This window comes from Schistocerca piceifrons, chromosome 8 (genome assembly GCF_021461385.2).
Source record: "Schistocerca piceifrons isolate TAMUIC-IGC-003096 chromosome 8, iqSchPice1.1, whole genome shotgun sequence".
Taxonomy (NCBI): Eukaryota; Metazoa; Arthropoda; class Insecta; order Orthoptera; family Acrididae; genus Schistocerca; species Schistocerca piceifrons.
The window spans coordinates 84,693,268-84,837,446 of NC_060145.1; positions in this window are offsets into that span (position 1 = coordinate 84,693,268).

Genomic DNA, 144,179 nt, shown 5'->3' on the forward strand with positions numbered 1-144,179 from the left:
TCAGTATGTAAAAAAGCATTAATATCAGCACCAGTTTCCATGGCCGGACGTTGATTTTTTTCTTCTTTTCCTTTGTAGTTTTGTATTTAAAATTTTATGAATGCCCCTTGTACCTTAGTGATATTAATTGGCACTAAACGTATACTACTTTCGAGGTTACTGTGTGTACAAAATCCCTTAACAATCCATCGTAGTATACTACCCTGAAGCTATGTGCCTACCACTGCTACAGCAGTGTCTGCAGTAAACTGCTGAGAGGAAAGCCTAATGACAGAAACATATCTTTTACTTATTTTACAGTTGGCATCAGCTTGCAAGTTTCTCACTGGGAGGATAACCATAACGTAAATTTATAAAAATTCCATGGCTGTTTTTCCGAAGGGACTGAAGTGTAACGCTTTAGTATTGACAGATCCACTTTTTACTTCCATATCTTCAAATCCGGCAAATACATTGCTAACAATATTGATCTGAAATGAAGTCACATCTTCCGTGACATAATTTAGTGGGTAATAGCTATGTGGTATGCCACAACCAAATCAACTGTTTTCCAAGTTTCCTGAAGTTTCTGTGACTGAAAATAAAAGTTATGCACATTTCCGCTTTTGAATGTAAGTTTAAATGCATGCTGTTCAATGTGTTTCACACAAGAAAATATTTGAAAATTACTATGAAGGTAAAAGATAGTTACGAAACTGGCAAAATAAATTAGTTGTCGTTCAAAAATACTCATGTTGAGTTGTCACAAAATCAGTGTAATAAACGTAGTTAAATTAATCCTGCGTCGGGCCTGGATGTGTGTGGTGTCCTTAGGTTAGTTAGGTTCAACTAGTTCTAAGTTCTAGGGGACTGATGACCTCAGAAGTTAAGTCTCAGTGTTCAGAGACTTTTGAACTTTTTAAGCTCTACAGCTTCCTTTAATACGATAAACGTTATTCTCTATTATCTTAACAGATGTCGTACCATCCTGTCGCTTCTTCTGGCCACTGTTTTCCATATAGTCCTTTCCTTGCATGTTCCCCGGATAATCTCCTCACTCCTTACCTTATCAGTTCACCCAATTTTCAACATTCTTCTGTAGCAACACATCTCAAATGCCTCGATTCTATTCTGTTCCGGTGTTACAACAATCCATCTTTCAGTACCATACAATGGTGTGCTCCAAACGTACATTCTTCCTCAAATTAAAGCCTATGTTTGATACTAGTAGGCTTCTCTTGGCTGGGACTACTTTTTCCCAGAGTCTGCTTTTTATGTCCTCCTTACTTCATCCTTCATAGGTTACTTTGCTACCTACGTAGCAGAATCCCTAAACTTCATCTGCTTCGTAATCACTAATCCTGATGTAAAGTGTCTCACTGATCTCATTTCCAATATTACTCATTACTTCCGTCTTTCTTCGACTGTACTAATTCGACTACTCATTCCATTCTGCAGATCGTGCTCTGAGGACAGCAATGTCATCAGCGAATCTTATCATTGATGTCCTTTCGCCTTGAATTTTTCCTTTTATTATCATTGATTGAATAGCAGGTGCGAAAGACTACATCCCTGTCTAGCACCCCCTTTAATCCAAGGATTTCAAACTTGATCATTCACTCTTACTGGTCCGTCTTGTACATATTATACATATTGTAGCCACCAGCGTACATTGAAAAATACCAGAGTTCCTAAGCCCGAGTTGGATTGCATACCGAGGAGCGAAAACAGATGATGACCACCCAGAACACACTGGAAACATCTTTCAATTCGAAACGGGCAAGTCTACTTAAGCCATGAAGTGAAGATGAAGCATAATTTTGTTACTCATGATGGAATGACTGTATATGCGTGTATGTCAGTAGGTAAGTGTATTTTATTTGGTCATTCACTTCCGGTCTTTGATTAAAATTTCGTTACTGGCTGAAAAATTATTTAGCTGATCATATAAGTTTATGTAACATGAATTCCGCAGATATTTTCATTAATAGTCTTTTTCTAACAAATAGATTTTTTCAAATAAATTTTAAATTTGTGAACACAACATAAGCTCGTGGGATACTGTAAAAACCTTTTCTTATATTCTTCACAATAAATTACACAAACAGACAATAAAACTTTCAGTCATTATCTAATTTACTCTACTGGCCATTAAAATTACTACACCAAGAAGAAATGCAGATGATAAACGGGTATTCATTGAACAAATATATTATACTAGAACTGACATGTGATTACATTTTCACGCAGTTTGGTTGCATAGATCCTGAGAAATCAGTACACAGAACAACCACATCTGGTCGTAAAACGGACTTGATACGCCTGGGCATTGAGTCAAACAGACCTTGGATGGCGTGTACAGGTACAGCTGCCCATGCAGCTTTATCACGATACCACAGTTCATCAAGAGTAGTGGCTGGCGTATTATGACAAGCTAGTTGCTCTGCCACCATTGACCAGACGTTTTCAATTGGTGAGAGATCTGGAGAATGTGCTGGCCCGGGCAGCAGTCAAACATTTTCTGTATACAGAAAGGCCCGTACAGGACCTGCAGCATGCGGTAGTGCATTATCCTGCTGAAATGTAGGGTTTCGCAGGGATCGAATGAAGGGTACAGTCACGCGTCGTATCACATCTGAAATGTAACATCCACTGTTCAAAGTGCCGTCAATGCGAACAAGAGGTGACCGAGACGTGTAACCAATGACACCCCATACCATCACGCCGGCTGATACACCAGTACGGCGATGATGAATACACGCTTCCAATGTGCGTTCACCGCGATGTCGCTAAACACGGACGTGACCATGATGATGCTGTAAACAGAACCAGGATTCATCTGAAAAAATAACGTTTTGCCATTCGTGCACCCAGGTTCGTCGTTGAGTACATCATCGGGGGCGCTCCTGTCTGTGATGCAGCGTTAGGGGTAATCGCAGCCATGGTCTTCGAGCTGATAGTCCATGCTGCTGCAAACGTCGTCGAACTAGCAAACGTCGCCTTCTGTTGACTCAGGGATCAAGACGTCACTGCACGATCCGTTAGAGCCATGCGGATAAGGTGCCTGTCATCTCGACTGCTAGTGATACGAGGCCGTTGGGATCCAGCACGGCGTTCCGTATTACCCTCCTGAACCCTCCGATTCCATATTCTGCTAACAGTCATTGGATTTCGACCTACGTGAGCAGCAATGTCGCGATACGATAAACTGATATCGCGACAGGCTACAATCCGACCTTTATCAAAGTTGGAACGTGATGGTACGCATTTCTCCTCCCTATACGAGGCATCACAGCACCGTTTCACCGGTAACGCCGGTCAACTGCTGTTTGTGTATGCGAAATCGGTTGGAAACTTCCTTCATGTCAGCACGTTGTAGGTATGGTCACCGGCGCCAACCTTGTGTGAATGCTCTGAAAAGCTAATCATTTGCATATCACAGCGTCTTCTTCCTGTCGGTTAAATTTCGCGTCTGTATCACGTCATCTTCGTGGTGTAGCAATTTTAATGGCCAGTAGTGTAATATACTCAGATGCGTTAAAGACTTGGCGACTGTACTGGACGTTGCAGTTGAGCAGTGATCAATAAAATAACTAATTTACACTCTGACAATATTTCATCCCTTTAGAACCATACAGTTCTTTCTTTCTTCAAGAGTGTATGTCAGCGACGCAAATGAGTGCAGCAGCGTTTCCATCATCGAATTGGCCATCCATCGGCTATCAGGTTCTCCGCTACCGGCGCCAATCCGACCCGTGAGAAAGGAAGCGTGCGATACGCGTCTGAGGTTTACTGGATCGGTTACTTGCTACAGACAAAATAAACACAAATATGTAGTATCGTATACCACTTTGACCAGAATGCGAAAAAAGCGTTACTTAAAAACAAGGTAAACTCACCTATCGTGACTCTGTTCTCCAGGCACGCAGTTAGTCTGAAAAGTCTGGCACACCACAGTGACTACATCTACATCTGCATCTACATCTACGTCTACGTAGACACTCCGCATGCCACCGTACGGTGAGTGGTGGAGAGTATCCTGTACCACTACTAGTCATCTGCTTTGCTGTTCCACTCGCAAATAGAACAAGGGAAAAACGACTATCTATTTGCCTCCGTATGAGCCCTGTTGTTTGTTGTTGTGGTCTTCAGTCCTGAGACTGGTTTGATGCAGCTCTCCATGCTACTCTATCCTGTGCAAGCTTCTTCATCTCCCAGTACTTACTGCAACCTACATCCTTCTGAATCTGCTTAGTGTATACATCTCTTGGTCTCCCTCTACGATTTTTACCCTCCACACTGCCCTCCAATGCTAAATTTGTGATCCCCTGATGCCTCAGAACATGTCCTACCAACCGATTCCTTCTTCTAGTCAAGTTGTGCCACAAACTCCTCTTCTCCCCAATTAAATTCAATACCTCCTGATTAGTTATGTGATCTACGCATCTAATCTTCAGCATTCTTCTGTAGCACCACATTTCTAAAGCTTCTATTCTCTTCTTGTCCAAACTATTTATCGTCCATGTTTCACTTCCATACATGAACCCTAATTACTCTTATCTTGTCTTCGTGGTCCTTACGAGCAATGTATGTTGGCGGCAGTAGAATCGCTCGGCAGTCAGCTTCAGAGGCCGGTTATCTAAATTTTCCCAAAATTTTCCCAATAAACCGAACTCGACCATTCGCCTTCTGTACCACCGTTCCCACATGCTAGTTCCGCTTAATATAGCTTTACAACTTTACACCTTCTGAAGACTTGACTGTGTCAAGCAGGACTCTAGTAATACTGTATCCGAACTTTACAGGTTTGTTCTTTCCACTCATCCTAATGAAATGATATTTTTCCATAATTAGAGCTAGCTGCCGTTCATCACAACAACTAGAAATTATTCCTGTCTTGAATCTTCCTACAGTGACTCAACTTCGACACCTTTCGTAAACCACAGCATCATCTGCAGACAACCGCTGATTGCTGCCCACCCTAACCACCAAATAATTTATGTATATAGAAAACAACAGCTTCCTTATCGCATTTCTCTAGGGCACTCCTGACGATACCCTTGTCTCTGATAAACATTGGCCGTCGAAGAGAATGTACTGGGTTATACTACCTAAGAAGTCATCGAGCCACTCACATACCTGTTAAATTGTTCCATTCGTTCGGACCCTTGTTAGCAGCCTGCAATGGGGCACCACGTCAAACGCCTTCCGGAAATCTAGAAATAAGGAATCGGCCTGTTGCCCTTCATCCATAGTTCACAGTATACTATCTGCGAAAAGGACAAACTGCCTTGCGCACGAGCCACGTTTTCTAAAACAGTGTCAAGTCCATCTGTAGAATTTAACTCTCAAAATTTAAGGTATTCGCATGACAATGACAAGTTCTCAGGAAAATTAAAGGAAACCATTTAATTTTCGTGTTCAGAGACAACTGTTGCCTTACTTTTAGTAACGACAAGACTAAAAACATTTTAAATGTAACATCGTCTCACGGTATCTACTTTTAAGTAGAATCATTCAAGTCCACTTGTGGAGATCGACATCAAAGACAATGGAAAATGAAAAGAAAAGAAAATATTCAACATTTATGGAAACAGTTGCCAAGGTTTAGTGAGATCGTCGGTGGGAGTCCTCTAACGTTAATCACTAAAATATGTAACGGGGATTGAAATGTACGTGAGGTAACAGAAATATCTTTCTAGAAACACTTAGGCCCATTCCTGAGTTAACTGTTCCGTGAATAAGAGGAAGCTTGTCAGCCAGCGTCGCCAGCTACTTTACACGTCTTCGTTACTTGACGCCCCACATAGTGTTTACTAGTAGCGTCAACAGAAAACCGAGTGGCTCCTAAGGCGATGGGATACCGTAAAACCACGACATGTTGCTGACTCGTCCTACGCAGTCAAACACTCGAGTTCCGTTAAAAATTCAAAGAACTTTTCCAATGGTAAATGTGTGATGCAAGCGGTAAGTTACACACAACTCGTACATATACCGTCCTAACCCCGGAAAATGCCACCATACAACATTTTAAGCAGTCTATGAAGGGACCCCAGACGCCGTAGTTCATGTTTTCCCTGCTTCCGCACATCATACGAAATGCTACCAGGCTTATTACTTAGAGCGGTAGTTCAGTGCCTTTTTTTTTATTCTTAGAGGGTGTTATATTGTTTGAATGTAAGTCCACATTCATTTCACAATCAAGTTCTAGATTTCGCGTTCGCAACAAGAAAACAGACTCAAGTAGTAACAAATATTTGAAACCCTCGTGTAGTAATAAATATTTGTGGTAAGTTAAACATGTGGGTCTCATACAGAACCGAATCTGTTCTGACTGAGCATTCACTCATTGTGAAAAGATCGAAAAGAGAAATTGGTAGCTTACTGGCCGCTAAATAGGTATAATCAGCCTCGAGTTAATTCGTGCGCAATCTAAGAGAATAAGTACATTGATAAACTGTGATAAATAAAACCATACAAGAAGAATTAGACTGTACAATCTTTTTGAAATTAAGGCTTTTTTTCTTCTGATTGATCTTATTTCATGAATGGATCCATCCCATAATGTACTTATTCGTCTTTGTGAAAGGAGCTTTGAAGTTCTGCGACGTTTTATTATGTTATGTAGTGTAAACATCTACACGGGATGAAACTTCCTGCAGATAAAACCTGTGTACCAGATCGAGACTAGAACTCGCAACCTTTGGTTTTCGCGGGCAAGTTCTCTATCGTCTGAGATATCTAAGCACCTTGACTACATGCAGATTGAAAGTTAATATGCAGCACTTTCGAAAGTAACAAAATGTACATTTCATTGATGTCAACGCCATCTCTAGTATAGGGTGAGAAATATGCAATTCGATATCCTATGGACGATTCACTTTTCGCACTGGGCAAAAATGTTCAGATACAGTTGCGTAGCAAGTCATCTTCAAGTATCTCTTTAAATATCTTTGTTGCATATTTTTTTCAGACCTGTCTCAATGCAGATCTCCTTTAAGCACTTCAGTTACCATCCCGTGTACAGGAAACGGTAGACTTTTACTTGGTGTAATGTGTGGAGCCAACATGGTAGTTAGCGACATTATCGGGTCAAATCCAAATATTCAAACGCGAGGCGTGCATTTATCGTAGCTGGAAACCGACTGTTACTCAATTCTCCAGCCTGTGTGAGATTCGTTCCTAAGGAACCAAATGATGACCATTTTCGTCTGTTGTGCGGAGCTGAAGTCTCAAATGTCGTATTTTAAGGGAGTCAATAACCAGATGATGATTTTCCATTCAATACTTTGCTACCTGCTGCTGTTTCTAAGTTGATGTACTGAGACATGCAGTTTCCATGGAAGGAATGTCAGTCACATTCATATCATACAAAAAGAAGAGAGCAACTTCGTGTTTTTCAAGCGGTAATTGTAGTTCGCTGAAGACAAATGGTTGTACAATGAAGATATTCAAGGCAACTATTAGTTTCCTGAGTCAAACTTGCGAATTGTACAGTGGAACGTATTTAAGAAAGTTATCGTCTTCACAGCAGACGAACGATTAAGATATACTGAAAACATTGTGCTCCCCGCCACCTGCGAGACTGAACGCTGATGTTGTTGCGACCACATGATGCACTAAGAAAAGTATGTAAGAGAAGCATAGACGAATGGGGAATCATTATAGCGACGATGAGGCCGTAATTGTGGAAATAGAATGACAGAAGCGATATTCACAAATGGCAGATCGTTATTGCACGGTGCTTGGGAACAATCGCGTAGGAAGCGGTGAATCTAGATCACGGGTCTATGGAAATGTGTCGCTCTGTTGGGTGGAGCACTTTGTTGGTACAACACATGGATGGCCGTGTGCAGGTACGCCTTCACCCGAACGTATAGTTGCTTGAAACTGGCACGGCGTCACGAACGTAGAACAGTGGGGAGGGATTATTCTGCGGCTGAGATTCACCTGGGCTTCAGTGGGACATCCAAGAGTAACCGAAGGCAACATCACAGATGTAGACTACGTGAACGTTATCTTGCTGGAAAATGCCGTTTGGCTGAAGATCGAACAGTGCTGGTACAAGGAGGTCCATCAAAACGTCGAAGTAAACATTGAAACAATTGAATCTCAATGTAGACAAGTGTAATGTGCTGCGAATACATAGAAAGATAGATCCCTTATCATTTAGCTACAAAATAGCAGGTCAGCAACTGGAAGCAGTTAATTCCATTAATTATCTGGGAGTACGCATTAGGAGTGATTTAAAATGGAATGATCATATAAAGTTGATCGTCGGTAAAGCAGATTCCAGACTGAGATTCATTGGAAGAATCCTAAGGAAATGCAATCCGAAAACAAAGGAACTAGCTTACAGTACGCTTGTTCGCCCACTGCTTGAATACTGCTCAGCAGTGTGGGATACGTACCAGATAGGGTTGATAGAAGAGATAGAGAAGATCCAACGGAGAGCAGCGCGCTTCGTTACAGGATCATTTAGTAATCGCGAAAGCGTTACAGAGATGATAGATTAACTCCAGTGGAAGACTCTGCAGGATAGACGCTCAGTAGCTCGGTACGGGCTTTTGTTAAAGTTTCGAAAACATACCTTCACCGAAGAGTCAAGCAGTATGATGTGGACTGCTAAGGCAGCCAGTCCACAGTGACGGGTAGCCGAAAGAAAGGCACGCGTACACACACGCCGACTGGCGTGAAGTCCGGAACAGGATAACTATTGAATGGTAGCAAGAAAAGTACGTAGCTGCTTTATACTTAACTTTTAATCATTGTTGTATACATCGGTCTTCTTGTTGAGACATTTCATACGATAACTATCAAACTATGTAAGGCTAATGGCGCCTTGCTAGGTCGTAGCCATGGACTTAGCAGAAGGCTATTCTAACTGTCTCTCGGCAAATGAGAGGAAAGGCTTCGTCCGTATAGTCGCTAGCAATGTCGTCGTACAACTGGGGCGAGTGCTAGACCGTATCTCGAGACCTGCCTTATGGTGGCGCTCGGTCTGCGATCACACAGTGGCGACACGCGGGTCCGACATGTACTAAATGGACCGCGGCCGATTTAAGCTACCACCTAGCAAGTGTGGTGTCTGGCGGTGACACCACATTCCTCCCCCGCAAATCGGCGAACGGTCGTGTTATAAGGCTTTCCCGCCGTGGGGAGGACCCCATGTTGACGTAGGCGATGAGGTGGGGAGCCTAACAACAGGCGAGGCTGTGCCACCCGCACCCGGCCATTCGGTCCGAGGGGAGCTAGGAAACGCCTGAAAACCTAGTCCAGGGTGCACGTCAACATGCGGTGTATGCGCCCGTAATGAGACAGGAGGGGCCGAAGGGTCGACCTCCATGGCGTCGGGGTACCCGACGCGCGATGACAGCATGTGGTCTGGAGCGGGCAAGAGTTCCATGGCGGAGGACAGCTGGTCACGGGAAGCGATCGGCGGCGCGTGACACAGGGAGGCGCTTGGCGGCTGCAGCGAAGCGTCGAATGCGGGCGGCGCCGGCGGGAGAACAGGCGACGGCGGCGGCGGCGGCTGCGGCGGCTGCGGCGGCGCGTCGCCATGGGGAAAAATGGAAGGCATCGTCGGTAACACCTGGGGATGAGGCGAGCCAGTAGATGGGTCCCCAGGGCGCTGACCGGACGGCACCGTCGCTGAAAGCAGACGGGGAGCGGCAGAACCCGTGCGACGACAGAGGTGCAGCTGATTGAGATGCCGACGCACCTCACCAGAGGCCCCCAAAACCAAATACATCGCGCGGCCGAGGCAGCGAAGAATGCGCCCTGCGAGCCAACGCCGTGAACCTCGATAATTGCGAAAGAATACAACGTCGCCTGGAGCAAAAGCAGAAGTCTGCCGCTGCACTGGAACCTGATGCGGCGGATGCAGCAAAGACATCAAGGTTCGATGAGGACGACCGTGGAGCAACTCAGCCGGCGAGCGACCATCTCGGGGCTGAGAGCGATACGAAGACAAAAAGAGCAACAACGCGTCCTCCTGAGAATGCGACTCTTTCAACTTCAACATCTGGGACTTGAAAGTCCGGACCAATCGTTCAGCGGCACCGTTTGACTGAGGCGAAAACGGCGCGGATGTCAGATGTTGAATACCATTGGCCTGGCAGAATGACTGAAATTCTGCGGACATGAATTGTGGGCCATTGTCGGAAACAATAGTCTGCGGAAGACCTTCAATGCAAAAGATAGCAGACAACGCTTGGATGGTGGTGGAGGAGGTCGTGGAAGACATCCGGACAACAAAAGGAAAATTACTGAAGGCGTCTACCAGAACCAACCATCGAGCATTCCAGAATGGACCAGCAAAATCGATGTGCAAGCGTTGCCAAGGGGAAGTGGCTTTTGGCCATGCAAAGACTTTCCGCGGCGGTGCGGATTGTTGTTCGGCACACGCCATGCAAGAAGAACACATATTCGTAATCGCAGCATCGATTCCGAACCAAGTACAGTGCTGACGAGCAAGTTGTTTCGTGCACACTATACCCCAATGTCCTTGGTGAAGAAGCCGTAAAACAGAGGACTGTAACGAACGTGGGACTACGACTCTGGACTGATCATTATCAGAACGCAACAACAGAACACCACGTCGAACAAAAAGTTTCTCCTTGTCAGCAAAAAATCTGCGAACCAACGGATCCTCGATCCGAGACTTTGACGAAGGCCATTGCGTAGCAACAAAACGCAAAACGGTAGCAAGGACAGGGTCAGCAGCTGTGGCCGTAGCTACACGACGAAAATCAATCGGAAACGATTCGACCACTTCATCGGTTTCCGCATCAATGAACATGCAAGCAAGTTCAGAAGAATCGAATGCTTTATCCTCAGCAACAGGCAAACGGGACAACGCATCGGCGTTTCCGCGCGTAGCAGTGGACCGATACAAGATATCGTAGCGGTACTGCGAGAGGAAAATAGACCAGCGAATGAATTTCTGCGCTGTACGCAGAGGTACAGGCTTGTTCGGATGAAAAAGCGACGTCAAAGGTTTGTGGTCTGTGATGATGATAAAGTGACGACCATACAAGAAATCATGGAACACCAAACACGAGAGCCGAAGCTTCTTTCTCTATCTGGGAAGAATTTCTTTGCGCAGACGAGAGCAATTTTGATGCAAAGGCAATAGGGCGATCATGCGAGCCAACTTTGTGCGCAAGCACAGCACCGATCCCGAAATCCGATGCATCCCCCATCAACAAAAGAGGCTTCTGGGGATCGAATGGCGTAAGGCAAGTATTTGAAAGCAACGCCGATTTCAACTGGCGAACAGCGCGTTCGCATTCCGTCGTCCAGAGAAACGGAACACCTGTACGGCGCAAGCGATGAAGCGGAGCTGAAATCGAAAAGGCATTGCGCACATTCACTCACACCTTGTGATGCTAAATCGTGTAATGTTCTTGCGACCTCCTCACGCAATGCGTGGGGAACATTGCGCGCTCTGAAAAATTTCGGTTGCGCGTTTACTTTCAGTTCCAAATGTGCTTCATAGTTCTTAGCGCAACCAAGGCCCGGTGCAAAAATGTCTGCAAATTCTTCACATAGACTAGAAACACTGTCTGAAGGCACAGTCTGATTCACTGATAGGACCTGATTGACTATAGACATGTTAAACAATTGAAATAAATCTAAACCAACCAAGTTCACTGCAGTAGAAGAACGAAGAACGTAAAATGACACAAGTGTTGTGTGTCCCTTGTATGTTGCAAGAAGGCGGCACCGTCCTAACACAGGGATCTGCTGTCCTGAATAACTTTTTAACTGAACATTTGCGGCACGCAACGGGCGTTTGCCCAGTTGTTTGTACGTGTCGTGATTGAGCAATGAAACTGCAGCTCCGGTATCGAGCTAGAATGGGATGACCTTGCCATTAAAGTCCAAATCTACAAAAAGTTTATTGTCCTGCTGACGACAAGAGCGACTGTTTTGTGCAATTTGAACAGACACTGGTACAGAATCACTTGCGAAGTGACGTGATTTCCGGCGACGTCGACGCACACTTTTTGTGGGACGAACACAGTCACTGTTAGAAAGAGTGGCACTGGACGAAGTGGAATTAACTACATGAATGTCCATGGGCGAAGGTCCACGAGCCTGAGTGTCCTTGGTTCGATTCCGGCGCGACGCAAAGGGCCTGGAATGGTTGTGATTGTCTGATCTGAGCTTTTTCTGGCAAACACTTTGAACATGTCCTTTCCTATTGCAGAAAAAGCAAATAGCTTGGCGTGACGGGCAATGTTCACGCGAATGTCTAGTAGCACACCGCGGGCATGATTTCACTGCATTTGTGTGCTGGCGCGGCACACCTGGTTTAGAGCGCGGCGACAGCTGCGTCGAAGTGCGCGAGGGCAGGTTACCGGGCCGCGCAGCGCGCCCAGCGGGCCGGTTAATGTTACACACTGCTGGCGAAGTTTCAAAAGATTCCTGAGCACAGTCAAGTGTGTCTTGCCTATCCAATATGTCTATCACTTGTTGAAGGGAGGGATTAACTAGTTTCAAAATTTGCTCCCGTATGCGAACATCAGAAACGTTCTGTGCAATTGCATCACGTACCATTGTATCTGAATAAGGAAGGCCACAGTCACATTCGAATGCACAGTCCCTTGTAAGGTCTTGCAATGTTGCTACCCACTCCCTATTAGTTTGACCGGCCGTACGTTTTGTATGAAAAAACGTATACCTTTTTGCAACGACATTGACTGTTTCTTTGAAATAGGCATCTAAAGCAGACAAAATTTCTTCGTAGGACAGAGTTGGTACGTCGCGTCGAGGAAACAATTTCACTATCACACGGTAGGTGGACACACCTACACACGAAAGCAAAAACGGCTGCCACTCATTACCTTGAATTCTGTAGGTGGCGAGATGAAATCCAAACTGGCGGGACCATTCAGTCCAGGACTCGTGGGTTTGGTCAAACTGGCGAAACTGCGGTGCAACTGCATGTTGTGGCGGCGGCAGCGATGAAGCGGCGGCTGCCGCATCGGTTTGAATGGCTCGTTGACCCTGGACGAGCTGTCCAAGGGCATCCAATAACGCCTGCGTCTGCTGATTCTGCAAGCGATAAAATTCGGACAGTACATCTGGCGAAGCCATGACACAAGTAAATGTAAGCAATCAGAAAGAACACTTTTGCCTCGTCGCCAATGATGTGGACTGCTAAGGCAGCCAGTCCACTGTGACGGGTAGCCGAAAGAAAGGCACGCGTACACACACGCCGACTGGCGTGAAGTCCGGAACAGGATAACTGTTGAATGGTAGCAAGAAAAGTACGTAGCTGCTTTATACTTAACTTTTAATCATTGTTGTATACATCGTTCTTCTTGTTGAGACATTTCATACGATAACTATCAAACTATGTAAGGCTAATGGCGCCTTGCTAGGTCGTAGCCATGGACTTAGCAGAAGGCTATACTAACTGTCTCTCGGCAAATGAGAGGAAAGGCTTCGTCCGTATAGTCGTTAGCAATGTCGTCGTACAACTGGGGCGAGTGCTAGACCGTATCTCGAGACCTGCCTTGTGGTGGCGCTCGGTCTGCGATCACACAGTGGCGACACGCGGGTCCGACATGTACTAAATGGACCGCGGCCGATTTAAGCTACCACCTAGCAAGTGTGGTGTCTGGCGGTGACACCACACAGTATATTCCTCCCTCCTACGTATAACTCGCGAAGAGACCATGAGGATAAAATCAGAGAGATTAGAGCCCACACAGAAGCATACCGACAATCCTTCTTTCCATGAACAATACGAGACTGGAATAGAAGGGAGAAACGAATGAGGTACTCAGGGTACCCTCCACCACACACCGTCAGGTGGCTTGCGGAGTATGGATGTAGATGTAGACGTAGAATTGCAGTTGCCTCGCGGACCAAATATGTGGGTGAACAACATCCGACAACACGCATACTCTTTTGACTGCCTCAATGAATGAACGACGATGCCCTTGCTCACACTTCGCTGCTTGTTCGTGAGTCTTTGGTCACAAATAATCCTGAAATCATGCTCCAGCCAGACATTGTTCTATAGTACTATTTTCTCTTCGCAAACATAATGAAAAGCTTAAAGTGATAAATAAGGTTGCAAATGCAATGCTGAGGGAGTTCAAAGCTACCCCAACGATCGAAACCAAGAAGTGATTCAAGGATTGCGAAAATTTTTAATGGAATCGGCTTTGAAGGAGATAACGCTGATACTGACAAATAAATTCTGCTAAAAAATTTAAAGAAATGCTTATATTGGGGATTCCGTACTTCGGTCACTGCGGTATCGATTTGTTGTCGTCTTTCTGTCTGTGAGACTATCAAGAGCCCTTGTTCTCAGGAACGCGTAGCGGTAACAGCTTGAAATTTATGTCAAATATTAAAACCTACAGTCCCACGCCAATGGAAAATATTTGAGCGTCGAAGTCAGTACAGTCAAAAGATACGGACATTTATGTCACACATTTTGATATTCAGAAACTCATTCATCGAAATCTTTCCGTGACCGTGTTACGTACTTTTAGGATGAAGGGTAAATGTATCAATTTGAGGTAAAGGAAGCTTGTCCGGACACGGCCGAATCCAAAAGTTTTAAGCGAAATTCGTTCTGATACCTCTGACAGCGGAACTCTTGTACTGGAAGCTCTTTGTTTTTCATATTTTACGAGGGGATAGTACACAGCAAAAGAAGTAAAAATTGTTGAATAAAAAGTTAGGAGTTAAGAGCACTTGATCAGTGGAAGAAATGTGTTTCACAGCAGCAAAGATACATAAGTGTTCATGAGGTACGCGCTTTAGAACCAATGTTGCCGGCCGGTGTGGCGGAGCGGTTCTAGGCGCTTCAGTCGGAAACCGTGCCACCGCTACGGGCGCAGGTTCGAATCCTGTCTCGGGCATGGATGTGTGATGTCCATGGGTTGGTTAGGTTTAAGTAGTTCTAAGTTCTAGGGGACTGGTCACCTCAGATGTTAAGTCCCATAGTGCTCAGAGCCATTTGAATCATTTTTTTGAACCTATGTTTACTGGGCCATTTTTCTCCTTCCTTACTCTACGTCCTCCCAAAAATATGGAAAGTAAAGAGTGAAAGAGGTATATTGTCAGAGGTATGAGAACGATCTTCTCTTATAACTTTCGACTTTTTTCCGGACCAGAACCCATTGCCTGAAATTGAGTCTCTTACGTTTCTCCATCAACTCCGAAAGTTTGTAACATCATCACGGAATCATCCTGTATTGCATAATCACGTTTGCACAGGAACACTAAGAGAGCGAGTCCCACTAGAATCTGTCCCGTATTTCTGGTATCACCTACAACAGAGTACTGTTTTAACCTATGAGTACTACGAGGACTCATCTGACAGTGTGAAAGGACATCTTGCGCACGAAGTCAGTAAAATGTTCCAATTAAAGCCGGTGACGCTTGTGTCAATCGATCCTCGTCACCATAATCTGGACGAGAAACAGGGAAACATTCTCTGTCGAATGATGTGGACATGGGACAGCGGCTGGTCTGCTTTAAAACAATGAAATTCGTCAACAGCTGTGTAATTAAGACGTTATTTTATTTTATTTAACTGCCAGTTTCGGCATTCCATTTTCCATCTTCAGGCCCCACATCCATTTTTCGAAAATAAACGATACTGGCATGCTGGGGCCATATTTCCCTGGATGTCGTGAATTCTAAACCTAATCAAAGTGCTTCCTTCGAAGACGTGATTGCAATCAAGGAACATATGGCCCCAGAATGTCAGAAATGCGTTTCATAGCAGCAAAGATGCATATTAGGCCAGAAGATGGCATAATGGAATGCCGAAACAGGTAGTTACAACCAAATCATAATTGCTGGGCTGTGGCGAATTTCATTGTCAACTACAGGAAAGCATGGTTTGCGGTGTCCTGAGGTGGTGGCGTCATCCCGTGCTCCTGTGTCGAGTGGAGTGCGGGTCCAACCAAGCGCGGCGTGTCCGGGGCGCTGATTGCACCCCAAGCACGCGCGCTGTACACGTGTAGGCCCGCCCACGCCCGCGTGCGTTGACCCGCGCCGAGGCGCCGCCGCCGTCGCCGCCGCTGCCTCTGACCGCGGTGCGTGCCGCGACGTGACATTCAGACACGCGCCGTGCCGGCTACGTCACAGCCAGCACCGGCCGGCCGGCTGCTGACGCGTGTCCCGGTAGCTCGCGGACTGCTAGTAAGTTAAGCTCCGAACATGCTGTATGAAACAGCAAGTGCGTAAACACTTGAGTATCAGACAGAAATAAGCAGACCAAGTAAAACATTACTCATGCCACTTCAAGGAAACACACTGTTCGCGTTGGATATGGCGTGGGAGTTCACCACGGAGTGCGGAATTTCACGCGACTACACTGTTTGCTGAGGCGAAGGATCTATCTACACTCTCGGAGGGGACTGCCAACGGGGAGGTGATCATGAGGAAGAGCCTGAATAACCGATTAAAGGTCAACGTTCTGGAGTGTTACGATGCGACGAAACCACAGTCGTCTGGCCATCACTGTGGGTTCTTTGATTGCGCTAGGAGATGGCTTATTGTAACTACGACAGTTGAAACATTAGTTCAGTTTGTCGCCTACAACGAAATGTAAAGGCTCGCATCCTGCTCGTGATGTCGGCGAACTATTGTTGACGGTGTCATTTTCTCTCAGTCCTGATAAGAACAATCTTGTCACTGAAATGTTCACAGTAAGATATTCGCTTCCGTGCCTTCCTATTCTGCTGCCGTTGGTATTATCCGAGATTCCTCTGACGAGAGGTCCTTGTCTTCTTTCCATTTTTCACTCAGCTCCACTATATGTGCCATGATTGTAAGGCAGCAAAATATTATTCCAATTACAATGGCAGAAAAGAGCTCTCGTCTTTAGACGTGCCCGAGAACACACAACGCGAAGGATTTTCTCATTTGTTTCTCTTGAGTCTTCAGTCCTCTGAGTGGTTTGATGTGCCTCAGCACGAATTACTATCCTGGGCCACCTGCGTCCTCAGTTATCAGAAAAGCGATACAGAAAGCAGATGAGGATACTGCCTGGGTAATTCAGTATGCGGAGGGAGATGAAAAAGGAATCGGGGACTGGAACGCGGCTAACATGTATTGTCCGTAGATGGGTAGAATTTCCAGCTCTTCGAAGGTGTAGGTCATATTCACACAAACCTTCAACAGAAGACAGGCGACTGAATGACTGGTATACGTTATCCTCGTGGTTCGATTTGTTTATTGCCAACTTTATTAACTATAGGAATTACTTACTCCAATTAAGCCCACTACGTGCTAGTTCACGATACGACAAGTAGAAAAAGGGAGAGAGGAAAAGAGAGGTGTGTGTGTGTGTGTGTGTGTGTGTGTGTGTGTGTGCCCGCCGTCTGCTAAACCTCTTCCCTCAAAAACAATTCTCTCTTTCACACTTCCTCTGTGTTACCACAGATAACGTGTCACTATCTCATTTGAACTAAGACTGCAGTACACGTGAGATGCCTATTTGCATCCACCGCTCTGAGTGGAAAGCATAAGTTCTCGTAAGTGTTCACCAACCTGCAATCTTCTGTAGTTGTTCTCCCCTGGCCAGAAAACAGCACGTAGGTCGTGATTCCTTTATCTTAAGGCTGTAAGAAACTCTTAACGAGGAACTGATATTTCAGAAATAATTGAATTTCCTATCAGTTTGTTTATACGGGGTGCCACTCGCTTTTTGTTGCCAGAACATGTGAAACTGCACATTGCATTCCACTTCAGAGACACAAATAATGACTATTCTTCGACAGATTAATGAACTGCGTATTTCTGCAATTACAGTCACGCTGTTCTCAATACTGCTCCAAATAACCATACATTGCTAACAAAGTTTTAAATAACCCCGACTGCGGCGGACTAAATGTCTGTCCTCCGAGTCTGCCAAACCAGTTACGATTTTACAGCCGAACCATTTCGCCCGCCATCCAAGTTAGGCGCGATCCGAAGATCACCGAACAGCTTCGTCTGTCTTTTCGTTAGCAGTTGTTTATCATCCTGCTGGTTATTAATACGTGTGAAATAATGGAATGATAGGACGCTTTTGAGAGATGCTTTAATTTGAAATACAAGAAAATACGCCGCTTAGTTTGTCTAATATTAATAACAGAAGATTTTGGCTCGCAACTACCGAACGAAGCAACAACTCGGCCTTTCTCACGATATCCTTACCTAACAAACCATGTGTTGTGTGTGAATCCTAGCCGGTCACGGTGGCCGTGCGGTTCTAGGCACGTCAGTCCGGAGCCGGGTGACTGCTACGGTCGCAGGTTCGAATCCTGCCTCGGGCATGGATGTGTGTGATGTCCTTAGGTTAGTTAGGTTTAATTAGTTCTCAGTTCTAGGGGACTGATGACCTCAGATGTTGAGTCCCATAGTGCTCAGAGCCATTTGAACCATTTTTGTGTGAATCCTAAGGGACCAAACTGCTGAGGTCATCGGTCCCTAGACTTATACAACTTAAACTAACTTATGCTAAGAACGACACACACGCCCAAGCCCGAGGGAGGACTCGAACCTCAGGCGGGAGGGGCCGCACAGTCAGTGACATGGCACCTCTAACCACGCGGTCAGTCCGCGCGGCCAAAACTCAAATGATTCAAATGGCTCTGAGCACTATGGGACTCAACTGCTGTGGTCATCAGTCCCCTAGAACTCAGAACTACTTAAACCTAACTAACCTAAAGACATCACATACACCCATGCCCGAGGCAGGATTCGAACCTGCGACCGTAGCGGCCAAAACTGTGTGTCATCGGTACGTCACACCACATTACATCATCTTGCCACTGCTGCCTTCTCAACTGCTTTAAGAAGAGCTTCTTGTACCTGAATGTGATGGCTGTAAAGCCAGAAATTTTACAACGAGAGTCATGTCTACTTTGCATTTTTAACAATGTCGTGATTATGCGAATGGTATTCTCTGCTACATTCTTGAACAACTGTTGAGGAGAAGTAAATTACGAAATAAAAAAAAATAGGGAGTTTATACCTTTGCAACGTAAAAAGTTACAAGAAAAACAGTCACGTTGGTTAATATCCCCCTCACGGCTAAACAACTTTTGCTCTGGAAAAACGTCATTCGTCTTGGTGAAGATAGTTGGGATAAGATGTATTTATACACCATCCTATTTCTGGCGTGTAAGCAGCTAAGCACTGTCAGCGCAGTAACTACGGCAACAGCTTCAACTAAAAACTGTAGACAACAAATGAGCATTCTACCAGCCACTTGTGACCAGCTAGTGTTGGGTAGTGAACGTGCGGGTGTGGTGTGTCAGCGTTGTTTTGTCACAAATCGAAATAGGGCAACATCTCTAAAAGAAGTGTTCAAGACATCCTCCCGAACGTTTTGCTGAAGAGAAAATTTGTGCGAAATTTGTCGTGTTCATCTTGACTGCTGAACAAGGACACTGTCCTGTGGACGTCTGCCCCGGCGCCAGACGCAGACAACTATTTTTGTAAGAAAAAAGGTCATCGAGATTTGGTATTTTCAATACGAGCCTACCAAGAAACGACTAAGTGCAGAAATTCACATGGTGAGTCAACGCTTCGATGACGTAACAGATATTCAAGCCGTTGTAACACACCACACGTGTTGAGCTTCCCAATCACAGATTCACAATGATTGTCTGATTCTTCTGCTCATTGTACTGCATAGTGGGGAGAGAATATAGAACCGGCAGAGTGCCTGAAGAAGTAAAACAAGCGTCTTAACTTTTCCGTATTTTTTATTAATCGTATCTAGAAATTTTTGGGCTGACAGGTGTATTACTGTGAAATGATGTATTTCTTATATTTCATGTAAATGGGGGATGACAAATGCCTTCAGTACCGGACGACGGTGGCTGTCAAGTTGGAAAAGCATGCTCGGCCATCGTGAAAGAGGTTCCACGAATGAAGCCGTGCACTGGAAGAGCGCCAGCCTCCATGGAAGAAAAGTTAGAACAATGTCATCAAGTTGTGCGAAATGAGGATCTGTTTAGTTCGAGTCGCCTAAGTGTTCAGACGGTACTGCACGGTAAACCAACAATGGAACGTTTGTAAATACAAGGAGCAATGTTTGTTAGAGATAGTGAGGTATGAGAGCTCAATAAGTTGTGTAGAATTGGCATAATCAATTTAAGTGAAGAATCAATGGAGAAATAACACAGCCAACCATTTGCAAATAATTGTTTAATAAGTTTATCTAGGTTTCGACACCTCTAAGGATGTCTTCATTACAATTAAAATTTAAAAAGTCCTAAAGTTACATTGCGAGAAGGCAATAGTCAAAGCTTAGAGCAGACATGGTCAAGTCAATAATTGCAAATTAAAAACGTTCCAGCCTTTGGTACGTACACCTTTCAAGGAACAACATCAGACTAACAAAATCAGACTAATGTTGGCGGTTAAGTGGTCTGTAGGTGCCAGTCGGATGTATGGAATCAACGCAATAAGATCGATCGAAATGAAGATGTAACGGAATGGCAGAAAAGAGCTCTCGCCTTTAGACGTGCCCGCGAACATACAACACGAAGGAAGTTATCCTGTTTGTTGGTACATCAACGCGGACAGCCCGACGTTTCTACAAGGAATCGTGCACTACTACCATCAACGTTAACACCAAGTAAGGGCAGTGTTCGTGAAAATATCCTAAAGGAAGAGCGCCGAAGAAGAATTACAAGCATTATCAACGACATTAGCATTGAAACTTCACGGGGATTACCACTGTAAGCGAATGCAATTCAGATCCAGTGATTTTGTGAAGCGTACTTAACGCAATTGGCTAAATGACTCTGAGCACTATGGGACTCAACTGATGAGGTCATTAGTCCCCTAGAACTTAGAACTACTTAAACCTAACGAACCTAAGGACATCACACACATCCATGCCCGAGGCAGGATTCGAACCTGCGACCGTAGCGGTCTCGCGGTTCCAGACTGCAGCGCCAGAACCACGCGGCCACTTCGGCCGGCTTTAACGCAATTGGTATTCTGAGTAGACTGCTGAAACCTGGTTGGTAGGTACTCAGAGAGCGCACAGGATAAGGTTATAATTGTGGATGGGGCCGTAAACAGTTCTAAGAACCACTTACTTACACACTGCTTTAAGAGATCACAATTAAACAACACGGTTGAAGCCCTAGTTAGAGAAAACTGGAGATGCTTTCTGGGTTGAAGGCCCAAAACCACATCAAAAACGAGAACGGCTGATTGGCTTAGAAATCAAAAGCAATTAAAAATAGAAGGTAATTTTCTTTTCTTTTTTAAAAAAAATGCAATTGGAAACAATTAGCAGCTGAAGGCCTACACTTCACGTCTGGAGGACAACTATAATTAAAACACATTAATAAACAATTTTTCTAACCAAGAAATTTCTTTTAAAACTTCCAAAAGAACGGCCGAAAGCCTAATTACAGAAATATTAACTTATTGCACTGTTGAAGGCCACAAACAAATTTGAAACAACGGCTGAAGGCCTGAACAACAAGTCTGACAAACAATTTAAAGTAAACCCCTTCCTTCTTATAAAAAATTTTCCTTTAACGAATACACATGGCTGATGGCCTTATTAAAAGGCGTTCACGTAAACCCTCGGCTGAGCCACATATAAGACATCGAACAACTAACAACTGGATTACACACAATTTCAGATAGAACCAATTTTATGGAAATTTTTTTTCTAAAATAAAATCAATGTTCAAAATTTTAATTTAACATGGCTGTAGGCCTTTATGTAAGATTTAAAAAGAACTGAATTAATACACGGCCGAAGGCCTCGCACAGTACTTAGAACTAAAATGAAAATGACAATCTAAAACCAACAGAACAAGTGGTACTCAGAAGTGTTCCGAGGGTCGGCCTGAGAAGGTAGCTCAAACGTAAGGTCAGGTGAGACAGGCAGCCAAGAGTTGAAGTTAAATAATCGGATTGCTACCCACATTGCAGGTTTGTAACTTTATGAGAACTTATGCATTTCACTCAGAGCGGTGGGTACAAATAGGCATCTGGCGTGTGCTGCAGTCTTAGTAATAATCAGATCAGTGGTACGTCATCTGTGGTAACATAGAGGTTTGAAAGAGAGAAATAGGGACGGCCCAAGGACCGACCAAACAATTTAACCAATTCCTGTCCGTCCGACTAACGGCAGAATGGTGTAAAATATCAGCCGAGGACGAGGATACAAACAGCACTACGTCTTCAGAAATTGGCGTCTAAAGACAGCAATGGGGACAATGAGCACTCCAAGCAAAATATGAACCAAACAACTTAAGTGGCTGTCGAACTACACGCTGTGCCGGACTGCATCAACACGAAGAGGAAAGACACACTGCCGGAAAACTATGCTAACGACCAGGGCAGGTAATTGGGGCGTTAACAGTCACAAGGAAGAAAATACTGCTGGTGCACTTCACTGATAAGTAACAACCAATTTAATAGTTCAAGATCATACAGGAAGACGGCTGCAAGATTTTGCCGACTCCAACACATCATATGTTGTTGCTAGCTCGAATAGCCAGGGAGCAACAACCCGCAAATGAATGAAGAGATGTCACAATAGCTGAGGTTTCATAACAGGTCAGCTGATCACTCAGCTTCGGCGTCCAGGTTCGGTGGGCAACGAATTTTGTCGCTCTCGCAGAGTAGTATCGATAAGCGCTGCTGCTGCCACTGAAGGAGGCAAGCCAGCAACTTCGTGAAGTCACTAAGTAAGGAAGAAGCATGACGACACTCGATGTCAAAGAACAAACGGCATGAACGCAAACCGCACACAGCTCAACTGCCACTGGTAATTTCTTTTTAAAGTTATAACTGTTCTGACTGGTTTGATTCGGCCGGACGTGAATTCCTCTTTTGCGACAACTTTTCATCTCAGAGAAGTAATTGCAACCTACGTCCTCAGTTATTTCCTGAATATATCCCAATCTTTGTTTTTACCATCCATAGCTCCGTCTAGTACCTTGTAAGGTATACCCTGAAGTCATAACAGATGTCATATCATCCTGTCCCTTCTTGTTAGTGTTTCTCGTTCATTCATTTCCTTTTCGATTCTGCAGAGAACCTCCTCACTCCTTACATTATCAGTCCACCTAGTTTTCAACATTCTTCTGAAGCACCACATCTCAGATGCTTCGATTCCTTTCTGTTCCACATTGCGCATAGTCCTTGTTTCACTCCCGTACAACTCTGTGTTCCAGACGTATATTCTCAGAAATTTCTTCCTCAAATTAAGGTCTATGTTTCATACTACTAGACTTCTCTTGGCCAGGACTCCCTTTTTTGCCAGTGCTAGCCTGCTCTTTATGTCCTCCTTGCTCCGTCTATCATGGGTTATTTCGGTGCCTAGGTAACAGAATTCCTTAACTTCATGTACTTCGTGATCACCAATCTTGAGATTATGTTTCTCAATGATCTCATTTCTGCTACGTCTCATTAGCTTCCTCTTTCTTCGGTTAACACACAACGCATATTCTGCGTTCATTAGCTTGTTCATTCTATTCAGCATATCTTGTAACTCTACTTCACTTCCACTGAGCATAGCAATTCATCAGTGAATCTTAACATTTAAATCGTTTCACCTTGAATTTTAATCCCACTCTGGAACCTTTCATTCCCGTCAATGCTTCTTCGACGTATGGATTGGGCAGCAGCTACATCGCGTTCTTACACTCTTCTCGATCAGAGCAAATGGTTCAAATGGCTCTGAGCACTATGGAGCTTAACTACTGAGGTCATCAGTCCCCTAGAACTTAGAACTACTTAAACCTAACTAACCTAAGGACATCACACACATCCATGCCCGAGGCAGGATTCGAACCTGCGACCGTAGCGGTCACGCGGTTCCAAACTGACGCGCTTAGAACCGCACGGCCACACCGGTCGGCTCGATCAGAGCATTTTGGTATTGATTTTCCACTGTGATTGTTTCCTCTTGATTCTTATACATAATGTAAATTACCCATCTTTCCCTGTAACATAGAGATATCGTATTTTTATCAGGATTTCGAACATCGTGCACCATTCCACGTTGTCGAACGCATTTTCCGGTTCGACAAATCCTACGAGTGGACCTCGATTTTTCTTCAGTGTTGCTTCCATTGTCAATCGTAACGCCAGAACTGCCCCTTTGGCGCCTTTACGTTTCCTAAAGCCAAAATGATCGTCTTGCATGAGACCCTCAACTTTCATTTCCTTCTCCTGTATATTATTCTTGTCAACAACTTTGATGCATGAGCTGTTAAGCTGATTAGCCGGCCGAAGTGGCCGTGCGGTTAAAGGCGCTGCAGTCTAGAACCGCAAGATCGCTACGGTCGCAGGTTCGAATCCTGCCTCGGGCATGGATGTTTGTGATGTCCTTAGGTTAGTTAGGTTTAACTAGTTCTAAGTTCTAGGGGACTAATGACCTCAGCAGTTGAGTCTCATAGTGCTCAGAGCCATTTTAACCATTTGTTAAGCTGATTGTGCGATTATTGGTCGTAGAGTCTCATTAATCTGATTCTTTTCAATGGGCCAAACAATACAACAACTAGACAGGAGTGAACCGTAAGCGTGTAGTGTGGTCGCAATCTTGCTCCATATCAAGTGATGCAAGGCGTTCAACCAGCTATGTGTTCAGGAATTAAATCAGGCAGAAGGTGGTTCTGTTATCTTTCGGTGGTGTTTCTCGTACCATGACTTGGGTCATCGCATCCAGGTTACTGTGAACCTTTTCTAAATCAATATTTTTCGCTGTAAAGTTGTTGGTGTTAATTTGAAACCTTCATAATCAGTTTGCTGAGGAGATAAACCCGTTCTAAGTTGACAGACCCACGTCCACAGGACTTCAGGCATATGCTCCAGACTTGACGAACTTTCAGGCACCATATCTCACAGCGAATGACCAGCTTTTCTGCTTTCTCGTTACATTCAACTGTTGAGACCTCCGTACCAACTTCTAATTGCTCTGAGTTAATTTATGTTAATGACCTTTTCCGAAAACGAAAGAAAGCTGATGTTCGTTTTAATTTAAAGAGGCATGTATCTGAGCTTGTTAGAACCCGTTAGTAGGTAACAAAAATCATGTGATCTCGTTTGGCAACAACTAAATTTGGCAGTCAGAAACGTAATAGAATACAAAGGCGTGGTGAAAAGCATAGTCTAAGGATTTTTACAGCTTTTAAAATAAATCAAACATTATCAGCATTCTACATCTTTATTTCTTATGTGTACTAAGTATTTCTCAACGTAGTCACCCTGGCGACGAACACATTTCTCCCAGCGAGACACCAGTTTGTTGATACCGCCACGGTAGAATGTTTGACGTCGTTGACGGAGCCACAACCTCAACTCTGCTTGCACCGCTTCATCACTGTCAAAATGAGGTCCTCAAAGGTGTTCTTTAGGTTTTGGAACAGACGGAAATCGGATAGGGTCAACCCGGTACGGTATGGAGAATGATCGACGACAGAGGACGCGAGGTGTCGGACAGTTGCAGATGTCGCAGGCTCGTGTGTAATCTGGGATTGTCAAGCAGATGGAAATGGCGCTCATTGCGAGGGTGAACTTATTGCGGCTAGAAACTGGACTACAGAATGCTGTTTCTCACGCAGTAACCTAGTTACGTTATACACCGCAGTGTTACACACTACAATTCGCAGCCCTCTAGCGGGAGAGAGTCGTAGATATGTAGACATGGAAGATTAAGACGTGTAATATTAATAACGTTAGTTTTCAGAATAAAATTTACTGGCGGAATAAAATTGTGATCACCGGAGGCGCGTCGTGCTTAGGCAGCTCAGCTGGTAGGGTATTTCCCCGCAAAAGCCAAAGGTCCTGAGTTTGAGTCTCGATTTTAATCTGCCTCCAAATATTTGGAGGAAATACTTTTTAGAATGGTCCCATACACTGAATAAGTTATAAAAATGAATTTCAATTAAGCATGTGCGTAATTGCTTTTAGGCCCTGCTGTCAATGAATACAAAGCAAATGCTAATTTTAATAAAATTAAATTGGTATTTGCAGGGTTTGTACGAGTAATGCACGTATGTGGATGCTGTCAGTACAAATTGCAAAGGTACACTACTGGCCATTAAAATTGCTACACCAAGAAGAAATACACATTGTGGTGTCACCGCCGGACACCACACTTGCTAGGTGGCAGCCTTTAAATCGGCCGCGGTCCGTTAGTATACGTCGGACCCGCGTGTCGCCACTATCAGTGATTGCAGACCGAGCGCCGCCACACGGCAGGTCTAGAGAGACTTCCTAGCACTCGCCCCAGTTGTACAGCCGACTCTGCTAGCGATGGTTCACTGACAAATTACGCTCTCATTTGCCGAGACGATAGTTAGCATAGCCTTCAGCTACGTCATTTGCTACGACCTAGCAAGGCGCCATTATCATTTGCTATTTATCTTGTGAAGCATGTACCGCCAGACCGATGTTTACCAATTATGGATTAAAGTTAAGTATTCCAGAAGCTACGTACTTTTTTACTAGTCTCAACTCCTTTAACTGTTCCAGACCTCACGCCAGCCTGCGTGAGCTTCAACGCGTGCCTTTCGGCTACCTCCTAGTGGCTTGGCTGTCTTGCCAAGTCACAACACACATGATAAACGGGTATTCATTGCACAAATATATTAAACTAGAACTGACATGTGATTACATTTTCACGAAATTTGGGTGCATAGATCCTGAGAAATCAGTACCCAGAATAACCACCTCAGGCCGTAATAACGGCCTTGAGACGCCTGGGCATTGAGTCAGACAGAGCTTGGATGGCGTGTAGAGGTACAGCTGCCCATGCAGCTTCAATACGATACCACAGTTCATTAAAAGTAGTGACTGGCGTATTGTGAGGAGCCAGTTGCTCGGCCACCATTGACCAGACGTTTTCAGTTGGTGAGAGATCTGGAGAATGTGCTGGCCGGGGCAGCAGTAGAACATTTTCTATATAAAGATAGGCCCGTACAGGATCTGCAACATGCGGTCGTGCAATATTCTGCTGAAATGATCGAATGAAGGGCAGAGCCACGGGTCGTAACACATCTCAAATGTAACGTCCACTGTTCAAAGTGCCGTCAAAGCGAAGAAGAACTGACCGAGACGTGTAACAAATCACGACGGGTGATACGCCTATATGGCGATGACGAAAACATGCTTCCAATGTGCGTTCACCGCGATGTCGCCAAGCATGGATGCGACCATCATAATGCTGTAAACAGAACCTGGATTCATCCGAAAAAATGACGTTTAGCCATTCGTGCTCCCAGGTTCGTCGATGAGTACACCGTCGCAGGCGCTCCTGCGTCAAGGGTAACAGCAGCCGTGGTCTCCGAGCTGATAATCCATGCTGCTGCTAACGTCGTCGAACTGTTTGTGGAGATGGTTGTTGTCTTGCAAACGTTCCCATCTGTTGACTCAGGGATCGAGACGTGGCTGCACGATCCGTTACAACCATGTGGATAAGATGCCTGTCATCTCGACTGCTAGTGATACGAGGCCGTTAGGATCCAGCACGGCGTTCCGTATTACCCTCATGAACCCACCGATTCCATATTCTGCTAACAGTCATTGGATCTCGACCAACGCGAGCAGCAATGTCGCGATACGATAAACCGCAATCGCGATAGGCTGCAATCCATTAAGTCGGAAACGTGATGGTACGCCTTACACGTGGCATGACAACAACGTTTCACCAGGCAACGCCGGTCAAGTGCTGTTTGTGTATGAGAAATCGGTTGGAAACTTTCCTCATGTCAGCAAGTTGTAGGTGTCGTCACCGGCGCCAGCCTTGTGTGAATGCTCTGAAAAGCCAATCATTTGCATATCACAGCATCTCCTTCCTGTCGGTTAAATTTCGCGTCTGTAGCACGTCATCTTCGTGGCGTAGCAATTTTAATTTCCAGTAGTGTATAATCGTGTCTTGAAAAGTAAGCAAAGGGGAAAGACTTCATTGAATAGAAAATACCTGGTAGAGTCCTGCCTACGGCTGTCAGATGATTGTTCAAAGAATCTTGCTGCAGCTGCTCACCGGCTGTACTACACGTTGAACTTGCGTTACGAGGCTGAAAGCTATACAGGGTGAACATTAATAAAACCGACAAACTGCGGGGACAGATTCATGACTGGAAATTTTGTAGAAAACGAATTATGAACATGTGCCCGGAAATATGTCTCTGCCACGGTATATGGCGCTGACGAATGAAAGTTACTCTGACCATGTGCCGTGTGTTCGGTGTGTGTGTGTGTATGTGTGTGTGTGTGTGTGTGTGTGTGTGTGTGTGTGTGTGTGTGTGTGAAATATTATAGGACTTAGCCGCGAAGGTCATCAGTCCCTAAGCTTACACACTACTTAACCTAAATTATCCTAGGGGCAAACACACACACCCATGCCCGAGGGAGGACTCGAACCTCCGCCGTGACCAGCCGTGTTGCAGGCTGTGTGTTCGATGCAGCGTACTGTAAGCATCAGAATGGTCGAGAGGTGACACTGCTCTACGAAAACAAGTCCCCTCCGAAAACAACAACATCACACAACATTTCAAGCCATATTTGAGGGTTTGTGTGATCATGGGTCCTTTTAGACAGAGGAAATTGTAGAAATGCGGCGGAGTGTGTTTGCACCAGATTTGGAAGACCTGGTTCTACGCTGGCTCTCGGCTGTGTTCATCTGCTGTCTCGGCTTGTCCCTGACATGAATACCAGACCTTTATGCTGCTTACAGTACGCTGCGTTAATCACACAGCCTGCGACGCACAAGGAACTCAAGGCACGTGTTCAGAGAAACTTTCATTCGTCAGCACCATCTGCCGCGGCAACTATTCATTTCCGGACACATGTCCATTGCATATTCTTTCCTCCTTATCCATCAAACAACCCGTCCCTGCAGTCTGTTGGTTTTATTTATCTTCTCCCTGTCACGTTATCTAAGCACCAGCAGCGGGTTGCGAGTGTACAAAACCATATAGAGGGAAGAACCCGGAAATGGTTTCAGGAGCACAGCATCGCCTCTTTCAGACTATTAACGTAAGTCGACATGGGATATAGGGGAAAAAATTCATGTTTGAAATGTAAGCGAATTTTTTATTTAACGTCATATAAAGCACATGGTTGGGGCCTCATTAAGTTAACAGTCTAGACAACTCTGTATAGAAACATGAGAGTACATCAGCAGCAAATACATTAACTGTTCAGGCATTATAAACGCATCATAAAAAAGAGAAGCATCGGAAAATAATTTACCAAAACACATGAACCAAAAAACAGTATCATAACGATTAAGGGAACAAATGTATCCTTTAATCAAATTCATCATTCTCAAAGAGGAATAACATAATAAAATAAATGGAAATTGGTTAAGAGTAAAGCAGTGGAAGCCCGTGTGCAGGCCATTTTCCTACAGCAGGCAGAGAGCAGCTTTCAAATGGTTCAAATGGCTCTGAGCACTATGGGACTCAACATCTTAGGTCATAAGTCCCCTAGAACTTAGAACTACTTAAACCTAACTAACCTAAGGACATCACACACACCCATGCCCGAGGCAGGATTCGAACCTGCGACCGTAGCAGTCCCGCGGTTCCGGGCTGCAGCGCCAGAACCGCACGGCCACCGCGGCCGGCAGAGCAGCTTTTCTTAACCACGGCAACAGTAGGGGGGCGGTTGCAGGTCATAGCCCTGGTCACTTTCTACCCCCGGGGGAGAACATCAGTACTCATGTGGCAGAAGGTTGGATGGACCTGCTCCGTCCTGGAGGGACTGGAACGAGGAAAAGTCTCCACTTACTCGGAATCGAAGATGGGCCTCCAGAGCCAGTGTCTAGAGTTCTAGCAGCTAGGCCACTATGGCCATACCAATTGGTTACAACAGAAAACCAGACCTTAAAGTAGCGTTCCAACAATATTAGCTGACTTGCTTCCATTTGAGAGAAGGTATGAATGTACTGTACAAGTACGGATGGCAAGGACTGAGTGTATACCGTGGCCCACGTGGGAACAAGACTGAGGCTCACAAAGTTCCAGTTGAGGCGTAGCGCCGTATAAATCCTGCCTTGGAGGCGGCTAAGTGGGAGATGTGTCTCAGAGCTGGATAGTGACAGATTGTGGCGCGAGACTGGACGCGCACGTAGTTTATATATCAGCCGATAGAGGACGACATTGGATAGGGGAACTGTGATGTTAGTTTCGATTGTGACCACAGAAGTGCACTAAAGTAATAGAATGTTTTTCATAAACTGTTCTAGTATTTTCATAAAGTGTTATTATGTCTTTTTGTGTATGTAAAATGTTATAAAGGAGTTTTAGGAGTATGAATGATGCGTGAGTGTGGTTTAAGGTTAATAAAAAGATGACTGTTTAACGAGGTGGGATTTAGTGTGGGAACATTTCGAAGAAGAATGGATGTGGTCAAAGGGGATTTTTTGTAGATTAGATTTGTAAAGTAAGTTTATGGTAAAGGGAAATCTCATTCAGGTACAAATAACAATTATAATAACTTTATGCATAAACAAAACTTCAGCATATTAGATAATTACGTCGGTAAAAAGTGCTGTCGTTACATTTACTATTTTTCGATTGGTTATTGATGAAAAGCACGGATTGACGCGGGAGAATGTTGTTTTGCTATTGGCTGTTGAGTGAACTGACCAATGGTAAAGCAATATTCTTCGCGCGCCTTTCTCTGCTGGTAGAGAAGACTTGGAGTATTCTAGAGAAGAGTGGGAGCCTAGCCATGAAACAGTTCGGACGTGTGTAGTAGTAGTTCCGATTGAAACGATAAGCTGTCGGATCTAGCAGTGTTTCATACATCAAAAGTGTGGTAAAGTGACGGCATAATTATTCCGATTGGCGTGTAGAAATTTTGGAATTTTTAAGTGAATTTTGTGACGAGAAAAGACATATATTCCGCGTATCGTATTGAGCAGGTCGGTGCCTATAAACTGTGACTGTATTTGGTACCGACAGACTTAATATATGGCGAGCATTCTCAGTCAAAAACAATCAGTATTTTTGTAGCTATTACGTTTTCGGGAAATGCAACACCATAAACTTGCTAACGTGAGTGAAAGGGATAGTGTGCGACTGTGTTAAGACTAGCACGGGCTTGGCAGTGATACTTGTTCACCTAAGTTTCAGAATATATTAATTGAGGACAAAATTTCCAAACATTCATTTGTGTGAAAACTTTCTCCCGAAACGTAGATTAGTGACTTGAATTGCAGCCTGGTTCACGTCGAAGTACAGTAGGTTTCACTCGGCTTCCCTACTGATGATCTGCTGAGACAATGTTCACAGGTAGGTGCAGGTTCGTCGTAAAGGGACGGAAAGAGCCGCGCCGCCGCACAGTATCATTCAGAAAGCTAATGAATGGTAAAAACAGATGTGCACGAAAGCAACATCAAGATACTGGTAACGAGTGAATGTAACAAACTGTAAAAGCAGTGTGTTCTGTATGCTCCAGAGCTTGCAGTGAGCTCACCACCAACTGCACGAAGCAACTCTGTCCATCTCAAAGTTCGACCAATTCCACCAGCAAGTAACAAATCTATCTGGAAAGCAAGTGTCACATGAAACGACGATTAAAGGGAACTCACTGGATCATGGCTGTAATTGGCTGCAATAGGCAAAGAACTCCAGATGACACATTACTAGCATACTACTGCATGTAGAGGCAAAGACCTTCGCTAGATATTTCTGTCATCTGAGCGTGTGCCGCCTTAAAGTTACTGATTACAGGCTTTGTAGTCAAGTGAGGCGAAACAGCATAACCATTTCAAATGGTACAGTATCACACATTGATTCCTTTTATAGCTTTTTCCTCACTACATTACATTTCATATAATTCTTACTTATATACAGAAATATTTACTCACTTCTGGAAGATCTGAGACCATGATTGGTTACCATCATTCAAAAGGTGGAGGCCCTTCACGCCAGCACCGGTATGGTGACCATCACAAAAGTTCTACTGTCACCTCTGCGTTTGTTAGTGACTTCATCAAGGAACTCACAGGATGCGGGTCTGTGATGTTCTCTGTACATCTGGATAGGAATATCCACTAATACGGATACATCGGGTGATAGAAGTGGTCGAAAGTTGTTTAAGACGAGTGGAAAAGAAGGAGTAGGATGATATTAGTGTTTTACGTCCTGTCATTAGAGACGAAGCACAAGCTCGAATTAGTGAAGGATGGAAAGGAAAGCGGCCGTGACCTTTCCAAGGAACCATCCCGATATTTCACTTAAGTGATGTAGGGAAGTCATGGAAAACCTAAATCTGAGTGGCCGACACGAGTCTGAAACCTCGTTTTCATGAATGCCAGTCCAGTGCGCTAATCACTACGCTACCCGCTTCTAGATAGGCGCTTTTAAGAGCAGAGGGGAAAATTTGCCATGGCAAGAGCCTTGGGAAAGAAACTTCAGCGACAGTCTAGACGGGTAGTGAGAGCTGTAACGGTGTTCTTGCTGCGACAAATCACACAAGGACATGGTTGCGTTGGTAGTCGGTATGATGCGATGGTCAGTACCAGTGTCATAGCTGATGTTCGTCATAAGATTGTCAATCTGGTCGGTGAGAAGTACCGACGCAGGTGTACACCAATGGTATTCCCTGGGTCAACTGCAGCGTCTGAGTGACTGTAATAAACCAAGACGTCAACTGAGTGGTCAATTTTATTATAAAATCAATGCCTCCGCGTGAATGTTGGGAGGGGATTGTTTGCATTTCGTGCGTATTCGGCTTCCCTTTTGTTGCTAGTTTATGCTCAGCTGGCAGTATCTTTCAGATTTGCTCTTTCGCGTTGTTTGTGTCCGCTTCAATTGAAATTATCGTAGGTGGTTAATTATCCCTAAGGAGGAATGTCTTTGGGCTATTGAGCTTCCACCAACGTCTGCGATCATAGTTACACAGGTTAAGAATGAGTGGGTTGTTCGTGTGTGTCGAGTCCCAGTATAGTTGTCGAGCAAGTTTTTTTTTTCCAAAATGCCGAGAGGGTTTCAACGAGGTAGCCTTTGAGTAGGTTCACGAGGTTCGTATATATTGTGGAGCTTTGCTTATGATACGTAGGTCGCACTTAGATTCTGTACGACCAGCAGGTGACGCAGATATCTTGGATCAGCGTATCCTCTGACTGGAGCAGCTTATGTCATCAGCGGTCAGCGTCATGTACGTGGTCCCGACACCCTCCAGTTTAGTGTGCTTTGCCTGTTAAGTTGTCTGAGCCTCGCGTACGCATTGTTGGCGACGTTTTGTGTGTGGTGGCACCATGTAAGTTTCCGATCCATCCAAATACCGAAGTATCTGAATTTTTTTCATGAAAACGTATTGGGTGTGTGTAATGTTATCTGTCTGCAGAGCTGGTGTTTGTGCAGTTGTCTCGGTCTGCGTGTAACCAGAACCGCTTCGCACTTGTCAACGTTTCTCCAACCGAGACTCAACTGTTTTGAGTACAGCATGTAGATTCTATGATTTGCACTCTGTGTTATCCGCGTAGATGACAACCATCGTGTTTCGTGTAATTGGAATATCGTTAAAGGACAGGATGCTGCCTAGGGGTATCCTGGGTTTCAGTACCGTGTCATGTTGATTGTTTACCTGGTTGCTATCACTTAGAGGCCCTTTTCTTGAGTATCACAGCGCTGACCGTGAACGAGACTCCGAGTGTTCCCGGACATCGTTTCTAACCACTTCGAGGCGTCACTGGCTGTTGTTAGGTGTTAAGCGACTGGCGCCAGGGATTTCCCAGTGTGCTCGGCCCGACTCCCACGCCCTGTGCAGGCGCGCCTCCGCTACGCCAGCTTTCGCGAAGAGCCGCAGCGAATTCGCTGGGTGCGGCCCGCGTCGAACCTGCTGCGCTAGACGACGAGTTTCCCGCACACTGCACAGACCATTAGCCGCAATTCGTTCTTGTTGGGCCTGAAGAGGGCGGAAACAATGAGAAAGCGGCCCGCCTTTCAGTATCACATGGCCGCTCACTATTGGCGAACATTGCAGTGAATAGAGTTAACGGTACATCCGCCGTATGGAAATTCATCGTCTCTTACTATCCCACGGCCTGTCGGTGAAAGTTACTTGGAAAATTTATTCAATTTTGTCATTATGAGAGTCTTGAAGGGCGATTTCTTTGGTCAAAAACCACTCTAAAGCCAAGATGGCTCAAAATGTTTTTTATTGAAGACGACCAGTTTCAACAGTCTTAGCTGCCATCTTCAGGTCTTAAACATTTTTTGTAGTAAAACATGTTCGTTTTGTGCTGAACCTCATGCACAAGATGTCAGGTGGACATAACTCGTAACATTATAAACGTTTGTAAAGGCTAAAATATTTAAAAACGCACAGCATCTTGTCCAAAAGGCAATGCCCATATACACATTTCTCTCAGATGCTTGTTACATGAAACAAATACTTGCAAAATATGACTACTTCACTGTTGGCTGTAGGTCGTATTGTATTCGTTAGTATAGATTTCTCTTGTTAATAGCTGTAACAGTATTATATGCGTCGTTGTTGTGCTCTCCATATACGAGGCCTATTCGGAAAGTAAGGTCCGATCGGTCGCAAAAAGCAAAACGCTGCGAAAATCAAAACTGTTTGGTTTGCAACAGTTAAATACACCTTCCAGCTACTTCTTCACATAGTAGTCACTCCGATTTAGACATTTGTCATAGCGTTATACCAACTTACGTCATAGAAGGCAGCTGCCTGTGCTTACTGCCAGTTCCCTACATTGGTCAACAGCTCGTTGTCTGCGTCAGAACATTGTCTTCATAGCAAGCAGTTCATGTGAGCAGAGATCAAACTCAGGGACAGTCAATTACTGGCTTTATTCTCGGTGATCAAACACTTCCCATCGAGAATGCTGCAGGAGCTTCTTCATTGCCCCTGCAAAGTGAGGCCGAGAATTGTAATGAAGAATGAAACGCATGACAGCTGTGTTTTGTGGACTGCATGACATCAAGCGAAATCTCACACCAGACGCTATGCTCACTGTGTGCTCAGAACTGAAAATAGTGACGTGACGCGATCGTCGGGCATACTAGAGACACTGCCCAACACTCTATACAAAGCTTCATCGGATTATCACTATGGTTTCCATTTCGCACCCCATCAGACCTTACTTTCCGAATAATCCCCGTAGATACACACTCTGCAAGTCAGCTTATGGTAGGTGGCGGAGAGTAGTTCGTGTGCTTCATCTCCTTTCCCTGGTCCAGTCATGAATAGTAATGGAGAAAAACTTTCATTAGGCGCTCTCTGAGCTCTAATCTCTTATTTTGAGAACTGGTAAGGAACAGAGACGTTGTTGGACAGGAATAATCACAGGCAATGAGGAATGTCATGAAATGCAGTACATAGTCAATAGAGGTATACTAATACATTTATAATGAAAAATGGTACTTATTTTATCACATGGGAAAGCAGGGTAACAGACATAAGTATTATTCATGTTAGACAAAGGCCAAACTTCCAACATAAAGGTTAATATCGGATTCTCACTAAGGAATATGCAATTCTCGAGCATTAATGCAGATTTTTCATCTGTTAAGTAATGCTGGCCATCAGACAGTTGAGAAGTCCTTGGAGGATATCGTCCCACTCCTCTCTCAAGGCGGTTTTCAGTTCTTGCACAGTCCGTGGAGCATCCCACGCATGCTCCATATGGTTTAGATCTGGGGAGTACGCAGGACATTCCAAAGGTTCATCTTGACTTTTCAGGAAGTCTGGTCGTCTGTAAACTGAAAGTCAGAATCTACTCCTACCCCTAAATAGACGGATATGATCCAGAATAAACTCCCTGTAACACTGGTGTGCTGTAACGGTATCTTGTGCAAACATATACAGCGGTGTTCGTCCATTGTGGTTAATGCCTGCCCACACCATAACGCATAGGCCATACAAACGAAGTTTATGAACATTCTGTGGCCTTTTTAAATCTCGAGATTACACTTTTCAACAAAGCTATTACTGAGGCCACGATGGTGACACTTCCCTCGGCCTCAGAGGCCCTCCAGCTGCTCGTTCACGACTGTAGGCACCCAAACGATGTCTTGTAGATGTCTGCCGTATGGCACCGGTCGTCGCAATAATCGTTTCGACAATAACTTCCGCCAAACATTGTACTGATGATCAGTCAGTCGAATGCAGACAGAGCGCTCGCGCACAATCTTTGCTGTAGTTAACAAGTCCAGTAGTCTATATTTCCTTTTTTCGTTGGTCGGGCATTCCGCAGCAGTTTTCAGTTGTCCCATTGCTATCGGCTGGTGTTCCTTGTCCAGTATCAGCTGTTCTGTAGCAATTATCAAGCAGTGAATGTTCATGCTGTCGTCGTGAGACATATATTGCAGGACGCAGTATAATGAATCTTCCTGCCAGATAGCAAATGTGTGCCGGACCAGCAATCGAGCCAGCCGGGGTGGTCGTGCGGTTCTAGGCGCTACAGTCTGGAACCGTGCGACCGCTACGGTCGCAGGTTCGAATCCTGCCTCGGGCATGGATGTGTGTGATGTCCTTATGTTAGTTAGGTTTAAGTAGTTCTAAGTTCTAGGGGACAGATGACCTCAGAAGTTAAGTCCCATAGTGCTCAGAGCCATTTCAACCAGAAATCGAATATAGGACCTTCGCGGGCAAATGCTCTACCACCTGAGCTATACAAGAACTATTCACGACACGCCTTCACAGCTTTGCTTCCCCCAGGCTGCGAAAACTGTCTACGGGTCCAGTGACGAATTAAAACCGATGTTACTGCTTATGCCAGGGTGATCCCTAAAATAACCAGTTCGACAAGGTCCTTTGACTGTTCTTTGTTGTCCAGAGAGAAACTATACTCCAGTGGCTGTAGAAACCTACCATGATAAGCTGCTAAGTCTGTGTGGTCCATTGAAAACTACACTGCACAACAGAATTAAAGGCTAACTATTTCGAAACACTGTAATTCCCACGCATTGCAATGCACAAGTGTGAAATTTGGCTAAAAGGTGAGTACAGCCTCCCTCTGTAACGGTGAAAAGGCGTGGCGCCCCGCCGTGTCACCCTGGAGCTGGACGATTAAAACAGAAAGAAAGGGCTGAGCTGAGAGGATCACGTAACGTGTCAGCTGGGTTAATAATATCACATTGGCATCAAATTTCGCCACAATTCTGCGCAATGCCGCGGTGGCGGCGTCACAGGATCATAACGTCGTCAGACCCCCTCTTACCTCCAGTTCACCCCCTCTTTTGACGCCTTTGCGATGGAGGTACGAAACGCGACGCCGAGCATTGAAATCTCGGGGAAGATCAGTTTGGATTCCGTAGAAATGTTGGAACACGTGAGGCAATACTGACCCTACGACTTATCTTGGAAGCTAGATTAAGGAAAGGCAAACCTACGTTTCTAGCATTTGTAGACTTAGAGAAAGCTTTTGACAATGTTGACTGGAATACTCTCTTTCAAATTCTGAAGGTGGCAGGGGCAAAATTTGTACAGAAACCAGATGGCAGTTATAAGAGTCGAGGGACACGAAAGGGAAGCAGTGGTTGGGAAGGGAGTGAGACAGGGTTGTAGCCTCTCCACGATGTTATTCAACCTGTATATTGAGCAAGCAGTGAAGGAAACAAAAGAAAAATTCGGAGTAGGTATTGAAATCCATGGAGAAGAAATAAAAACTTTGAGGTTTGCCGATGACATTGTAATTCTCTCAGATACAGCAAAGGACTTGGAAGAGCAGTTGAACGGAATGGGTAGTGTCTTGAAAGGAGGATATAAGATGAACATCAACAAAAGCAAAACGAGGATAATGGAATGTAGTCGAATTAAGTCGGGTGATGCTGAGGGAATTAGATTAGGAAATGAGACACTTAAAGTAGTTAAGGAGTTTTGCTATTTGGGGAGCAAAATAACTGATGATGGTCGAAGTAGAGCGGACATAAAATGTAGACTGGCAATGGCAAGGAAAGCGTTTCGGAAGAAGAGAAATTTGTTAACATCGAGTACAGAAGTCGTTCGTGAAAGTATTTGTATGGAGTGTAGCCATGTATGGAAGTGAAATATGGACGATAACCAGTTTGGACAAAAAGAGAATAGAAGCTTTTGAAATGTGGTGCTACAGAAGAATGCTGAAGATTAGAAGGGTAGATCACATAACTAATGGGGAGGTATTGAATAGAATTGGGGAGAAGAGGAGCTTGTGGCACAATTTGACTAGAAGAAGGGATCGGTTGGTAGGACATGTTCTGAGACATCGAGGGACCAACAATTTAGTATTGGAACGCAGCTTGGAGGGTAAAAATCGTAGAGGGAGACCAAGAGATGAATACACTAAGCAGATTCAGAAGGATGTAGGTTGCAGTAAGTACTGGGAGATGAAGAAGCTTGCACAGGATAGAGTAGCATGGAGAGCTGCATCAAGCCAGTCTCAGGACTGAAGACCACAACAAGAACAACAACATTTTGTGAAAGCCAAGATCACTTGATTGTAAGATCAAAATTCCAATTACTAGTTTTGACAGAATTGTACTGTCAACTTCAGATTGGGATGTTGACACACATGTATCGTCGACATTTTGAGAACAGTGTTCGGCACATGTACGTGAACAAGTACGCAAAGTGTAATGCCAGTCTGAAGATGACAGCACGATTCAGTCGAAACAAGCAGTGTGAATAAATGTCTTAAAATCAAGCGATGTTGGCTTTCACAAGACATATATGTAAACAGAGATCTCCCCAACAACATGTGTAATATCGTTGTTTTTTATGAGTGGCCGACGAAATCATTCTACAGGCAACGACGCTCAGTATAAGCGCGAAAAGGCGGGGAAAGGAGAAGCTACCCCTTTTCCTGGAACGTTGATTGCCACACACTTCGCGGCAACAAACGACAGTTCACATTGCGATGAGCAACACGAAGACGTTCTTCACATCCTTTGACACTGCTGACCCACTGAGAACAGTGTGGTGCTGCATCCACATCGAATGTGATCGCGCCCATTATGGGCGCAGTGCGACCACATTTCTTTCCTCTCGCACTACGCTGGAACCACTAGGGACCGTTAAAAACCATTCGACGAAATTTTAACGTGATGCGGAGTAGCAAAGGGTGCTTAATTTTCAGCGCTCCCATTTCACTTCCTCCTGTGGCTTGGTCTTGGGGTGGAATAAAACAGCAAGGAGCGTGTCTTAGACCACGCCATTTCGGCAAAACTCTTGGTGGCACCCACCCACTTTTATCGTGAATTTTAAAAATGTAGCTATACGGCGCTTGTAGACCAGCAACGCCTTTGACACGCTCCAATTCCATGTCGCCTACAATCAAGCACAAGAGCAGGATAGTAGCGGCGAAAGACCACCAGCGTAGTCTACCTCTCACCATTGGTTCTGTATGTACGAATACCTTTTGAAGGTCCCCTAAAAAAGGCGGGCGGGTGTTGGAGAGGGGGGGGGGGAAGAGATGGGGGAGTCTTAGAGTGGCCTTTGCTATTTTATTAACGCATGTGGCATTGTCACATCCCCCACAGGCACACCCCACCTCACCCAGTGATCATGCCATATCAGGAGCGAGCCACGCTTTAGCAAAATTGCAAAGGAAGTTTGTACACACTTGTGAGCCATATTTCAAAATTAAGCGTCGCATTCGGTGGGAATTGCAGGGTTTCCAACAAGTGAGCCTTCAGTTCTATTGCGCTACAATTATATATATGGAGGCTGATTTCAGAGACCATCGATGCTGCAGTCCACGCAGAAGTTCTAAGCTTAAAACTTACATTAATTCTTGTATCAGACGTACTGCACTTACAGCAGCACTGCAAGCTAATGATAAACGTCACCGAGTATAGAAGACCGACTTATATGGCATTCGTGTCTTTCCGATGTAAGTGCACTAAATGCGGAAACGGGAGCTATGGTGACGTTATGAGCAAATACGTTCAAACATGACCAACTGCTGTTATTCTTTTCTTGGCTGTCGGGACATCTCTTGGAGAATGAAGAATGTGTATGGGGCAACTTGTGTGTCGAAAACCACCATTGTGGAACGGTGCGACAAGGTATACTGCTGCTTCACGCTAACGCATTTCTCCGTATCACAAATGTCTTAACACAGAATTTACGCCACCTCAAGTGCTAGACACTCGACCAACTCCCCAATTGTCCTGATCTATCCCCAGGACCCCTTACAAACGTCCTTGACTGGTCGAAAATTCCTGTCGGAAGAGCATGTGAAGCAGGCAGTTAGTGACTTCTTCACGTAGCAGAGCACGATGTCTTACCAAACAGGTCTCCCAACTCTTGTACTTCTGTCCGATGTTTGCCTCAGTCGTCAAGGCGATTTAGTCTGATTCGCATTCCTGTTCTGTACTACACCACCTTCGAACGGAACCGTTTTGTTCGCCCCTTGTAATTAACCTAGCTACTTCGGCACGACAGCCTGACTTAATTAGCATATGCCTACGCTGATTATGACTAAGTATAGTTACTAATCGTTTCAGAAGTTCTCTATGTTAAGTCATTATAATGTAGCATTATTGCCTTTCTTTGCAATAGTGTAACGTGTGTGTACAACATAATCACTGTATCTGAATATCAGAAGTGACATACTCTAACAGTACGCGCGTGTGCTTACATTTGCAATGTATGTTTTTTACATGTGTAATACTATGTCATGAATAACGTCCAAAGACACCTCAACCCTGGTAGTCAGTGTCTCCTTCACTCGCATTCGGCTTAATAGTGGTCCACACTGTATAAGTACGTTGTTGAAAATAGACATAATTCAACTAAACTGCTTGTAGGGAGCAGAATTTGTGGTGAACACAGGAGACCTCTGTCTCATTTTGCAAGCGTGCAGAATTTCTGGAGTACAGAATATATCGCACTCCCTCTGCAATCGCCATGTTGATAAGGTGAAATCGGTGTGCTTGTTATTTGTACACGATACTACACATTTTTTTTTCATACGGAAGTAATTTTCTAGTTTTTGACCTTTTTGTGCCGAACTGGTTTACATTGCGCCCACCACTTGGACTTCCTTCTTTCTTAACCGTCGCTCTGGAGTCCCTATTTTGACAGACTAACGTGTTAAATTTAGAACTCATTTATGTAAACTTTTTATACGAACAATAGTGATACTTTACTATTGATTTATATTTATTTTAAATCTTTTTTTCTATTGATTTCTGTCTTAATTAGTGTAGTTTTTTTAACTTATTGCAACGTAAGGTCTTAGGTTTTATTGTGGGTTCCCACGACGGTGACTATTGCGCTACATCGAATCGAATGAATTCGTGTCGACAGGGTGTTCTTCACCTGCGAAAGCTTTCAGGGTCCTCTTAGCTCGACGGTTAAGTATCATTACATAGCATTGTGGAAAAGTGAGAGACGCGCTGTGTCAATTGGTTACCGGTTGGTATGGTGGCACCGCGTCTGGTCTATTCAGTCCGAGTTCCCCCACAAACTGACTTCTTACGATGCATCTAGTTTTATGTTGCTCCTTCTGCAGATGAAATATGTGTGGGTGTGGGCCGCTCGTTTCTTGCACTTAAAGCAAACTGGAGTGTTCACAGAGATGTATGTTTCGTTGCCAACCTGTCTACCTGTTCTGGGAGTAGCATAACACTCCCTCCCTCAGGAAATGGACCATTAGGGATGGGACGAATGCCGTACCTTATATCGCTGCAAATGCCAAAATTGTACTCAGGAATCTATTCTTCAAAGAATTTACATCTACAGCTACAATTTTCAGAACACTGTTCAGTATGTGGCATAGAATACATCCACAGAACCTCATAGTAAGGTTTCTCTCGTATGGAGCACCGGAGAAATGACTACTTAACTCTTTCATTACCCGTCTTTTTTTCGGAGTGAATGACATTAATGTGAGGTTATTTTAACTAACGTCGTAGTCAGAAGTAACAATGCGTCTCGCCGTTTCGTTATCCACTGCAGGGTGGTTTATTACTTACATAGTTATTCTTGATCTCCTCTGGGGTTTCAGAAGATGTCTGGTCAAAAACTGCAAGCCACACAGAAAACAGGCACACATTAGTGAGCAGAGCATGTATCCAAGTTTTCAGTCCACATCAGACATGCTCACCTGCTTTGCATATCTGTTTATTCGGGTGCCTACCTGAAAGTGCGGAGTAATTCAATATGATAGTATGGAGTGCAGATGAGCCGAGGGTTAGCAATGAGGCTTGCTCACAGCATGACGTATAGGAGCAGTGTGTAATTATAAGAATTCTGTAAGTCATTAGCAGACTTCTCTTTATCAGTGGGATAACGAAACACAGCAATAACATTCCGCCAACTCTTACTGGTTCTCTGATAGCCTTTCCCAATGGCAATGAAAGGGCTAAATGCCTCAGAGCGCACTCTACAAACTTTCTCCGGCTGTTCATACGGAAGTGGTGCCTGGGAGGCTGGTACTGCTGGTATACTAGAGCTGCTCCGTCGTTAATTTTTGTGACGTAGTGATGTTGGATGCCGGAGTTTCGATCATTTGCTGTAAAAAGTATAATTTCAAAAAAGCGATGTTAAATTATATGCTAAAATATAAGTTAATTCACACCGCTTGCACATTAGCAAAATTTTATATAGGTGGCCTTTAGCGAAAAAAAAAATGGCTCTGAGCACTATGGGACTTAACATCTGAGGTCATCAGTCCCCTAGAACTTAGAACTACTTAAACCGAACGAACCTAAGGACATCACACACATCCATGCCCGAGGCGGGATACGAACCTGCGACCGTAGTGGTCGCGCGGTTCCAGGCTGACGCGCCTAGAACCGCTCGGCCACACTGGCCGGCTGGCCTTTAGATTTCACTACTAAAAACAGTGCGCTTTACAATACCATATGTCAGTTGTCATACTGCAGTGCTATTTCTGAGTTGCAGCTTTTATCTTAACAAATAAATGCATCACATATCTGATTTAATAGTCAACCTTCACTCATAAAACATCACAAAAAGCTCGCTTCTGACGTAACCGCCACGGATAAGAGTTTAAAGTTTCTTAGCTGTTTGGCTAAATCTATTATCTTCAGCTAATCAATTCAGCAAGTACGGTCTTTAGCTTACAAGGAACTAGCTCGGCAAGTTAGTTTACATGCACACACATGCAAGCGCTTGTCACTGGCTGCAGTTAAACGTCTGTAGCTCTACGATGCTGCGTTTCCAGTATAAGACTATCGGGAAAATTTTGTTCAGTCCGACGTCCCCTACCGTGCTGAGATTTTCTTATCAGGCTGTGATTCTTTTCATTATGTATAATGATCGTCTTCAGATCTGTGTGTTTACAATTGATGATCAGGTAAACACTCTTACGTAAAGTGCTTTTGGTAAACGTGTAACTACTGGCTAATTACTTTTAACTACAGGATTTTAACTAATCAATTCTGAAAAGCGTGATAATTACACATGCCCGAAACCAGTCGCCAGTCATTTATATCACGAAAATCAGACTGCATCAACTTTTCTTTGAAGTTGAATGCTCGAAGTTATTGATAGATGTGTGGTGGATAACTAAATACGGTCAAACAGTGAAAATGGTGGCGGAGTAATGGCTATTGTATTTGATGCTTGGTTACGGTACGCTTAATTCGTGGGACAGAGAAACACACTGAAGTACTGATGTCTTCTTCCTCTAATTTCGGATGCATCCATAATCATAAAAAATTAAAACTTCATTCAGCTCTCTCAATTACTCAGGTACATTTCTGGTTTATTAAACAATGTTTTCTATCCATTGAACCTGGAATGGACACGTAACGGTAACCGTGAGATTTAGGGGCGTATGTGTAAAACACGTGGTCATGAATGCTCTCGACGAGTAACAACGGATTGGAATGAAGGCAGCCTGCAGAAAATATCTCTATGCCAATGGCCTTGTCTTCTTGTAACAGTGAATGCAGAGCCTGCTCTCCTCCCTTTCATGTGGTTCAATCCCGATTTATAGAAAATCATGTCCGCGGCATCGACATTTCACATGGTAGGGATATTCATCACATAATTACTGGTCTAAATTCAACATAGAACGTCTGCCGGTAAAGTTCTTCAATCGCATATAGCACTGTTGGCGTAGGTCAAAGCTCCGGATAACGGTATGCTCTATGACCTGTTTTGTTATTTTGAAATTGCGTTCCGATTTTGTTACTGAAAAAGTCTAAGATATAAGAGGCTTATGAAATTATGGATGTGACATTCGCAACACATGAACAGCAGTTACTTGAGAAAGATCTCAAATCCTATTTGAACACCCGCATGAGACCGTGGTAAATTTTATTACTGAGACTGACTGCATCATAGGGTAAAATGAAAAATACCAGGCTGCAACCAATGCGAAACAAGAGACCTAGTACTAGAGGAAATGAAACTAATAGTCAGAAAGAACAGATCGTCAATAAATACAAATAAAAAAACATCTGGAGAGGAAACTACGATCAGTATACACATAAGACTAAAATAACAATATGCGCTCAGTGCCAAGGCAGAAAAACAGGATTCTTTAGTCTTAATAATAGAGGCAGAATACATTGAGAAAACAGAAAAATTCCTGGATGAAAATAAAATAACCAAGCGAACCAGTGACCCAACACAAAGATACCCAAGGAACCTGAAGATCCTCTTAGAAAGCGTCACAAACACCCTCACACAGATCTTTAACAAGACTTTCAAAGATCCACAAACTCCTTACTCCACTCAGACCAGTGGCTGATTACTGAAAAGCCCCATGTTGGTAGGGAGACACAGGCACACATCCCTACATCCCTACAGAAAACTTATACAAACAATAGAAGCTTCAAATGGCTCTTAGCACTATGGGACTTAACTTATGAGGTCATCAGTCCCCTAGAAATTTGAAACTACTTAAACCTAACTAACCTAATGACATCACACACATCCATGCCCGAAGCAGGATTCGAAACTGCGACCGTAGCGGTTGCGCGGTTCCAGACTGTAGCGTCTAGAACCGCTCGGCCACCTCGGCTGGCTAGAAGCTTCAAAAACACAGAAGACACAATAGAGAAAATTAAGAACATCAACATCCACCCCACAGCAAAACTGGTACCTTTTGACATTACTTCCATGTATACATATACCCACGGAAGAAACTATAATCTTTATAGAACAACAGCTGAAAAGCAAGATATTACCAGACACATAAATAAATGATATCTCGTCCGTCCTTAGGATAACCACAGAAAAGGATTACCTCACTTCAGACAACAACTTTTGTTGCCAACAAGAGGAGCTATCCATAGAATCCCCCTCAGTGGAACTTTAGCAAACATTTTCTTGGATCATATTGAGAACATTATAATCAACACAGTAAAACAAGAAGGGTACATAATAACATAGTGGTAGCAATATTTGGATGACACGATCTATTTTATACATGAAGCATGAAGTATGACAGGAGAGCTACACATTAACGTCAACACAGTATATCCACAAACCCACTTCCCAACGGAAATGGAAGAAAACGAGAAACTAAATTTCCTTGACTTAAAATTACAAGAAACAACAACCAACACGAATTTTTTAACTACAGAAACCTCTCATCCACAAGCATTGCTTTTTGTAACTCATCAAGCACCTGAGCGCTCGTAAATATGTCGGTTTCACATAAATGCTCCACAGGATGAACAGAACACCTCTTACACCAGAGAATTGTACAGGTACTACATATGATCAAACAAAAGGCTGTTGAAAATGAATGGTAGTGGCCATCCACTCAAGAGCAAAACCAAAGAGTTTATAAACATAGAGGCAGAACACAAAGGCAACACACAAGCAACACCAAATCAGGAAACATACAATAAAAAATAGCATATAGAATTGGATACATACTGAAAAAGCAAGGAATCCCAGTAACATTCAGAACAGACAATACAGTTCAACAAAAGTTGAGATCAGGAACTTCCTGGGAGATTAAAACGGTGCGCCGGACCTAGACTCGAACTCGAGACGTTTGCCTTTCGTAGGCAAGTGCTCTACCAACTGAGCTACCCAAGCATGAAAGGCAAAGGTCCCGAGTTCGAGTCTCGGTCCGGCATACAGTTTTAATCTGCCAGGAAGTTTCGTATCAGGGCACACTCTGCTGCAGAGTGAAAATCTCATTCTGTAAAGGTTGAGATCAGATAAAAGAACCTCAGACAAGTTCAGCAGTGCAGGAATATACCAACTCACATGTAACTCTTGTGAAGTCCAGTACATAAGAAAAAAGCAGAAGCCTCCAAACAAGGTACACAGAGCACATAACAGCTCCAAAGAGTGACGCTACACATTCCGCTTTCTTAGAACACCTAAAAAGCCACCACCCCAGTAACATCGGAACTGATCTACACATCATGAAAAATAATAACCGTTTACACCGGAAACTAACAACTGAAGAAAAAAGGTTATAGTGGAAGGGGAAAACGCAATAAATGAAAACACAAAATTTTAAAACCACCCTCTTTATGGCTGTAAGACAACTGACACAGGACACACACACACACACACACTCAGTCTTCTATCACACACAGAGATATAAATAAGGAACAGAAGTCATCAGAACTCGCGCGACAAGCTACAATTTTCAAAACTTTCTCACGATATGAGATACATTCTCGCGACAACTGAGAACTACAACATGACGTAACGTTTTGAATTACGTGTGAGAAGTAAATCTTATGCTTTCCTGTGCTTGAAAGCAACTACAAAGTGACCAACGAAAGTATGTAACAACCTAGTTTTCACCGAAGCTGAGGCCACAACACTATCGCAATTCCCAATGGTATGACGCTGACACACATTTCACTTTTTCATATTTGTTAATAACAGCCACTCATATAGTTGCAGATGACATGCTGCATGCTGAAGAAACGACAAAAAAATACAGAAATTATGGCGAAAATAACGGGAACAAGCGTAACAACCATGCTGTGACATAAAGTAAATAACGCGCTATGAAGCTATTTACAGAATGAATTTTATCCATAGTGGATGCTGTTGAACTCCGTGACTATTCCTTTATAGGGTGTAGAAAAAATTCCTCTACCAGTGACTGGTAGTGGATATTTTTCCACACCCTATTTACAGAAAACAGTATTTGGTACCAAAGAGTACACTGTAATAATGTTATATAATGTTTATAACGACTCTATTTCTGCGTCTTTTAGGATAAAGAAAAAAGCCACTGATAATGCGATATTGTTGCTGAAACTAGTTTGGCAAAGAAGTAAATAAAAACAAAAGTGTTTTGCATCGAGGTGTGCCCACAAACCCATATTGTGGTTTCTATGCAAACACGGACCAATAGAAGAGTTTCAAAACTAAAATGATTGCTCCTAAACATATGTTGGAATATTACTTCTGCCACATACCGCCGGCCGCGGTGGTCTAGCGGTTCAGGCGCTCAGTCCGGAACCGCGCGACTGCTACGGTCGCAGGTTCGAATCCTGCCTCGGGCATGGATGTGTGTGATGTCCTTAGGTTAGTTAGGTTTAAGTAGTTCTAAGTTCTAGGGGACTGATGACCAGAGATGTTAAGTCCCATAGTGCTCAGAGCCATTTCAACCTGCCACATACCTTGTGGTTAAGTATAACCTTGCTGCATACCCCTTCCAACATCCTATTTTGGCAATATGGTTTCATTACTTGACAGTCTTTAACTTTCGAAAATATGTGAAGTTCAATACGTAATAAAATTGTACAAAAGATTCTTCAGCTGGGCAGGTTATGGTCGTCGACCTTCTGCAGGAATAAGTTGGTTCTCCAGCGACATCTCAGCTCCGTTCTTGAGCCACAATTCCCATCACATTGCCTTACAAAGAAGAACAAGACTTTTTGGTTGGCTATCGGGAATTTTCTAGTCAAAGATCATTTAATATTAGACAGACATGCGCGTGGCAGCATTTCCCCTGGAAATTCTCCACCTGTGTCGGCTTCCTGGAACAGACTTGTCTCAGAAGCCATAAACACGTGTCCCAGGCTCAGTTATACGGTCAGCTACTACCTGTCATACACCTTCTGGAACTAGGGGTAAGTTAGTTGGGCCTGTCCTCCAGTCACACCGACCATGTGACGCATCGCTCTTAGAGCGCCCGCTCAGTGCCAATTATAAACAGACGCACAAAGTAGTAACTGTCACTCAGCAAGCTCTATTTTTCTCAAATGGAATGCGCTTGCATTAGCAGCTGTTGGTTCTGTGCGAATTCTTACAAATTTCTTTCCGTTCTTTTCTTAAGTGTCACCAACACTTGGTCCTCCAACCAACTGCAGAAAAATGGGCTTCAAAGAATGATACAGAAAAACTGCAATGTATCGCTCATTCACAAATTTGCTACAGTATCCGATACCTGAGTAGAACACCAGTGTTCATCTTGGGCTCAAGAGTGAGGTCGTGGTGTAAGGAGACCCCACTGTGTGCTGCAGGCTGGTGAAACTTGGTTAGAGCCCCACGTAACTCTCGGCGGGAACTTTGCGGAAGGAGCGCGTGACGTGAAACGGGCTTGCCTACCTGTTGCTCCTAAGATGAACAGCCTCTAGCGGTATCTGCTTGGAACGGAATCGTCTGAGTGCACTGGGCGGCGAAACGTGTGAGATGTGAGGCTGTAGGGTGCCACATCGAAAAGTGCGTAACACATCCCATTACCGCATTTGGTGGCGTTTGAATATCAACTGTCAAATAGCATCCAAACTTGGGCATCAACCGAAGGCTGTGTTTCAGCGTATGTCTTCAGCTGAAAATCGTTGGCGAATAAGATTGGGTTTTACCGATAATTGTCGATGGCAAAATGTTTCCAGAACTGGTGACACAGGAAATGGAAAAGGCAAAACCTTTTGGAAGAAATAGAAATTCTGAAACTTTCCGGTACTGTGAAATGTATTTTATTAAAGGATCAATTGGTCAGCAGAAACCAGTCATACTATGACATTACGGTACCCACTATTCCAATCCACTAGTAGCTTTTATTGTGAATGCGGCACTATATTTCTTTTATTCCTTATATTTTAACTGTTTAACTATCTCACTAATATGTTATCGTCATTTTGAGTTTTACTGTTTGATAGGTTTTAATAATTTTACACTTTTAGATATCTTTATATACGCACAAGTTTTGTGTTTTTGCACCTAAATGTTCTTGCTGTAAATTCAATTTTAATAATTCACTGTTTTACCTAATTTACCTTTCGAAATATGTAACTTAGTCACGCAGTCGCTTTTTGTAAGCACAATGGTTAGCCAATGCCATCTACCTGTAACAACTGCTACTACAGTCGTATAATCTTGCCTCCACTGATCTATATTTGTTTGGCTGGCTTGGAGGGCTGTTGTACTCTGTTCTCGATCGCATTATTTACTACAATGAAGAGCCAAAGAAACTGGTATACCTGCCTAATATCTGTAGGGCCCCATTGAGCAGGCAGAAGGGCCACAACACGACGTCATATGTACTCGAATAAGGTCTGAAGTAGTGCTGGAGGGAACTGACACCATGAACCCTGCAGGGCTGTTCATAAATCCATAAGAGTACGCGGGGGTGAGGATCTCTTCTGAACAGCATGTTACAAGGCATCCCAGACATGATCAATGCTCATGTCTATGGAGTCTGGTGGCCAGTGGAAGTGTTTAAACTCAGAAGAATGTCCCCGTAGCAACTCTGTAGCAATTCTGAATTCTTGGGTGTTGCAGTGTCCTGCTGGAATTGCCCAAGTCCGTCAGAATGCAAATGGACATGAATGGATGCATCCGATCAGACAGGATGCTTACGTACGTGTCACTTGTCAGAGACGTATCTGGACATATCAGGGGTCCCATATCACTCCAACTGCATACGCCCAACACCATTACAGAGCCTGCACCACTTTGAACATTCCACTGCTGACAAACGGGGCCCATGAAATCATGAGGTTGTCACCGTACCCGTACACGTCCATCCGTTCGATACAATATTAAATGAGACTCGCCCCACCAGGCAACATGTTTCCAGTCATCAACAGTCCAGTGTCGGTGTTGACGGCCCCAGGCGAGTCGCAAAGCTTTCTGTCGTGCAGTCATCAAGGCTACACAATGGGCCTTCGGCTCCGAAAGCCCATATCGATGATGTTTCGTTGAATGGTTCGCACGCTGTCACCTGTTGATGGCCCAGCATTGAAATCTGCAGCAGTTTGCGGAAGGGAGGCACTTCTGTCACGTCGAACTATTCTCTTCAGTCGTTGCTGGTCCCGTTCCTGCAGGATCCCTTTCCGGCCGTAGCTATGTCGGAGATCTGATGTTTACCGGATTCCGGATATTCACGGTATACTCGTCAAATGGTTGTACGGGAATATCACCACCCCGGAGATGTGTCCCATTGCTCGTGCGCCGACTATAACACCACGTTCAAACTCACTTAAATTATGATAACTTTTCGTTGTAGCAGCAGTAACCGATCCAACAACTGCGCGTACAATTGTCTTATATAGGCGTTACCGACCGTAGTGCCGTATTCTGCCTGTTTACATACCTCTGTATTGGAATAAACATACCTATCCCAGTCTCTTTGGCGCTTCAGTGTATTTCTCAGCTGTATACGGCGCTCCATTCACCGGAACACTGTTGGCTCCGTGTTACGTTCCGTAATGCTTTCATTCATCCCGTGTCGATAGGACGATGGTTCATAACAAAAATTTTATCTTAATGCCATATGTGGACATTATTGAACGAATGTTGTTTTCACACATTAATTTTCACGCCAATCTGATGATGCCCCAAAAGGCTGAAATGAGTTATTTCCTGCAAATGAAAAAGATGTTGCAACTGAGGCTGTCTTCTTTCAAGAAATAATGTGAAAGTTTTCTACGTTCCCCTTTCGATGTTGCAAGTGCCTCCACCGGTCGATAGAACTAACAGGTCATTCTGTGCACGATACCCAAATGAAGGTACCATGTTTCAAGCAAAAAGCATTTACAGATTAGTACAAGTGGTGAAGCACGTACATGATTTAAGTTGTGGATGTAAAAACCCTACATCCAAAGTGTAGAATAAACGGATACACTTGCTCTCGTTATGGCAGTACACTTAACCAGGCTGCCATTTCCACTAACCTGTGGAAGCAGAGTGAAGAGAGTTAGTTCCTTGTTGGGTTCGAAACATCGTACCGAGTTCTACATACAAGCCCCGGTCAGTCAGCTGATAATCAGGATAATCTAGATTGATAATGATGGGTTGAATAGCTGAGCATGAAGTGTCGTGCTACATTCATGACACCGAAAGAGCCCGAATTTTGCTGTATAACGAAATTATATTGAGCATCAAAGACTGATATTTACTTAAAAAAGAAACTACATTCCAGTGTATTCACTCTAACAAAATACTGTCCTTTAAGCCGGCCGCAGTGGCCGAGCGGTTGTAGGCGCTACAGCCTGGATCCGCACAACCGCATCGGTCGCAGGTTCGAATCCTGCCTCGGGCATGGATGTGTGTGATGTACTTAGGTTAGTTAGGTTTAAGTAGTTCTAAGTTCTAGGGGATTGATGACCTCGGAAGTTAAGTCCTATAGTGCTCAGAGCCATTTGAACTGTCCCTTGGGTTGCTGCAGGAGCGAGGCGTTCCTATTGAATCAAAAAATTCGCAGTAAATTACTATTCTCAAGACGTGCTATAGAAAAAAAGTACACAACTAGAGGCTTATATCGTTTACGTCAGTCTGTGGGATCTTAGAACAGTTTTATGGCATTTCTAGAGACCGACGTTACGCTTTATAGGAATCAATAGGGATTCCGCGAATAACGATTAAGTGAAATGCAGTTCGTCTGGTTTGTCCACAAGAACCAGCAAAAAGTATCACATACAGTTTGTTGTCGTGTTCCTGAATTGCGGAAGGGATCCTATACAGTACCAAACGGAGAACCAATGAATAAAACACTACCGTACGGAATATCATAACAGTCATGTGAATTGTACTGACGAGTTCCTGGTAAGCAGAACACTGTATGCCAACGAACATAAGAAATTATCGTTCATAAAAGTAACCCCAAGAAAATTATTTGATCATCAATTTGCACTATTTATACAAATGACTTTAGCGGATTATAACGCATGAATTGTTCAAGAAAAGTGCATTTCCACATGTATAAAGGTTAGTGTAATAAGGCAGCTAGCGGGCAGCTGGAAGCGTTCAAATGCTGGAAAGCAAGACTTGACATTAGCACCAGAAAAGACATTTATTTGAAAATGACAGTTAAAATTACCAACCATAAAATTTCCGATATCCTACTTCGCTTTTTAGTACAAAACGCCTTCTTGTGACAACAGAATAATTCAACAAAAATAAAGATTGATAATTCTGCGTAGTGAGTAACAGTAATTTAGCAAAAGGACTTCTCTATTGCAACGGCATGTATGCAAATGAGCGAGAATTTGAATAACATTGAGATACCAGTAACATAATTACAGGAGGTACGTAAAGAGCAAATTTACCTATTTGTACTTTTCGCGCTCGTGCTTCAGTCTATATCAAACCAACAATACTTAAACAGACAAATGAAAACACATTAGATATGTTGATGATAAGCAGCATTCAAGATTAAGTATCAGCCCACGTCAACCAGTGAGACGTCATAACCAATAACCAATAGGAAAAGTGGGCGGAATATGACTAATAATAATGTCATGTGGCTAGGGCCTCCCGTCATGTAGACCGTTCGCCTGGTGCAAGTCTTCCGAGTTGACGCCACTTCGGCAACTTGCGCGTCAATGGGGATGAAATGATGATGATTAGGACAACACAACACACAGTCCCTGAGCGGAGAAAATCTCCGACCCAGCCGGGAATCGAACCCGGGCCCTTAAGATTGACATTCTGTCGCGCTGACCACTCACCTACTGGGGGCGGACGTAAAATTACGTACAAGTATGATTAAGAATATGGGGCCTCATTATTTATTATCTATTGCACGAACAAGTGTGCTCAAAATACTGGCGGAAGTAAAGCTCTGAGGACGGGTCGTGAGCCGTGGTTAAGTGCCATAGTGCTTAGAGCCATTTGAACCATTTTCGTGGTTGGGTAGCTCAGTCGGTCAGAGGGATAGCTGCCCTCTGGAAAAAAAAAAAAAAAAAAAAAAAAAAAAAAAAAAAAAAAAAAAAAAAAAAAAAAAAGGTATCAGCTTGAACAAGTGTCATCGGACGTCTGCCCAGAACAATTTTTTGTACAACGATCAATTACGATAAAAATTTGATTAAAATAAAAGTCGGTAGAGCACTTGCCTGCGAAGGACCAAGGTCCCAAGGTCGAATCTCGGTTTGGAACACAGTTGTAATCTGCCACGAAGTTTCAAATCAGCGCACACCTCTCTGCAGAGTGAATATTTCATTCTAGGTGCAGCATTATGTAAGGGGTGTCAGAACTCTCCATTAGACTGAAAACAATATAGCCCACTTAACGCTATTCTTTGCACTGTGTAAAACTGGAAATAAATAAGCACTTAGATATCAAAAGTAACAATCTGAGGGCGATACATGGGAGCGCTATTCTAAGCATTATTGTGAGACGAGTTTTGTTTGCGACAGTGGAAGCAGTAGTGTCTAACAAATTATTTCAGTTTCAAAGTTACATTAACATTTAATAGCCACAGCATTTATTTTTAATTGGATGTGGAGAATAATTACTATTTTTTGGAGACTAAGGAGACTTCTTTAAGCGACAAGCAAAACACAGAATTATTTCAATCTCGGACTAACAATCAGGAGCCTAACCCTGTGATTGCTTTTGCGCTATGCTTGCGAATTTTACCTTGAATTCCATCTTCAAGCATAGTTAAGCCATCTAAATCCCTCCTGGCTATATAAATGAAATCAGGCTTTGAGTATGGTAAGATCTGCCATCACCGACGTGAGGGCAACAAGAAATGTCTTCTGTCTTCGAGCTCTCGAGCGACACTATTACTTCCACTATCGCAGACAGAACTGGTCTCACAACAATGCTTAGAATCGCGCTCCCATGTTTCGCCCCCAGATTGCTACTATCGATATCTGAGTGCTTATTTATTTCCAGTTTTACACAATGCAAAGAATAGCGTTAAGTTGGCTGTATTGTTTTCAATGTAATGGAGAGTTCTGACGCACCCCTTACATGCTTCCCTGTCGCTTCTTTAAGAATCTGAACGGGACTTATGTTCAAATAGGACAAAAGGACCCATAAATTCTTAATTATGAAACGTAAGTATTTCTAAACATACAAGTTAGACAGTAAATATTGTTTTTACAAAGAATGTAGTGAAGCATTTCTTGCTTACTAAAAATGTTCAAATATTTAAACAAAATACATAAAGGTGTAGAAGTTATATTGATGTTAGAAGAATTGTTCATTATTGGATCAATTATCTTGTGACCGTTTTGGAAGCCTGTTAAAATAAGTAATTAGGCACCTTTTAATACATGAAAATTTCAACGTGTACGGTTCATAAAAATAACAAGAAAAATCTGTAGAATGTTATTCTTTTGTAAAAAGCGGATGTTCACTGCACAGGGAGTTTTGTATTTTTTTGCGCTTTGCACGCTTGTAGAAATATGAGTGGAGAAGCAACGTCAGGAATTGTGTGTGGAGGTGTATTTAGCGTCTACATCCCTAATACCTCAACGTAGAAACGTAGAGTGTAGAAAAATCATGCAGCGTTGTGTACAGTGTCTCTCACTGACACCTTTACGTGGAGAAACTGCATTTTTAGTGACACAGTGGCTTGTATTGTCAGTATCCTCTCACTGAGACAGCACTGTGTAATTGTGGCTCTCTAAGGCAAAGCTCAGCGTTTTTGACACAGTGGCCTGTATTGTCAGTGTCCTTTCACTGAGACAGCATTGTTTAATTGTGGCTCCCAGATTGTCACTATCTGAGTGCTTGTTTATTTCCAGTTTCACATAATGCATGGAATAGCGTTAAATTGACAATATTGTTTTCAATGCCACAAGGGGACCTTAACGAAAGGCACTCTGTACAGATCTACATTTCCTGCAAAATCAGCGTCTTTCAAAATTTCTGAGTTACGTAAGTATGGTAAAACAAAGCACACACTCAGCTTCGAGTCCCCTCCTCCTCCCCACCACACACACACACACACACACACACACACACACACACACACAGCCCAAAGCACACGTTTAAGTCTTAAACACAGAGAAGTTTACGGAGAGAGCTGGACGAAAGTCAAGGAAGTCGTTTAAAAAGTTCGAGAGTGCTCGCCGTAGGTCCACAGGCAAGGCGGACTCGCAGCCGGACCGCAACCTCACATCCCGGCCTCGAACCCAGTGCCATGGCCTCAAGTGCGGCACCAGCAGATTGCCCCTGTCTCCCTCACACGCTCCTGCTGACAGTGGCCACCCCTCTACACAACACTGATCCCAAAGTCGGCGCTTCGAAGCGGGCGCTCCGTCGGCTCCGCCGGCTGCCTCTATCTTTCTTTCTCCAGGACTCACTTCGAACTCACAACTCACTGCTCCGAACCGTGCCCTCTGGCCTCGAACCACACGTTACTACTCGTATCTATGTCTCTCTATCCACGACGGAGGGAAATCGATGGGCATGCGTCAGATATATACCGATTTTTCAATCAGTGGATATCATGCAGATTGGTGTAACAAATAAGAACACCCCAGTAAACATGGGTTCGCAAATGAGCAGCCTGCAACATAAATGCAAATGCATCGTTATGAATCACCACTGCCTTCGGAATGAAACAGTGCTACGTTAATTCCAAATTCATCTGCAACATTAACTTTTCGATTACGTCCCATTAATCGCCTATTAATATTTAAACACGGCCCATTAATGAGCTATGTGCTACACTCACGGTAAAGCACAGGCGATTTTGCTTTTGACGTAAAAAGACGCCCAGCCTTCCACTTCTTTACATTTTTCATTTTTTATTTAATTTTATTTTGCTCATCAGTCTAGTTTGATACGGGCCATCACGAATTCCCCTCCTGCGCTAACGTCTTCATCTCAGAGCTGTTGCACTCTTGCATCTTACGCCCTCTATTATTTGTTCGGAGTATTCCAATATCTGTCTTCCTCTACAACTTTTACACTCTTCAAAATTTTTATGGCAAAATGTGACTACATAGGAATTTTCATCCTTCTGAATCTAATATTTTGCACTTTCGATTTTTCGGAAAACTGTCGATTTTGGCCAAAATATTGCTCTGTTCATGTTGAGACTTCTCACTTTTGATTGTGACATACATCTGCATATTATGAACAGTTTTTAGCTTTGTGGTCTTATTATTCAGTGCCACTTACTTTTTTCTTGTTGTTGTTGTTGTGGTCCTCAGTCCTGAGACTGGTTTGGTGCAGCTCTCCATGCTACTCTATCTTGTGTAAGCTTCTTCATCTCCCAGTACCTACTGCAACCTACATCCTTCTGAATCTGCTTAGTGTATTCATCTCTTGGTCTCCCTCTACGATTTTTACCCTCCATGCTGCCCTCCAATGCTAAATTTGTGATCCCTTGATGCCTCAAAACATGTCCTACCAACCGATCCCTTCTTCTAGTCAAGTTGTGCCACAAACTTCTCTTCTCCCCAATCCAGTTCAATACCTCCTCATTAGTTACGTGATCTACCCACCTTATCTTCAGCATTCTTCTGTAGCACCACATTTCGAAAGCTTCTATTCTCTTCTTGTCCAAACTAGTTATCGTCCATGTTTCACTTCCATACATGGCTACACTCCATACAAATACTTTCAGAAACGACTTCCTGACACTCAAATCTGTACTCGATGTTAACAAATTTCTCTTCTTCAGAAACGATTTCCTTGCCATTGCCAGTCTACATTTTATATCCTCTCTACTTCGACCATCATCAGTTATTTTGCTCCCCAAATAGCAAAACTCCCTTACTACTTTAAGTGTCTCATTTCCTAATCTAATTCCCTCAGCATCACCCGATTTAATTTGACTACATTCCATTATCCTCGTTTTGCTTTTGTTGATGTTCATCTTATATCCTCCTTTCAAGACACTGTCCATTCCGTTCAACTGCTCTTCCAAGTCCTTTGCTGTCTCTGACAGAATTACAATGTCATCAGCGATCCTCAAAGTTTTTACTTCTTCTCCATGAATTTTAATACCTACTCCGAATTTTTCCTTTGTTTCCTTTACTGCTTGCTCAATATACAGATTGAACAACATCGGGGAGAGGCTACAACCCTGTCTCACTCCTTTCCCAACCACTGCTTCCCTTTCATGCCCCTCGACTCTTATAACTGCCATCTGACTTCTGTACAAATTGTAAATAGCCTTTCGCTCCCTGTATTTTATACCTGCCACCTTCAGAATTTGAAAGAGAGTATTCCAGTTAACATTGTCAAAAGCTTTCTCTAAGTCTGCAAATGCTAGAAACGTAGGTTTGCGTTTTCTTAATCTTTCTTCTAAGATAAGTCGTAAGGTTAGTATTGCCTCACGTGTGCCAACATTTCTACGGAATCCAAACTGATCTTCCCCTAGGTCCGCTTCTACCAGTTTTTCCATTCGTCTCTAAAGAATTCGCGTTAGTATTTTGCAGCTGTGACTTATTAAACTGATAGTTCGGTAATTTTCACATCTGTCAACACCTGCTTTCTTTGGGATTGGAATTATTGTATTCTTCTTGAAGTCTGAGGGTATTTCGCCTATCTCATACATCTTGCTCATTAGATGGTAGAGTTTTGTCATGACTGGCTCTCCCAAGGCCATCAGTAGTTCTCCCGGGCCTTGTTTCGACTCAGGTCTTTCAGTGCTCTGTCAAACTCTTCACACAGTATCTTATCTCCCATTTCGTCTTCATCTACATCCTCTTCCATTTCCATAATATTGTCCTCAAGTACATCGCCCTTGTATAAACCCTACTCCTTCCACCATTCTGCCTTCCCTTCTTTGCTTTGAATTGGGTTGCCATCTGAGCTCTTGATATTCATACAAGTGGTTCTCTTTTCTCCAAAGGTCTCTTTAATTTTTCTGTAGGCAGTATCTATCTTACCCCTAGTGAGACAAGCCTCTACATCCTTAGATTTGTCCTCTAGCCATCCCTGCTTAGCCATTTTGCACTTCTTGTCGATATCATTTTTGAGACGTTTGTATTCCTTTTTGCCTGCTTCATTTACTGCATTTTTATATTTTCTTCTTTCATCAAATAAATTCAATATTTCTTCTGTTACCCAAGGATATCTATTAGCCCTCGCCTTTTTACCTACTTGAACATCTGCTGCCTTCACTACTTCATCTCTCAGAGCTACCCATTCTTCTTCTACTGTATTTCTTTCCCCCATTCCTGTCAATTGTTCCCTTATGCTCTCCTTGAAACTCTCTACAACCTCTGGTTCTTTCAGTTTATCCAGGTCCCATCTCCTTAAATTCCCACCTTTTTGCAGTTTCCTCAGTTTCAATCTGCAGTTCATAACGAATAGATTGTGGCAGAATACACATCTGCCCCTGGAAATGTCTTACAATTTAAAACCTGGTTCCTAAATCTCTGTCTTACCTTTATATAATCTATCTTATACCTTTTAGTATCGCCAGGATTCTTCCATGTATACAACCTTCTTTTATGATTCTTGAACCAAGTGTTAGCTATGATTAAGTTATGCTCTGTGCAAAATTCTACAAGGCGGCTTCCTCTTTCATTTCTTCCCCCCAATCCATATTCACCTACTATGTTTCCTTCTCTCCCTTTTCCTACTGACGAATTCCAGTCACCCATGACTATTAAATTTTCGTCTCCCTTCACTACCTGAATAATTTCTTTTATCTCGTCATACATTTCATCTATTTCTTCATCATCTGCAGAGGTAGTTGGCATATAAACTTGTACTACTGTAGTAGGCATGGGCTTTGTGTCTGTCTTGGGCACAATAATGCGTTCACTATGCTGTTTGTAGTAGCTAACCCGCACTCCTATTTTTTTATTCATTATTAAACCCACTCCTGCATTACCCCTATTTGATTTTGTATTTATAACCCTGTAATCACATGACCAAAAGTCTTGTTCCTCCTGCCACCAAACTTTACTAATTCCCACTACATCTAACTTTAACCTATCCATTTCCCTTCTTAAATTTTCTAACCTACCTGCCCGATTAAGGGATCTGACATTCCACGCTCCGATCCGTTGAACGCCAGTTTTCTTTCTCCTGATAACGACGTCTTCTTGAGTAGTCCCCGCCCGGAAATCCGAATGGGGGACTATTCTACCTCCGGAATATTTTACCCAAGAGGACGCCATCATCATTTAATCATAAAGTAAAGCTGCATGTCCTCGGGAAAAATTACAGCTGTAGTTTCCCCTTGCTTTCAGCCGTTAGTAGTACCAGCACAGCAAGGCCGTTTTGGTTAATGTTACAAGGCCAGATCAGTCAATCATCCAGACTGTTGCCCCTGCAACTACTGAAAAGTCTGCTGCCCCTCTTCAGGAACCACATGTTGTCTGGCCTCTCAACAGATACCCCTCCGTTGTGGTTGCACCTACGGTACGGCCATCTGTATCGCTGAGGCACGCAAGAATCCCCACCAACGGCAAGGTCCATGGTTCAGGGGGGGAATTTTTCTTAAGATTATGTATCGTGCCTAGCATATTCATTCGATCAGTCTGAGACCTTACAGTGTTAACATTAATATCCCGAAGCATACAGTAAAGAAGTTTGGAAAAGTTATTTTAATATTTGATTTCACTCTTTGATTATGGTACAATCGTTTGTATGTCAAGCACAGGCGTCTTATGATGATGTGAAGCTGTCGGTAGTGAACAGGGTTAAGCCCCGGCACACCCGCTCGCCTCCGTACCTTTTACAATGACACAGCGCTTGTTTCACCTCAAGGGCGAGGGCTTGTCTAATGACGTGATAGAAGAAGAACTTGGAGTCGAAGTAGATGGCAGAGGGGATTCATTCCCAGACTTTAAATAGCTTTGGACGATTTAAGATCAAATAAGGCAGAAGGGACAAAGAACATTCCATCAAAATTTCTAATATCGCTGGCAGAAGTGGCTGCCGAACGACTCTTCAAGTTGATGTGTGGAACCTGTGAGAGTGGTGAGGCCCCATCTAACTTTCGGGAAAAAGCCACACAATTGCAAAGATAACAAAGGCAGATAGTTGTGAAAACCATCAACTGATGCATCCAAGCTGCTGACAGGGATAATATATCTAAAAATGGAAAACAAAGTTGAGAAACTGTTAGAGGACGATCAGTTTACCTTTAGCAAAGGCAAAGACACCGGAGAGATAGTGCTGATGTTGCACTTGATAACGGAAGCACGGCTTAAGAAAATGAAGACACGGCCACAGGATTCAGCGACATAGAAAAAGGCTTCGGCTACGTAAAATGGTGCCAGATGTTCGAAATTGTTAAAACATAGGAGCCAGACATAGGAAGAGACTGGTAAGATACAATATGTACATGAAACAAGAAGGAACAATAAGACTGGAAGATAAAGAAGGAAGCGTCAGGGTAAAAAAGGGTGTCAGACAGGAATGTAGTCTTACACTCCTACTGTTCAGTCTCTACATCGAAATAGCAATGTTCGTCATTGCTATTTCGATGTAGAGACTGAAAGGGTCAAGAGTGGGAACAAAATTAAAGGTGAAAGGATATCAATAATAAGACTGTTATCTTGAGTGAATGAGAGGAAGTGTTATAGGATCTGTTAAATGGAACGAACAATTGGGGAAGAAAGGGGCATATGGGAAACACTAATAAAAACAAGGAACGTTTGATAGGGCATGTGTTACGACATCAGCGAATAACCTGTATGGTGCTGGAGGGAGGTGCTTAGGGTAAAAACTACGGAATGGCGGAAACTTTAAGTCATCTTAGAAATAAATGAGGACTTAGATTGTAAGGGCTACTATGAGATTGTGACGGTACAAACCCCCATTACTAGATGAATAGGTCTAGTATGCAAGAATTGCTTTGAGGAGAGGGAGTGCGAGACATGGCGCTCGATTCGCGGAAGCGCGTGTTGCGCCCGCGCGAGATTTGCAGCGGTCGGTGGGGTATCTCTTCCGCCAGGAGGCCACGTGGCCCGCAGCTTGGAGCGTTGTTTGGTTTTTCGCGCATTACGCGAATACTATATAACTTACGGTGAAGAGCGATGCGGCAGTGGATTGTGGTTAGCAGTATGCACCATCCGAAAGATCGATCTTTATTTCAAGTCACGAGACGCAAAACTTGTAGTAACCTCAAAATCGGTTAATTTCACGAATACTGAAAGATTAATAAAAATAGTAAATAACAACTCACAGGGATGAGCGAGCACTCATTAAAAAACATTTCATCATTGCGGATCGAGTGCCGTAGTCATATGTTAAGATTCATAAATAATTAAGCCCGTAAAGAGTAATAAACAAAGATTGATGGAAAATTGTCTATAAAATTCAATAGAAAATTCATGACGTAAAGACCGGCAATATATAATATTTAGGGTGAAATCATACGTATTTGAAACTAGTTAAATTATACTATACACTTAACTTGCAATAGTTTTAATTGTTTGCAAATTATTATTAACATTTATCGCCCATAATTAATTAATTATTGTAGATACGTAGATTTTGAGCAGCGCAATGTGTAGATCGCTGTATATTACGTCTAAAAAGATGCTATATGCAGTTCTATGTTAAAACCTTGCAGCACAGATGTAAACAAACAAATTTCCGCTAAATTGCGAAATATTGCAAAAAACTAAAACTGGATTTACGGGCGATAGAATAATCCTAGAAATTAATATAACATAGTAGATAAGATGTACTTTTTAGCGCGGTTCCGATGGTGTACTTATTTCTGTCGAGAGATGTATATATCAAAGTTTGTAACCTTACCTAGGGAGACCGGTACTTGCATAACCAGGGGGGTAGACGTCTCAGCCTATAAAAGCGAGCTCCCATCTTGGCAAGGGGTCAGTCGTTGGTCAGTCGTTCGGCAGTCGGGGAGCCAGTGGGTGGCGAGCAAGCCCCACTTATGGGTGGCCCACGTGGTCGTTTGAGTAAGAAATTTTTTCGCGCCGATTTATTTCGACGAAGAGTATTCTTTAATAGTGCAAGTGTGCATGCAAATATTTGGTGAACTGGAAGTGCTACGATTATTTGTGTGAGTACGAATTATGACACCATGAATCCTGCAGGGCTGTCCATGAAACCATAATAGTGTAGGGAAGCAGCCTACTCACACTGTAGTAAATTCACATCAGTTTCCATTGTGTGCCAGCCAGTCTGCTGTAACTAGCTCTGACGTCATAAATGTTGCGCAATACCTTAAAAATCAAGCAAATGACCTAAAACTTTTCTCGCATGTCAGGAATAATACTAAATTAATGTGTGTTAAATATCAGTTCGATAACTTCAGCCATTTTCGAAATTTGGACGTTTTTCTGAAAAAATCATTGGCGCAACAGAAAAGAGCTAGAGACTTCAAAATTTATATTTAGATTCATCTTTCATAATGATTTAATAAAAACAGTACTTTAGATTCCACAAATTAAGATTTTAGTGGAAATTCATGATTTTCTGGTTTTCATCTCAAAACTGAAGGAAGCAAGATAGATTAAGTAGGCTAATAAATAAGGCTAGGATGTTTAGATATAAATAGGTTGGAGGTCCGCTATGACTATGAAGATGTGAAAAGTTTCTTTTGCATACCTATAAAATTATAGCGATAGCGGATCTCAAAAGGGCCAGTTCAGAGCTCATCTACTGCGTGCAGTGTAATTAAATTAATTCTCTCACCTAAAATATTTAACTTAGCCACGTCAAAATTTTATTATCAATACTTACCTGCGTGCTGAATGCAAGTTTAAATTAAGAGCTTCATGGGCCATCAGCAAAAGAAGCTATAAATTATTATGTAACTTGAAGTGGTGCGTTACTAGCCCAGCGGCTAGTCGGGAGAGCGGATTTGATCAGGTGTTCCCTTAGCCGTCCACACTGCGGCTTTATATATAAGAACACTGGGCGAGGAAGCAAGGCCCCAGTTCTCTCCAGACGCTGAATGACATGCCATCTGTGTCGGGAGTCGCGTCGCATCGGTATCACTGCTACAAACAGCCTCAGGTGCCGTATTAAGTTACTAGAGATACGCGGAACCATGAAAACATTTCAAGTGAAGGGTTAATTCTGGGATGATTTTCATTACCTAGCTTCAGTTTGCGTATTGTCGTATTTTCACGTGCCGTCGCGGGACAGACATTCTACCAAATATTTATCGTGGCGTTTGATGAAATATTTTCATCAAATTATGGCGAGCATTCTTTTTAACATTTAATTCGGACATTTATAGTTGCATCAGCGCATTAGACTCAGAACTGCTCTGTTAGTTAGGTTGTAGGGATAATTGTGTTTTTTATCAGTGAATTTCAGAATATACTACACTATTTTGGAAACCCGTTTTTGATTAGAAATCCCGGACAATCTCCTAATTCCTCAGAGCTATAAGCTGAAGCTATAATGGTGTTCTCAGATGAAGTGGGCACTAGGATCTCTAATTACTGGCTCCACGTTTTGTTAAATCACTTTCTGGGTGTTAAAAAGTAAATAGAGAGCCAGTGTTGAGAATGGCGAAAGACAGCATTAACAACATTCTAAAAGCCAGAAACTGATTCAACATGCAAGCATTTATTCAGCAATTAATTTAATTTTTACAAACTTAACCGCCGCCCCACATATGGTGCATCGGCCGGGAAATCAACTAGGTGAAAGTGATTTTTAACTATTCGGATTCGCGAGTGAAATGCGACACGCAACTGAGTATAGAACAGTGAATGTGTTACGTGTGCATGTGGACGACGCAATTGGATTAACAACACATCTGGATTGACGGAGCTGGCACTGAGTCTAGCGGTGCTGCCGGCATCGCGGAAGCCAGTCTCGCCGCACCGCAGTCGTCCGCTGGAGCAGCCGGCGCAGCGCCTGCAATTGTGGGCCACGCAAACACACAACAGCCGTCGGAGAGCCGTCTGCAGTTCAACGTGCCATGTCGCATCAGGAATCCTGGTACGCCGCGCCGGCAACGCCATACGTCGTGCAGAAGGAACTAAGTTAGTGAAAAGCTGTTAAAAATTTTACTAACCTGCACTAAAAGACTGTCGGCGATGGAACCGCCAAAAGAAACTGAGGTTAAACTTAAATCAGAACCTATGTCTGTTGAGGGAACTGTAAATCCAGACAACGGTTCAAGTGTAAATATGCATGAAAGTAGTAATGTTAAAGTGAAATATGAAGTATTGTCTCATGACAGTATTGTGCGAAGGGGCAATGATTCAATAATAGAGACCCCTGTAGTAAAGCAGAAAGTAGAAATTGTAAATTTATTGGATGATAGTTTCTCTGATGAATTAAAAATGAAACAGTCATCAGAGATGGTAGAGTTTAAGAAGGAGAAGTTAGATATGACTAATCAATCAGAAGTTTCATTTAGTTTTGATGATTCTGGTATTGGAGCTAGTTTTTTGTCACCTGAGTGTGATAAAAAGCCAGCTAGTGAGCAACCCAAAAATGCTGGGGCTATTGATTTAAATGTTTTTTACAAGCAATAGCTGCCAGTAATGCACAAATGACAGCTGAATTAAAGTCTGAAATGGTGGCCAGTCAAACAAATTTTAATAAACGGTTTGAGGCAATGGACAATAAATCAGAATCCAATAATGCTGAATTAAAGTATGAGATTATGGCCAGCCAAACTAATTTTAATAAACGATTGGAGGTAATGGACGATACCTTCAAGGCTGGTTGCAATAAGTTGAAAGAGGATCTAGACAGTTTGAATTATAAAATTGATTACAATCATGAGGATATTAAGAAAAAGGTTGCTCAACAGTTTTGTGAAATGTATAAAACAGTTAAATCCGAAGTTGCTGAGGTTCGCAAAGACTTTCAAATGGAAGATGCGAAGCTGGAGCACAAGTTAACAGAAAAGATCGAGGCGGAATCTGAACTGTGCTCAGATAGATTTAAAGATGTTAATATAAAAGTAAACATATGTCAAGCAGAAGTAGAAGCAATCAAAACTGACACTACTCATATTGTACAAAGAGTAGATAATGTTGAAATGAAAGTAGAAAATATCAGTACTAACATTGCTAACATTGAGAGTAAAGTAGCTTCAGTAACTTCTGGTAATGGTAATATACAACAAGTTGTAGCTGCAAACGCCTCTTTTATCGGGTGTCGGCAGTTCTTGCGGTTCGATCCAGATAAAAATGTCCAACCGCTAGATTTCTGGAACGATTTTGAAGATGTGATTCCACCAACTTGGTCTGAACGAGAGAAAATCTCATTTATTAGAAGCCATTTAGCAGGTGACGCCATGCGTTGGTCAGCTGATGTTATGTTAAAGTGTAAAACATTAGCGGAATTTAAAACAGCTTTTATTAATGAGTATTGGTCTAGCAATAAGGAAAATGACGTGTTGAGAGAATTTTGGAGTGGAAAACGCTTCAATGCAGGCAAGGAATCAATTAAAGAGTTTGCTAGGTCATGGATTTCACGTTTATCACATTTGGACGAAAAGCTAAAACCTGAAATGATAATACTGGGTCTTGAAGCCAAACTGCCATGGTACTGGCAAACTAGAATTATGTCTGCCCCTAGAGACAATCTGGATCGTTTCATTGAGTATCTGGAACGTGTAGAACGTGTTGCGGCCAATGAGGAGCAATCACGTAATAACAGAAATTCTAATAATAATAGTAGTAATTTTAAGAACGAGCAAAATGGCAATGTAAACATCAGAACAGTAGGTATTCGCCATCCTAAGAGAGGTAGGAATTGGGGAAATAATTATCAGAACCAACAATGGCGTCCAAGGGATAATAATTTTGTTCCAAACAGAAATATGCATGTAAACAACAGTACGGAAAGTAATGCTGTGCCAGTCAACTATAATGAAAATAAAGGAAACAGTAGTAGGCCGAGGCAGGAAAACTAGTTCCCGTCTATGAGGACACTGGCGCTCACTAGGCGGTTATTTTTCCTAAGCCAGTAGTTACGGGATTTGGTAAGATAAATCAGAATACTCAAACTGAACAGGTGGATGAAGTGTCGGTAGCATCTAAGGATACAACAGAAATATTAGACCACTCACAGTATTTGATAGATACCGTGTTAGAGACGCTTTCTAAGTGGGAAGAGAAAGAGAAGGCGCAGCAGTGTAACAGTAGGGAAGAGCTACAAAATATTGAATTGTCAGGTGAAGAAGCAGAAGAAATTCATGCTTATATTTACGATGAGGATGATGTGCTCTTATCTAAAGTGCCTGTGCAGGATGTTGATAATGTACTAATAGATTTAGGACAGGAGATAAGTGAGAATGTAGAGGGTAGGCTGTTGAGGGTCGATGAACCCAGTAGCTGTGACCAGTTGTCGCTTGAGAAGGAAACCGACGATAATGGTAAAAGTGGTTTAGCTGTAACTAGTGTTATGCCCGGTCTGGAGGCGCAGAATCGCCCAGACTACAGTAATTTGGGTCATGTTCAGCAAACTAAATGTAATGAAGTCGTGCGGTGTTTCGATTTAAAATTAATAGACCGACTGGAAAAGGCAGCTGAAAATGTAATTCAGGAAACCCCTACACACTGTGACCTAAATATAATGAAGACAGATGTCGATCACTTTAGTTGGAGACAAATCCAAAAGGAACTATTAGATGAATTTGAGGAACCACCTGTACAACCTAGAATAAGCCCCCCTGTAATAATAGTGAATATGTTGGGTATCAATGTACGTTGTCTCTTAGACAGTGGAAGTGAAGTGAGTGCGATATCTCAGTCCTTTTTTGATGCATTACCTGGTAAAGACAAGCTTACAGTAATGAGGGTATCAGGACTAAGAATAATTGGTGCTACTGGCAAGGCGTCAAAAACAATAAAGCAAGAAGCTTTGCTGCCCTTTAACATTAATGGTAATTTAATTGATCATCCATGTTTAATTGTGAACAATCTCAGTATTGAGGTTTTAATTGGCATAGATTTCTTGTCAAAATATCAGAGTGTTGTTGACTTTGAAAGAAGCCAGTTAAAAATGGTCTTGCCAATAACCGGAGTAATTATAGTACCTATTAGTGATAAACATGTAGTAACTGATGATGAAACTTGGGAGCTGCCTATACGAGTTCTGAAAAATAGGAGGTATTGGGACGAAGGTGTTAATCTTAGTACAAGTAAGCTGAACACAGAAGAAGAAGAAGCAATTATTTTAGACAAAATAAAAGCTAAATTGCAGGAAATCTATAAGATTTCAGACAATCAAAAGGAAGAACTGAGACAGGTTCTAAAAAGGCATCATAAAGTATTTTCAGATCGACGGGGCGTGGTCAAAGGTTATGAATGAATGCTGTAGGGAAGAGGTTGTTCTGTAACCTCTACACAGTGTGGCAGCTGTGCAGTCCCAGCTGTATGAGATCTTCTTTCCCTTTCAGGTCACACTCATTCTTCCTCTTTCCTGTCCTCAAAAATTTCGACCTTTTCTTTCCAAATACTAAAATTTTCCATTATGACTATCAAGCCAGCATTAAGCTAATGAATGCTGTAGGGAGAAGGTTGTTCTGTAACCTCTACACAGTGTGGCAGCTGTGCAGTCCCAGCTGTGTGAGATCTTCTTTCCCTTTCAGGTCTCACTCACTCTTCCTCTTTCCTATCCACTAAAATTTTCGACCTTTTCTTTCCAGACATGAAAATTTTCTGTCATGGCTATCAAGCCATGAGTTATGTAACCATTCTATCTACCGATTAGTGAAGAAAAATACCTAATGTGACAAACCTAATTTATTGGAAATGGTCCACCAACAGTAATTTAAAAAGATATATGAATTCATGTACAAGCAGGATCTGAAGTGGCAGTTAAACCTAGTGTATGCATTAGAGCTAACTAAGAAATAGTAAAAGAGACTGCTTAGTGTTAGGAAAAATATGCAGATAAGTTGTAAGGTTAAACTCACCTGGTGTAGCAAGGAAAGGCAGTGTAATAGAATTGAGCAGTGTTTGTGGTTGAGACGTGAAGGACACGTCCCTGAAGTATTTATAAGGTTGGAGCTGGCCACTATTTTAGTGTAGTGTGTGACAGGATACACCTACACGTATTGAGGTTATGAGTTGGAGGCGTGAATGCGACCATAGGTACCCTTATGTTAGATGAGACAGAGCAGCTCATGGTGTCCTATAGGTTTAAGGAATTTAGCAATACGCTCGTCCATAATTACTTGATGCACTTTAGTGGTAGGTCGAGAGAGACTACCTGTGGTTTCAGCGTCCGATCGAGTGGAAATGGATTGCCACGTGAGCAAACTGATCAGCTGCAATACACTAAAGATATGAAATAAATATGCTATCCTATGCTTTAAATATTAATAGAGTGAGTGTTAAATAAGTACATACACTAGCAAAATAAATAAGTAACATAATGACAGACGTGAAACATTATTGAAAGCTCAGCATAAATACACTTCAAAGTAAGTAAGTACATAATTGCAGATGTGGAACTGACAGAACAGCAGAGGATCAATAAGTGGATTTAGTAGTCAACTAAACGTAGTGTGTTTTGAACACTCAGAACTGTACTATTACGAAAAGTTACTCATATGTACAAAGAAGCTGAGAAAACAACCACTAATCATACTCATACTATCTCTAAGAATAAGGTAATCAAAGATGAGTCAGTTAAGTGCTTAAAATACAAATGTATCAGGAATATACCGAGCATTGGGTCAGTGTTCCGGCCCAGAAATAATAAATTCAGATTAAATAGGATTTATGATTGTATGCCTTGAGCATAAATTTTCTCTAGTACGTGACTAACGGCGTTTTGAGCCATTTGTTTAACGATTTTATGACAATTAAGTAACCGCGAGAGTAATACTGAAAAAGCTCTGTTAACTTTGTTCCAGCAAAATATTGAAGGATAAAATGTATATATCCCCATTTCATTGTGACCCACCCATAGATATTAAGTGAACAGAGTCTGAGGCACTCTTTTTGTTTGTTCTACAGGACAAACCAGATAATGGCAGCCTGGTAGCTGCGTGAAAGCGTGGAGTGACTTGGACACAACTCACAGTGACCCCTCCCCTTTCCCCCATGTAATTTAGAGAGAACGTGAAGGACGCACACCATAGCAACTTCCCCTCCTCTACCCTGGTGAATGGAAGTGTAGGACGCCAGCCAAAGCGGCTACAACCGCGTGTGTAAAAATTATTTGTGAACTTTTCTTGCAGGTTTAGAAAAGACTGCTAAGAGATAATCATCTGTTTATGTATCATGTTATTTTCTTTGAATTTGTGTATGTAAAAATGTATTTAATGTATTTAATGGATCTAGGATTTTCATAATTTTGCAATTTGAATGTGTTTGTTTGTCTAAGGCAATATGTATGCCAAAATATTTCATTGACTTTGCTTAAAATTTTGAGTAATGACATTGTTAAAAAGGCAGTGAACATGCCTACAATTTAAATAATTAATGTAGGTAATCAGTTTTCTTTAATGTTTCTACAGGTTTATATTTCAATTTTGATTTTTCATTGGGAGTTAAACTGTACTCTTGCTTCCCTTTTTGTAATTAAATTTCTTTTTCATTCATTAACATTCATAAACAAAAAAAAAATTTAAGTAGAGGGTGATGTAGGGAAGCAGCCTACTCACGCTGTAGTAAATTCACATCAGTTTCCATTGTGTGCCAGCCAGTCTGCTGTAACTAGCTCTGACGTCATAAATGTTGCGCAATACCTTAAAAATCAAGCAAATGACCTAAAACTTTTCTCGCATGTCAGGAATAATACTAAATTAATGTGTGTTAAATATCAGTTCGATAACTTCAGCCATTTTCGAAATTTGGACATTTTTCTGAAAAAATCATTGGCGCAACAGAAAAGAGCTAGAGACTTCAAAATTTATATTTAGATTCATCTTTCATAATGATTTAATAAAAACAGTACTTTAGATTCCACAAATTAAGATTTTAGTGGAAATTCATGATTTTCTGGTTTTCATCTCAAAACTGAAGGAAGCAAGATAGATTAAGTAGGCTAATAAAAAAGGCTAGGATGTTTAGATATAAATAGGTTGGAGGTCCGCTATGACTATGAAGATGTGAAAAGTTTCTTTTGCATACCTATAAAATTATAGCGATAGCGGATCTCAAAAGGGCCAGTTCAGAGCTCATCTACAGCGTGCAGTGTAATTAAATTAATTCTCTCGCCTAAAATATTTAACTTAGCCGCGTCAAAATTTTATTATCAATACTTACCTGTGTGCTGAATGCACGTTTAAATTAAGAGCTTCATCGGCCATCAGCAAAAGAAGCTATAAATTATTATGTAACTTGAAGTGGTGCGTTACTAGCCCAACGGCTAGTTGGGAGAGCCGATTTGATCAGGCGTTCCCTTAGCCGTCCACACCGCGGCTTTATATATAAGAACGCTGCGCGAGGAAGCAAGGCCCCAGTTCTCTCCAGACGCTGAATGACCCGCCATCTGTGTCGGGAGTCGCGTCGCATCAGTGTATCTGCTACAAACAGCCTCAGGTGCTGTATTAAGTTACTAGAGATACGCGGAACCATGAAAACATTTCAAGTGAAGGGTTAATTCTGGGATGATTTTCATTACCTAGCTTCAGTTTGCGTATTGTCGTATTTTCACGTGCCGTCGCGGGACAGACATTCTACCAAATATTTATCGTGGCGTTTGATGAAATATTTTCATCAAATTATGGCGAGCATTCTTTTTAACATTTAATTCGGACATTTATAGTTGCATCAGCGCATTAGACTCTGAACTGCTCTGTTAGTTAGGTTGTAGGGATACTTGTGTTTTTTATCAGTGAATTTCAGAATATACTACACTATTTTGGAAACCCGTTTTTGATTAGAAATCCCGGACAATCTCCTAATTCCTCAGAGCTATAAGCTGAAGCTATAATGGTATTCTCAGATGAAGTGGGCACTAGGATCTCTAATTACTGGCTCCACGTTTTGTTAAATCACTTTCTGGGTGCTAAAAAGTAAATAGAGAGCCAGTGTTGAGAACGGCGAAAGACAGCATTAACAACATTCTAAAAGCCAGAAACTGATTCAACGTGCAAGTATTTATACAGCAATTCATTTTATATTTACAAATTTAACCGCCGCCCCACAATAGTACGAGTGGGTGGAGATCTCTTCTGAGCAACACATTGCAAGACATCCGAGATATGCTCTATAATGTTCACGTCTGGGCGTTGGGTGGGCAGCGGATATGTTTAAACTAAGAAGAGTGGTTGTGAAGCGACTCTGTAGCAATTCTGGACTTGTGTGGTGTCGCATTATCGTGCTGGAATTTCCCTAGCTGATCCGAATGAACAATGGACATGGATGGATTCAGCCGATCAGTCAGGATGGTTACTACGTGTCACCTGTTAGAGTCCTGTCTAGAAATATCAGGGGTCCCACATCACTCCACCTAAACACTACCCACACCATTACAGGGCCTCGACCAGCCTGAAAAGTGCCCCGCTGACATGCAGGTTCCATGGATTTGTGAGGTTGTCTCCATACCCGTACACGTCCATCCGCTCGACAGAATTTGAAACGAGACTCGTTCGACCAGACAACATGTTTCCAATCATCAATAGTCTAACGTCGGTGTTAACTTGCACATGCTGGTATAAAACTTTGTGTCGTGCTGTTATCAAGGGTACACGAGTGGACCTTCGGCTCAAGAAGCCGATAGCGATGATGTTTCGTTGAATGGTTCGCACGCTGAACCTTGTTGATGGCCCAACAATGAAAAATGCTGCAGCCTCGCGGGATTAGCCGAGTGGTCTGGGCGTTGCAGTCATGGACTGTGTGGCTAGTCTCGGCGGGGGTTCGAGTTCTCCCTCGGACATGGGTGTGTGTGTTTGTCCTTAGGATAATTTAGGTTAAGTAGTGTGCAAGCTTAGGGACTGATGACCTTAGCAGTTAAGTCCCATAAAATTTCACACACATTGAAATCTGCAGTAATTTGCGGAGGGGTAGCACGTCTGTCACGTTGAATAATTCTCTTCAGCCGTCGTTGGTCTCCTTCTTGCATGACTTTTTCCGGCCTCAGTGATGTCGGAGATGTGACGTTTTGCCGGGTTCCTGATAGTAACGGTACAGTCGTGAAATGGTCCTACGCGAAAATCCTACTTCATCGCTACCTCATATATGCTGTGTCCCATCGCTCGTTCGCCGACTATAACATCACCTTGAAACGCACTTAAATCTTGATAACTCTTCGTTGTAGCAGCAGTAATCGATTTAGTAACTGCGCCAGACACTTTTTGTCTTATATAGGCGTTGCCGACCGCAGAGCCGTATTCTACCTGTTTACATTGTATTTGAATGCGCATGCTTATACCAGTTTATTTAGAGCTTTGGTGTAAAAGAAACGTTTCTTTATTTTTACCTGAACAGGGGCAAACGGCTTAATATGTTGAGGAGTGAAATGGTCACCTTGAAAGTAACACCGACCCAGTGTTCGAGAATCGTGGAAAACAGCACACTCTTTGCTGGTAAACGTTGTTATTCAGTTCAGTAACCGTGCAGGTTACTATACTTCCGCAGATAAAAATACCAAAGACTTCGAGAATTATCGCACAGCCAGGTTAACTTCTCAAGCATCCAAGTTGCTGACGAATAATATACAGAAGGATGGAAAAGAGAATTGAGGATGTGTTAGACGAGGATCAGTTTAGCTTTAAGGAAGGTAAACGCACCAGAGAGGCCGTTAGGACGTTGCGGCTGATAGTGAAACCAAGACTATAGAAATCTCAAGACTTATTCATACGTTTTGTCAACATAGAAAAAAAGCGGATGACAGTGAAGAATGGTGCAAGGTGTTCGAAATTTTGAGTAAAACAGGGTGAGCTATAGTCAAACACGAGTAATATATAATACATAGAAGAACGAAGACGGAACGATAAGAGTGGAAGACCAAGAACGGGAAACAGTGCAAGATACGGATGTAGACTTTCGCCCCAACTGTTCACTCTATATGTCGAAGACGCAATCACGCAAAAAAAGAGACACCTTCACCATTGGGATTAAAAGTCAAGGGAAAAGGAATCTACGATAAGATTCACTGATGAAATTACTGTCCTCAACGAAAGTGAACAAAAATTAAGGGATATGTTGAATGGAATGAACATTCCAACGAGTGCAGAATATGGACTGAGAGTAAACTGAAGAAAGACAAAAGTAATGAGAAGTAGAAGAAATCTGAACACCGAGAAACTTAACATCAGAGTTGGGGATCGCGAAGAAGACGAAAATAAGGAATTCTGATACTAAGGCAGCTAAGTAACCCATGATGGACGGAACAGAGAGGACATAAAAAGCAGACAAGCACTGGCAAAGAGGACCTTTCTGACCGAGAGTATCAAGCTCAGGCGTCGATTTGAGAAAGAAATTTCCGAGAATGTACGTTTGGAGCACAGCATTTTGTGGCAGTGAAACATGGTCTGTGGGCAAAGCGTAACAGAAGTGACTAGGAGCATTTGAGATATGGTGCTACAGACGAATGTTGACTATAGGTGGACTGATGAGGTAAGGAATGAGGACGCTCTGCGCAGAATAGGAGCCGAAAGGGATATGTGGAAAATATTGACAAGGAGGAGGGACAGAATGATAGAACACCTGTTAAGACACCAGGGAGTGATTTCCACGGTACTAGAGGAGCTGTAGAGGATAAGAACAGTAGGAGGATACGGAGACTGAAATACATCCAGCAAATAATTGAGGAGGTAGGGTGCGAGTGCTGTTCTGAGATGAAAAAGTAGTAGGGGCGGGAACGTAATTAGTGATGATCTGTGTGATACCAGTGAGAATATGGGTGATTAAAAAGAATAAAGCTACTACTATTGCTGCACTTTACAATTACTGTACAGAGAGGAACTACATTTACGGTTTTCGTGCTGTAACCTGAACATTTACATAGCATTTCAAGATATGAAACACCGTCGGATAGGGAGTTAAAGAGCGGTGGAGGCCCGGGCTGAAGCAGCAGAACAATCCCGACGTGTATCAGATTGCATATCTAATTTTCTAGCTGTTGCCGGTGGCTCCGCTGTTGTTAATGAGCGAACCCACGCTCATTATACGCGCTTGCTTCTGCACTGGTTCAGTCATCATTTATACATCAGTGAACCTCTCCAGCATGCTCATTGCATATTACATTCGGTATTGCGTACATCTGCTTCTATCCAAAGCCTGTCTGGGACTCCCACATTAGTTCGCACAGATCTAGACGCCTTCGGTGCCAAAAACTCAGAATTTTAAATAGTAATACCTCATCACCTGCACGGTTACTGAACTGAATAACACCGTTTACCAGCAAAGAGTGTGCTGTTTTCCACGATTCTCGAACACTGGGTCGGTGTTACTTTCAAGGTGACCATTTCACTCCTCAACATATTAAGCCGTTTGCCCCAGTTCAGGTAAAAATAAAGAAACGTTTCTTTTACACCAAAGCTCTAAATAAACTGGTATAAGCATGCGTATTCAAATACAATGTAAACAGGTAGAATACGGTTCTGCGGTCGGCAACGCCTATATAAGACAATAAGTGTCTGGCGCAGTTACTAGATCGATTACTGCTGCTACAACGAAGAGTTATCAAGATTTAAGTGTGTTTCATCTTATCTACTATGTTATATTAATTTCTAGGATTCTTCTATCGCCCGTAAATCCAGTTTTAGTTTTTTGCAATATTTCGCAATTTAGCGGAAATTTGTTTGTTTACATCTGTGCTGCAAAGTTTTAACATAGAACTGCATATAGCATCTTTTTAGACGTAATATACAGCGATCTACACATTGCGCTGCTCAAAATCTACGTATCTACAATAATTAATTAATTATGGGCGATAAATGTTAATAATAATTTGCAAACAATTAAAACTATTGCAAGTTAAGTGTATAGTATAATTTAACTAGTTTCAAATACGTAAATATTGTATATTGCCGGTCTTTACGTCATGAATTTTCCATTGAATTTTATAGACAATTTTCCATCAATCTTTGTTTATTGGTCTTTACGGGCTTAATTATTTATGAATCTTAACATATGACTACGGCACTCGATCCGCAATGATGAAATGTTTCTTAATGAGTGCTCGCTCATCCCCGTAAGTTGTTATTTACTATTTTTACTAATCCTCCAGTATTCGTGAAATTAACCGATTTTGAGGTTACTACAACTTTTGCGTCTCGTGACTTGAAATAAGGATCGATCTTTCATATGGTGCATACTGCTAACCACAATCCACTGCCACATCGCTCTTCACCGTAAGTTATATAGTTTTCGCGTAATGCGCGAAAAACCAAACAACGCTCCAAGCTGCGGGCCACGTTGGCCTCTTGGCGGAGGAGATAGCCCACCGACCGCTGCAAATCTCGCGCGGGCGCAACACGCGCTTCCGCGAATCGCGCACCATGTCTCGCACTCCCTCTCCTCAAAGCAATTCTTGCATACTAGACCTATTCATCTAGTAATGGGGGTTTGTACCGTCACAATCTCATAGTAGCACTTGCAACCTAAGTCCTCATTTATTTCTAAGTTGACTTCAAATTTCCGCCATTCCGTAGTTTTTACCCTAAGCATCTCCCTCCAGCACCATACAGGTTATTCGCTGATGTCGTAACACATGCCCTATCAAACGTTCCTTATTTTTATTAGTGTTTCCCATATGCCCCTTTCTTCCCCAATTGTTCGTTCCATTCAACAGATCCTATAACACTTCCTCTCATTCACTCAAGATAACAGTCTTATTATTGATATCCTTTCACCTTTAATTTTATTCCCACTCTTGACCCTTTCAGTCTCTACATCGAAATAGCAATGACGAACATTGCTATTTTGATGTAGAGACTGAACAGTAAGAGTGTAAGACTACATTCCTGTCTGACACCCTTTTTTACCCTACCACTTCCTTCTTTATCTTCCAGTCTTATTGTTCCTTCGTGTTTCATGTACATATTGTATCTTACCAGTCTCTTCCTATATCTGGCTCCTATTTTTTAAGAATTTCGAACATCTGGCACCATTTTACGTAGTCGAAGCCTTTTTCTATGTCGCTGAATCCTGTGACCGTGTCTTCATTTTCTTAAGCCGTGCTTCCGTTATCAAGTGCAACATCAGCACTACCTCTCCGGTGTCTTTGCCTTTGCTAAAGGTAAACTGATCGTCCTCTAACAGTTTCTCAACTTTGTTTTCCATTTTTAGATATATTGTCCCTGTCAGCAGCTTGGATGCATCAGTTGACGGTTTTCACAACTATCTGCCTTTGTTATCTTTGCAATTGTGTGGCTTTTTCCCGAAAGTTAGATGGGGCCGCACCGCTCTCACAGGTTCCACACATCAACTTGAAGAGTCGTTCGGCAGCCACTTCTGCCAGCGATATTAGAAATTTTGATGGAATGTTCTTTGTCCCTTCTGCCTTAATTGATCTTAAATCGTCCAAAGCTCATTTAAAGTCTGGGAATGGATCCCCTCTGCCATCTACTTCGACTCCAAGTTCTTCTTCTATCACGTCATTAGACAAGCCCTCGCCCTTGAGGTGAAACAAGCGCTGTGTCATTGTAAAAGGTACGGAGGTGAGCGGGTGTGCCGGGGCTTAGCCCTGTTCACTACCGACAGCTTCACATCATCATAAGACGCCTGCGCTTGACATACAAACGATTGTACCATAATCTAAAAGTGAAATCAAAAATTAAAATAACTTTTCCAAACTTCTTTACTGTATGCTTCGGGATATTAATGTTAACACTGTAAGGTCTCAGACTGATCGAATGAATATGCTAGGCACAATACATAACCTTAAGAAAAAAGTAAGTGGCACTGATTAATAAGACCACAAAGCTATAAACTGTTCATAATATGCAGATGTATGTCACAATCAAAAGTGAGAAGTTTCAACATGAACAGAGCAATATTTTGGCCAAAATCGACAGTTTTCCGAAAAATCGAAAGTGCAAAATATTAGATTCAGAAGGTTGAAAATTCCTATGTAGCCACATTTGCCATAAAAATAATAAGTAAGTGACTCAGTTAAGTTGTTTCTATTAGTTTTTGAGTTATTTACTAAAAAACCAAATTAGGAACAAAAACGTCCTTATTCATGATATATTATTTTTTTATATTTGTGATAGAAAGTTCTAATAACAGCACTCTATTACAATGACACTATAATGAAGCTGCACCAAGTTTCAAGAATGAGTTGTAAATAACTATGAATACAAAGACGCCTAAGAAGGCAGTTCGGAGGTTCATTCTAAGAATTCCAGCCAGCGAGGTTTAAATGCTGTCGAGCTAAATCTTTTTTAGGAACCAAATCCAACCCAAATCTATTCATATAAAAATTAAGGAGACTGCAAATTGTCAAAAGACCCAGCTATTAAATAATACATTTCCGAGAAAAGGGGCATTTAGATACTGCAACTTGTGCCTAGCGCGGTTGACGACGGATGTTCCGTTTGGCGGACCACTGTGCCCATGTATCATAAATACGGCAGGGAGGCAGTTAGAGATATATCTTGCACCGAGATATCAATCTGCCCGTGTCAGTCAAATGCCCGCGTGCGCTGTGCCTCGGATGATGTTAGAGCCAGGCAGCTACCAAAAGCGTTTTCCGTAATTGTAGGAAGTGAAATCGCGAGGTCTGTACACGGTCACGAAAGTAACTGTTTGCGGCCGCCCGTAATGTTGACAAAACAGTGTGGAGAGTGTCGAGAATTTTCGACTTTTATGGCAAGCAATTAGCTTTTCGTGATTAGCAGTCGAGGCAGTAGCAAATTTACTTTGAACTTCCCGTAGAGGGCGCCTCTGAATTGTTAATAGTGCTGTTTCCGACAGCTATATTATTATTATCATTAGGTATATTATTATATTTTGTGCCTCTAGAATTTTTCAGAATATATTAAACAGGTGAACCTCAAAAACTTATTTACAGTCATAGTTCCTGATCACACTCATTAAATAGCAGGAACGTTTTCTTTCAGTGAGCACAAAGAGTACTGTAGAGTTGCAGACCGGAAATTATGGTCAGCATCTTCTCCATCTCTTTTTGACTGACCGCAAGAATGGTTTTCAGTCTCTTGTAAACGGCGAAGATAGGTGAAAGCACGCACAGACAACTTTAGTGTCTTCATGTCGACATAACAAAGCAACGACCGTTTCGTTATTTACCAGCCGCCCCACACACTGAACGTACTCTTTCCATCTATCTACTCTCCCTTCTGCGTTTAACTGTGAAATACCGATTACACTCTTAATGTTAACAGCGTTGCTTTTAATTTCATCGAAACTTGTTATGAATTTTCTATACGCTGTATCTATCCTGATTTCTTCAAACCTTTCTTGCACTCATTTCGTCTTGCCTACTGCCCTGCACATCCTATTATTTCTCCAAAGGGATTTAGAGTGCTGTATTCCTGTAGCTCCCTTAAAATTTATGTATTTTTAGTCGATCAGTTGACGTATTTCCTTGTACCAGTGTTTGTTTGTCCAACATCTATGAGTGCCCTTTTTAGAGATGTCCATTCCTCTTCAACTGAACTGCCTCTTCTGGAGTTTCTTATCGCAGTATCCACATCTTTAGCGAACTTGCAAAGCAACTCGTCATTCGTCAGTACTTAAGTGTCCAACTTTCACTGATTCTTTTGGACGATTCCCCTAAACCTCAGCCTACTCTTTATCATTAGTAAACTGTGACTGGAGGCTGTATCTGTACCTTGATATGCTTTACAATCCAATATTTATAATTTTGGAGTTTCAGCATAACCCAGATCTAGTCCAGCTGGATCCTACCTGTGTCTTTGGCTCTCCTCTTCCTGTTGACTCCATTAGGCAAATATCATAATTTACATCACGAACAATGCGGTAGGGTGGAATAGGAAGCAGCAAATGGTAAGGGATCCGTGTTTACACTCATTCAGAGTTACATTCGTCAAGTGTATGTACAAAGATTGACTTTCAAGCGGCTAGAGCACCGGGTCGGTGATACGGTTGTTGCATAGTGATTAGTGACTGCTTCAATCGTGTAGGGGAAGGAGTGTAGATGGAAGAAGCAGTGGCTGAGTGTGTCGCCCTCGCCGTGGGTTAACCATCAGCGAAACAATGCAATTACGCTGATTGGCGAGAAAAGTGCATTTGTCTTTATTAAAAGTGAATATTGGAAAACAGTGTGTCACTTATCAGTCTTTCTATTAACCGCGACTACCAATAGCCATTAGATTGTAGTCTGTATCTTTTGAGTCCATCATCACAATAACCGGCCGGAGGGGCCGTGCGGTTCTAGGCGCTACAGTCTGGAACCGCGAGACCACTACGGTCGCAGGTTCGAATCCTGCCTCGGGCATGGATGTGTGTGTTGTCCTTAGGTTAGTTAGGTTTAAGTAGTTCCAAGTTCTAGGGGACTGATGACCTCAGAAGTTGAGTCCCATAGTGCTCAGAGCCATTTGAACCATCATCACAATAGCGTGTGACAGTTCTGGGTCTGTGTCGAAATTAGACGTGAATGATGAAACAATCGAAAGTTAGACTGCTAAATTATTCCAAAATTTCTGATTAAATGGGAGTACTAGAAAATGAGTCTTTAAAATGGGAATACAGCACACATACATTGATCAGAATTTGTTCCATTCTATAGCTCCAGTTCCACCTATTATGAAGAACCTCTTTGCAGCAGGGAACAAAATTCTGTATGTAACCTGTTGACACTTCTAGCGCAACCTGTCTTCTTAACAGTTTTTTCGGGTCGAACCGCATTATTTACGGAACCCTAAAATTTAACTTACAAACTTCTGTGACTTTAAGAAGAAACTGAGTAGATGATATTTTGGACTGAAATGCATGTCCGGAAAAGTACTGTTTCCGTGCTACAACCATTTATTAACATGTTTGCAATAGTGTAGTCATGATTGGTGTGGTTACATCGGATCTCCTGATATCATTTGACGTGTATCCTTCCTATCTGACCTGGTTGGAGCGTCATTCACGTGTCTATAAGAGTTAGGGCAATATGGCTTAATACAAGCTTGCAAAATACATCATGATCCTCCCGTAAGGCGAAGCTCACCATTATGGGCGAGCTGCTCGTCACCTTTGTTAAGGTGTGAGCGTACTAACTGTGGGAGGGAGATAAAAGCGGCAGTTCGGCGCCGAAGAGCACGTGGCTGGCGGTTACTACGGGGCCGTGAAGAACGGCTAGCGTGTATGCGGCCTCGGAAAATCCCGACCACTTGGCAGGGGCGCGTATGGCTGTGTTTTCGCGATTGGAGAAATTTATATGCCAGAGATAACACGATAAAAACAAAACTAAGAGTGACACGGAGGTGCGAGTTGGCACTCATGGACAGAAAAATATGTAAAGTTAAATTATCTAGACGCGCCACAAAAATACATAATAGTTTAAAAGTTATTGTTGTCTTAAAAATTGTAAATTTATGGAATTTCAAAGGCTAATATCTCGACGATGCTTTGGCCGATTAATATGAACCAAGTGTTTGCGGATGCGGCTAGCAGAGCTGCATCGAGCAGTCATTGCCGATTTAGCGTAGTGTGTATCATTTTCGAATGAGAGGTCGAAATATGGGATTCGACTGAGAGAAACTGTGTTTTTGGTAATTAATAAATTTAAAGAGACGAAAATAGCGGCAACATAAAGTTTAAAGGGGTAGATGAGTAAGTAAGTATATATTTTTATTTGTTTATTTATGTTTAGTATCAAAAATCCGGGAAAAGCAAACTCACGCCACAAGAACATTAATTTTGGAAGAACGGTGGACTTTAATTGTTATTGCCCGGATAATTTCCATATTTTCAGTATGTATATGTGTTTTTGTGTTTAGTTTTAGAATATTCGTAATTTTTGTCAAACATTATTTGAGTTAGACAGTCGTTTCGAGGGTGGATAGGGCAGCCATCTTGGAGGACAGTTAGTTCTGAGCGACACTAACAAGGGGAGGCCGCCAATTGTGAAATTCAGATTCGATTCATACTGCGCATAATAAAAACTCCTGGCCAGAGGTGTAATGTGGCAAAGCACCAAGATGCACTTCTCAGCCGTTGTCGAGAAAATCGACAGTTAAAAGAAACCGTTGCGGTGAAATACTCTCTACGATTAATAATTGTCTACAGCGTCGTGGCGCCGCGGTAAGCGCTCGAGTTCGTAATCCGCTGGTCGCCGGATCGAATCTCACGCCATGCAACTTTTTATATTATTTGGTTTTTGTAATACATATATATATCAGTTGCAAGTTGTTGAAAGTCGTTTGACGTGGAAAAATAATACTTGAAATAAAACACAATATCATAAATAATATTCAAGTGGATACAATTTATTGAAAAGTTCGGTATACACTCGCACATAATTAACAATTAGAGACCAGAAGTAGCTGGAGTATCGCACCCGCCAGAGTGATAGTTATCATAGAAACACGGAAAGCAGAAAACAGCACGACATCGAGAACATCTGATAAACGATGCGTTTTTACAAGAACAATTGTTTTTTAAATTATCTGTTGGGAAACACACCTGATTGACATTCTGAAAAATTGTTCTATCGTTCGTCAGGTTTGATGCATACCACGCGTATCGTATAATATCGGCAAAAATCGGAGAGGACAATTGGTGGTGGACGATGGATTGGATTTTTATATAATCGTCTCTGGAGTTGATGTCACGGTTTCGCTCGATTAAAAATTCTATTCTAATTCGAACGTTTGACTTACACTATACGTATTCGTTTCGGAATATCGTTTCTACGTCTTCCGTTAACTATACGTGGTAAACATTATGAAGACAATTAATAACATTTGTGAAATACAACTTTGTTTGCGGAAAACATAATGATGTTCGAAGTAGCCAGTTTTTCCACGACAAACGACTTTCAACAACTTATTATATGCATAATTGTTGCAACTGCTTGCCGGGAATTATATATATATATATATATATATATATATATATATATATATATATATATATATATATGTGTGTGTGTGTGTACATTTGAATTACAAAAAACAAATAATAAAAAAAAGTTGCATGGCGTGAGATTCGATCCGCCGACCTGCGGATTACGAACTCGAGCGCTTACCGCTGCGCCACGACGCTGTAGAGAATTATTAATCGTAGAGAGTATTTCACCGCAACGATTTCTTTTAACTGTCGATTTTCTCGACAACGGATGAGAAGTGCATCTTGGTGTTTTGCCACATTACACCTCTGGCCATGAGCTTTTATTATGCGCAGTATGGATCGAATCTGAATTTCACAATTGGCGGTCTCCCCTAGTAAGAGCCGGACGTGCCACGAACCTGGGGGTAGTAGTGGGGATGGTAGCCATGATAGAAATCGATCAAGTGTAGCGCCATTTAGTGGTTTAGGACAGCAGACAAGAGTGTCTATTGCAGATTGTGAATAGACTGTCGTGATTGCGACATATGAATTTTATAGTGAAGTGCTGTAGCATCAGTTGTTAAAGGCCGCCCTCACGTAAGAACCCATCAAACTGCATTTTAAGTGTTTAGTGAATATATGGAAGAAAAATGAACTACTTGTTCAAATTATAAATCAACGTGAGTGAGTCAGTATTTTAAATTTCACCTCAATGGTTGCCTGCATTATTTTGTTATATTTTATTTCAGCTTAAAAAACTGAGTTTACGACAGGTGTGAGCTGGCACCATATGACGAAAAACGTAGCCAAACACTGAGACCAGCCACATCTCTGGGCCACTCAATTAAGCCGAGTGTAACAAATTTACAATTTTTCGTGCCATAGCAGGTGGGGATTCGAGCCAAACTACTCATACTTCAATGTGTAGTGCCCAGTACCATCTTAAAGGTAATTCGTAGGCCCAACGTGTGCACCGATCTTTGTCGTCGCCACATCGGAACTTACTTGCAGTAGAAAATAATACTAAGCCTCCTTTGAAAAGCACAAAAACGGTTTAACTGTAAACGGCGGTGTTTGTGAAACTGATTAAGTTTCGTTTTTGTTTCTTTGGCTGTCACTGAGCGGAATTGCAAAACAAGTGATGTACTAGGTCGCACCTCATAAGCTATTTGTAATAGTAATCACGTTACCAATATGTTTACAAATTCTTGTAGCTCTGATTTCCTTAATTCTGTTATTATGGTCGTTGCTCCCCATGAAGGTCAGCGTCAGCAAAAAATTTTTGCATTCCGAGGAGAAAGTTGGTGATTGAAATTTCGTGAGAAGATTCCGCCGCAACGAAAAACGCCTTTGTTTCAATGATGTCCACCCCAAATCCTGTATCATGTGAGTGACACACTCTGCCCTATTTCCCGATATTACAGAACGTGCTGCCATTCTTTGAACTTTCTCGATGTACTCCTTAATCCTATCTGGTAAGGATCCCAAGGCGCGCAGCAGTACTCCAAAAGAGGACAGAAGAGCGTAATATAGGCAGTCTCTTTAGTAGATCTGTTACATTTTCAAAGCGCCCTACCAATAAAATACAATCTTTGGTTTGCATACCCCACAACATTTTCTATGTGTTCTAGTTTAAGATGTTCGTAATTGTAATTCCTAGGTATTCACTGCGTAACTGAAGTTTAACGGATTCCTTTTAGCACTTATGGGGGGTGACCTCACACTATTCGTTATTTAGGGCCAATTGACAAGTTTTGCACCATACAGATATCTTTTCTGCATCGTTTTGGAATTTGTTTTGGTCTTCTGATGACTTTACTAGATGATAAAAGACAGGATCATCCATAAACAACCTAAAATGGCTGTTCAAATTGTCTCCTAAATCGCGTACATAGATAAGGAACAGCAGAGAGCCTACAACACTACCTTGGGGAACGCCAGAAATCACTTCTGTTTCACTCGACGAACTGTGACCTCTCTGACAGGAAATCACGAATACAGTAACACAACTGAGGCGATATTCCATAAGCATGCAGTTCGGTTGCAAAGCGCTTGTTAGGTTCATCTAGACATATGGAAACAATTTGAAATCCCTTGTCGATAGTACTCAATACTTCGTGTGTGTAAAGAGCTAGTTGCGTTTCACAAGAGCGATGTTTTCTAAATCAATGTTCACTGTGTGTCAATAGGCCGTTCTCTACGAGGTAATTCATAATGTTCGAACACAACGCATGTTCCAAAATCCTGCAGCATATTGACGATAACGATAAGGGCCTGTCATTTAGTGGATTACTCCTACTACCTTTCTTGAATATTGGTGTGACCTGAGCAACTTTCCAGTTGCAAGGTACGGATCTTTCGTATAGCGAGCGGTTGTACATGATAGTTAAGTATGGAGATATTGCATCTGCATACTCCTAAAGGAATCTAACTGGGAAACAGTCTGTACCAGAAGACTTGCTTTTATGAAGTGATTTAAGTTGCTTCACTACTATGAGGATATCTGCTTCTAAGTAACTCATGGTGGCAGGTGTTTCTGATTTGAATTCTGGAAAATTTACTTCGTCTTCTTTGCCGAAGGAATGGTGGAAGGCTGGGTTTATGAACTTTAGTTTTATCAGCACTGTCGTCGATAGTATTTCCATTGCTGTCCGGTAGAGAAAGCATTGATTCTATCTTGCCACTAGCATATTTTCCATAGGACCAAAATCCGTTTTAATTTTCTGCCAGGTTTCAAGATAAAGTTTCGTTGTGGGAACTGTTATATACATCTCGCATTAAAGTCCACGCTAAATTTCAAGCTTATATAAAAGATCGCCAATCTTAGAGATTTTGCGTTCGTTTAAATTTGGCATGCTTTTTTCATTGTTTCTGCAACAGTGTTATGATCCTTTTGTGTACAAAGAAGAATCAGCTCCGTCTTTTGTTAATTTACATTGAACTCGATGCTGCGGTTAAACCAAAATTTACGAAAATCCATACAGCTTCTGGTGGGTGCGAATCTTTTCGGCACTCTACGGTTTTGTGGAACTGAGTGATCTTCCATTAGTTTATATTAATATGTTACGTTCTAAGTAGTAATAGAAACCAGATAACTATGATTATTTTGTTTGTTGAGTGTAATCAAGCCAGACCAGTAGAGACCAGGCTCGTTCGCCACCTTCGTGAGGGGTCTCATTAGCAAAGGTCGACCAAAATTTACCGCCAGATGGTCATGCCGCAGAAATAGATGCCGTTGGGCTTCTTTGATATTTATCTGCCCTACATTATTCGAGGAGAAGGAAATGTAATGGTGGGATGAAATGTGTAGATTAGGTGGTCTGTCATCGTCTGCTGAACTGAAACGTCTGTCTTTATCTGCCTAGCTATTAACTGCATCGAATGTCACATATTTTATTACTGCAGCAAGTTCGTGTGTGATTACCCGTGAAGAGAACAATGAAGTTGATTACAAGTATTTTTTATATAAGTCGAGTATGAGAAGTATTTGACGGGGTAAATATTTTGAAGGCAAAAGTTTGAAAACAAATGATGAACATCTGTGGAGAACTGATTTTGCTTTAACTTACTTGTCCGGTGAAATAGTTTTGCATCGATTGAAGCAATTGGAGCCAAGGTCAGGAAGAGATAGGGCCTACATATATATTTTTACCTGTTAATTTTTAAGAAAATACATGCAAAATCTGGAAAAAATAGCAAAATTTATGTAAACAAAAATTCAGTAGCATCACATCGACTTCAATAGGACATGATTAATGGACCAAAAGCAAGATAATTGCTGAATATTTCCATAGCTCCAGAATTCTTGAAACGCTTAAGAGAAAGTATTCTACAACCAGAAATTTTCGTTTCCTATTAGCTTCATTCTACGAGAGCCTAAGAAAGAACATGTGGTATTAATTGAAGAGAATGGGTCACAAATACAGCTGTGCAGGAAGGTAATTGTTTTCTTTATTAATTTACTGTAATTTCGTACCCACAGAGGAACTGGCTTGACGGGGAGGGGGGATGGCGGGGCGGAATGGAAGCAGTAGTGTGATGGCGTCGCAATTAAGAAAACAGATGTATTCAACGAAATCCATCGGAACAGTGTAGACGTAATAGCACTTACAGAAACAGAAAAGAAAGGTATAGAAGTGAAGGGAGTAGATGATAATGTTCATACTTAGGGATGTGAACAGAGGGTGTTGGACGAAGAAGGGGATATCTGTTGCTGTACGTACAGAGTGGCAACGCAGCATTAAGAAATAAGGCTGTACGAACGAATGACTTACACGTGTAAAAGGGTATCATGTACTGATCATTGCAGTATATATACCCACAAATAATGCTGCTCACACTGAGAAGAATAATTTTATCTGTTGACAAACCTCCTAGAACCAGTTAGCAAACCGAGCGAGGTGGCGCAGTGGTTAGACACTGGACTCGCATTCGGGAGGACGAGGGTTCAATCCCGCGTCCGGCCATCCTGATTTAGGTTTTCCGTGATTTCCCTATATCGCTCCAGGCAAATGCCGGGATGGTTCCTTTCAAAGGGCACGGCCATCTTCCTTCCCCGTCCTTCCCTAATCCGATGAGACCGATGACCTCGCTGTCTGGTCTCCTTCCCCCAAAAACCACCACCACCACCAGTTAGCAACCTTTTGGGAAATTTTAATCGACGAGTAGGTAAGAAAGTTGCTAGCAACGTTATATTGTAGGCTTACTAGGGGACGATATTGTGAAATGTAACGTAGGGAGGCTAGTAGAAATGTGTAAACAGTACAGTCTTAAAATATGCAATGACTTTCTCTACACAAAGAGATCCGTAAATATACATGGGTACAGCCTACAAAGAAGATACATTTGATAATTTGTTGATGATGCTACAGGGAAATCCTCGTCCTCCAAGTTGGAGGTTGGGTCAATGGACCTGTACCCCACTTTCCACAAAAAACTTCTACAAGCTCGAGAATCTAAAGCCGAGCCTCGGAAATCGGATAGAAAATCCTTACGACAATTATTGGCGAGGAAAAGGACATTGAGAGTTGGTACATGTAATGTTCAAAGCCTAACAAATAAACACACCGAAATACAGAATGAAATTAGTCAACTGAAGGTGGACATAATTATTCTGTCAGAAACAAGAAGGAAGGGACAAGGGAATGAGAAATTTGGAAATTTCATCCATTTCTGGTCTGGAGTTGATAAACATAAACGAGAAAAAGGAGGCGTTTCCATTCTGATTAACAAAGATCTGAGCGCTTACATCAAGGACTATGCATTTTTATGCGAAAGAATTGTCGCTGTTGCCATCAACTTATATGGCATTGTAACAGTTATAATAGGGGTGTATGCACCAAACGACGATACGGCATAGCTAACCAAAGACCATTTCTGCCAGAAGTTATACCATCTACTCAACCAAGTCAGAAAGCACCAAAAAGTAATAATAGCAAGACATTTTAATACGAGGGTTGGCTCACAAGTAAATGAAGCAGTAGTAGGAGGATAAAGAGAAAACCTCAGTAATAGTTCTGCAGAAAATCTTGTAGAATTCTGGAACCAATATGACTTGGAAATTCTGAAATCACGCTATTCACATAAAGATATCCACAGATATACATGGGAGAGACCATCACTACAGCAGAAATCAATGATTGATTACATCATTACCAAGCAACGGCCAAAAATAGTAATTAAAGAATGTAGAGTCATGCAGGGAGTCAACTGTGGGTCTGATCATTACTTAGTTTCAGGAGAGTTGACACACCCATTTAGGAGAAAACCATCAACAACTGGTCAAGTGGCTGACCACAGCAATCATGAGAAATTAGAGCAGACAAGGTATGAGCTCTTTCTCCTGAAGCAGTTCAGCATCAAGGATTTATTTCAACGTAGATTAGAAAATGAACTAAAAGCGATTCCAGAAGATGGCAATGTTGAAGTAGAATATGAAAATATTAAGAAAGCACTTACAGAAATTTCTCTATAGGTACTAGGAACTGAGAGTGACAGCCTAGGTAAGTGGAATCCTCCATGGATGTCTGATGACCCGAAGATGTTGATTAGGGAAAAGAAAAATCTCTATAAAAATGGTTGTCAACTTAATAAATACAGGATAGACAAAACTACTAGACAACAAATTACGAATTAAGAAACAAAATTAAAACAGTAAAGAACAAGATGGGGGAAGAGAAATGTACTGAAATTGAGAATGTAACAGGAGGATCAGAAACAGCAGAAGTGCGGGGGACAATTACCAGTATGAAGAAAACACAAGCAAACAAAGCAGTAGACAACCTAATTCCCTTAAAGGAATGGAAAAAGTATTATGCAAACCTTCTAACTGAAGATAGGCTATATGACACGCAAGGGTATGAAGAGAAGATGGAAGTAACTGATTGAAATATAAACATCACAAGAGAGGAAGTGAACTGTGCATTAACTGAAATGAAGAATAGCCCATTACCTGGTCCAGGAAACATTCCTGTTGAATTACTGAAGGTTGGAGGAAGATATCTGAAGAAACGAATAGTCTGCCTCATGAACATCAGTTGCAAAACGATTGAAATTCCCTCAGAATGGAAAAAGTGATATATATGGTTTCTATTTTCAAGGAAGGAAATAGAAAAGACGCAAACTGCTATAGAGGTATTAGTGTCAACTGTACAATGAGCCGCTTATTTGGCAAGATAGTGTTTGAACATATTAGAGAAAAAGTTGGCCACCATACTGCGGAAGACCAGAGCGGGTTAAGGCAGAACAGATCATGTACAGATGACTTATTTATTTTACAACAACTAATGGAGAAATTTATAGCAGTAGGGAAGGAGCGACACATTTTGAAACCTGGTAGTCAAGGGAAGCACGATTCGGTTACGATTGTGGACGGGGCTGAGATCAGTTACAATTGGTTGCCTTTTACAATTATACACAATTTGTTTGAAACCAGAAATTCCAGACTGAACAATAAATAAAAAATACCACACGTTATTAATGAAGAAATAAATAACAGTGTAAATAATAGTGTTTTCAGTGAGTTACAAGTTAGCAAATCACCAGTAAATACAGATACAAGAGTTAATGTTTTGGAAGCAAGCCACTGTGATCTGGGCAGAAGGCCTTACACGCCAGGAATGGCATTAAATTAAGAACTGTTTAAAACTCGCTGCAACTTAAAATTACAGGTTTTGAAATAATAAAGGCACGTCTCCACAAACACAGCAGACTGCATAAGACGCGAGGAATGGCAGTAAAGAGGGTTGTAAAGGCTTGCTGCGTAAATACAAATACCAAATTAGAATTATAAGGCAAGCGACCACAATAACGGCTGAAGGCCTTACACGCCAAGAATGGCAAAAAATTAAGAATTGTTTAAGAACTCACTGCAATTTACAACTCAGAGGTATTGAAATAGTAAGGTAAGTCGCCACAAACACAGCAGAAGACATCAGACGCCAGGAATGGAAGTAAATAAGGTTTTAAGGCATATTGATAAAATAAAAATACCAATTTAGAACTTAAAGGCAAATGACCACAATCACAGCTGAAGGCGTTACACGTCAGGAACGGCAATAATATAAAAAAAATTTTGAAATCTGCTGTTAGTTAAAAAAAAAACAAGATACTGATCCAGACAGTGCTCCAGGAATGGACCTCTGAGAAGGTCCGGCAACAAACACTTTCGCGATCGATGAGAAAGGCAGCCAAGAATTGCATTCAGTTCACAAGATGGTAACTCGGTCTAGTGGCAGTCTAACGAATGACTAATGATAATCTTGCTGAAGCTACATGACGTCCGATAAACCAAATGCAACGATAGAACAATACGCCAAAGCCGGAAACGACGGTCTGCACTACGTCCAGAATACTGTGTTTAGAGCCCCTGGAACGAGAAAGGACTCATTACCACCAATCAAGAAAGCTGTCAAAACTACACGCCTAACTGGACAACATCAGCAAGGCGAGGAAATGTACACTGCCGTTACGTAAAGTAACCCTCAGGGCAGGTAACTGGGGCGTCAGCGGCCACCAGGCAAGAAAAATTGCCGCTGGTAGAACTTAACAAGTTGAACGCAGCAAATAGTAATAAGAAGTCGCTAGTCAGATCCGCCTTCCCCATGCACTCCACTCGCTGCACGGCGACACTACGAGCAGCAAAACGAATCCAAGTCACTGGAGAATAGCGAGATATCACAATGGTGGATGTTTCTCTACTTGGATAGAAATGCACTCATATTAAAGTTTGCGAGGTGCCGGGACTAGCAGTGTATTTACCACTAAATTCTTCTAGAATCTACATATGTAAATGATGCTCTAGGCCCCCCCTATTCTAACTCCGACTTTTGCTGTTGCACAAGGATTAAAAAAAATACGCGAACTGACTCTAATCAACCCTGCCAGTGGAGTAGAAGAGAGTTTGGCACCTGCAATAATTTAATTTGATAAATAAGTTAAATAAACGAAGGCTTCATTAACATAGTGAGGAATGATAGGATTGCTCTACCAATTAACAGAATGAAAGTTCTGTCCAAAATAACAATATGATTTATTAAGACTAAACACAAAATAATAAACAAAAACACCTGAAACATTTACAATACATCAAATTGGCTCAAATTGGATACTCCAACAAACGCTGTGAATGTGAAGTTGTGCCTAAACTAGTTTGTGAGGATTATGACGAAGTGGTATGTGGAGCCAATTCCTTGCAACTCAAATCTTAAGAGAAAACACATAACCAACCCAACATTAATTGCTGCTACCCAAGACAGAACAAAGTTAGAAAAAGACAAACAGGCGCGCTCTGCTGAGTTCTGATCATCATCTAGGAAAATCCCTGTCTGCCGGTGCTGCGGACATACCCTACCAATCTGTCTTCTTAACTGCAAGAACACGATTTGGCGTACCGGAGGCGATGGCTGGTTGCTTCGACGTCCTCGACCGAAAGGCGAGAGCCGACTACCTAGAGCACCCATACAGGCCGAACACACAACATTCCCGCCCCCACGACAGTGGCCGTGGTTAAACGTTCCAATCAGGCAACTCGAAAACCGGCGGAAAATTCGACTCCATTGCCGGAACACTACCATTCCACCAATGGAGATTCTTGGCGCCAATTTCTGCGCTGATTTTGCTACGTCACGGAGCTATGCCCTGAGCAAGCCAATCACAGTTACTATTTTGCAGAAAGCGCGGGAATTTTCCTGCCACAACTGCCTGGGTACACAAGTCATTCCCACGCCTCGCTGGTAGCCCGCCAGAAAGTGTTTTCGCTAAGTTCCTGCGAAGTAACGGAACCTCTAGCCCAGCTGCTACTTCAGAGCCCTCCAGGCGTGTCTTTTGACAATGTCGGCGTCTGCAAAGCATTCACTCGACTTCCTCACACCCGTAGGCTTAACCCTTTCCAGATCAGAAGAGCCCACCTGTCACCGGACCACCCGGGTGACGAGAGACGCTGCGTGGGAAGTCTGCGTGTGAAGGAATAGCAACTTTTCACCGCATGCAATTAGAGACGAAAATCGTAAGATAGAAATATGAGAGGGGGCTCATGCCACCTCTCATAGCCCCTACGCCATTTTAGATTGTAATTGGTGAGCGGTTGGCTCACTTAGGAGCAAGGTAGTGAGTCAATCGCCCAAGAACAATCTTACAAACTGACTCTACATGCCGCACTCTATAAAAAAAAAAATCATTGCAACTGAAAAATGCAGCTCATAGATGGAGGATTATTTATGATGTAGCCAACTTCACCTTCTTAATATGGAACACTAGCACTCACATCACACATCCATACCCAGGGAGCCCCTGCCAAACACCGATTCACACAGACATTCACTCTCTAAATATGGCCCGGGCATGTGAGCCAAATATGGAGCAGTTTATTCTTTACAATCAGAGTTGGAGTGCTCTGCAATTAAATGCCCAAGATTTTACAACAATTTTAATCATGAAACTAACCTGAACTCACTCACACATGATACTATTTAAGTTAACAATCTCTTTGTGAGCTTTCAGAATCTAGTTACAACCTCCGATTCATTCTGTCTCCCTGCAGCAAGAATAACCTTTACAAAATGTTCCCTGAACTGATGGTCCATTCACAGTGACAGCGGTGGTATCTGCTTCAGTTTATGTGGACTTCAGGCACACTGTTTGCATACACACAGCAATAAATACAAAATACAAAAAAAAAAAAAAACATGGTGTGGAGAACAATACAGTAATTTGTAATAAGAATTACAGTGTAAAACACAAACACATACAAGGTATAACATACATTACAAAAACAACACTAGAGAAAGAAATTTAAGAAAAAAAAACAAGGTTCATGGAGCATCAAGTTGTGCATGCACATTGCACAATGTTCACGACTTTGCTGAGAATGAGGCACTAAATCACATTGTTAGAAATATTCGAAGCACTTCACAAATTCCACAGTACTGACATCACATGGGGCTAAACGTCTCGTGTTGTTGCTACGTTGTTGCAACGGCAATAGGGTGTGCTGGAGCATCTGCAGTACTCTGTTGAGATTGCACCAAGACCCACGCATATGATCACGGCAGTATGGTAGGAAGAGACAGTGATAGGCTCTCCTCACGTCGATTAATTGTCTCTGAGGGCTACTTGTTGGGATACATCACTGGTCTAGGTCTCTTCTCTCGCTGGACAGTACTTTACGTTTCCCAATATTGCAGTCCGACGAGGGATGATGGCACGTGGAGTGCCTCCACAAGTGTGTGAGGTCATCCATACAGGATCGAACTAGGAGCGACGATTGCTACAACTGCTCTCTAATAGAGAGAGGAAGTTAGAAATCAGACCATTCATTTGTTAGTGTGGCATGATACTGCTTTGTGTATGCAGATCGGCCAGTGCTAGTGAGTTGTAAAAACCCAAACAGGTGAGTATATAGAGTCCCTTTCCGCCCTGAGGCGTGTGAGGCGCAGGTTCTGACACAATATGTGATACTCACGACAACGTGGTCTGCCGCAGGGAATCCCTCCAAACGGCTGCCGCGTCCGGAGAGCTAGCAGGCTGTCGCGTGTGGGTCGCGTGTCAGTGTCAACGGCCAGCCTCAGTTTCGCTTGTGGCCTGGCGAGGGCTGTCTGCCGCCTAATCCCTCAGGTATACGGCCCAGTGACTGTCAGCTTGTAGGACCAGATGCTCTCGCGCCCTTCACGTCAGGTGGCGCGCTGACGCTCTCTTCTTGCAGGTAGCCGATGACCTCTTGTTTTTGCTCTGGCTGGCCTCTGCATTGCCACGATCCCCGTCATCTGCACAATTCTTACAAAAATCTTATGCCTAACTTTTCCCCATGACCTTCTATGTTATAGTAAATTTACGTAACGATACATTGATGGTCTGTCATTTCAGACACTCTAATTTTAATTTTATAGTTATTTATCTGTAGCTATCATTATAACAAAATCTCGGTGTGATATTTGTGTAGAGACTGATCTCACTACTGTACATGGTGTGTGACGCTATACTGGATGGACAACTAAATGTGCGGCCCCGCACTAATATTACTATTATTTATATAGATCGACAGTAGACATGCTCAAGAATTAACTACCATTTGCCAACGATCTACATTCTATGTCTTTTAATTAAATTATGTTGTTATGCAGGTCTAAGTTTTACTGTGCTATAAAGAACATGCAACTATGCTACTTTCGGTCGCCCGTCGTCCCTCCATCTCGGGTCTGTGGTTTGGTGACCTGAAAAATAGCATCTCAACAGGCGCGCGCCCAACACTTGTGGTAGAAAACCGCCACAATATTAAGGATCTAGTTATTCTAAAATCCTAAAGTTTAATTTATCCTAGTATATGGTACTCTCTCTATTATTATTATTATTATTATTTTACCTTATACAACACTCTTACCTAATTCCTGTTACGCTGAGATGTCTCGCTGCTCGCCGCTATTGACGAGTGATGTGCGCGCCGTACGACATGGCCTCCGAGTTCTCACTATGCCTCACTGAAACTCCAGAGACTGGGTTAGTCATGGCTATACAAGACAATAAATTTATAGTTGCAACTTCTTTTTCTATGTTATGCAGTATTCGCGATCAAAGCACACCTTTCCATAGGCAATGTAATATGACCAAGCCAGGACTGGTTCCTGTTGAGGATTCCGTCGCCCACCACACACCAGCTACACAGTATGTCACGAATTTCCAAGTATAATTCCTTGGTTATTCATCTGTGACAGTCACAAGCAGCACGCTAAATCCCCAACCAGCACATTGGCATGGTAGGCTTTATGCCCGCATTTCTACCGTCTAGGCCCTAGGGCACCATTGGAGGCAAACGCTCACAGGTTCACCCCGACTTGCAAGACAACAATGCTGGCACAGCTCTGCAAAACTATACTGCCCATATTCATCCTCGGAATCACGCAGTATACCACAATCTTGCAGTGCACTGACGCGTGCCTGCAAGCATTGGTATGAACGTCTCACGATCTGGTTGTGGCCGCTATGGAGCGTATCACGACTTCTCAGAACGCTTCCTAGAGCACGTTCTTGTATGCGCCCGTTTGTGCGACATCTCTTCACTCATCTTTATCCCTTAACATGGACACCAGATAGGAAAGGACAAAAACATTGATCATGGAAAGGTAGTGCCTCTTATCGCAACGACAGAGGAGATCGCGAACATAGACAAAAAGGTTAACAGCAGTAAATTCTTATGCGAGAAAACGCAGCGTGTTAATACTTTAACAATCTTAATCTATTAATGCAACGATTATTGTTCCCCGAAGAAAGGTTTATATATTTGCCTATTCTACTATGTACACCACTTAAACTACTATATTTCCACGAACTTCTTTGTGTGAGAGATGTGGTGGAGTCCTATGGACTAGCGCCAATCCCTTGTCAGACTCCCCCTCCTCTGACGTGCATTAGGATTTGCAGGTCTAATTTCAATCCCCTGGTTCTCCTGTTGTCCTTGGTTTCGCTCTCTCCAATTACGGTCGCTTTGCCGTTCGTTATTCCTCCTCTCCCAGATTCCTTGTCTAGCATGACCCTGTTCCCTGACGTTCTGGTTTCCGTGTCTCTGGTTTCCATAACCTTGAATATCGTAACCTTGATTTCCGTAACCGTGATTTCGTAACTGACCAGTGCGATTATGCGATCTGTTGTCGTCTTTCCTTGCTGGCCCGTGGTATTTGTTATTTTGTGCCTTCTTCCTGTCCTTTGCGTCTTGTTTATCAAAGACTACTTCGAGTTCGCGCAATAGACTCTTGAATGCTTCTGTGTCAGATCCACACTTCCCGATAAGTGTCTGTTGATACCTAACTGGCAATTTGGAAAAGCAAAATTTAATGATTTCTCCGTTGCTGTATGGACTTTCTAAAAACTGATTCTTCTTGAGTAAATCATCAAAAAATTTGGTTGCGCTCCTATGCCCGGACACTTCCAGTTCAGGACAAAATATTATTTCCTCTTTAATCCTGTCTTGCGTTTCCTTTGACCAGTCGGTCCGCAGGAATGCACCAACAAATTCCTGATAGGCCCGACACGTCGCTGCCACACCCCGCATCTTTTCCGCAGCTTGGCCTTCGATGTGTCCACACATGAATTCTAATTTTGCCTGGGTTGGCCATGACGACGGTAATGAATTTGTAAACTGCATCACCTAGCTCTTCGGATGCAGCGACCCTCCATTATCTTTGAACTTCTGGAATTTTAGTATCGACAGGAAGTGATTCTGATCAAAATCCTGTCCGATCCTCGCACTGGTGTTGTCACTCGTTTCCGATACTTGCACGTCTTCTGAGTGTCCTGATCTATCTTGCTGATAACTGTGATGTACTACCTCTGTATCACAGTGTAAGTGGCACTCCGAATTCACTCTCCTAAGTGGACTACAATTATTGGAGCTATTACTAGGTGTTTCTGCGTGTGCCTTGTTAGTTCCGCACTCTGTCACTGGACTAGAGCGCACCGAGCGGGGTGGCGCAGTGGTTAGACACTGGACTCGCATTCGGGAGGACGACGGTTCAATCCCGCGTCCGGCCATCCTTATTTAGGTTTTCCGTGATTTCCCTAAATCACTCCAGGCAAATGCCGGGATGGTTCCTCTGAAAGGGCACGGCCGACTTCCTTCCCAATCCTTCCCTAATCTGATGAGACCGATGACCACGCTGTCTGGTCTCCTTCCCCAAACCAACCAACCAACTAGAGCGCGGCGGGCTTTTCCTCAGAGACACCATTCTGTGTACTCCATCATTGGTATCCGAACGCGCAGTGCTCGTGTGCCCGTTTCGCTCTAGTTTTGCTATCCGACTCTCTACTTCTTTCATTCGTTTCGTGATGTTCGTAACCGCAATTTTACCTTGAGTTTTTAAGAACGCTAGGGATTTTGAGTGGGCTTGTGTCGCACATCGCAAGCGACCTGCGAGTTGAGAAGTTACTTTTGCGATTTTCATTGCCCCTGTTGCTGCCGTTTTGGCTAGGCCTGCTACTTTTTGTGCTACCATTGACATTTGTTTTGCTTCTCCACATTCTTTCTTTATTGTTAGTAATTCCCCACGAATTTCTCCTATATGCGAAATTATAGTCTGAGTGTCCTTCTTACGCTGTTTCTCATCTTCTTCTTTCATTGATCGTAGGAAGCTCAGTATTGGGTTAATGTCATCTTTTTGGTCCTCGTCACACGTGGGTGATGTAACTCTGGACACCTGGGCGCTAGACCTCTGACGTGACCGAGCTGGCCCCTGTCTGCTCTCGTTCGTTTGATTATAAATTTCTGCTGCCGTCTCGACCTGTGTGCCTGTCTCTGTTTCATCCTCTACCTCACTATCATAATCACGGTCGCGACGTTGCTCTAAGATCGCGTCCAAATCACCTTCCTCATCAATGACCCTGTCGTCCTGTGCTGCTAAAAATGTGCCCATCTCATCTCCGAACCTATCCTCGTCAGTAACCTGCCTCTTATCCATTATGCTATCCTCTTATGTTTTAGTTTCGCTCGATAATAGTCGTGCCTTACTTCTGGTGATCATTCATGAAAAAACAAATTTGTCTAAAATTCACAATAAAAATCATCTACTCCCAATATTTTTCCACATAGACATAAAATTTCAACAACGCCGTTCCAACGCTGTAACTACAAGCACGATTTGTTGTGGTACGGAAACTGCACACAAACCCGACAAAGTGTGATGAGGTACGGACACCACATCAAAGAAACACAAAAAAAAAACAATGAACACACAAAAAATATATACACTGAAAACAAAAACTGTAATCATGCGCCGCTAATAAAAACTAATCGCGGAACTACAAGAAAAAGAACTTGTTTACTAATCATAAAAATAGTAGAGAAAAAAAAATTTGAATGTTCCTACTAAGGATACTGTTTGTTAATCAGTGATTCACAGGAAAGATCACAGGCTAAGGGTCGCCATTTTATGCAAGGTGCCGGGGCTAGCAGTGTATTTACCACCAAATTCTTCTAGAATCTACATATGTAAATGATGCTCTAAGCCCCCCCCCCCCCCCTATTCTAACTCCGACTTTTGCTGTTGCACAAGGATTAAAAAAAAATACGCGAACTGACTCTAATCAACCCTGCCAGTGGAGTAGAAGAGAGTTTGGCACCTGCAATAATTTAATTTGATAAATAAGTTAAATAAACGAAGGTTTCATTAACATAGTGAGGAATGATAGGATTGCTCTACCAATTAACAGAATGAAAGTTCTGTCCAAAATAACAATATGATTTATTAAGACTAAACACAAAATAATAAACAAAAACACCTGAAACATTTACAATACATCAAATTGGCTCAAATTGGATACTCCAACAAACGCTGTGAATGTGAAGTTGTGCCTAAACTAGTTTGTGAGGATTATGACGAAGTGGTATGTGGAGCCAATTCCTTGCAACTCAAATCTTAAGAGAAAACACATAGCCAACCCAACATTAATTGCTGCTACCCAAGACAGAACAAAGTTAGAAAAAGACAAACAGGCGCGCTCTGCTGAGCTCTGATTATCACCTAGGAAAATCCCTGTCTGCCGGTGCTGCGGACATACCTTACCAATCTGTCTTCTTAACTGCAAGAACACGATTTGGCGTACCGGAGGCGATGGCTGGTTGCTTCGACGTCCTCGATCGAAAGGCGAGAGCAGACTACCTAGAGCACCCGTACAGGCCGAACACACAACATTCCCGCCCCCACGACAGTGGCCGTGGTTAAACGTTCCAATCAGCAACTCGAAAACCGGCGGAAAATTCCACTCCATTTTCAGAACACTACCATTCCACCAATGGAGATTCTTGGCGCCAATTTCTGCGCTGATTTTGCTACGTCACGGAGCTATGCCCTGAGCAAGCCAATCACAGTTACTATTTTGCAGAAAGCGCGGGAATTTTCCTGCCACAACTGCCTGGGTACACAAGTCATTCCCACGCCTCGCTGGTAGCCCGCCAGAAAGTGTTTTCGCTAAGTTCCTGCGAAGTAACGGAACCTCTAGCCCAGCCGCTACTTCAGACCCCTCCAGGCGTGTCTTTTGACAATGTCGGCGTCTGCAAAGCATTCACTCGACTTCCTCACACCCGTCGGCTGAACCCTTTCCAGACCAGAAGAGCCCGCCTGTCACCGGACCACCCGGGTGACGAGAGACGCTGCGTGGGAAGTCTGCGTGTGAAGGAATAGCAACTTTTCACCGTATGCGATTAGAGACGAAAATCGTAAGATAGAAATATGAGAGGGGGCTCATGCCACCTCTCAAGTTTGCTGGATCCGGTTTACTACAAAGTCGTGCACCCTCGTGACCACAGTCCTTCCATCCAGCAGTCCATGAATGCCACCAGCAGTCCCGGTGTGTTCCCGCACTGCGCAGACCTGGCTCCTCAGGAGTCCTCAACCAAACTCGCCACTCAGACGACCCGGCAAAACACGACGTCGCCCCAAAGATAGAGCAACAGTTACTACCTATCGATAACCGCCGCTGCTGCCACTAGCGAACAGGCAACGCTTGCGAAACCGAGTGGCACCAGTCAACACGAGAAGAAGACAAACAACCGCAACCATGCCAACCAAACGATACTGTCTGTCCTCCAACAGAAGGCTGAAACCTACAAACAGCACCAATGCAATCTGCAGCACGGCTCACATTGGCTGTGTAGATTTAGCAAAAGCTTATGATAGAGTCCCTAGATCTAAGATGAGCGATGTTATGAAAGATACAGGTATGGATGACACCCTTTTACAAATTATTATTGCAGTCTACATAGATAATGTGGTACAGATTAAATGAGGTTCAAAATTATCAGAACCTTTTAATGGTACTAAAGGTTTGCGCAAGGTAGCAGTTTGTCACCCATCTTGTTCGGTTTATGTGTGGAAGTGGCTACAGTTGCAGAGGAATGAGAATCACTGTCGACGATGTACAGATATTTTCATTAAATTTTCTGACGATCAACCCATTATTGTACAAGATGATTATGACCTTGAGTTCATGATACGACGATTATTTCCAGAATACAACAGGTGGGGACTACAAATGAGTCTAACAAAAGCAGAGCATCTGGTGGTGAGTAGTGATGTTAAATTTGAACAACACTTCAATGACAAAGCAGTTATGAGACAGGTAGAGAAATTTAAATATCTCGGACACATATTGATAAAAATGGTTTGTGCCATACAGAAGTGAAACATAGATTATAGCAAAGCAGTAAAGTCTTAGGGTGTATGAATTCTTTTTGATGGGATAAGAATGTTTCCAACTGCAATAAGAAAAGAATGGGTAAGGCTGTGGTTGAATCAGTGCTATACTATGGATCGGAACAAAGGATCTTAAAGGTGGATCTCAAAAGGAGACTAATAACTGTGGAAATGGATTATTTGCGTAGGAATGCCATAATATTAGGAATGGAACGAAAACTTATGATGAAGTAAGAGCTAGAATGAAAGCAAATGATAAAGTGATGGAATTGAAAGTAAATCATTGGAATGGTATGGACATATGATGAGAATCCCAGATCATCAGTGGCCAAAGAAGGTTTTTGAATGGAAACCATCCGGCAGACGTAATTGTGGAAGACCACGACATTCTCGGACAGACCACATAAATGGAGTAATGGAACATCGCAGCATCGAGAAGGAAGATGTGCTGCATAAAGAGGCTTGGTGGAAGATAACAGGAATACAGCAAGATGTTGTTATTAATTAATCTTTGTATTGATTAATCCTGTAATATTAATAATAACAATAATAATAATAATGGTATAGAGAAAGAAAGTGAACATACTAAGGTGGAGGATTGCAGAGCATACTGGAGACAGGTGTAAATCCAACCATTTCCTTCTTTGGTGAGGACTTTGGTTCACCTTTCAAAATATTGGCTGGTGCCAAAACGATTGTAATGGGAATGGAAACAGGACCACCAACAGCATAAGTAACATTTACTGGAAACTCCTTTATTTGCCATTGTATACAAGCTTAGGCCAGTAGTAGAACAAAGTATATTCTACCTCACTCTCCATGGTTGCCAAAGTTATTCAATATGACGGATCCAAGATGGCGGCGATTGTTATGGTCACATCGCAGTGACGTCATGGTGGGAAGTTCAAATTTTGGTGGGAATATAGGTCAGTTGGTCACTAACCTAACCTCCTCCCCTCCCCATCCCCTGCCCCATAAAATGGTGGGAAGTTCAAATTCCATCAGGACAATGCAACACACCACAACTAACTCCACTAATCTAAGAAAATGGTGGGAAAATAGGTCACTTGGTCTACCTCCACTAACCTGTCACCTCACCATCACCTCTTCCTAGGAACTTTTGGGAAAAAGACTCAGCCTGTGTTGGATAGGATGGAAGTAAGTCTTTATTCTGCAGGCAGTCTTTATTTAAGCAATTTTAGGCAGTATCTCCATCCAGTGTGCTCACCACTAGGGCCAGGGTCGAACTGACCTAGTACACAGTACTGCCACCAGAGGGTGCTGTCATCCCTCCCACAATGTATTCCAAGATTGTGGTCTGGAAGGGGAAAAATGGTGGGAAAAGGACTCATCCTGTGCTGGTCTCCTGGAGAGAGGAAGGAATGTACCTTATTTATTTTGGAACAATTTATTTAGGGACAGATTTCACACAGTTCATTCATTACCCTGATGTAAAACACTCGCTCCGATGTGCTTGGGATCACAACACACAGTTTACGGACCTGCAAACTACTTGTAAATCACAGAAATAATGCAATACGCTGATGTGCCAAATAATGGATGTAAAAGGATCTCCAGACACGCATGACAATTGTCAACTGTCGAAATCATGCATTCACAGACTTCATAAAATAATGCAACAGACATGAAAACAACTCATAAATTATAAAAAAAATTAAAATACACAGACATGATTCTCCTGCATGCTGAAACTCATGGTTGAGGAAGATCTACCCATTACCTTTGTCAAGATCGTTCTCCACAACGTCCGACTCCATCGTATACCGTTTTCGCCATAATTACACAATGACTTCGAGAAAAGGATACCCTCACCATCAGTGGGCGTCACTTTGGTGATCCAAGGAGACTCCACCCACCCGAATTGGAAGGGACTATACTGCATCACTCTGAAAAGAACCCGTCAACAAGTATGTGAGCAATCCCCTGAGTTTCTTTGTTAATGAGTGGCGCTGTAAAACAAGTGATGTAGTGGGTCCCGCCTAATAAACTACACCATTTTTATCCAGCAACCACTATGAATTAAGAAACAAACCAATTACAGATACTGGCTTTGCCGTGTGTTTGTCTCCTTCTAGCCCCATAGAAATGACTTACTGAAGCCTCACGCTGAAATCGACATCGATCAGACCCATAGTTGGCTGTCGATCGATCCCTATCGCTCTGCAGAGGCTTGACGTCCGTTCATCATTTGTGGTCATTCTGTGCGACGGTTTGCACAAATGAAACATTGTCTCTGTGGTACCGAACATCTGCCATAGGCATTGTTGAGTCTGGAACAGGAATTCTTGTGTAATCTCAGATTTGCTGTGATCCACACATCCCGCGATGGCTATAATCCCATGTTCAAAGTTTGTTAGCTCGCGACTTAATGGCTGTATGGTCTGCAAGTCGAAATTCTACAGAGAAAAAGGAAACCTCATTACTTGCTGCAATGTTGCCTACACAAACGTCTGTAACATAACATATTTCTCAGATATTGTGTTTACATTCTTCCCATTCGTGAAACTAGCCGCAATTCGGGCGCCGTACTCGTCACATCTTCAAGAGGAACAGTCCTACCAGTCATTTATTGTGTGTATCAAAAATGTCGCTGACTGTCGTACAATCTTGCAGCACTTCAATATATTTTATTTGAATAGTGCTCCACTCATGATGTTAGAAATGACGAACGTGATTCCGTGATTTTGGTCAGCAGCATAAGGGCATCGTTTCCCGTATCAAGTTTAAACGAAGTGGTCGTATGGCCTGAGCCCCTCACACTCGTCATGGGCCTCCAACTTTTCCTTAAGTGCCTTATGAGGACATTGTGAATTTGAATTACCGTGACTGTATACGATAACTGCATGATTACACGACATAATGAGTCACTTTTTTGGACAATATATTGACGCAACTCTAATCTTTACCATGTATCCCCTACATCTGATAGTATCACATTTGTCTGAACGATCTAGTTCTGTCAGTATCATGTTCAGTGGATCATTTTGCACAATAATAGTGTGGAACGAGTCATTTACATTCACATTACACATTCATACGTAAATATGGTTACATGCTGATCATCTAGGTTTTTTTAGTGCTATTTTGAGTCGATAATTGCAACCCATCACCTTTGACTCACCACAAAATTATAGATTTTTCTACGAAATAGGAAAAGTTCTCAATGCGAAACTTTTGCAGTTTCTTTTCAAATTTTATTTTGCTGTCTGTCAGACATCCTATATCGTTGGATGAGAGATCAAAAATTAATATTTAAATAATTGAGGAAGGTCGAAAATTTGTGCCGGACCGGGATTCGGACCCCGGTCTCCTGTTTACTAGGCAGGTGCAGGGAATACTGCGCCATTCGGACACGGTGGTCTTTGCAATTGTATGGACAACCCTAGCACGCCTCCCGTCAGACCCAAATTCTCATGCCGGCCGCGGTGGTCTCGCGGTTCTAGGCGCGCAGTCCGGAACCGCGCGACTGCTACGGTCGCAGGTTCGAATCCTGCTTCGGGCATGGGTGTGTGTGATGTCCTTAGGTTAGTTAGGTTTAAGTAGTTCTAAGTTCTAGGGGACTTATGACCTAAGATGTTGAGTCCCATAGTGCTCAGAGCCATTTGAACCATTTGAACCAAATTCTCAACCTATCTACACACTGCGAATGTAGCGCCCATATATATATATATATATATATATATATATATGTGTGTGTGTGTGTGTGTGTGTGTGTGTGTGTGTGTGTGTGTGTGTGTATGTGTGAAATTACTTGGCAGATTAAAACTGTGTGCCTGACCGATATTCGAACTCGGGAACTTTGTCTTTCAGCGGGCAAGTGCTCTACCATTTGAGCTATCCAAGCACCACTCACGTCCTGTCCTCGCAGTATTATTACCGATAGGACCTCGACTCCTACTGTCCAAACTTCACAGAAGCTCTCCTGCGAACCTTGCAGAACTAGCACTCCTGGAAGAAAGGATATGCAGAGATATGGCCTTGTCACAGCGTGGGGGATGTTTCCAGAATGAGATTTTCACTCTGCAGTGGAGTGTGCGCTGATATGAAACTTCCTGGCAGATCAACACCGTGTGCCGAACCGAGACTCGAATACGGGACCTTTGTCTTTCGTAGGCAAGTATCGGTCCAGTACACAGCTTTAATCAGCCAGGAAGTTTCATATCAGCACACACTCCGCTGTAGAGTGAAAATCGTGTGTGTGTGTGTGTGTGAGAGAGAGAGAGAGAGAGAGAGAGAGAGAGAGAGAGAGAGAGAGAGATTTCGTGGCGGGAGGGGAGAAGGTATCTGTTCTCTCGGACAATGTTCTCTCGTGTGTGTGTGTGTGTGTGTGTGTGTGTGTGTGTGTGTGTGTCTGTGTGTGTCTGTGTGATTGTGTGGTATCTGTTATTTTGGCTAACTATCTCTTCAGTCCGGATGCACACGAAGATCTAACTGCTATGGGAATCTGCAAAACGCAGTGAACCATGGACCTTGCCATTGGTAGGGCGGCTTGCGTGCCTCAGCGATACAGATAGCTGTACACCAGAGGGGTGTCTGTTGAGAGGCCAGACAAACGTGTGGTTCCTGAAGAGGGGCAGCAGCCTTTTCAGTAGTTGCAGGGGCAACTGTCTGGATGACTGACTTATCTGGCCTTGTAACACTAACCAAAACGGCCTTGCTGTGGTTGTACTGCAACAGCTGAAAGCAAGGGGAAACTAGATCCGTAATTTTTCCCGAGGGCATCCAGCTTTACTGTATGGTTAAATGACGACAGCGTCCTCTTGGGTAAAATATTCCGGAGATTAAATAGTCCCCTATTCGGACCTCCGGGCGGGTACTACTAAGGAGATGTTGTCAGGAGAAAGACAACTGGCGTTGTACGGATAGGACCGTGGAAAGACAGATACCTTAATCGGGCAGGTAGGTTAGAAAATTTAAAAAGGGAAATGGATAGGTTAAAGTTAGATATAGTGGGAATTAGTGAAGTCCGGTGGCAGGAGGAACAAGACCTCTGGTCAGGTGAATACAGGGTTATAAATACAAAATCAAATAAGGGTAAAGCAAGAGTAGGTTTAATAATGACTAGGAAAATAGGATGCGGGTAAGCTACTACAGACAACATAGTGAACGCATTACTGTGGCCAAGATAGATACGAAGACCACGCTTACGACAATAGTACAAGTTTATATGCCAAGTAGCTTCGCAGATGACGAAGATATTGATGATATGTATGAAGAGATAAAAGAAATTATTCAGTTAGTGAAGGGAGATGAAAATTTAATAGTCATGGGTGACTGGAACTTGATAGTAGGAAACGAAAGAGAAGGAAACGAAGTAGGTGAAAATGGAATGGGAGTATGGAATGAAAGAGGAAGCCGCCTGGTAGAATTTTGCACAGAGCATAACTTAATCATAGCTAACACTTGGTTCAATAATCATAAAAGAAGGTTTTAGACATGGAAGAAGCCTGGAGATACTGGAAGGTCTCAGATAGATTATATAATGGTAAGACAGAGATTCTGGAACCAGGTTTTAAATTGTAAGACATTTCCAGGGGCAGATGTGGACTCTGACCACAATCTATTGGTTATGAACTGTAGATTAAAACTGAAGAAACTGCAAAAAGGTGAAAATTTGAGGAGATGGGACCTGGATGAACTGAAAGAACCAGAGGTTCAGGGAGAGCATTAGGGGACGATTGACAAGAATGGGGGAAAGAATTACAGTAGAAGAAGAATGGGACACTTTGAGAGAAGAGATAGTAAAGGTAGCAGAGGATCAAGTAGGAAAAAAGAGGAGGGCTAATATAAATCCTTGGGTAACAGAAGATATATTTAATTTAATTGATGAAAGAAGAAAATATAAAAATGCAGTAAATGAAGCAGGCAAAAAGGAATACAAACGTCTCAAAAATGAGATCGACAGGAAGTGCAAAATGGCTAAGCAGGGACGGCTAGAGGACAAATGTAAGGCGCATGTCAGTAGGGGTAAGATAGATATTGCCTACAGGAAAATAAAAGAGACCTTTGGAGAGAAGAGAACCACTTCTGTGAATATCAAGAACTCAGATGGAAACACAGTTCTAAGCAAAGAAGGGAAAGCGGAAATGTGGAAGGAGTATATAGAGGGGCGATGTTCTTGAGGACAATATTATAGATGTGGAAGAGAATGTAGATGAAGATGAAATAGTAGATATGATACAGCGTGAAGAGTTTGACAGAGCACTGAAAGAACTAAGTCGAAACAAGGCTCTGGGAGTAGACAACATTCCATAAGAACTACTGACAGCCTTGGGAGAGACAGGCCTAACAAAACTCTAGTATCTAGTGAGCAAGATGTATGAGACAGGCGAAATACCCTCAGACTTCAAGAAGAATATAATAATTTCAATCCCAAAGAAAGCAGGTGTTGACAGATGTGAAAATTACCGAACTATTAGTTTAATAAGCCACGGATGCAAAATACTAACACGAATTATTTACAGACGAATGGAAAAACTGGTAGAAGACGACCTCGGGTAAGATCAGTTTGGATTCCGTAGAAATGTTGGAACACGTGAGGCAATACTGACCCTACGACTTATCTTAGAATATAGATTAAGGAAAGCTAACTTACATTTTTAGTATTTGAACACTTAGAGGAAGCTTTTAGCAATGTTCACTGGTACACCCTCTTTCAAATTTTGAAGTTGGCAGGGGTAAAATACAGGGAGCGGAAGGCTATTTACAATTTGTACAGTAACCAGATGGCAGTTATAAGAGTCGAAGGGCATGAAAGGGAAGCAGTGGTTGGGAAGGGAGTGAGACAGGGTTGTATCTTATCCCCGATGTTATTCAATCTGTATACCGAGCAAACAGTGAAGGAAACAAAAGTAAAATTCGGAGTAGCAATTAAAATCCATGGAGAAGAAATAAAACCTTTTATGTGCGCCGATGACAGCAAAGGACCTGGAAGAGCAGCTGAACGGAATGAACAGTGTCCTGAAAGGAGGATATAAGATGAACATCGACAAAAGCAAAACGAGGATAATGGAATGTAGTGGAATTGAATCAGGTGATGCTGCGGGAATTAGATTAGGGAATGAGACGCTTAAAGTGGTAAATGAGTTTTGCTATTTTGGGACCAAAATAACTGATGATGGTCGAAGTAGAGAAGATATAAAATGTAGACTGGCAGTGGCAATGAAAGCGTTTCTGAAGAAGAGAAATTTGCTAACATCGAGTATAGATTTACGTGTCAGGAAGTCGTTTCTGAAAGTGTTTGTATGGAGTGTAGCCATGTATGGAAGTGGAACGTGGACGATAAATAGTTTAGACAAGAACAGAATAGATGCTACGAAATGTGGTGCTACAGAAGAATGCTGAAGATTGGATGGGTAGATCACACAACTAATGAGGTATTGAATAGAATTAGAGAGAAGAGAAATTTATAGCACACCTTGACTAGAAGAAGGTATCGGTTGGTAGGGCATATTCTGAGGCATCAACGGATTCCCAATTTAGTATTGGAGGGCAGCGTGGAGGGTAAAAATCGTAGAGAGAGATCAAGAGATGAATACAGTAAACAGCTTCAGAAGGTTGTAGGTTGCAGTAGGTATTGGGAGATGAAGAAGCTTGCACTGGATAGAATAACATGGAGAGCTGCATCAAACCAGTCTCTGGACTGAAGACCACAACACAAACAATGAGGATAATGGGCAAAAAACACTACATTCGTAATGTGTGGATAGATTGAGAATTTGGGTCTGACAGTAGGCTCTTAGGGTAGTCTGTGCATTTGCAATGGCCACTATGTCCGAATGGTGCTGTGGTTGGTGCATCTGCCTTGTAAGTGGGGCAACCGGATTCGAATCCCCTTCTGGCACAAATTTTTATCTTCCAAATTGATTTGTAACAATGTCCACTGGCACCTAAAACCTGTAATTTCTTTGTTGCTCAAAACTGTATTTACTCACTCCCCCTTACATAACCTAGAAGTTTGTATTTTGAATTTTCGAACATCCTCTGCTGGGATGATGAAGTGGGGTGTGCAATGTAGGTCAGAGCTATTCACGAACTGTACCTACGAGATGGAAGGGGATGGACACATTTGTGCGTGAAACGCCGCATGGTGTAGAAAGCTCGCAGAAAGAAGTATATGGTGCTGGAAAGAGCACTGAGAGGAGTCAAATGACGTTACTGGGAGGCGATACTGATATGTAGGAGTTGACTTTGTGTAGTGGGCTGCTTGGTGTTCATGAGCCGCTGAAGATCACGCTGATATTGGTTTCCGATTGGTGGTCGCTCCTAGGTAACGAGTAGATGGCTAGTGATCATGGTGGAAAGAGAAGACGAAGGAAGATCTGACAACGCGGCTACGGAGATTGGGTTGCCAGGTACAGTTTATGTGATAACAGGGTGGACCCAGCAAAGGCAAACGGTTGGGTGGGGGGGGGGGGGGGGGAAGGCGCAGTGGTGGCGTTGGACGCATTACACGACTTTAATTGAGAGGATATTAGACAACGGTGTCTAGCTGAGAAGGTAGGAAGTTGGAGTGGCTTTTTTGAAGATATGGAAGTGGCATTTAAGCGGAACACCAAAAGGGGACCGAGCTTTTCTTGTTGGAGGATACGGGGAGATATGGGGACGCTTAAATGGTTGCAGGGCAGTGGTACTGATGCGGATGATGTCTTCGACAATGCAATGGGGGAAGCACCCTGGGACTTGTTCAGATGAAGCAGTGGTTCGCGTTCGCTACAACGGGTGGGGATGGTCAGAAACTAATCCGATCCAACAAAGTGAACATGACAACGAGTGTTTGTAACCACTATCATTGCACTAGCCAGCTGCTACTGTAGTGTGGCGGAACCTGAAGGGAAACTGGAATTCAACACTACACGTCGTATGCGCCACGACTTCAAGCCGTGCGTGGAAAGCAGGGCACAGCGGCTTCTACCTTGCAAGGTGGCGACACGTACCGCTCGGTCTCACCTCGCCACAGAATCCGTTTAGCGCAGACAGCGGCGACTGCAGTGGTTAATGAAATAACTTGGTGCGCGGCTGCACCGCAGGAGACGAGGAGGTGCTCGCCATGCGCCAGCGAGTAATTTTCCATGAGCCCGCGGCGGCCAAATTGAATGCGCGTCCCGCCGGGAGGCGCTCGCGTCTGCCGTCGCTGCGACCTGCGCTGCGGTAGTGGGTTAATAAGCGCGACGCAGCTATCTGGAAGGTACAGTAGCAGTCTGCCCCGGCAGAACGCGCTAATGCCTTTCAAAAGGTGCTCGGCTTGGCGCAGGCCCCTACTAGGTAGACGGGCCGCGAAGCGCTGGAGATCGCCTCCTCCACACGCTGTGACACACAGGTGTGCTCCTTCCTCTGATTTGCCTCGGCCTGCAGCGGAAGCACCACACGGTTCGGCGTTAATGATGGATCCTTTAAATTTGCGCTCGCTGAAATCTCCGCGGCACAAGAAGCTGGGTGACGCACTGGCCCTATCCACCGTGTCTCATAAAACTCTCTTCAATTTTTTATTTGTTTGAGTCCTCAGTCTTCTGACTGGTTTGATGCGGCCCCACGTATTCCTCTCCTGTGACAACCTCTGCATCTCAGAGTAGCACTAACAACCTACGTCCTCAATTATTTCCTGGATGTATTCCAGTCTCTGACTTCCTCTACAGTTTTCACACTCTACAGCTCCCTCTAGTCCCGTGGAAGTCATTCCACGATATCTTAACAAGTGCCCTATCATTCTGCCCCTGCTCCTTGTCAGTCTCTTCCAAATAGTCCTTTCCTCTCCGATTCAGTGCAGAACCTCCTCATTCCTTACTTTATCGGTCCACATACACTACTGGTCATTAAAATTGCTACACCAAGAAGAAGACGTGCTACAGACGCGAAATTTAACCGACGGGAAGAAGGTGCTGTGATATGCAAATGATTAGCTTTTCAGAGCAGTCAGACAGGGTTGGCGCCAGTGGCGACACCTAAGGAGGAGAAATGCGTACCATAACTTTTCCGGCTTTGATAAAGGTCGGATTGTAGCCTTTCGCGATTGTGGTTTATCGTATTGCAACATTGCTGTTCGCATTGGTCGAGATCCAATGACTGTTAAGAGAATATGGAACCTGTGGGTTCTAGAGGGTAATACGGAACGCTGTGCTGGATCCTAACGGCCTCGTATCACTAGCAGTCGAGATGACAGGCATCCGCATGGCTGTAACGGATCGTGCAGCCACGTCTCTATCCCTCAGTCAACAGATGGGGACGTTTGCAAGACAACAACCATCTGCACGAACAGTTCGACGACGTTTGCAGCAGCATGGACTATCAGCTCGGAGACCATGGCTGCGGCTACCCTTGACGCTGCGTCACAGACAGGAGCGCCTGCGATGGTGTACTCAATGACTAATCTGGGTGCACGAATGGCAAAACGTCATTTTTTCGGATGAATCCGGGTTCTGTTTACAGCATCACGATGGACGCAACCGTGTTTGGCGACATCGCGGTGAACGCACATTGGAAACGTGTATTCGTCATCGCCATAATGGCGTATCACCCGGCGTGATTGTATGGGGTGTCACTGGTTACGCGTCTCGGTCACCTCTTGTTCGCATTGACGGCACTTTGTACAGTGGACGTTACATTTCAGATGTGCTACGACCCGTGGCTCTACCCTTCATTCGATCCCTGCGAAACCCCACATTTCAGTAGGATAACGCATGTTTCAGTTCCTGGATACAGAAAATGTTGAACTGCTGTTGCTGGCCAGCTCATTCTCCAGATCTCTCACCAATTGAAAACGCTTAGTCAATGGTGGCCGAGCAACTGACTCGTCACAAAACGCCAGTCACTACTCTTGGTTAACTGTGGTATCGTGTGAAAGCTGCATGGACAGCTGTACCTGTACACGCCATCCAAGCTCTGTTTGACTCAATGCCCAGGCGTATGAATGTCGTTTTACGGCCAGAGGTGGTTGTTCCGGCTAATGATTTCTCAGGATCTATGTAACCAAATTGCGTGGAAATGTAATCACATGTCAGTTCTATTATATTTGTCCAATGAAAACCCGTTGATCATCTGCATTTCATCTTGGTGTAGCAATTTTAATGGGCAATACTGTAATTTTCAACACGCTTTTGTAGCACTACATCTCAAATGCTACGATTCTCTTCTGTTCCGGTTTCCCCACACTCCATGTTTCACTATCATACAATGCTGAGCTCCAAGCCTACATCCTTAGAAATGTCTTACTCAAATCAATGCCTATGTTCGCTGCTATTAGACTTCTATTGACCAAGAATACCCTTTTTCCTTGCTAGTCTGCTTTTTATGTCCCCCTTGCTCCGTCCGTCATTAGTTATTTTGCTGCCTAGATAGTATAATTCTCAAACTTCATCTACTTCGTGACCATCAATCTTGATGTTAAGTTTCTCGCTGTTCTCGTTTCTGCTACTTTCTTCTATTTACTCTCAGTCCACATTCTCTACTCATTAGACTGCTCATATAGTACATAGAGGTAATATATTAACAACTCGGTGGGAATGAATGAAAGTATCGGAGCATGTCGCCAAAGATTCCTAGCCGAGAACAGAAAGCTGGACGCCAGTTGGTGAGAGGCCAGCCGGACTATAGCACCAACTGGGACTGGCCCGGCACTTGGAAGACAGTGTGTGTCGAGCATAGAGCAGTTACGGTGCACTGTGGTGATGGTTATTACAACGTGATCCGAAGACACAATTTGGATGATTTGACACGGAGAGGAGTCATCGGGAAACTGGAAGTGTGTGTGAAATCTTATGGGACTTAACTGCTAAGGTCATCAGTCCCTAAGCTTTCACGCTACTGAAACTAAATTCCTAAGGACAAACACACACACCTATGCCCGAGGGAGGACTCGAACCTCCGCCGGGACCAGCCGCCCAGTCCATGACTGCAGTGCCTGAGACCGGTCGGCTAATCCCGCGCGGCGGGAAACTGTAAGAAGAACGAAGTGTGCCGAGTGTAGCCTAGGTGTTTGGAATTGCTCGCAGCTTTATTTTATATGCATGGGGTGTTTTCCGAACCACAGGCACTTCTGCCCGATGGAGTCGAGGTGGTCGACCAAGGTCAATCACAGTAACTACAGCAATAGATGACTGGATAATTGTGCTGCAGGCGAGAAAGCACCCACATCAAACAGCAGGAGCAGTAGCAACTACATTTAAAAGTACTTCAAGACACACAATATTACTTACCACAGTACCACGGCGACAGCACATGGGCAGCCTCTTTGCCCAGTGTAAATGTAAATATCGTGTGACGCCGGCCGGTGTAGCCAAGTGGTTCTAGGCGCTTCAGTCTGGAACCGCGCGACCACTACGGTCGCAGTTTCGAATCCTGCCTCGGGCATGGATGTGTGTGATGTCCTTAGGTTTAATTAATTCTAAGTTCTAGGGGACTGATGACCTCAGAAGTTAAGTCAAAGCCATTTGAACCTTTTTTTTTTTTTTTGTGACTAGAGCCGCCCGTCGGGTCTTTCGATTTGACGCCACTTCGGTGACTTGCGATTCGATGGGGATGAAATGATGATGATTAGGCCAACATAACACCCACTCGCTGAGCGGAGAAAATTTCCGACCCAGCCGGGAATCGAACCCAGGCCCTTAGGATTGGTATTCTGTCATCCTGACAACTTTTTTTTTTTTTTTTTTTTTTTACGACCGCAGCGGTCGTGCGGTTCCATACTGTAGCGCCTTTAACCGTTTTTTTTTTTTTTTTTTTGCCTTTCGCGGGCATGTGCTCTACCAACCATTTTTTTTTTTTTTCGGTGTAACAGTAACAAACATAAACTGCTTCTAGCATTTTTTTTAAATATATAAGACAATGACTTTATAAAATAAAATTCTTCTGGGAAACGTAAATAAGTGGACTTTTTTTTACATAATAGTGAAAAAAAAGAAAATAAAATATCCTGCTTCTGTCAGTACAAAACAATAACGTTCTACGTTCCTCTTTTAGGCGCGTACCTCCCTAATCCAGTCATACCTCGCGTTGGTGTCGGGTACGTCTTCACGTGTGTTTGTGGATCCTCTCCACTGTCCTGGTCCGTTCTTGTTCTGATACTTATAGACAATAATTACATTCTCCTACCCGGGACACCCCAACTGGGTGGGGGATCAAGCAAGGCACTCCCTAAAAAATTTGCGTAATATGTTCGATATCTCGGATGTCTCATAAGCTGTGAGTGATGTTCCTGTAGTAAGGCCCAAAAGTCAAGCACATTCTTAATGCCGTCTCGGAAAAGATAACGCACAGTCAAACCTCGAATCCAAGTCACTGCGTTTGTCTTCGTTCGGGGATAATATGTCCTATCTGGGAGAAGTAGTGTGCGTGGTTCTATTGTTTGCGGCCCCACCCGAAGGAGGAAGGCGATCATTTTTTTTGACCAAACACCATACGTCCGCCGAAGGACCGCATATCAGGCGATGCTCCTCAGTGTCTATAACATTGCACTGCGGACACAATGGCTCGTCCGCCATATGAATTGTATGCAACTTGGAACGAGTCACGTATTTCCCATTTACCACCTGATACCACAGCGCGCGCGTTCCCGTATCAAGGTGTGGGTGGTGCACTGTACGCCATACCACTGACCACGTGACTGTTGGTTGGAGGCGCTCTACTGCATTATTCGGCCGTCGTCGAGTCAAGATGTGATATATATCACGTGCCGTCGCCGTCCTGGTTGTCGGTAGTTCCATATGTACATAACTGTGTTCCACAAAGAAGGTTCGCATGTGGGCAAGCGATGGTGAGATGTGAGCCACCGCTACCGGAGCCGAATGAGAAGGTGGAGCGAGTTCGTCTATCAAGCTGCCCGTCAGACTTGTCTGGTGTCGTGTCCACATCTTTATCATCGTGGTTACATAAATAGCCACTGCTCGGTCGCGTACGTGGACTAGTTCAAGACCTCCACGACTACGAGGAAGGGTGAGGGTTTCGTATCCTACCTTAAAAAGTAGACCTGTGCTCACAAAATATCCTAGTGCCGCCAGGATTCGGCGGGCCAACACCACCGGCATAGGAAGAACTTGTGCCAGGTGGGGGATGCGAGAGGCTAGATAAGTGTTGGCAAAGGTGACCCGTTGTATCATATCCAGCGCCCTTAACCTGTGACTTCGGACACTCGCACGAATTGTTTGCAGAAAATGTCTGTAACTCAGTGCCGCCGTGCGTCGAACGTCTGTAGTGAAGATAATTCCTAGGCATTTCATCTTGTTGATCGGCTGTAATGGTGCTACCCTTCCTGTCGGGAGTCCTCTCCCGATGATCATCGCTCCTGACTTTGCCATGTTCAGGCGACTTCCCGTAGCCATACAATACAAATTAATCCAATGCAAGGCCACTCTTGCCTCGTCGCCTGACCGTGCTAAAAACACTAGGTCATCTGCGTATGTTCGGCATATAAACGTGTTGTGCCTTATCGTCATTCCTTGGAGTCGATTCCGGAGCCCGCAAAGCAGCGGCTCGACAGCGATGGCATACAATATCGTTGACAGCGGGCACCCTTGTCTGACCGATCGTGAGATGGTGATGGGCCCCACCAAGCGTCCATTGATGAGCACTTTGGATGCGGCTCCGTGGAGTAGTCTCATGACGACGGTGACAAAACTTTCCGGAAACTTCATTTTCGTCATCATGTCCGTGAGATAAGCATGACTCAGCCTGTCAAATGCGCGATCGAAGTCTATCGAGACCAATACACCCCGGAGACGACATGTTGAAGCCAGTGCGATAACATCGCGGTAGTCGCTGAGTGCCGTTTGTATATTGCTAGCTCCTCCTAGCTGGGTTTGGTCGAGTGAAATCACTTGGCGTATCACGCGTTTAAAGCGTGCTGCAAGTATCCTGGCGTAGATCTTGTAGTCGCAATTAAGGAGGGTCAGTGGCCGGTAGGCCTGCATCCCTGTGCCGCCAGATGGTTTGTGGATGGGGATGATCATTCCTTGCACGAAGGAGGGTGGAAGAATCGCGTTGGGAGACATCAGTTCGCAGTACATGGCAGTCCATCGTAGAATCATGAGATCTTTAAATGTACGATAGAACTCTAACGGAAACCCGTCGGGCCCCGACGATTTGTACGACGCTCCCTTATCAATCGCTTCCATTACGTCGGCAACTGTGATTTCACCTGTTAACTCCAGGTTGGCCGACTCGTCGAGACACGCGGAGAGCGTTCGTCGGACCTCATGAAAGGCTGCCTGATCGTGTTCCGCTTCTTCATAGAGATGACCGTAGTGTTCCACGAAAGCGTTGGCAATGTCTTTTTGCTTTGTCATGCGGCGACCATCTGGCAGTACGACCGTCTGTATTAAGGTTCTGCGGCTACGTTGTTTTTCTCTGGTAACGTGATACATCGACGGGGATTCTCCATGGACTCGTTCAAAGGCCCTTGCACGGATTGCGACACCCTCCAGTCGGCGGCGCGTTATGGAAATTATTTATACCTGCACGACGCTCCTGTGAAGGTGCTTGTACAGAAAGTTCGCGGAGCATCGTGAAATAAAATTCCGTCGTGTATCGCCTCCACATCATCTGCTCTCTTCCGTATGCATTTAACGCTCGGCGCAATGCAGGCTTAACGCATTCCAGCCACCACTGCAACGTCGTCGGATATGTCGGGAGGCGTCGTTCACACACGTGCCAAGTGTCTTCGACTAAGCGTCTGCACTCAGGTCCCCTAAGGTGTGCTGTATTCAGTTTCCAAACACTGCGACTCCTCCACACTTGTTGACGACTCAGGGAGACCGTGCATATATATGCTATGTGATCTGAAAAGGCGACAGGCCACAATTCCGCATCGAGGATCGCAGGTTCGAGACGACGTGTTACGTAAATTCGATCGAGACGACTTGCAGAGTGACTCGTGACGTTGGTGTATCCACGTCTGTCGCCATGTATCTTCTCCCATGTATCAATGAGATTCATGTCCTGTATGAGTTGCCGCAGCTCCGGGCACGAAGTGTAACGTGGGTGTTGATCTTTTGGTGCGAGCACGCAGTTGAAGTCACTTCCAAATAAGACATGTTCATACCGACCTAAGAATAGTGTTGCAATCTCCTCTGCGTAAAATCGGGATCGGTCGCGCCGTCTGTCTGACCCCGACGGTGCGTAAATGTTAACTACCCGTACTCCCAGCACTGTGAGCGCCAGTCCTCGCGCTGACGGCAGGTACACCACGTCCTCGGCTACTATGCCGCTACGTAGAAGTATCGCTGTTCCGCTGCCGCCGTCGGTAGTAGGTGTAATGTACGTATCGTACCCATAGAGGTCGGGGAAGCTCTCAACGCATACTTCCTGCAGCAGAACGATGTCGACGTCTGACGCATGCAACATGTCTCGTAATAATTGCAATTTGACAGGCGTTCTGATCGTATTAATATTAATAGAGGCTGTTCAATATGTCTGCCGCTGTTCCTCAGTGCGTAAAGCGCACATGAACGCTTATGTTAATTTGTGTGCTGCTGCCCGGTGACATGCTGTCCGTGCGTCAGTCTGCATCTTCTGCGCTGTTAACATCCGGTGGACGCAGCACTCGCCATGGCGGGTGCGTCGTCGGTGTGTGGGTCAGTATCGGATTCGTCGGCCCAGTTCCTGTGCTGGAGGTCCATCTCCCGTCGTGTCTCTCCGGCCGGGCTGACCGAAGGCTGTGGCGTTGCTGCGGTGGGTGGAGGGACTCCTTCCGTCGGCTTTCCGTCCGGTGTGTCTGTATTTAACCCCTGTGTGGCATGATTCGCGTCGTACTGCTGTGTGGGAGGTAGAACCTCCCGTTGCGCATCCGGATGCACTGTATCGACGTTACACCCAAGTTCGTCTGCCGTGGACTGCAGTAAGCAGGTATCCGACGGCGCTAGCCGTCGTTTCTTGTGGCGCTTCGGCGATCGTTGTTTGCGCGTGTGCGCCTCCGTATCCGAGTGCGGAAGGGACTCCCGGTGCTCAGGGACGAAAGCAGCTGTCGGCACAACAGCAGGATCAATTTACATTTCTCCTACCGATCCTTTCCGCTCGGTTAAGTGCGTCGTCGGCGCCGGAGCGGCAGAGGTGTGCGTCGTTTCGTCACTGGAGGCGGTCTCTGCCGCAGTCGGTTGCCGTAAACTGTCAGGATTCTGTAGCTGGTCATTCTTCGGGATGGGATCCTTTCGAAACGCGTCCGCATACGTTAGTGGCAGCGGCGTCAACGTGGACGGAGGTACGGGTTCACCGTTTGGAACTTGCACTATCCTCCGCTGCATACATTCGGAACGGACGTGGCCCTCTTTCCCGCAGCCTGAGCATGTTTTGGGTTGTCCATCGTATATGACTATAGCTCTGCATCCGCCGATGACCAAGTACGAGGGTACATGTTGTGTCAGTTCTATTCTGATTTGACGCACCCCATTGAGAACGGGGTAAGTCGTGAAGTTGGACCATTTTTCCTCAACGTGGCTAAGCACTCTTCCATATGGGCGTAAGGCGTCAACGACCAAGTCAGACGGAACCTCGAAGGGAAGTTCGAAAATACGTATGTTTCGTAAGCCCAGTCCTGCATGATCAATAGTTACTTCTCCAACATGTCCATCAGAGTGACGAAATTTGAGTCCATGTTTAGTATCTCGGATGATTCTGTCACATACGGCACCGTTAATCAGCTTGACGTAAACGACACTGCTCACTATGGAGAGGTGGATTCCGATAAGTTCGTTGTAGTCAAGTTTAACTTCGTCTCGTAGGAACCTTTCTATTTCGTAGGCTTTCGGTCTCGCATATTCATTCGAAAAACTAATCTTCAGAGTCGACTTTCGGTATGCATGTGCCATTCTATATCGAGTCGTCTAAACGCACGAGTACGCCGAAGAGGTAAACAACTGCGCGAACGCGAACTTCTCCGGCAGGGACGTAAACAGACGTCCGTGCCGTAGCACCGCCGAAGGCAGACTATGACAACTCAGCTACGTGGGGCGGACTTCCGCCCAATGAGTTGTGTTCCATTGGCAACCGCAACTCGACGCACCGTTTGCGATGGTGTCAATAGCACAGGAGCTCCACCAACAAGAGGTAACAGCGTCCGTAGCTCGTAGTCGCCAGTTCACCGGCGGCCGGCGTGGAGGTAAGACGTAGTGTGGTGTGCGCTGCGCCCTCACAGCTTCAGCGTGGTAAATCTTGCGCTTGCTGCAGCTTGTAGCTCTGTTTACTTCGAGAAGTAATGAGTAGTATGCAGTGATGGCCCAACCAAGTCGAACAGATACATCGAAACTTACTTTTGATACTCGGTATGCTCGATCCAAGACGTTTGAAGTAGAGAACTGGTTAGAAGAAGACGTGAAGCTCTCGTTCAATGATGTAATAGGGACCCACTTGTCGATCGTAGCTTGTGTTGTAAGAGAAAATAGTTGAGTCTTCCGGAGGTGTCATGAAATTTAAGCATTCTGATGGAGACGTTGGTGAAGTCACCGTTACACATGCTGGTTTCGGCATTCGCACAGTTATAATCTCCGAGTTGCCGTTTGAGATTACAGCAGAACATATTAATTCCGTAAGTTCACCCTTCGGGAAAGTGCTCAGCATCTTTGCCGAGAAATGATCAAGCGTGCACAAATTTCGAGCATTAAATGAGTAGAGTTACACAATCACATCCCGTCGAACATCAATATCTGCGGGTATAGAGGGATTGTAATTTATGACGACCAACCGCGAACCTGTGCCGCCTGTAACAAGCCTGGGCATGTTCGCGCAGAACGTATACAGCGGCGCTATGACAACACTGCCTGGAACTTACGCCGCCTTGTCACACGCACGGCCGACTACTTCCTAAGCCCCTGAATAGTGTGCAAATACGAGTATTCCAGACACTGAAATTCCGATGGACGTCAGTGCCATCATAGCTGACGACCTACAAGAGTCCCGCCAATCTACAAAAACAGTCGAAGTTCCACCGAAACAGGCGCCTGTAACTGTTAAGGAAGCAGATCAGCCGGAAGTTGAAGACCGAAACACCTTGCAGGAAACCCTACGGATGCAGGTTCGAATCCTGCCTCGGGCGTGGATATGTGTGGTGTCCTTAGGTTAGTTAGGTTTAAGTAGTTCTAAGTTCTAGGGGACTGATGACCTCAGCAGTTAAGTCCCATAGTGCTCAGAGCCTTGCAGGAAAGCGAAACTAACTTGGGTGTTGAAGAAAGTCCGCCGAAAGGCAGTTCTCCAAAGAAAAATAAGAAACGTAGGCTGGCGCGCAAAGGTGCAGAGGAGAAAGCTCCCATAATGCGACAAAAAGCGAAGGAAATAGGTAGTAGCTTAAGCCAACGGAGCGATAGCAACACGAAAGCGAAACAAGTTTATGAGGAGCGTTACTCGTCTGCACTGGAAAAACGAGACGTCTAAGGAAAGCTAACAAAGAAAGCATCCACACACCTCCAAGAAACGAGCCACTCTCCTGAAGATTCACTCGTCCCACACACCCACAACGTCAACCAGCTGGGCAGACGAAAGTGACATGCCGGCCGCGGTGGCCGAGAGGTTCTAGGCGTTTCAGTCCGTAACCGCGTAACTCCTACGGTCCCACGTTCGAATCATGCATCGGGCATGGATGTGTGTGATGTCCTTAGGTTAGGTAGGTTTAAATAGCTCTAAGTCTAGGGGACTGATGAACTCAGATGGTAAGTCCCATAGTGCTCAGTGCCATTTGAACAATCTCTGAAGGCGACCATAACAATGCGGATAAAGAAATGAAAGAAGTTTCCGAAACTAAAACCGACTGTACGCCAGCCCCAAAGGAGGCTGATTTCTTCAACGAAGACGTCTCCGTGAACGGACTTTCTAAAGAACCAGGACACACCACTGAAACGTTTGCTACCGGTGAATATTATTAAAATGCGTTTTAAAGCTGGCGCTTGCGATACAAAACAGAAGAATGTTTTTTAAAGTTTGATCAAGTAGAACGCACAACATCCGACATACAAGCATGCAAGATTGCTAAAGTAAACCTTAGTAAGATTCGTAGTTCCTTTAAATTACAGAACTTACAAAAGATTTTATATATGCTTCTGACAGTGACATTATCCTTTTACAAGAAGTGACAGACATTGAGCTTGATAACGTACCTGGCTTCAACGCCATAACAAACCCAGGGCATGGAACGGAAATGGGCACTGCTCTACTCACACAGGAAGGCATAGTAGTCAAAGATGCGGTAAAACTACCAAACAGTGAAGGCATAGCGGCCACAATAAAGAAAATAAGACTCATTAACCGATATGCTCCTTCAGTGTCCAGCAACAGGCACTGCAGAGCGCAGTTCTTTAAAGAAGAAGTGGTCCCTCTGTTTGCAACTCGATCTGAACACCTTATCCTGGGAGGAGATATTAACTGTGTTTTGCATGCCAAAGACCAAATCCCCAATTTCAACATGTGCACTGAACTGGAACGTATAGTTAATGACGTAAGACTAATAGACTCATTGGAGCATACGCACGGCGCATCCCGTGGCTTTATCCATACCACAAGTCACTCGGCAGGCCGTGTAGAAAGGATATACGTAACGCACAATTTCAAACACCTCACTTTGCAGTCCTTAGTATGGCCTACCGTTTTTTCGGATCATGCACAATCAAACTGGTAAAACAAGGGAGCTACCGGGGTAGAGGCACATGGAAGCTCAACGTGTCACATCTGGAAGACCATGCTTGTCAGGATGCAGTTTAAAATGGATGGAGAGAGTGTGAAAGCAAATTTAGCTAGTATAACTCTGGCACTGACTGGTGGCTGCAACATGCCAAACCTAAAATACGGAGGTTTTCCATAAATTACTCAAAAGACAAAAACTTTTTGTACAAGTCCACTATAGAATTCTATTTTCAATGCCTAAGCGATTTGTACAAGTCCGATGCTACAGTTGTGGACAACTACGAAAGAATTAACAAAATTAAAGCGAAACTTTTGGCACTTCAGCGTAAACAACCGGAAGGTTACCAAATAGGGTCGCGTGCCCAGAAAATAGCACAGCGCGAGGTCACTTCTACTTAACATGTCATTCGTGAAATCAAAACGGCGTCTCGCAATATATTATCTGAAATAACAACTGATGATGGAAGGAAGCTGATGAAGCAAAGAGATAATAAAGAGGCAATCGTACAGCATTTTGAATCCTTAATGTCTAGTCAACCAGTTGATGAAGAGCTTCAATACGAGTTAATGATCAACCTCCAAGGCAAATTGTGCCACGCGGAAGCACAAACTCTCATCTCGGAAGTGACTGAAGAAGATGTCGAAGAAGCTATATATGGAAGCATGAAAAATAAGGCTCCAGGAGCAAATTCCGGCAGAATTTTATCGCAAAGTCAATGGCGTCATAAGAGCCAAGTTCACTCTCATTTGCATCGAACTACTAAATACTGAAAATGACATCCCGAAAGAATTTCGAGAGGTATTCGTAGTGTTAGTGCCAAAAAATGCCAACACGAAAACTGGAAGCGCTCTGATATCAATTACGCTTTTAAACAGCGATTACAAGGTCCTTGGTCGCATCCTTGCTCGCAGGTTCAAAACCACAATGACCAGCGTTATCGGCCCTTGTCGAACAAGTGTGGGCAAGGACAGGAAAGTTCAGCAGACCCTCTGTGATTTCAGGGACCAAATTTCAGCGGCCGACGTATGCAAAACAAACTGTGCACTCATCTCACTAGGCTAGGCTCACTAGGCCTTCGACAGGGTTAATCATCGTTTCCTCCTTCGGATCATAGATGCAATGGGCTTCCCACCTAGATTCATTGCAGTAGCACGCAATACATTAACGAAAAATTCAGCCAGATTTGTCATCAATTGACACATTAGCCGCCCGATTGAAGTCACCAGCTCCATTAGGCAAGGGTGTCCAATGTCAATGGCACTCTTCGCCATAGCCATCGAACTCCTTCTTGCCTCCCTTATGAAACATCTGCAAAGACTATAAATAAAGGGAGAAAAGATCGTGTGCAAGGCGTGGTTTTCTAGTCGTGAATGGCACTGAAGGAGAGAGCGCACTACAAATAGTAACCAAATATGAACAGGCATCTGGTGCAAAACTTAATAGAACAAGCCGGGGATTTTCAATATTGGCCGTGGAATTAGCACGCAAACGCAGAGTCTGTTACGCGAGCTTGTAGCCATGAAATGTCTCGGCATAGATTTTAAAAGAAATATCAAGCACACTATTGCTGCGAATTATCGAAAATTACTTAACAGCTTACGCGCCTCTGTACAAGCACATAGTATTAGGAAACTCGATGAACTTCAGAAAGTAACAGTGGCAAATGTATACATCACATCCAAAGTTAATTACGTAGCACAAGTTCTGCCACCACGTGCGACTTTGTCTAAAAGCATTGCATCTGCACTAGGACAATTTGTGAGCAGCGGACGTATTTTCAAAGTGAAATATGACTCTCTGATGCCCCCTACAAAATGTGGTGGGTTAAATCTCACCTTATACCTTTCTACCAACATACAAACAATAGGAAGAACAAAGTGGTACCCTTGCTGCACATTTGTTAAATGAAGTAGCTAATGCCGACATCAATGCAGCTATAAATGTCGAACACTTACCCAACGGACTATACAACTTGAAATACTTTTTAGTGGAATACAGCTACATACAGGCAAGGATCCCTAAAAAACACATCATGAAAGTGAAAGAACCTTACAAAAACTGCGTGAAAGACAACCCAGAAACGATGTAGAACAAACGTATCCTTGTTATAACTCGGAAACAATATGGGAAAATATTCACTGCCTGAACCTGCCAACGTATGTCAAGTTACATTGTACTTTGCTGTCAACAGGAAAATTACGACGAACTCTAAACTTCATTCTATTCGATTGGCAGAATCACCGCTGTGTACGTTATGTAGTATACCAGATACCGAAGAACACAGATTGTTGTGTGACAAGGTACAAGACATATGGCTCTACATAAGACAAAAGATAGCGAGCATCAGCAGAACCACGCCCAAATCCGTTATGCCTTACCCAAAAACAAATCGGAACGCAATCAGCTGGTTGAAAGGCCAAACGGTGGATTACATTCTAACGAAAGAATCAAGCAATAGGGAGAACTTCTGGGTATATCTTACAACTGAGCACCACAAGTTGATCTGTACTAAAAAGAACAAAGAAAATTTTGCAAATATTTGTTACTGAAACAGCACTGTGAACAATAGAAGTGAGTAATTTACGTTACATAACCAAACATTTCGTATATTAGACGAATGATTTTTGGTTAAAGTTTCTGCTTCACGCAGCAGGGAGAGGTTTAGAAACAGCAAGTAAACAGAGAAGATCATCAGCATAGACCAGTTAAGCCCATGTGTAAATATTACTTTGTTTTGAGGAAAGTATAAAGCACAGTGATGAAACTGGCAAATACCTTTTATTTAATTCTTTCTTTCTTCCTTTCTATTTTCACAAGAAGACAATTTTATGTTAATTATGAGTCAAATCAAGCAGCAGAAGCCTACTTTACTTCATCACCTTTCTGAAGAAGAAAATTTTACAAACAAGCAACGAGTTTGCTTCTTTCCGTTTTTCCACGCACTGAGAAAGAAATTTATAGATGCTGTTATGTTTCCATAACAATAACGTAAATGCCTTCTCAATGGAATTTATTTTATTCAAGCCATGGTGCAAAAAAAAGTCAACAGGAGGGGCATACTTAGTTTGTCGTTCAAAAGAAGCGCGTTTCCACATCATCTAGTTATTTCTCTCTTTAAAGACGGCGAAGCCGGGCCGAGAAGGCAAATGCTGGCGAGCGTGAAGGACGGGTTGAAGGGGAGGAGGGGACCAAAATAATAATAATAATAATAATAAATGAAAGTGGTTAGCATTGCTTCCTCTGGATCGTGGGGTCTCGTGTTCGATTCCAGACCGCTTCGGTAATTTTCTCCAGCTGGGGAACTGAGTTTTTGTTTTGTCCTCACCATTTCAAAAACATTTGTGGAAGTGGCGAGACTGGACTCTGTAAAGATTGGGAATTTGTACGAGCACTGATCACTGCGCAGTTGAGCGATCCACAAACCAAATATTATCATTATCATCATCAAGTGACAGCAGACTAATTAGTCTAATTAGTTATTCTGAGCGTATGTTCATGTGGTGAGAGATGAGAACGGATAATGCACCCGGTAACGATGATCGTTTCGGTACTCAAGAATGATGAGAGGAGGCATAATGCCGCGTTGTGATCTCCACGTCTTTGAACATTGTCCACTCACCGACCAACGGTATTGTGCAGAACTCTAAGATTCCGCATAACAGGTCACGTATGCACTACATAAAGGAAGCGACCACTAGGGTAGCGGAGTACGTGTAGTGTGCACATTGGTGGTTTTTGGTTTAGAGGAACCCTCCTCCCCTCCCACGTCCCACACCCGACCCCCATCCCCTCCCTTGGGATCAGAGACGAATTGCCAGCCGAAATCGAAGTTACATCAGTTGCAATGTTTTCAGAGAACGCGTGTCTTCTTCACTGGTAGGATATAGAAAAGTTCAATAATAGTAAACTGCAGGAGTATCCAGGGAAGGATTCCCGAATTAGTATCGCTCATTGAAGGCCATATTGACAGGATACTATGATGAAGACCACACGGATAAGGGCATATTGCGTGTGATTGTCCTGATCTGAGTCAAGACTGTAAACAAGAGCAATGACTACCAAAAAGTGGTCACCACAGCAAGGTACAGTAGGGATTTAGCTCTGATCAAATAATGTAATAGAGTCTTAGCAGATAAGATTGCTATTTGTATTGCCTCAAGTCATTGAGGAACTGGTGCATACGCTGCTTGACTTGAGCAGTTCCGCATCTATACTGTGTGCTAAACGGTATAGCGCGAATGCAGGGGTGGGTAAGTTGCCAGAATGACGTAAAGTGGAAGTGAGGCGTGAGGCGGCAGGTGGTTCTGTGTTAAACGTGTTGGGAAAAACTAGAGTGTGTGGGTGTTCTTACAAAATATGTTTGTTGGTTAATGACAAATAAAAAACGACTTGATAATGGGTACAATTTCATGCAGAAGGTGGGGCTAAACTGTGACTGAGGGGAAACACAGTTTTCATTAAAAAAAAAAGAAAGTATGCATTTTGTCCTCACAACTTGAATTATAGTATTTATAATTTGTAGATAGGCCAGAGTTAGATGCTGGAAGAAACTGGATGTAGGGAATCTTGCAATGCAGCAACTAAACGACTTTGATCAGTTACTAGAAATGTATTGCAGCCTCCTAAAGGAAAGGCGGGGAATGAACAAGAGAATTAAATATTAAATAAAGCCAACGGATCAGAAACCGTCAAACAGATGTCGCACAGATTTTCTACTCCCAAAATGAGAGAATTAAAAAAGATTCCCTTTAAGTTGGCAGTGTTTTCCATGAATTCCTTTCGATTCTGCGCAGAATCTCCTCATTTTCATCTTTCGATAGTAGCACCACATCTCAAATGTTTCGATTCTTTTCTGTTTCGGTGTTCCCACAGTCCAAGTTTCACCGCCATAGAGCGCTGTGCTCAAACGTACGGTCTTAGAAATTTCTACCTCAAGTTAAGGCTTGTATTTGATACCAGTAGACTTCTCTCGGCCAGAAAACCAACTTTTTCAGTGCTAGTCTGCTTTTGATGTCCTCCTTACTCCGTCCGTCAGTGATTATTTTAGTGCCTAGACAGCAGAATTCCTTAACTTCATCTACTTCGTGATCATTAATCCTGGTGTTAGCTTTCTCGCTATTCTCATTTCTGCTACTTCTTACAACTTTCGTCTTTCTTCGATTTACTCTTATGTACTCATTACACTATTCATTGCATTCAGCAGATCATGAAATTCTTCTGCACTTTCGCTCGGGATAGCAATGTCATCAGGGAATCATATCATTGACATCCCTTCACCTTGAATTTTAACTGATCTCCTCAACCCTCTTATTTTCGTCATTGTTTCTTCGATGTACAGTTTGAACAGTAGGGGCAAAAGACTACATCCCTGTCGTACACCCTTTCTGATTCGAGGACTTCGTTCTTTGTCATCCACTCTTATTATTTGCTCTTGCCTCTTGTACATACTGTACACACATCAAAAAAGTTTTGTATCACCTCGGTTGGAGAGTTCCGGAACCTGTACAGAAAATTGCAATAGAGATCAACATAAACATCACTTCCGCCCTTTATATTGTTCGTGAAAACCACACATTGCATGTTGTACCAGCACACAGTGACACCTTCAGAGGTGGTGGTCCAGACTGCTGTACAAACCAGCACTTCCAACACCCAGGAGCATGTCCTCTTGCATTGATGCACGCCTGTATGCGTCATGGCATACTGTCCACAAGTTCATTAAGACACTGTTGGTCCAGATTGTCCCACTCCTCAACGGCGATTTGGCCTAGATACCTCATAGTGGTTGGTGGGTCACGCCCTCCATAAATAGCCCTTTTCAATCTATCCCCGGTGTGTTCGGTAGGGTTCATGTCTGGAGAACATGCTGGCCACTCTAGTCGGCCGATGTCGTTGTCCTGAAGGGCGTCAGCCACAAGATGTGCACGATGGGGTGCGAATTGTCGTCCATGAAGACGGATTCCTCGACAATATGCTGCCGATATGGTTGCACTATCGGTCGGAGTATAGCACTCACGTATCGTACAACCCTTACGGTGCCTTCCATGACCACCAGCGGCGTACGTCAGCCCGACATAATGCCGCCCTAAAACAACAGGGAATCTCCACCTTGCTGCACTCGCTGGAGAGTGCGTCTAAGGCGTTCAGCCTGACCATGTTGCCTCCAATCAAGTCTCTGACGATTGTCTGGTTGAAGGCGTATGCGACACTCATCGGTGAAGAGAACGTGATGCCAGACCTGAGCGGTCAATTCGGCAAGTTGTTCGGCCCATCTGTACCGTGCTGCATGGTGTCGTTGTTGCAAAGATGGACCTCGCCATTGACGTAGGGAGTGAAGTTGTGCATCATGCAGCCTATTGCGCACAGTTTGAGTCGCAGCACGACGTCCTGTGGCTGCACGAAAAGTATTATTCATCATGATGGCGTTGCTGTCAGGGTTCCTTCGAGCCATAATCCGTACGAAGCCGTCATCCACTGCAGTAGTACCCCTTAGGTGACCTGAAGCGAGGCATGTCATCGAAAGTTCGTGTCTCTCTGTATCTCCTCCCATGTCCGAACAACTTCGCTTTGGTTCACTCAGAGACACCTGGAGACTTCCCTTGTTGAGAGCTCTTCCTACCACAGAGTACCAATGAGGACGAGATCGAACAGCAGTATTGACCGACTAGGCATGGTTGAGCTACAGGCAGCACGAGCTGTGTACCTCCTTCCTGGTGGTATGGTGAGACCTGATCGGCTGTCAGACCCCTTCAGTCAAAACGGCGCTGCTCATGCATGGTTGTTTACATCTTTGGGCGTGTTTAGTGACATCTCTGAACAGTCAAAGGGACCGAATCTGTGATATACACTCCCGGAAATTGAAATAAGAACACCGTGAATTCATTGTCCCAGGAAGGGGAAACTTTATTGACACATTCCTGGGGTCAGATACATCACATGATCACACTGACAGAACCACAGGCACATAGACACAGGCAACAGAGCATGCACAATGTCGGCACTAGTACAGTGTATATCCACCTTTCGCAGCAATGCAGGCTGCTATTCTCCCATGGAGACGATCGTAGAGATGCTGGATGTAGTCCTGTGGAACGGCTTGCCATGCCATTTCCACCTGGCGCCTCAGTTGGACCAGCGTTCGTGCTGGACGTGCAGACCGCGTGAGACGACGCTTCATCCAGTCCCAAACATGCTCAATGGGGGACAGATCCGGAGATCTTGCTGGCCAGGGTAGTTGACTTACACCTTCTAGAGCACGTTGGGTGGCACGGGATACATGCGGACGTGCATTGTCCTGTTGGAACAGCAAGTTCCCTTGCCGGTCTAGGAATGGTAGAACGATGGGTTCGATGACGGTTTGGATGTACCGTGCACTATTCAGTGTCCCCTCGACGATCACCAGTGGTGTTCGGCCAGTGTAGGAGATCGCTCCCCACACCATGATGCCGGGTGTTGGCCCTGTGTGCCTCGGTCGTATGCAGTCCTGATTGTGGCGCTCCCCTGCACGGCGCCAAACACGCATACGACCATCATTGGCACCAAGGCAGAAGCGACTCTCATCGCTGAAGACGACACGTCTCCATTCGTCCCTCCATTCACGCCTGTCGCGACACCACTGGAGGCGGGCTGCACGATGTTGGGGCGTGGGCAGAAGACGGCCTAACGGTGTGCGGGACCGTAGCCCAGCTTCATGGAGACGGTTGCGAATGGTCCTCGCCGATACCCCAGGAGCAACAGTGTCCCTAATTTGCTGGGAAGTGGCGGTGCGGTCCCCTACGGCACTGCGTAGGATCCTACGGTCTTGGCGTGCATCCGTGCGTCGCTGCGGTCCGGTCCCAGGTCGACGGGCACGTGCACCTTCCGCCGACCACTGGCGACAACATCGATGTACTGTGGAGACCTCACGCCCCACGTGTTGAGCAATTTGGCGGTACGTCCACCCGGCCTCCTGCATGCCCACTATACGCCCTCGCTCAAAGTCCGTCAACTGCACATACGGTTCACGTCCACGCTGTCGCGGCATGCTACCAGTGTTAAAGACTGCGATGGAGCTCCGTATGCCACGGCAAACTGGCTGACACTGACGGCGGCGGTGCACAAATGCTGCGCAGCTAGCGCCATTCGACGGCCAACACCGCGGTTCCTGGTGTGTCCACTGTGCCGTGCGTGTGATCATTGCTTGTACAGCCCTCTCGCAGCGTCCGGAGCAAGTATGGTGGGTCTGACACACCGGTGTCAATGTGTTCTTTTTTCCATTTCCAGGAGTGTAATATCCACAGTGAACGGCTTTCTTCAGGAGTTCTGGGAACCGAGGTGATGCAAAATGTTTTTTGATGTGTGTATATTACCCGTCTCCTCCTATAGCTTACTCCTATTTTACACAGGATTTCGAATATTTGGTACCTTTTTACATTGTGGAACGCTTTTTCCAGGTCGGAAAATCCTATGAACGTGTATTCATTGTTCTTTAGTCTTACTTCCATCATTTACCTTTCCTGCGGCCAAACTGATTGTCATATAACACATCCTCAATTTTCTTTACCCATCATTTGTTATTATTCTTGTTAGCAACTTGTATGCATGAGTTGTTAAGCTGATGGTGCGATAATTATCGCACTTGTCAGCTCTTGCAGTCTTTGATATCGTGTGGGTGATTTTTTTTATGATAGACAGATGGCATATCGCCGGATTTTTACTTTATACACACCAATTTGATTTGTCGTTTTGCTGCGACTTCCCCCATATGATTTTAGAAATTCTGATGGAATGTTGTCCATCATTTAGCTTATTTGATTTTAAGTCGTCCAAAGTTCTAATACTGGATGCCCTATCTGTTCTAATCGATTCCTGTTTCTTCTTCTATCACAACAGACCTTCGATGAACGCTCTCACCTATCCGCTCTCTCCTCTTCATTTAACAGTGGAATTCCAGTTGCACTCTTCATGATACCACTCTTGCTTTTAATTTGACAAAAGGTTATTTTGAGTTTCCTGTATGCTGAGCCAGTCCTTCGGACAGTCATTTCTTTTTCGATTTCATCACATTTTTCATGCACCCATTTCATCTTAGCGTCCGTGCACGTTATTTATTTCATTTCTCAGCGACTTGTTGAGAGGTTCCAAGCCCTCTTTTGCATGTCACCTCTCATTTTCATGAATTATATTGATGTTCTATGTCATTGCATGGTAGTAACAGACCGGATAAGATTATTGTAATGAGAGTATTTGTACTGAGAGCTGAAAAAGTACTTTTCACTTGATTCCTAAACATGTTGATTTACTTCCTTGGGTGGCCTGGGCGAGGCGAGCATCGGAGGACGAGGCACACTGTGTTTCCTGTTGGGGGCTGAGGAGTTCGTGCGATAGACTTAAGCGCCTGGCGGAACGACTGACGTCGGTCGAGTTTCGCCTATTGTATGCAGGGCAAAAGGACCTGCTAGACGTCTGAGTGTCGCCGCAGTTTATGTTTTTACCGTTCCGGCGCGTCTGGAACGAAGATTCCTGGCACCGACTGACTGCATTGTCCTCTTGATTCAGAGAAAACTTGTGGACTGTGCCCTGCTGGGTGCGACTGTCTGGCGCTGGATGGCCGGTGGTCTAGGCAGGTTGTTTTCGTAGCCGGTCAAACGGCAAGTTTAGTGCCCTCGGCTGAATAGCAGAGGCATGATTGGACAACTTAAACTCAAGCTAGTTGACGCCATAAAGCCCTGATCGAAATTGGAGGGAATGGTCGCTATTGGCGCGAATGATGTTCTGAGACAGTGTGGGGGAATTTGGGAATCAGAACTGAATGCTGATTCGTGGTTTTCGAGGAGAGTAGTGAGTTGAGCAATGCTGGCTTCGCTGCTTGCATCGCATCACAGAGGGAGATTCGGGATCTGATCTTCATCGGAGTCGGACGTGCTTGCGACTTGGTCGCTCGTTTTCTGTATAACTTAGAATTCTCAGACAGCCTTCGAGGCCAGGGGATGACACAGAGTTGCTGCACGGCAGACGTCGGCGCCTACATCATCAGGACGTTGCCTACCGACGACGTGCTGCAGATTTCAGTACTGGTACAGTATTTTGCAGCTCCGGCATTGTAGGAACTTATCAATTTTATACTGAACTCCTCAGTAGCACATGCGCTCGCTTTGCTACGAGTCCACCTTGCTTGTTTCTCCATGTGATCCCATTTGAGCTCTCACTACTAATTGCGATACTGTTATGTAGTCGGATGCTTAATATTTAATTCATTAGGACCTCCAGTCATTATCGTCAATCAATTGCATCACAGAGAGTAGGAGCCCCTTGGTCGCCAGCCAACTCTTATTTTCATAATATTTTAGTACAGCCTATCCTTTAACCCACTGTTTGTGTCGATAATCACGTACATTTATGTTCTGATGTATAATAAATCTCATTGTAATATTTAATCCGCATATCATTTCGTAGATATATGCAGAATCCCATTTCCTGTTGTTTATTGTGCTAAAGTTCTCTTTTTTTTCTGAGTGGATTACGATTGTTATTAAATTATTGTGAGTGTGCACTCCTTATTTTACCAACCAGCAGGGTCCACCATCATTTTCTTCCATAACCGTTGCGCACATAATCAATTAGGTGTTATATAAGGATTGGGTCGAGTGCATGTCCAGTTCTCATGCAAAATGTGGTGTCACCGCCAGGCACCACACTTGCTAGGTGGTAGCCTTTAAATCGGCCGCGGTCCGTTAGTATACGTCGGACCCGCGTGTTGCCACTGTCAGTGATTGCAGACCGAGCGCCGCCACACGGTAGGTCTAGAGCTCTTTCTAGCACTCAGCCCAGTTGTACAGCCGACTTTGCTAGAGATGGTTCACTGACAAATTACGCTCTCATTTGCCGAGACGATAGTTAGCATAGCCTTCAGCTACGTCAATTGCTACGACCTAGCAAGGCGCCATTGTCATTTGATATTTATCTTGTGATGCATGTACCGTCAGACCGATGTTCACCAATTATGGATTAAAGTTAAGTATTCCAGCAGCTACGTATTATTTTTACTAGACTCAACTCCTTTAACTGTTCCAGACCTCACGCCAGCCTGCGTGAGCTTAAACGCGTGCCTTTCGGCTACCAATCATAGTGGCTTGGCTGTCTTACCAAGTCACAACACGAAATTCGTCTGAATTAAAGAAGTGCAAACTCTTCTCCACCCTGGCACCTCGCATTGTATCTCTGTATTTGAGAATTTCCCTGAACATTGTTGTACTTCCTTCTTTCACCGATCAGCTGAAGCATTTCTTTTGTTACCCATGTTTTCTTCGCAGTTACCTTCTTTTTACCTACGTTTTTCTTCCACCTTCTGTGATTTCCCTTTTTAGAAATGACCATTCCTCTTCTTGGACTGTACTGCCTACTGAGCCATCCCTTATCGCTGTAGCTATAGCCTTAGAGAGCTCCAAGCGTATCTCCTCACTCCTTAGTACTTCCGTATCCAACTTCTTTGAGTACTGGTTCTTCCTAATGTCGTAAAGTTCAGCCTGCCCTTCATCATTACTACAGTGTGAGTCTGTGTTTGCTCCTGGGTACGCCTTACATTCCAGTATCTGATACCGGAACGTCTGTCTGACCATCCAACTGAAATCGTCCCCTATCACCCTGCATTTTCCAATCGTACCTGCCCCTATTGTGATTCTTGAGTAGACTATTCGGTATCTAGCTGAAATTTATTTGCAGAAAGCGGAAATCGTATTCTCAAGGTGGCTCTGAACGTATACCGTCATAAGGGTCAGACGAGATGGGATTAATCCCTTCCGTGGCTAAGGCCCCTCACAAGTACCATGAGACCTCACTGGCTATATTAATGTTGGCTTATATTACTAATTCATCGTTGTCTAATTTAGGCCGGTGGATGATTTTTTACCGGAGAAATGTGATCGTGTCCTTATTAAGGAAAACTGGCGTAGATGGTTCAAATGGCTCTGAGCACTGTGGGGCTTAACATCTAAGGTCACCAGTCCCCTAGAACTTAGAACTACTTAAACCTAACTAACCTAAGGACATCACATACATCCATCCCCGAGGCAGGATTCGAATCTGCGACCGTAGCAGTCGCGCGGTTCCGGACTGACGCGCCTAGAACCACTCGTCCACCGCGGCCGGCAAAACTGGCGTAGAGCTAAGGCGAACATCGTAGCGGCACATCAGAGAAAGGCAGAGTGGTGTGACATTGGAAGACGGTCCACGGAAGTAAAAATCTGGGACCGGGAAAATTTCTGGACACTCAGGGAGCGGCGAATAAGATTACGAGTGCAATATTGCCCAGATCTGTGGGTCTGTATGAAGTGATTAAAAGCTAACCAACGTATCTATTTTGGTGCGGGACGTGACTTCAGGGAAAATGCGTAGAGTGCATGTGTCACATACAAATGCAGCATAACAAATTATTTACTTAATCAACTGAGTTAGTTTTGTTATTGTCAAAGGCGTCATGAATAAACATTTTGATAAAAATAAATATTGAAAAACTTGTGGTACATTTCGGTTCTCGCGGGCTTCAAAGTTTAATAATTCATGATTCTATGCTTGTTTTCCCTTGAGCCAAAGGTAGGTTCAGTTTAAGGGGGGAACAACAGGGTGGTGGTCGAGAAAAAATTCGATTTTTTTTTTACTATTATGGAGCTCGAATGTATATTCATTGAAGAATTTTTGGCCAAACCATCATGCGCGAACTTCCAAAAGTAACGATTCTTTTAGAGTTTGAATCCGAACGTCCCGGCACGTCCTGGAGTTAGATGGCTGGTTCCGTGCTCACGCTCCCTTCATTGCATCCGTGAGATGTTTAGAGCTGACTCAAACAGTGCAGATGTGTACCATCGTCTCGAACACAGTCGTCGTCACTAGCGAGTGTTTTTATTGTTCGGCTTAAGGTGATAATCACTTTTGTTTGGTATCTTTTTACACTTAAATCGTGGCAAATGCCCTTCAAACTCAAAATCGGAGATGAAATGCGCCGATTGTGTGAAGATAGAAACGCGCTCAGCGATGAAAAGGGCTTTGTGGACGAAAACGAGGGCTTGTCGAGTCGAAGTAGCAGAAAGCAGCCATCCATTAGCCAGGGTGATAGTTATTATACGCTAGGCATCGATGATATCGCGTAAGTTTCAAGCTTTGTCCCTTTTTTGTACAATAAATAACAGTCGAACTTTAAACGCGTTTTTTCCCAAAACATCATTTTTGGGCATGGTTGTCGTCGCCCACGCTGCAATTTTCATTCGATTTTGACGACTTTTTTGGTCCCTCTTGAAGCACTGACTTCTCTTCAGTTCATCTTACCCGAATTTTTGATTATCGATATTTAGTATTTTTTCGCCCAAAAAAGATGGTCAAAACTATTAATTTCTTGAAATGTCTATAATTTCGCAAAAAAATTTACCCCTATGACGAACTAAAATTATATGTGTAAGGACCACGGCGATACGTTTTCATGTTTCAGATAACCACAACTGGAGTTACAGCAACAACCGTCTATCTACCTCCTTTCAGAGCAGCCTCAGGAAAATCCCAGTTACACAGTGAGGATGTATTTTTCAAAAAAAAAGGTACAAAAAATATTTATTCCACCAAGTCCCATTTCTACTGTATTTCGGTGCTGAGATAACAATCCTGAATGTGAGCAATATTTTCGTCCAGCACACAGTCGTTCTCGTTCCCCCTTAAGCGGGAGAGGATGAGCCGTGTCGAAGTCTCGACCTTGCTAGGTTGGGATTGAGCCGCAGTATTTTGGTTGTTTTTGAGACACAAACTACTGGTGTACATAATAGTTATCTGAATGTTGCAGAACGGTAGCAGAGAGAGCTGAGTTGGAGACAGGGCTTGCGGACAGAGAGGCGAGAACGAGCGTGGCGTGACTGTTTGCAAAGTAACTGTGGTCAGCAAGAGGGGGCGCACCAAGCCAAAGAGTGCGGTCCCGCCGGGCACTGACGCACGAGGTATACAGCACGGGGACGGAAGCTGTGTCCCTCAGCTACTGCTCGACTATTCTGTATCGCCGTGCATGGACTGGCAAGACTCTAGCGAGGAGAGAGGAACATGCCGCTTAAGTTCGACTACGTGCTGATACAGACGGTACGCGAATCTGGGGAATAGGTAGATCTAATAAAAAGTGAAGAGACATTTTTAACACGTGATTTGGCTAGCGAATAAATTAAAGTGTACTACGGTTCTATTCAACATAGATAGTATTCGAATGTCAAGGAAGCAGGACTTGCCAATAACGTAGCCGACGATTGGTAATTTGATAAACTGTGTTCAATTTTGCTGTCTTGTTCGTGTACAGACAGAGAGAAAGTGTAACGTTGTCTCAAGTTTTGAGGAACAGACAGGTCAGAGAGGTTGGTGGAGCTTAAGAAGTACATTGCTTTTCATTATCAGGCTTAAACTAAAAGAGGATCTATTTTATATAGTTTTGAAAAGGGTACATACGCTCGCTAATGGAAAGAAACCCTTTATAGATTTTCTGCGCTATTGTAAAACTAGTGTGTTTAGAGAGTAACTACTCGAAATTCAGTGTTATTTGTAAAAGCCTAATAAGACAGTCAGCAGCATAAGAAGTTTTCTCTTTTACATTCGTAGTTTTTATTAACTGGTGTTCTACAAAAAGTTGAAAAGAGAATTTACTTGTGTGGACAATATTTCCAACAATTAATATTTTCTCTTAATACTGAATAATACGGTAGAACGTGATACAACTGTTGAGCATTGTTTGATTTTTCTTTGGGAAACTGAGGTCACTACTTCCCCAAATCTGTGTCCTGACATTGTCCTCGTCATTCAATAAAAGTATCATTTCTGTTATTCTCACGGCGTATTACTTTCAGTTATCTTCTACATGTTACTATAGTGTACTATACTGAACTCCAATGTACTATACTTAACGGTTCATTCTATGTATGGTCCCAGTATCATCAAGGTATGTTACTTGGAAGGGACACGTTAAGCGAAATTTTCCTTCCTCCTCAAGTTTTCACACCAGTGTGCTTGAACTAATAACGACGTTGTTTGGAACAGACAGGATAGAAGATATGTGAATAAGGTGTACCGACCAGGATAACCTCCTTCATGTTGATTAGCACGCATTCTGGAAACAAGGATCATGTGGAACTCAGCTCGAGCTCTTCCGACATCACAGGTTGGATAAAAATAGCTACATGGGGTATTCCTTGACTTCCGGAACGTATTTGACTAAGTACCACAACATACATATTATCGAAAGTACGAAGGTATGTGGTATCGAGCGAAATTTGTGACTGTGATATCTCGATAGGAGTCTAGTATATTACCTTCTTGGATGGATAGTCGCCAACAGATTTAGAAGTCAACTTGTCCTTCTCAGGCAGAAGTGTGTATATTAATAGTCCACCAGGCAATACTGGTATTAATCTTAGGTTTTCCATAAATGATGCCTTTATTTATATTGGAGAAATGGCTGAATAAAGCTGCTCAGGTACTGAGTTATATCTTGATAATATTTGGAAGAGCTGCAAAGTTCGACAACTTGCTTTAAATTATCAGAAATATAAGGTTGTACACTTCACAAAACGAAAAAAAAGTTGCACCATTTGAGTACGATTTCAGTCATTCATAGCTGGAATCGGTGAACATATACAAACACATAGGTATTCCACTTGGTAGCGAAATGAAATGAAAACATCGCATATGCCCAGTCGTAGCTAAATCAAGTGGCTGTCTTCAGCTCATTGGTCGAATACTATCTAAGTGCAGTCAGTCTACAAAGGAGACAAAATACTCATAAGACACACCTAGAAGCCTGTGGGGCTCGTACCAAATAGGACTGGTAGGGCGTACAGAACGTGCACGAAGAAGGGAAGCAAAAATGTTTACAGGTTTATTTGACCCCTAAACTAGATGATCCTCAAAGATAGGCTCAAGCTATCCCGCTAAAGACTATTATAAAGTCTCGAAACCAGCTATAAATGATAAATCTACGAATATACTGCAACACCTTACGTATCTCTTCCGTAAGTATCGGGAAGATACGATTAGATGAACCACGTGGCACACAGAGTCTTTCGATCAATCATTCTTCCGGCTCTCCGTACGAGAACGCAACAAGAAAACGCCCTAATAACTGGCACAACGGCATGTACTTTCTGCCACTCACTTCATAGTGGTTTGCAGAGTACGTATTTAGATGCAGTTTAAAATAGTAGACGGGCTTTCGACAAGTTACAGCTAGCTGATCAGGAATCTAAAAACGATGCCAAAGCAGCGCCAATCGATTCACAAAGTGATCAAGTTTGTAGACTAAAAAGAAAATAAAAGTATCACGCCACAGACAGCAGCGCACAGCTTAATGCGCTACATTAATGTGGAGCCGATAATTAAACATCTAACTTGATTCTACATGTAACAAACACAACCTATAAAGCAAAATTCGTAGTCGAAATATCTCAGTCTGTTGATACAAAAGAGGCGTAAATCGAGGTGGCGGATTAAATTCACTCCTTTGCAAACATGTAGGCTACTAGGTAAGATCAGCACAATACTGCAGAAAAAATCTGTGAAGAAAAATATTTGGGAACAACACGTAAAAGAATAAATACGAAATGCACACTGTTTGAGAAAAAAGTAAGACAACCAGAAGAAGACGTGGAAACTGAATGAAACTTCAAGAGCTGAGGAGATATGTGGTATTATTTCAGTGATTACAAAATGTAGTCAAGTTTGCAAAGAACTTGGCGATATGAGGCCACATATCTGGACGATGCTGCACCCTATCTGGTCTGTATGCATGGACTGGCTCGGAACGGAAACTGGCCTCTCCGGAAGCAAGGCAGCCTACAATTTTTCGCGCAGGAGCCCTTGCATAAAATTTTCTCACTTCGTTGGCCGCGTCAGATTCGAGCAGCTGTTATAACTGGTCCTTGGTGTCCTAGACAGTGGTACCGAAACGGATTTGACGTCCTAGATGATCCTGCACAAGACGTGGACAGATGTGTTTTCTTATAGGACAACTATCCAAGGAGTTCCACCCAATAATATCCAAACAGCAGACTCTGTACACAATTTATTAAAGTGCCAATACTGAACTCTTTTAAACAACAACAAATTCATGTAACTTACAAAACTTAACAAATGGTTAAAGAGTGAGCTTTAAAAACAGTAACGGCGGCTTGCCACCATGAAATAAGAACCTTTTACAATAGTGCTTTTGAAGTTTATCCAAAAGACAAAATCCAATAATAAGCTAACTTGGCATTATAATTTAAAACGAATTATATAAAAAACTTTGAGAAAGATAATGGCGCTTGGCACCATAAAATGAAAGAAGCGCAACACACAACCAATAAATATAATAACAAAATAATAATTTGATACAAACAAAGGGCGAGGGCGACTCCCAACGCAATCACAGACAAGCGAGCTCTCAACACTTCGGAGCCTTCCCACTAGAAGCGGTCTCCGAAATAAACCGCTGAGAGCTCCCCGACATGCCTCACACAACTGCCCATCACTTACGCACCTTGGTTATCTTCTGTAACACACGACAGATAATATCAACACAAGATAAAATTCAAAAATACAGTATAACATCGTGAGAGCACATAATAACCACGGCGCCGTTAACTCGGGCGCTCTTAATACTTGCCAGAAGCCAACACACAAATCTCAAACAATTCTCGCTTCTTAAAACGAAACAATAAAAGCAAAGCGCACATGAATAGTCAAACCACAGTCTAAGAAGTGCCTTAACGACAACAAACGCGACTATTCCACCAAGTTAATAATAACACAATAATAAAAGAAATACAGAACATACCACTAAATGCTGTTACACAACAAAATTGACGAGATCGTGTTCTTTTGGTCCCAGAAGACCACATATACCAAGCAGCAGTGGTCTCGCGGTTCTAGGCGCTCAGTCCGAAGCCGCGCGACTGCTGCGGTCGCAGGTTCGAATCCTGCCTCGGGCATGGATGTGTGTGATGTCCTTAAGTTAGTTAGGTTTAAGTAGTTCTAAGTTCTAGGGGACATGACCACAGATGTTAAGTCCCATAGTGCTCAGAGCCATTTGAACCATTTTGAACCAAGCAGCAGTAATTCACTATGTATATACTGTACAAAACACCCCTTCTTAGGCAGACCTTACCTAACACATCGACTGCCAAATGTACCATACATGAACGCAATTCCGGGCAGGACTCCAGTTGAGCAAATAAATTAGTACTAACAAATATCGTAGCGAGCCACACACACAGCAAAAAGTTCCAACAATACCGTCCCACATCAGAAAAGTTCAGAAACCGCTGCTGGAGCTTCCAGGAGAAAATCTGAAGAGCCAACCGAGCCCACACCCTAACGTGGCAGACGACTCCAAAATTGAGCAACTAGTTATCTCCGGGCCAGAGTATCACAGGACCCCACCGGACCTCCACATCAGACAGGCAGGCAGAACGAGTACGCCGACTCAATCACCACCGCATGGCCACCACAGCGGCGAGTCGCCTCCGCCCCAGACCACTCTGCTCATATTGCGAGGCACAACCACCTTAGCGCTAGTCACTAGCAGGTCAGGCAGAGCGAACTTTACGTTCCGTGCAATACCCGGAAAACCAACTACCCTCTCGCTTTCCGCCGGCCACCGCAAACACACACCAGCGACGTCATAACAAATCGCCACCGGAGCGCCACCCGAACCAGGACAGCGAACTATAATAGATTACAGTACGCGCTCTGAACAAGATCACAGGATAGCGGCGCGCGCCATATCAATATGAAGATCTTACTGTCTAAGTAAGTATCTCACCATCGCATTTCAAAGAGACACGTACCGCGTGTCGACGAGCATTGTTCTGCTGAAAAATGGCACCACAATGCCGTCACGTGGGAGTTAACAAGTGAATACGCAGGATGTCACTGACGAACGCACGAGAGTTTGGAATAAGTTCACAGATATGTGAGTGGCTCGAAGACTTCTTAAATAATGGAATCCAGCACACAGTCCTCGACAGCGAGTGTTCATCAGAGACACCTTCAGGAGTGCCCCAGGGAACTGTGATAGGACCGCTGTTGTTCTCTGTATACATAAATGATTTGGTTGACAGGGTGGGCGGCAATCTGTCGTTGTTTCTGATGATGCCGTGGTGTTCGGTAAGTTGTCGAGGATGAGTGACTGTAGGTGTAGGGATAGCGTATTTGATTCATAATCGAAACGTATTGATCCCGGGTTCGAATCTCGCCGCTCTTTAAATTTTGATTAATAATCAACATTGGCGGCCGAAGACTTCCGCTAGAAGAAGTCACCCTCATTCTGCAAAAGGCCTTGTCAAAGAGGGCGGAGGAGTGGACAGAGGTTCAGGGCACTCACTTGTCCTAGTGGTGGGAAACTGCCTCGAAAGGCGGAAGAAACAGCAATGACCAACGGCATGAGGATGCAGAAGTCAATGGAAACCACTGCATTAAAGACATGTAACGCGTATCCACAGGACATGTGGCCTGTAATTGAAGAAGTGTCATGATGCTCTCTCCATCGACAAAAGATTCCGAAGTAGTCCCCCATTCGGATCTCCGGCAGGGGACTGCCAACGGGGAGGTTACCGTGAGAAAAAGATTGAATAATCAACGAAAGGATAACGTTCTACGAGTCGGGGCGTGGAATGTCAGAAGCTTGAACGTGGTATGGAAACTAGAAAATCTGAAAAGGGAAATGCATAGGCTCAATCTAGGTATAGTAGGGGTCAGTGGAGTGAAGTGGAAAGAAGGCAAATTTTTTTGGTCAGATGAGTATAGGCTAATGTCAACAACAGTAGAAAATGGTATAACAGGAGTAGGATTCGTTATGAGTAGGAAGACAGGGCAGAGAGTGTATTACTGTGAATAGTTCAGTGACAGGGTTGTTCTTATGAGAATCGACAGCAAACGAACATCGACAACAATAATTCACGTATACATGTCGACGTCGCAAGCTGATGATGAAGTGATTGAGAAAGTATTTCACGATATTGAAGGGGTAATACAGTATGTAAAGGGCAATGAAAGCTAATAGTCATGGGGGACTGGAACGCAGTTGTAGGGGAAGGAGTAGAAGAAAAGGTTAAAGGAGAGTATCGTCTTGGGACAAGGAAAGAGAGACGAGAAAGAATTACTGAGTTCTGTAACAAGTTTCAGCTAGTAACAGCGAATACTCTGTTCAAGAATCACACGAGGAGTGATACGGAAAGATTTCAGTTAAATTACGACATGGTCAGACAGAGATTCCGAAATCATATACAAGATTATAAAGCGTACCTATGAGCAGATAAAGACTCAGAACACAATATGGCAGTGAGGAAGAGTAGGCCGAAGTTTAAGACATTAGTTGGGAAGAATCAGTACGCAAAGAAGTGGAGTACGAGAGTACTAAGGAATGACGAGATACGCTTGAAGTTCTCTAGGGCTATAGATACAGCAACAAGGAATAGCTCAGTAGGCAGTACAGCTGAAGACAATGGACATCCTTAAAAAGGGCCATCACAGAAGTTGGGACGGAAAACATAGGTACAGAGAATGTAACTGCGAAGAAATCATAGGTAAGAGAAGAAATACTTCAGTTGACTGATGAAAGGAGGAAGTACAAAAAGGTTCCGGGAAAATGAGGAATACAGAAATACAAGTCGCTGAGGAATGAAATAAAGAGGAAGTGCAGGAAAGCTAAGACGATATGGCTGCAGGGAAAATGTGGAGACATGGAAAAAGAAATGATTGTCGGAAGGACACACTCAGCATATAGGAGAGTCAAAACAACCTTCGGTGACATTAAAAGCAAGGGTGATATAATTAGGGGTGCAATGGGAATTGAACTGTTAAATGCGGGGGAGAGAGCGGATAGGTGGAAAAAATACATTGAAAGCCTCTATGAGGGAGACGGTTTGTTTGATGTGATAAAAGAAGAAACAGGAGTCGATTTAGAAGAGATAGGGGAACCAGTATTAGAATTAGAATTTAAAAGAGCTTTGGAGGACTTAAGGTCAAATTAGGCAGAAGGGATAGAAAAAATTACATCAGAATTTCTAAAATCAATGGGTGAAGTGACAACAAAACGACTATTCACGTTGTATGACTATTCACGTTGTATGAAACTGGCGGCATACCATCTGACTTTCGAGAAAGCATCATACACTCAATTCCGAAGACGGCAAGAGCTGACAATTGCGCGAATTATCGCAGAATCGGTTTAACAGTTCATGCATCCAAGTTGCTTACAAGAATAATATACATAAGAATGGAAATGAAAATTGAGGATGCGCCAGATGACGATGAGTTTGGCTTCAGGAAAAGGCACGAGAGATGCAATTTTGACTTTGAGGTTAATAATGGAAGCAAGACCAAAGAAAAATCAAGACACGTTCATAGGATTTGTCGATCTGGAAAAAGCGTTCGACGATATAAAATGCTGCAAGATGTTCGAAATTCTGAAAAAAGTAGGAGTGAGCTATGCGGGGAGATGGGTCATATACAGGTACAATATGTACAACAGCCAATAGGGAATAATAAGACTGGACGAGTAGGAACGAAGTGCTCGTATTAAAAGGTGTGCAAGATAAAGATGTAGCGTTTCGGCTCTAATGTTCAATCCGTACATTGAGGAAGCAATGACGGAAATAAAACAATAGTTCAGTAGTGGAATTAAAATTCAAGGTGAAATGATATCAATGATACGATTCGCTGATGACAGTGAAGAAGAATTACATGCTCTGCTGAACGAAATGAACAGTCTAATGAATACAGAGTATGAATTAAGAGTAAATCGAAGAAAGACGAAGATAATGAGACGTAGTAGAAATGAGAACAGCGACAAACTTAACATCAGGATTGATGGTCACGAAGTAGATGAAGTTAAGGAATTCTGCTACCTAGGCAGTAAAATAACCAATGACGGACATCAAAAGCAGACTAGCTATGATGAAAAAGGCATTCCTGGCCAAGAGAAGTGTACTAACATCAAATATCGCCCTTAATTTGAGGAAGAACTTACTGAGAATGTACGTCTGGAGTACAGTGGTGAAACATGGACTGTGGGAAAACCGGAATAGATGAGAATAGAAACATTTGAGATGTGGTGCTACACAAGAATGTTGAAAATTAGGAATAAGGAGGTTCTACGCAGAATCGGAGAGGAAAGGAATATGTGGAGAACACTGATAAGGAGAAAGGACAGATTGATAGGTCATACGTTAAGAGGGAATGGCTTCCATGGCACTAGAGGGAGCTGTAGATCGGAAAAATGGTAGAGGAAGACAGAGAGTGAAATACGTGTAGCAAATAATAGGTTGCAAGTGCTGCTCTGGGATGAAGATTATCACAGGAGATTAGTGGCGGGCCGCATCAAACCAGTCAGGAGACTAATGACCCCCCCCCCCCCAAAAAAAAGGGAAAAAACAAGAGAACATAGATAAAAATTCTAGTTGGTGTGATGTATGGCAGCTAGTCCTAAATGTGGAAAAATGTAAGTTAATGCGGATGAGTAGGAAGATCAAACATGTAATGTTCGGGTACAGAATTACTGTCCCGCTTGACACTGTCAAGTGGTTTAAATACTTGGGCATAACGTTACATAGCGATATGAGGTGGAACAACATTGTGAGAACTGTGGTAGGGAAGGCGAATGTTCGACTTCCATTAATGGGGAGAGTTTTAGGAAATAATAGTTCATTTGTAAAGGAGAGAGCATATATGACGCTGGTGCGACCTATTCTAGAGTACTGCTCGAGTGTTCGAGGTCCGTACGAGGTCAGACTGAAGGAAGGCATCGAAGAAGTTCAGAGGCGGGCTGCTAGGTTTGTTACCGGCAGGTTCGAACAAAACATAGAATCGGAACTCAAATGGGAATCCTTAGAGAGAAGGCGACGTTCTTTTTGAGAAGCACTTTTGAGAAAATTTAGAGAACCGGCATTTGAAGCCGATTGCAGAACGATTCTACTGCCACCAACTTACATTGTGCGTATGGACCACGAAGATAAGAAGCGAGAAATTAGGGGTCCTATGGAGGCATACAGACAATCGTTTTTTCCTCGCTTTGTTTGGTAGTGGAACAGGAAAGGAAATGACTGGTAGTGGACGGGGTACCCTCCGCCACGCACTGTACGGCCGCTTGCGGATTATCTACGTAGATGTAGATTCAGATCTACACCTACCGTTGTGCGACCAAGGATTCCCTCAGTCACTACCTATCGTGACCTAAGTCTTATCCAATGATTCCCTGTGCTATGACGCCAGGAGTACCTCCGCTGCTCGAGAACATTGGATGAACGTGACCTATCCCGACTGTATATAGCCGGCAACGGAGGAGAGGTGTTAGCTTAAAGTTCCGGATCACCAGAATTTGCGCCAATGGTCTGATTCAAATACTAAACCTCTCCGCAGTGCCTCATGAAGTGAACGCGTGATGTGACACTGTTGACAGTGATTCGTCTGTGGGATGGGGACGTTAAACTTAGCCGACCCCTTGGTGCTGTTTGCAAAGAGTAGGCTATGTACTCGCACTGGATTTCACCCTCTTGCTTCTCTCTCAATGATAAACATTACACCACACTCCACACGCACACACACGCACAATACATACATGTAGTATTACAAATATTGTAATGGAACATGTTGCAAATAAATAAAAATATAGAAGGTCATTCATCAGCAATCCAATGTTCCTGGTCACTGAACCACCCCAAATGCAGCCGTTTGTATAGAGTAGTTACGAACTGACTATGCATGGGACGGTAATTTCCTAGACTGGCTGGCGCTGGTAGACAACCAATGGAGTGGGATGACGCAGAATATTGCGGACGCTCCATTATTTCTTCTTGGATGGCAGGCGGAGATGTGAAGATGTTTACGATGTGCTTGTCGCACTATACGGTGATCCTCCCATGTGATGATCATACGTGGTAAGATACTATCAAACTGTTTCATTTCGTACTCCTGCCTTTCAGTTCCCATTCTGCCTAGCTTTGGGACACTGTCACATACGAATGTCCCACAAATCTAGGTACACCATGATTCGACCATATGGTCAAATGGAGATCCATAACGAGGCCCATGTCAAACTCTGATGCTGATAACGTTATCTCATAACACTACCTCACACGA